Source organism: Amphiprion ocellaris, chromosome 21 (genome assembly GCF_022539595.1).
Source record: "Amphiprion ocellaris isolate individual 3 ecotype Okinawa chromosome 21, ASM2253959v1, whole genome shotgun sequence".
Taxonomy (NCBI): Eukaryota; Metazoa; Chordata; class Actinopteri; family Pomacentridae; genus Amphiprion; species Amphiprion ocellaris.
In genome coordinates this window covers 18,473,867-18,595,762 of record NC_072786.1, presented here as the reverse complement: position 1 = coordinate 18,595,762, position 121,896 = coordinate 18,473,867, and the positions used below count along the sequence as shown (strand labels likewise).

At 41.8% G+C, this 121,896-nt stretch overlaps 3 protein-coding genes and 2 pseudogenes across 8 annotated transcripts in view; 4 read left to right on the top strand and 1 right to left on the bottom strand.

The window, feature by feature from the left end:
• Positions 1–3,919: 3,919 nt before the first annotated feature.
• Positions 3,920–6,219, bottom strand: LOC111574803 (uncharacterized; annotated as a pseudogene).
• Positions 6,220–6,285: 66 nt separating this feature from the next.
• LOC129347934 (uncharacterized) lies at positions 6,286–8,217 on the top strand (annotated as a pseudogene).
• A 14,259-nt stretch (positions 8,218–22,476) lies between these two features.
• Positions 22,477–67,697, top strand: ipo8 (importin 8). Of its 2 annotated transcripts, none has more exons than XM_023286477.3 (25): positions 22,477–22,973; positions 24,316–24,397; positions 26,022–26,178; positions 26,319–26,477; positions 27,648–27,804; positions 28,416–28,505; positions 31,841–31,935; positions 32,032–32,116; positions 33,637–33,771; positions 36,845–36,944; positions 37,510–37,586; positions 38,976–39,092; positions 39,219–39,308; positions 42,408–42,573; positions 42,811–42,971; positions 43,414–43,539; positions 43,631–43,706; positions 54,691–54,816; positions 58,733–58,830; positions 58,963–59,058; positions 59,487–59,707; positions 60,874–61,079; positions 62,927–63,148; positions 64,383–64,512; positions 66,735–67,697. In XM_023286477.3, coding segments are annotated over exons 1-25 (3,057 nt in total). In that variant the 5' UTR covers positions 22,477–22,889; the 3' UTR covers positions 66,736–67,697. The 2 variants fall into 2 exon arrangements, with proteins under 2 accessions (XP_023142245.1, XP_023142246.1); XM_023286478.3 differs by having other exon boundaries at positions 22,478–22,973; positions 43,631–43,697.
• Positions 67,698–72,415: 4,718 nt separating this feature from the next.
• LOC118471353 (uncharacterized) lies at positions 72,416–79,081 on the top strand. Its single transcript, XM_035955544.2, has 2 exons — positions 72,416–78,231; positions 78,307–79,081. Exon 1 carries the CDS (start codon positions 76,537–76,539, stop codon positions 77,560–77,562), a length of 1,026 nt encoding a protein of 341 aa, XP_035811437.2. The 5' UTR covers positions 72,416–76,536; the 3' UTR covers positions 77,563–78,231; positions 78,307–79,081.
• A 24,784-nt stretch (positions 79,082–103,865) lies between these two features.
• Positions 103,866–121,896, top strand: part of tmtc1 (transmembrane O-mannosyltransferase targeting cadherins 1) — a 277,652-nt gene continuing 259,621 nt past the window's right edge. For 4 of the 5 annotated variants that reach the window (XM_055006524.1, XM_055006521.1, XM_055006522.1 and 1 more), the window contains exon 1: positions 103,866–104,266. In XM_055006524.1, the coding sequence (XP_054862499.1) occupies positions 103,971–104,266 (296 nt within the window). In that variant the 5' untranslated portion in view covers positions 103,866–103,970. The remainder of the gene's footprint in view (positions 104,267–121,896) is intronic. The other variant, XM_055006525.1, reaches the window with a different exon arrangement.

Genomic DNA, 121,896 nt, shown 5'->3' with positions numbered 1-121,896 from the left:
TGATGTTATTAGAATTCCTAAAGCATGACAACCCAGAGTTCAGACCAGGATGCAGAGTTGTAGTCTTCCACACCTCTCTGCAGTTTCCTCTCAGCTGTCACGCTCCAGTAATTCAGTTAGCTTTATTGAGACTGTGTCTGTCCCCCGACCACCAAAATTCAATAAATTATACAATTGAAATATAAACAAAAGCCATAGTAACCATAAAAATCTAATAAAAATTAATACCACTATTTCAACTGAGCGAAGAAACAGGACAATTAAATGTGGTCTGTTAAATATTAGATCTCTCTCGTCTAAATCTCTGTTGGTAAATGATTTGATAACTGATAACCAGATTGATTTGTTCTGTTTGACTGAAACCTGGTTGCAGCAGGAAGAATATGTTAGTCTAAATGAATCAACTCCTACTAGTCATACTAACTGTCATGTTCCTCGAATCACAGGCCGAGGAGGAGGAGTGGCGGCAATTTACCACTCTAGCTTAAAAATGAACCAGAGACCGAAACCTAATTACAGTTCATTTGAAAATCTCAGTCTCAGTCTCTCTCATCCAGATTTGAAAGCTCAGAAACCAGTTTTATTTGCTGTTGTATATCGTCCTCCTGCTCCTTACTCTGAGTTTTAATCTCAATTCTCAGACTTTTAATCTGATTTAGTGCTCAGCTCAGATAAAGTGATTATTGTGGGTGACTTTAACATTCATGTTGACGCGGACAGTGACAGCCCTACGACAGCTTTTAATTCAATATTAGACTCAATCGGGTTTTCTCAACATGTAAATAAACCAACTCATAGTTTTAATGACACCCTTGACCTCGTTCTGACTTAGACATGAAATCGAACAGTTAACAGTATTTCCCTGGAACCCTCTTCTTTCTGACCATTTTATGATAACATTTCAATTTATAACAATAGATTGTATAGGAGTTAAGAATAAATATCATTACAGTCGATGTCTGTCTGACAATTCGGTGACTAAATTTAAGGAAATGATACCCTCTCTATTTAGTTCAGCATCACTTACTGATAAAATGGAAGGGAAATATTATAATTTTACCCCCACAGAAGTGGATTATATTGTTAATAATGCTGCAGCCTCACTGCGTACAACACTTGATAGCGTTGCACCTGTAAAAAAGAAAGTTCTATCTCAGAGAGGACCTGCTCCTTGGTATAATTCCCAGCTGCAGACTTTAAAGCAGGCGTCCCGAAAGCTGGAAAGGAAGTGGTATTCCACTAATTTAGAGGAAGTTTATGTAGCTTGGAAAAATAGTCTAGTAATTTATTAAAAAAAAGCTCTTCGTAATGCCAGGACAACATATTATTCATCTTTAATAGAGGAAAACAAGAACAACCCCAGGTTTCGCTTCAGCACTGTAGCCAGGCTGACAAAGAGTCAGAGCTCTATTGAGCCTTGTATTCCTTTAGCTTTGAGCAGTAACGACTTCATGAGCTTCTTTACAAATAAAATTATTACGAATAGAGAAAAAATTAATCTGCCCTTCCTACAAATGTCACAGATGTATCATCGAGTACAGATGCTTTAGAATTGGCTGTAAGACCAGATGAATATTTTGCATTTTTCACTCCCATACATGTCTCTGAACTAATTTCAACAGTTTCTACATCCAAACCATCAACATGTCTTTTAGATCCTATCCCAGCTAGACTGTTCAAGGAGGCTTTGCCTTTAATTAATTCTTCAATGTTAGATCTGATTAATCTCTCTCTAGTAACAGGCTATGTACCACAGGCTTTTAAGGTTGCTGTAATCAAACCTTTACTTAAAAAGCCCACTCTAGATCCAGATGTTTTAGCCAACTATAGACCAATTTCCAACCTCCCATTTCTCTCTAAAATTCTGGAAAGAACAGTTGAAAATCAATTATGTGAACATTTACAAAGGAATAGCTTGTTTGAAGAGTTTCAGTCAGGCTTCAGAGTGCATCATAGCACAGAAACAGCTCTGGTGAAAGTTACTAATGACCTTCTCATAGTGTCAGATAATGGACTGGTCTCTATACTTATTTTGTTGGACCTTAGTGCGGCATTCGATACAATCGACCACAAACTTTTATTACAGCAACTAGAACATTGTATTGGCATTAAAGGGACAGCACTGGACTGGTTTAAATCCTACTTATCAGACAGGTTCCAGTTTGCGCATGTCAACAATGACTCTTCTGAGCATACTAGGGTTAATCATGGAGTTCCTCAGGGTTCTGTCTTAGGACCAATAGTGTTCACATTATACATGCTTCCCTTAGGCAATATTATTAGGAAGCACTGTATTAATTTCCATTGTTACACTGACGAAACTCAATTGTATTTATCTATGAAGCCAGATGAAACTAATCAGCTAGCCAGACTGCAAGATTGTCTTCAGGACATAAAGACTTGGATGACCTATAATTTCCTACTACTAAATTCAGACAAGACTGAAGTCATTGTATTTGGCGCCAAACATCTTAGAAAATTGCTTTCAAAGCATATAGTTACTCTGGATGCCATTACATTGGCCTCCAGTACTACTGTGAGGAACCTCAGCGTTATCTTTGACCAGGACATGTCCTTTAACTCACACATAAAACTAATCTGTAGGACTTCCTTTTTCCACCTGAGAAATATTGTGAAAATCAGGAACATCCTGTCTCAGAGTGATGCAGAAAAACTAGTCCATGCATTCGTTACTTCTAGGCTTGACTACTGTAATTCATTATTATCAAGTTGTCCCAAAAGCTCTCTCAGACATCTACAGTTGATCCAAAATGCTGCAGCCAGAGTACTGACGGGAGTTAGCAAGACAGATCATATTTCTCTTATATTGGTTTCTCTTCATTGGCTTTCTGTTAAATCTAGAATAGATTTCAAAATCCTTCTGACATATAAAACTCTTAACAACCAATCTCCATCATATCTTAAAGACCTGATAGTACCATATTATCCTAGCAGAACTCTTCACTCTCAGACTGCAGGCTTACTTGTTCCTAGAATCTCTAAAAGTAGAATGGGAGGCAGAGCCTTCAGTTATCAGGCACCTCTCCTGTGGAACCAGCTCCCAGTTTGGGTTCGGGAGGTGGACACCCTCTCTGTTTTTAAGACCAAGCTTAAAACCTTCCTTTTTGACAAAGCTTATGGTTAGGGCTGACTGGGGGACCCTGACGGGGTGAGCTGGTGTTTTCATTTGCACAACTGACTTCCCCTCTTGACATCCTTTAGTTTGCCCCTAGTTATGCTGCCATAGGCCTAGGCTGCTGGGGGACCTCTCTTGATGCACTGAGCCCTTCTCTAATTACCTATGTATTTACTATATATACCATTGTTGCATTACACTCACTCTGTTTCTTTCTGTGTCCTTTCTCCGAGTGTCCCTGGTCCCAGAGCTGGATGCTTCAGATGTGTGGTTGTTCTCCCACCTCCAGCTGCCCATTTCCACCGATCTACTCTGCATTGCCCTTACTATACTTGATTTGCTCATCTACATATTTTTGAATTTACCACCAGCTATATATGTCCGTGTAGTTTCTCATTCATCCAGGTCATGGTTATCCAAAGTTGTTTAAATCAATCCAACTGGACTTTAAGAAGGTTCCTTGAAGACGTTTCACCTCTCATCCAAGAGGCTTCTTCAGTTCTGGTGGTGGTTGATGTTGCCTCGGCTTATAACCCCTGTGAGGTGTGGTCAGTGTTATTCGCATTCCGACCACCATTGCCAAGGCCCACCTGGCTCCTCAACGATGGTCGTTGGGAGCCAGGGAGTGACACAAAGGGGGTCGTTGAAATGTGAGTTTCACCGAGCCCTCGTATGCTAATGGTGGTCGTTAGCATGAGCCACCTCACCTGAGTCATTCTGCCGAGTAGTTCTTTTGGGAAGTTTTGAAAGGACCTGATTGTAAAATGGCAAAAGTTGATGTCGCAGACCACCCCCCCCATTCAGAGATGGCTTCTCCACTTTGACATGGATGGCTTCTTTCATGCCTCTCTCAAACCATCTGTCCTCCCTGTCCAAAATCTGAACATTGGTGTCCTGAAATGAGTGTCCCTCTTCCTTGAGGTGAAGGAAGACCGCCGAATCCTGTCCTGAGGAACTGGCTCTTCTGTGTTGTGCCATACGCTTGTTAAGTGGCTGTTTGGTTTCCCCTGTGTAGAGATCTGAGCATTCCTCGCTGCATTTAACTGCATACACCAGGTTGCTCTTCTGACTGTGTGGTGTGGGGTCTTTTGGGTGGACCAGTCTTTGTCTGAGTGTGTTATTTGGCTTAAAAAAGACAGGGATCTGGTGTTTGTTGAAGATCCTCCTCAGTTTTTCAGACAGTTCAGACACATACGGAATCACTATGTTGTTTCGCCTGTTCTCCTTCTCTTCAGTTCTCACTGGGTTGTTCTCCTTTCTGGATCTTGTGTGAGCCCTCACAAAGGTCCAGTCAGGATATCCACAAGTTTTCAGTGCCCCTTTCAGGTGTTTGTGTTCTTTTTCCTGGCCTTGGGTACTGGTGGGTAACTTGTCGGCCCTGTGTTGCAGGGTCCTGATGACCCCTAGCTTGTGCTCCAGTGGGTGGTGAGAGTCAAAAAGCAGGTACTGGTCCATGTGTGTTGGTTTCCTGTATACCCCAACACTCAGACTTCTGTCCTCTTCTATGTGGACCTCACAACCCAAAAAGGGCAAACTGTTATCCTTTACATCCTCTCTGGTGAACTTGATGTTGCTGTCCACAGAGTTGATGTGTTCGGTGACAGTTTGCACCTCCTGGATTCTGATCTTGACCCATGTGTCGTCCACGTATCGGAACCAGTGGCTCGGTGTTGCTCCATTAAATGAGGTCAGGGCCCTGTGTTACACTTCTTCCATGTATAGATTGGCCACAATAGGAGATACTGGCGAGCCCATGGCACATCCATGTTTCTGCCTATAGAAACTCCCTCTGTACTGGAAATAGGTGGTGTTCAGGCAGAGGTCCAAAAGTTGGCAAATCTGGTCTGGGTTGAGGTTTGTTCTGTCACTGAGGGTGTTGTCTTGTAAAAGCCGCTGTCTCACTGTTTCCACCGCCTCCATTGTAGGAACACATGTGAATAGGGAGGTGACATCGTAGGATACCATGGTCTCATCCGTATCCAATCTCAGTCCTCTCACCTTTTCCACAAAGTCCAAGGAGTTCTGTACATGGTGGGGATTCTTCCTCACCAGCGGGGCCAAGATAGTGGCTACATGTTTGGCAATGTTGTAGGTAACAGAGTTAATGCTGCTAACGATAGGCCTGAGGGGGCCCCTTCTTTATGAATTTTGGGGAGGCCATACATGCATGGAATGGCATCCCCCGGGTACAGGCGATGGTACTGCAGGCGGTTTATTGTTTCCTCCTTCTGTAGCTTCTGTAGGCAATCCACAACCTTCTTTTTGTAGCTGCTGGTTGGGTCGCGCTTCAGGGTCTCATAAGTGCTGCTGTCACTAAGTAAAGACATTACCTTGGCATGGTAATCCGTTGTGTTCAGGATCACAGTGCATCTTCCTTTATCTGCTGGAAGAATGGTGATGTTCTGGTCCTTACTCAGTGCCGTCACTGCCTTCCTTTCTTGGATGAGAGGTTGGAAGGGGGGACCTTAGCTTCAGAAAGGGCTGCTGTTACCTTTAGCCTTAGTCCCTCTGCTTGTGTTGAGGATAGGTTGTTTCTCTTGATGGCTGACTCTGTGGCTGTAATGAGGTCCACCACCGGTAAGTGCTGTGGGGTGACGGCGAAGTTTAGTCCTTTGGCGAGGACATCCTTCTGTGGTTGGGTGAGTTCTCTGTCTGATAAGTTCCTCACCCATCTGTCTTGTGTGTTATCTGCAGTTGGACTCCCTGGTTTCTGTCTCCAGCTGAGTTCTTCTGCCCTTGTGTTTTTGTGTGCCCAAGATTGGAGGCTTAGAAACTTACGTCTTTGCCTTTCCTTGCTCTTAATATGTTGAGATAGTTGGGCTGTCTCAACAAACTTAGAGACGCCAATTCTGCCTCCGGTGATCTTGGAGGAAGTCTCTAAGTTTGTTGAGACAGCCCAACTATCTCAACATATTAACAGCAAGGAAAGGCAAAGACGTAAGTTTCTAAGCCTCCAATCTTGGGCACACAAAAACACAAGGGCAGAAGAAGGGAGCTCAACAAACTTAGAGACGCCAATTCTGCCTCCGGTGATCTTGGAGGAAGTCTCTAAGTTTGTTGAGACAGCCCAACTATCTCAACATATTAAGAGCAAGGAAAGGCAAAGATGTAAGTTTCTAAGCCTCCAATCTTGGGCACACAAAAACACAAGGGCAGAAGAAGGGAGTCCAACTGCAGATAACACACAAGACAGATGGGTGAGGAACTTATCAGACAGAGAACTCACCCAACCACAGAAGGATGTCCTCGCCAAAGGACTAAACTTCGCCGTCACCCCACAGCACTTACCGGTGGTGGACCTCATTACAGCCACAGAGTCAGCCATCAAGAAAAACAACCTATCCTCAACACAAGCAGAGGGGCTAAGGCTAAAGGTAACAGCAGCCCTTTCTGAAGCTAAGGTCCCCCCTTCCAACCTCTCATCCAAGAAAGGAAGGCAGTGACGGCACTGAGTAAGGACCAGAACATCACCATTCTTCCAGCAGATAAAGGAAGATGCACTGTGATCCTGAACACAACAGATTACCATGCCAAGGTAATGTCTTTACTTAGTGACAGCAGCACTTATGAGACCCTGAAGCGCGACCCAACCAGCAGCTACAAAAAGAAGGTTGTGGATTGCCTACAGAAGCTACAGAAGGAGGAAACAATAAACCGCCTGCAGTACCATTGCCTGTACCCGGGGGATGCCATTCCATGCATATATGGCCTCCCCAAAATTCATAAAGAAGGAGCCCCTCTCAGGCCTATCGTTAGCAGCATTAACTCTGTTACCTACAACATTGCCAAACATGTAGCCACTATCTTGGCCCCGCTGGTGGGGAAGAATCCCCACCATGTACAGAACTCCTTGGACTTTGTGGAAAAGGTGAGAGGACTGAGATTGGATACGGATGAGACTATGGTATCCTACGATGTCACCTCCCTATTCACGTGTTCCTACAATGGAGGCGGTGGAAACAGTGAGACAGCGGCTTTTACAAGACAACACCCTCAGTGACAGAACAAACCTCAACCCAGACCAGATTTGCCAACTTTTGGACCTCTGTCTGAACACCACCTATTTCCAGTACAGAGGGAGTTTCTATAGGCAGAAACATGGATGTGCCATGGGCTCGCCAGTATCTCCTATTGTGGCCAATCTGTACATGGAAGAAGTGTAACACAGGGCCCTGACCTCATTTAATGGAGCAACACCGAGCCACTGGTTCCGATACATGGACGACACATGGGTCAAGATCAGAATCCAGGAGGTGCAAACTGTCACCGAACACATCAACTCTGTGGACAGCAACATCAAGTTCACCAGAGAGGATGTAAAGGATAACAGTTTGCCCTTTTTGGGTTGTGAGGTCCACATAGAAGAGGACAGAAGTCTGAGTGTTGGGGTATACAGGAAACCAACACACATGGACCAGTACCTGCTTTTTGACTCTCACCACCCACTGGAGCACAAGCTAGGGGTCATCAGGACCCTGCAACACAGGGCCGACAAGTTACCCACCAGTACCCAAGGCCAGGAAAAAGAACACAAACACCTGAAAGGGGCACTGAAAACTTGTGGATATCCTGACTGGACCTTTGTGAAGGCTCACACAAGATCCAGAAAGGAGAACAACCCAGTGAGAACTGAAGAGAAGGAGAACAGGCGAAACAACATAGTGATTCCGTATGTGTCTGAACTGTCTGAAAAACTGAGGAGGATCTTCAACAAACACCAGATCCCTGTCTTTTTTAAGCCAAATAACACACTCAGACAAAGACTGGTCCACCCAAAAGACCCCACACCACACAGTCAGAAGAGCAACCTGGTGTATGCAGTTAAATGCAGCGAGGAATGCTCAGATCTCTACACAGGGGAAACCAAACAGCCACTTAACAAGCGTATGGCTCAACACAGAAGAGCCAGTTCCTCAGGACAGGATTCGGCAGTCTTCCTTCACCTCAAGGAAGAGGGACACTCATTTCAGGACACCAATGTTCAGATTTTGGACAGGGAGGACAGATGGTTTGAGAGAGGCATGAAAGAAGCCATCCATGTCAAAGTGGAGAAGCCATCTCTGAATGGGGGGGGTGGTCTGCGACATCATCTTTTGCCATTTTACAATCAGGTCCTTTCAAAACTCCCCAAAAGAACTACTCGGCAGAATGACTCAGGTGAGGTGGCTCATGCTAACGACCACCATTAGCATACGAGGGCTCGGTGAAACTCACATTTCAACGACCCCCTTTGTGTCACTCCCTGGCTCCCAACGACCATCGTTGAGGAGCCAGGTGGGCCTTGGCAATGGTCGTCGGAATGTGAATAACACTGACCACACCTCACAGGGGTTATAAGCCGAGGCAACATCAACCACCACCAGAACTGAAGAAGCCTCTTGGATGAGAGGTGAAACGTCTTCAAGGAACCTTCTTAAAGTCTAGTTGGATTGATTTAAACAACTTTGGAACACCAGCTACATATGTAGTATATTTAATGCCAGAGCTGTATACCATAGCAGTAAACTATAATTAGTTTCCATGTTAGTTGTACTTTGCATGTATCATCTGTCTTATCATGCATGTATTATACTGTGTGTTTTATGGTCCTTGTGTCCCCCCCCACCTCTCTATCTCTACCTCTACCCCTCTATCTCTACCCCTCTACCTCTTCCCCTCTACCTCTATCCCTCTATCTCTACCTCTCTACCTCTTCTGTCCCTCTCAACCCGCCCGGCCAGCAGGCAGATGGGTCCCCCCACATTAGAGCCGGGTTCTGCTCGAGGTTTTTTTCCCTGTCAAAAGGGTGTTTTCCTTGCCACTGTTGCCTTTTGGCTTGCTCTGGGGGTCAGGCATATGGGTTCTGTAAAGCGTCTCGAGACAATTTGACTGTAATTTGCGCTATATAAATAAAATTGAATTCAATTCAATTGCATTACACTCACTCTGTTTCTCCTTGTGTCCTTTCTCCGAGTGTCCCTGGTCCCAGAGCTGGATGCTTCAGATGTGTAGTTGTTCTCCCACCAACTGGCCTAATCGCCATCTGTGGGATGCTGCTGCTGACCTTCCTCCAGCCCACTGCTTCCAGCTGCCCATTTCCACCAGTCTACTCTGCATTGCCTTTACTATACTTGATTTGCTCAGCTACATATTTTTGAATTTACCACCAGCTATATATGTAGTATATTTAATGTCAGAGCCGTACACCATAGCAGTAAACTATAGTTTCCATGTCAGTTGTACTTTGCATGTATCATCTGTTTTATCATGCATGTATCATACTGTGTGTTTGATGGTCCTTGTCCCCCCCCTCCACCTCTCTACCTCTATCCCTCTACCTCCACCTCTAACCCTCTACCTGTAACCCTCTACCGCTATCCCTCTACCCCTCTACCTCTACCTCTCTACCTCGTCTGTCCTTCTCAACCCGCCCGGCCAGCAGGCAGATGGGTCCCCCCACATAAAGAGCCGGGTTCTGCTCGAGGTTTTTTTTCCCTGTTAAAAGGGTGTTTTCCTTGCCACTGTCGCCTTTTGGCTTGCTCTGGGGGTCAGGCATATGGGTTCTGTAAAGCGTCTTGAGACAATTTGACTGTAATTGGCGCTATATAAATAAAATTGAATTGAATTGAATTGAATTGAATTGAATTGAATTGAATTGAATTGAATTGAATTGAATTGAATTGAATTGAGTTGGAAGGGTTGTTATGCTCTGCCTTTCTGTTTACTACTGGATTCAGTTTGGGTGACCTACTTGGCCAGGTCATAGTTTTAAGTTTTGTGTTTTTTCCTCTTCAGAAACTCCTGTTTTTGTCAGTGTGATTTGGATCACATTAATGCTTCATGATTGCTTGTTTACTAAGCTTCTACAGAGTGGGAGTCATCTTGTCAGCCAGGATTTTAATATTTCCGCAGACACTGAGGATGCTATTTCTCAATGTCATCTCCCCAACACCTTTTTCACAGTTCTAATTAGTTTCATTCCAAATATATTGGACCCATTGGTCTCAACTTGCCAAAAGTGCGCTATTCATCAGGCTTTGTTTTATATTCTTTAGCAAAGTATCAATTTTCTAGTTTTGTACCGAACAAGCGAGGAGTTTTTTTCCCTTTCCCACCATCCAAACAGACTGATGTACACACTATCTGAACGGTCACAGAAACTCAGATTTCCATTTATAACCCTTGTTCCAAGACTGAAGCACTTGCCCTCTGTTTTAACGGCTTGATTGTACAGGTAGCACACTGTCACTCTTTTCAAAGTAATTTTTGGTTTCACATCTGTCTGAGTGAACAGCCTTCTAACGTCTAGCACAACCTGCACATGAGGCATTTAGGGAACGACAGTAAATCAGTTGTATTTTGATGTGCAGATGTTCAGCAAGTGAGGTGGTTTGCCTGTGCTCAGTTTTAAGGAGTGATAGCAGACAGCCTCAGGGGAATGACTGGTGACAATATAAATACATTTTCTCATTAAAATATTTTGTCTATAAATCACTGTCAATCCAAAACTTGTATGCAAATTAAGACAACTATTCATCAGCATGTCACACCCTCAACCTCAGCTGCCAAATAGGAGCAGATCTTTCTCCCTGGTGGCATGGAGTATGTAGACAGGTCATGTCAATCACAATCATTAGCAAGCAGGGGGAGTGTCTCTCAATCTACACCATTCATCCATAAAGACCAGACGTAGCCACTACACTTTGCTGGATCGTCAACAATCATCTTCGGACTCCCACCTGCTCGCCTTCCAGCTCAGCCTCCCCAGGAATCCCCGATTCACCGTCTGCCTCACCATACAACCACAGCACGCCATCGCTGCAGCTCCTGTCCGCTCCAGACTACTCTCCCTGCCTTCACGCCGCCGCTTCCGCCCTCCGTTTGCTCTTTCCCCGTCCACGAACAGCTAAGTTCCCTGCCTCTCATTGAGCTACTGCAGCGTAGATGTAGTTTGATGATTTTTTGCATTTTCAGCATTAAGCTTCTTGTAAATTATTATTGTAAATAAACACGTTAACCGCAAGCTCGTTCTGCTGCGTTTCCTTGCCTGCAATTGAGTCTCTGTAGCATCCCATAACGGTACGATCCAGCCAAAATGAACTCAGCAGGCAACGAGACCGGCGCCGGAGCTTCGGCGGCTGGAGAAACGTTCGAGCAAGCGTTTGCTAACCAAGGTGCGGTACTTACACAACATGAAGAGTTGTTACGTAGTTTAGTCGAGAGTAATCGTGTTGTATTGGATCAGGTTTCACAACTCACTAGCAATATTAACCAACTCACAGCCACTGGGACACAATTGCCCAGCGTGAGCTTTAACGCCGCTTCCGGTGCTAACGTGTCGGCTAATGCTAATGCTAATGCTAGTGCTAGTGCTAGTGCCGGTGTGGCCGCGTCATTACGTGAACCACCGGTTCCGGTTCCGGAACGCTACAGTGGGGATTTCAGGTCCTGTCAGGCTTTTCTTACCCAAGTCTCCCTTGTGTTTAGCCTTCAGCCTCATTCCTATTCCTCAGATCAGGCACGAATAGCATATCTAATTATTCTTTTGTCTGGCTCAGCAAGAGAGTGGGGAACAGCAGTGTGGGAGAGGCAGGACAATGTGTGTAACTCCTATGTGGCTTTCATCACAGAGATGAAGAGGCTCTTTGATCACCCTGTGCGAGGCAGAGGTGCCACTCACCGGCTGTTTTCCATCCAGCAAGGCTCCCGCAGTGTAGCAGAGTTTGCAGTAGAGTTCCAGACCTTGGCTACTGAGAGCGGCTGGAATGATGAGGCCCTCCAGGGTGCTTTTTACAGAGGCCTACAGGAGGGTCTAAAGGATGAGCTGGCAGTCCGTGAGGAGACTTCAAGTCTAAATCAGTTAATCAGTGTTGCCATAAGTTTGGATAACCGAATGAGGGAGCGAAGACGAGAGAGGGGCCTACGGTCCTATGCTGGACACCACAGGCCCATTGGACCTGCAAGGGAGTTTTCTGCCCCCACATCCAGGATGGAACCAGAGCCCATGCAGCTGGGATGGGCACAGCAGACCTACACCGGACCACCTAGGCCGGTTGCATCTATAAGGGAGAATCCTACCTCTACATCCAGTATGGAACCAGAGTCCATGCAGTTGGGACAGGCACATCTCACCCCGCAGGAGAAACAGCATCGCAGGGAGGCCAACCTGTGTCTCTACTGTGGAAAGCAGGGCCACTATATTGCCACATGCCCTCTTAGACCAGCAAAAGGCCTGGCTCACCTGGCACCGGGGAACTCCAGGTGAGCCGAACTTCAACCGCTTCCCCACATCATTTGCAGCTGGCGGTGACCCTCTGTTGGCAGTCCCAGACTCTGCCGCTGCAGGCCCTTATTGATTCCGGAGCAGAAGAGAGCTTTTTGGACAGTCAGATCGCCCAACAACTCAACATTCCCACTGAACCTTTGGACCAGCCCCTGGAGGCCCGGGCTTTGAATGGCCTACGTTTAGCCCAGGTTTTTCGCAGGACTGTGCCAATCTCCCTGATTACAGCTGGCAACCATCGGGAAGAGATCTCCTTCTGTTTGTTAGACCATTCCTGCCCTCCGCTGGTCCTTGGTCACCCCTGGTTACACAAACACAATCCCCAGATTGATTGGCAGACTGAACTAGTAATTTCTTGGAGCCCCTTGTGTTCCCAGAACTGCCTTCAATCCGCCCTGATGCCCGCCACCCCAGTCCCAACCACAGCTGCTAAGCCCATTTGCCTGGACGCAGTGCCTCTAGAATACCACGACCTAGCTCCAGTCTTCAGTAAAGAGTGGGCACTTTCTCTTCCTCCACACCGCCCCTATGACTGTGCCATTGAGCTTATTCCTGGGTCCACACTTCCAAACAGTCGACTATATAATCTCTCCAAGCCCGAATACCAAGCCATGGAAACGTACATCAGAGACTCGCTAGCCGCTGGTATTATCCGCCCCTCCTCATCCCCTGTTGGAGCTGGATTTTTCTTTGTAAATAAAAAAGATAAGATGCTGAGGCCCTGTATAGACTTCCGGGGTTTAAACGACATCACTGTCAAGAATACTTACCCGCTGCCTCTCATTAATTCTGCCTTCACACCACTGCATGGGGCCACAATTTTCACAAAGTTGGACTTGCGGAATGCATACCATCTCATTCGGATCCGTAAAGGAGATGAATGGAAGACTGCTTTTAATACACCACTAGGGCATTTTGAATACCGGGTCATGCCCTTTGGCCTTACGAATGCCCCCGCAGTTTTCCAGCACCTCATCAATGATGTCCTAAGAGACATGATTAACCGCTATGTATTTGTGTATTTGGATGGTATCCTAATCTATTCCAGAAACCCCACTGAGCATGTCCAGCATGTTTGCCAAGTCCTCGAATGCCTCCTTAGGAACCAGCTATATGTCAAGGCTGAGAAGTGTGAATTTCATACATCTACGACGATGTTTCTGGGGTATGTTATATCGCCTGGGGAGGTTAAGATGGACCCGGAGAAACTGAAGGCCGTGAGAGAGTGGCCGCGGCTGGAGGGAAGGAAGCAGCTTCAACGTTTTTTGGGGTTTTCTAACTTCTACCGCCGTTTCATCAGAGACTACAGCAAAGTGGCAGCCCCTCTTACCTCACTCACCTCCACCTCCAAACCCTATCTATGGACCCCAGAAGCGGAAGGAGCATTCCAGGACCTTAAACAGCGCTTTGTCTCAGCCCCCATCTTGATTCAGCCCGACCCTAACCTCCAGTTCATTGTAGAAGTAGATGCTTCTGACACAGGAGTGGGAGCAGTACTCTCCCTGCGCTCCCCATCAGACCAGAAGTTGCATCTGTGTGCCTTTTTCTCCCGTCGTCTGTCTCTGGCAGAACGCAACTACGACATTGGAAATCGTGAACTGCTGGTGGTAAAGATGGATCTAGAGGAATGGAGACACTGGTTGGAGGGTTCGAAACAACCATTTATCGTTTGGACCGACCACAAGAACTTAGAATATATCAGAACAGCTAAACGTCTAAATTCTCGACAGGCCCGGTGGACGTTATTCTTCAGCAGGTTCAACTTTGTCCTCACTTACCGTCCTGGGTCCCGAAATATCAAACCAGATGCTCTGTCCCGACAGTTCTCCATCTCTGAGGTCCCCAGTGATCCTGAGCCTATCCTTGCCAAGGATGTTGTGATCGCCACCCTCACTTGGGAGATTGAGGGGCAGGTTCGGAGAGCGCTGGAGAGACATTCAGATCCAGGTTCAGGCCCACCTGATCGCTTATTTGTACCTAACCCTGTCCGTTCTTCTGTCCTCCAGTGGACCCATACCTCCCGGGTCGCCCGCCATCCCGGAGTTAACCGAACTCTAGAGATCATCTGTGGGAGATTTTGGTGGCCATCCATGGAGGCTGATGCCAGGGAATTCGTGGCTGCATGTTCGGTATGTGCACGCAACAAGACATCTAACCAGCCTAGTGCTGACTTACTACAGCCCCTGCCCATCCCTAACCGCCCCTGGTCACATATAGCAGTAGATTTTGTAACTGGTCTTCCAGCCTCCCAGGGCCACACCACTATTCTCACAGTAGTAGACCGGTTTTCCAAGGCGGCCCACTTCATAGCCCTGCCTAAGCTACCTACGGCCAAAGAGACTGCTGAAGCCCTGGTTCAGCATGTGTTTCGGCTTCACGGGATTCCCTCTGACATTGTTTCGGACCGCGGCCCCCAGTTTACCTCTGAGGTATGGCGCACCTTTTTTACTGCCCGAGGAGCCACTGTTAGTTTAACTTCTGGTTTTCATCCGCAGTCCAATGGCCAGACTGAGAGAACCAACCAGTCCATGGAGACCTTTCTGCATTGTGTGGTGTCGGAGAACCCTGCTTCCTGGAGCAGCCGACTACCCTGGGTAGAGTACGCGCACAATTCTCTCTCTAATGCCTCTTCTGGTCTCTCCCCTTTCCAGTGTTCCTTGGGATACCAGCCTCCCTTATTCCCATCTCAGGAACGGGAGATAGCCATTCCCTCTGTTGAGGCCTTTATGAGGAGGTGTAAAGGGACCTGGAGGAGGGCATGGGCGGCGCTAGTTAGAGCCTCTCAGAGGATGGAGCAGCAGGCCAACCATCACCATAGGCCAGCCCCAGTGTATGCCCCAGGCCAGAGAGTTTGGCTCTGTGCTAAAGACCTGCCACTTAGAGTTGAGTCCAGGAAATTGGCTCCAAGGTTTGTGGGACCATTCACAGTGGAATGCATAATTAATCCCTGTGCTGTTCGGCTTAGGCTCCCAGCATCAATGAAGATCCATTCTACCTTCCATGTGTACCAGTTGAAGCCCGTCAAAGATAGTCCTCTGGCCCCCCCGGTCCGTCCCCCTCCACCACCCAGGATGGTGGACGATGCTCCTGCTTATACAGTCAGGCGACTGTTGGATGTCAGATGTAGGGGAAGAGGACTACAGTATTTGGTGGACTGGGAGGGTTATGGGCCCGAAGAACGCAGTTTGGTTCCCCGCCGACAGATCCTCGACCCTTCTCTTATTCGGGAGTTCCATAGACTGCATCCTGGACTTCCTGTGCATGCCCCAGGAGGGGCACGTAAGGGGAGGGGTACTGTCACACCCTCAACCTCAGCTGCCAAATAGGAGCAGATCTTTCTCCCTGGTGGCATGGAGTATGTGGACAGGTCATGTCAATCACAATCATTAGCAAGCAGGGGGAGTGTCTCTCAATCTACACCATTCATCCATAAAGACCAGACGTAGCCACTACACTTTGCTGGATTGTCAACAATCATCTTCGGACTCCCACCTGCTCGGCTTCCAGCTCAGCCTCCCCAGGAATCCCCGATTCACCGTCTGCCTCACCATACAACCACAGCACGCCATCGCTGCAGCTCCTGTCCGCTCCAGACTACTCTCCCTGCCTTCACGCCGCCGCTTCCGCCCTCCGTTTGCTCTTTCCCCGTCCACGAACAGCTAAGTTCCCTGCCTCTCGTTGAGCTACTGCAGCGTAGATGTAGTTTGATGATTTTTTGCATTTTCAGCATTAAGCTTCTTGTAAATTATTATTGTAAATAAACACGTTAACCGCAAGCTCGTTCTGCTGCGTTTCCTTGCCTGCAATTGAGTCTCTGTAGCATCCCGTAACGCAGCATTATGTATTACAGAGTATTCTGGCTAAAAACGGGATGGGGAAGTACAACCAAATCATGTTTTAATGTCTGTCTGTGTGTGTGTGTGTGTGTGTGTGTGTGTGTGTGTGTGTGTGTGTGTGTGAGGTCCCCATCGAGCAGGTTCCAGAAAATGGCAAAAATCTCGTCCCCACGAGGTATAAAAACACATATAGGTGTGTGTGTGTGTGTGCGCGCGTGTGTGTGTGTGTGTGTGTGTGTGTGTTCTGAAATGCGCTTTAAATTAGCCCTTTTGTCTTGATTTGCCTTTGACAGTTTAAAGGTACAGTAGTGTTTGCAGCTAATTGAACAATTCATTGTTTTATGGTTATTCTGGGTCAATATGATGCAAATATTTTCACTATATGTTGAATCACTTTCAAATATATTTATCTTGTGTTATTCTTCCATATAAGTATGACTATAGAAGCTTTAAAATAAGGTTTTATCAAATAATTCCAAAGGCCATACACAAGGGAGTCCCTACATTCTGTCTTGTAAAGGGACCTTGGTTGAAAGGAAAGACCAGGCTACTCTCTGCTACTACCTACAGTTTCCAAAGGAGATAAAACAACCCAGGTTGAGAGCAGTTTGTGGTTGACACACACGCCATAAAAAATAACAGTAATTCATGGGATCTTCAGTTCCTCAGATGCTGGGAGGGCATGAAGACTCTTGCAGCCTACAACAGAACTTTGGTATGCTTTACTTGTGGCTGGGATATTTTAGAGTTTGCATAAACAGCTGTAAAAAGTGAATAGACCTGGTGAACAGCCATGCAGCTGCTCAGTCTGAGTGGTTCACTTGGGAGCAGTGGGCGGGATGACTGGCTCCTGGTGAAAGTTGGCACTGTGAGCACATTCTCACTAGTTTGAAAAGCTGAGAGGATATCTACTTGTGGAAGGGCTTGAGGAATAGCAGAAGTAAATCTTATCCGCTTTTATTTTATACCTCCAAGTTTGTTACAACAACAAAACATAATTAAAGCTGCAAGCAGTGTTGAACGGGTCCTCGCACACCCACACACGTTGGGACATGGCACACTTCCAGGTGTGGCGTACGTTGAGGTGTTACACAAAAGTGAAGGTGTTGAGACATAGCTGATTAATTTCTAGGATTATATCACAAAAGTTTGTAGAAATGATAGGTGTAAAAGAATAGAACATTTGTCAGAGTTACAGTGTTCTTTATGAGGCAAAATGACACAGACAAGTCTCAGAAAAATCCTCAAGCTCAAATTGGCTATTAAAAGGAGAATATAATGCACTGAAGCCAGTGTAAAGAGACTGAAACATACTGGGAGCCAATATAACAAGACTACAACATACTGGGAGTCAGTTTAAATCAGCTGAAATATATTGCTAGCCAATAGAAAGAGAATAAAACATACCAGGAAGCAGTTTGTCAAGGTTGAAACACAGTGTGAGCCAGAACAGGCAGAAATAACTGGGAGCAAGTGTAAAGAGGATGAGAGAATAATGAGCATGAATGCGGGCAAATGGCAAACAATAGTACATCAATGTGTAAAACATGTATTTGTAACTCTCCAGCAGGTGGCGCTATGAGCATGAGTGGACATTGGCATATAGATGTGATCAGAGCAGGACTGTGATTAATCATGTAAAATTTGAGGCAGATTGCAGCATGTACTGGGGATTTACACACTTCTGCTTTAATGACGAAGCATCAAAGTTCAGTCGGCTGCCATGGCCACGCCCTTTGAGTTTTGTCTACATTTGTCACAAATTTTCAACATGAAGGCGTATTTTATATATTGTCCCAATTTCAGGTATTGGAGTTGCCGCCTGTGAGGAATTAGTTGCTGAAAATAGCCAAAAATCTGATATTTAATTCAAAATGGCGGACTTCCTGTTGGGTTTAGAGTATGGCTCCAAGAGACTTTTTTGTTTGCACTGACGTGCTACATATGCATACAAAATTTCATAGTAATTGGTCAAACTTGCTGTGGGGGCTATTTATTAAAATGCTGCAGGGGACGCTATGACATATGCTGTGAATGTATTGCCACATGGATGTGATCAGGGCAGGACTCTGATGAGACATGTAAAATTTGAAGCGGATTGGAGCATGCCTAGGTTAGTTACACAGCAGTTGATGTTTCATGGCGAAGGATCAAATTTCCATAAGCAACCATGGCCACACCCTTTGACTTTGGAAGAACCTTTTGATAACTTTTGATCATGATGTCGTGGTGTATATACTGGCCAAATTTGAGGTCTTTTGGAGTTCACTCCTAGGAGGAGTTCGTTCTCAAAAATAAAAAAAAAATTGCCAAAATTTGTCCAATTAATGGAAAATGGCGGACTTCCTGTTGGGGTTAGGGTATTGCTCCAGGAGGCTTTTTTGTGTGTCCTGATGTGCTCTATATGCCTCCCAAATTTTGTGGACGTAGGTGAAACATGCTGCAAGGGCTGTTTCTTCAAAATACTGCAGGGGGTGCTATAGTACATGCAGCACCGAGATGCATACAGTGTGCTTTCTTGGGTCGACAGTGATGTGTGTGTTAATTTTGGTGAGCTGTTGAGCATGACTAACCTGTCAAAAAGTGCTTTGTTTGTCATGACAACAATGCGTTGCCACAGCAACAGCATGGTATCAAATGTCAAAATCTTCATACTGTAGCGTTGTCAAGGGGTGAAGAGTGAGCTGACCAATTTCCAGAATGATCTGACAAAGTTTGGAGCAATGGTGTGTGCAAATGTAATGCCTAAACTTCTTGTTACCAATAGGTGGCACTATGACTGTTTCTAAATGTACGAGTGTGGATGTCTTCAGACTGGGCCTGGTGTCCAGCATGTGAAGTTTGGGGCAGATTGGATCAGGATTAGCTGAGATATAAACACTTCAGTTGTCATGACGAAACATCAAAATTCACCGCGCTGCCACAGACATGCCTTTTGATGACAAGTCACCATTTTCTCCAGGAATAATCATCAACGTCTTAAGGCTTATGTCACCACATTTGAGGTGAATATGAGCAACAGGCTAAGAATTGTACATCAAAGTGTAAAAAAATGACATTTCCTATTACCAGCAGGTGGCGCTATGATTGCGAATGTATTTCATCATATGGATGTGATCAGGTCAGGACTCTGATCATACATGTAAAGCTTCAGGCAAATTGGAGCGTTTTCAGGCCATTTACACAGCACCTGATGTTCCAGAGGCCGCCACGGCCACGGCCTTTGACTTCTGAGGAACATTTTGATAATTTTTGCTCACTAAGGCCTGCTGTATGTACTGGCTGAATTTGAAGTGAATTGGAGTTCCCCCCTAGGAGGAGTTCACTCTAGAAAAAAAATAAAAAATACCTAAAATCTGACAGTCAACACAAAATAGCACACTTCCTGTTGGGTTTGGAATATGGTTGTCACTGACTTTTTTGTTCAGCCTGACGTGCTGCATATGTGTACCAAATTTGGTAGTTGTAGGTGAAACATGCTGCCCATAGGAAACTGTAGGGGGTGCTATGGAGCCATTTTGCCACACACTTCCACAATTCCTATAAAACAGTGTTTCTCAAATAGTGGGGCCCGCACCCCTGGGGGGGTGCAGAGGCATGTCAGGGGGGGCGCAGGAGACTGGGAGGAAAAGGTCCTTCAACACGGAACTAATTAGCTGAACTATTGTTTTAATGTCGGCCTAGTTTTTCGCGGCGTACAACAATACTGAAATTGTGCTGACCCCATAGACTGTATATGCCATAGATATAAAAAAATATTAATAATAATGATCTTCTGTATATATCTATGGTATATGCACTGGCCGTTCAGACTCCGAAGTACAGACTCCTGAGAACGGGAGAATGCATCGTTAATGTGCAGTCGGAACACCAGCGTACTCGATCACGTCACGTACTCGGCTCATCTCCTCTGATTATTTTTACCAGCAATGTCAAACATAAGGCCTGTGGGCCAAAACCGGCCCACCAGACGGTCCATTTCGGCCCGCGGGACGACTTTACAAATGATAAAAATTACAACAACATTAACTGTAAATTGTAAATTTGTAAAATTGTAAATTTAAAATAATTTCTAGAACTTGACAAGTTGTTCTGATCATGAAGTAAAATACTAGATTGTTCAGTTCCAAATACCTGTGACTGAATGTTTTGTGTTTTTGTAGATAAACTGTTAGCTGGCAGTTACAATGCATGTGTAAATGGTGAACTGAGGCATAATAGGCTACTGTTGAAATTGAACTTGTTTTCCTTAAGAAATTTCAGGTTCATAATATTTTGTAAAAAGATAGTTCATTAAATGTGAACATTTTCAGAATATACTTTTTTTGAACTAAAACAAAGGGGAAAAATTGGAGTTGTGGTTATTTATAGGTTATTATGCTGTGATTTTACTGGTGGGGCCCACTGGAGATCAGATTGGGTTTATGTGGTCCCTGGACTAAAATGAGTTTGACACCCCTGATCTTTACTGTGAAAAACAACAAAATGGAATGAGATAAAATAACACAGCCCTGCATATTCATGTTTTCACAGTTTATATATATATATATATATATATATATATATATATATATATATATATATATATATATATATATATATATATATATATATATATATATATATATACAAAGTTATTGGGGGGGCATGGAAGTTTTTTGTCCTCCGAAGGGGGGCCGGACAAAAAAAATTTGAGAACCACTCCTATAAAATATCTAATTTTTTGCCACTTCTGGCATGTGTGTGTGCAAAATTTCATGCATTTTTGAGCATGTTTATGTCCTGAAAAAAGCCGTTCTTTTCGGATAAGAAGAAGCGTTGGATGGGTCCTCGCATCCTTGCTGGTCAGTGAATCCACGCATGTTCACCAGGTGGCGCTGCAACCGAGTGTATTTCGGCCTATGGATGTGATGAGGGCTGGACTCTGATCACACGTAAAATTTCAGGCGGACTGAAGCATGCACAGGCTAGTTATACACCACTTCCTATCTATCCACCAGGTGGCCCCATCACTGGGACTGTATATTGGTCTATGGAATTCATCAGGGTCGGACTCTGATCACACATGTAAAGTTTCAGGCACATTGGAGCATGTACAGGCAAGTTATAGAGCACTTCCTTCCATCCACCAGGTGGCGCTGTGACTGTGATTGTATATCAGCATATGGATGTGATCAGAGCAGGATCACATCCATATGATCTTACATGTAAAGTTTGAGGCAGGTTAGAGCATGTTCAGGGCAGTTACACAGCATTTCCTGGGTCATGGCGAATTGTCAAAATCCAGGGGCTGCCATTTCCATGCCCTCAGACTTTTGCAGAGCATTTTGATAACTTTTGATCATCCATGCCTGCTGTACATTCTGGCCAAATTTCAGCTCTGTCTCGGTGTTACCCTGTTTGAGTTTATAGCTTTTGAAACTGTCCAAAAATGACCCAAAATTGTTGAAAATATGACACATAATTCAAAATGGCCGACTTCCTGTTTGTTTTTGGGCATGGGTGTCAATTATATTTTTGTGCCTCTTGATGAGTTACATATGTGTATCAAATTTCATAACTCTAGGTGACACGTACTGGCTGTAGTAAATGTTTGAAATTTTTCAGGTGGTGCGATGGAGCCATTTTGAGACACACGTGCAGTTCATCTAAAATATTAAATTCTTCAGCAGTCCTGATGTGTGTGGCAATTTTGGCGAGCATTTGAGCGTTTCTAACCTTTAAAAAAGTACTTTGTTATTCACGGCAACTGAATTTTATGAAATGTCAAAATCTTCACATTGTGGCATTGTCAAGGTGTGAAGACTGAGCTGACCAATTTTCAGAATGATATGACAAAGTTTTGGGCAATGGTACGTGCAAATGTAATGACAATAACTTCTTATCGTCAATAGGTGGTGCTATGACTATTTCTAAATTTATGAATGTGGATGTGTTCAGACCCACACTTCGCACCATTCGGTGCTCGGACCCTAGTAATAATTCCTTGCATTCCAATAGGGTCTTCACACCGTTGGTGTTGGGACTCAAATAACAACAATAGGGTCTTCGCACCATTTGGTGCTCGGACCCTAAAAAACCCTAGCATTCCAATACGGTCTTTGTACAATTCGGTGCTCGGACCCTAATAAAAAACCCTAGCACTCCAATAGGGTCTTCGCACCATTCGGTGCTCGGACCCCAATAAAATGGATTCCGCCTTTGAAGCGTCTAACGACCAAAAACACAGCTCCAGCACACGGGGGCGGCAGCACATTTCTTGAAGTCACTGCGAGGACGACGAAGAAGAAGAGAACCGTAAACTGTGTGTTTACTTTGCTTTACGCCCACCGACGGCTGGTTGCCGGTAAAACGGGGAAGGGCCCCGTTCTCCGTCAAGTTGACAGAGTTTGACGGAAATAATAGCGGATGTCCCTTCAAATTAATTGTTTCGCCCCAGCTCACAGCACAGTTCTTTAGCGGTTTTCCTCTCTGAAGCCTCTTATTTTGAAAGTAATGGTCGGTAGCAGTCCCTGTAACTCCCGGAATTTTTTTCGTGCTCGGGCCACGGTGAAAGCAGAACCAGAACGTCGGCCCGAATTTGGGCCAGAAACGTTAGTTAACGCAGCGTGTATGTGAGAAGAAAACAGCGAAAGAACCCTGGAAATAAACACACATGGATCCCAACCGGATAATCCAGGCTCTGAAGGGGACCATCGACCCGAACCTGAGGATAGCAGCGGAGAATGAACTCAATCAGGTGGGAGAGCTAAAGTTCTTTTTTGTTTGTTTGTTTTCGTCAGAGAAGGCGCACCGTGGACCGTGTTGGTCCAGGAAAGCTGCCGGTGCTGGTGGAGCAGGGAAGGCCCTGTTGTGGTGACGGTGGCCAGGTGAATGTTTAGCCTGATTAGTGTAGTTTCTGTGAGGCCTGATCAGCAGTCTGCCCCCCATACTGACTGCAGCTCAGAACAATAGGAGACAGATCTGACATCTGCACCGGGGAGCCAAACTTTGTCCTGTCAACACTACAACACTCCACAAAGCTGTGCTCCTGCACTCTGCTGGGCTGCAGTGGGATTATGTAACCTAACAATCAGTATAGGCTAAATAAAGAACAATCATGGCGCTTAAAATCACTGATTTGTAGTACTGTAAATTAACTACTGCAGGTCGAGCCCTGATGCCCACAGAGGCCTCCACTAACTTCCCTGTGATCGATAATGAATCAAAAATGCACAGATTTTGTGATGTCCTTGTTCACGTCATTCAAATGCTCTATTGTGATTAATTGTGTTTTCTTTAAGTATGTAGATCAGTGGTGGAGCCACACAGTTTTATAGAGATAAGGAGAGTTACTCACACAGGAGTGACACAATATCACTTTGATTTTTCTTTTCAGCAAATCACTGCCAAATAGTGTTATAATAAGACTGCCATGTAGAAGTACATATAATATATAATTTTATGATTACAAACCTGCAAGAGTTGCACCGTTTCAATTGTTGATAATTGCCTGTACACATTTGACACTCAGGACACAGGTTCTGGAGCAGTCTTGCATTGTTTATACCACTTATCAGGGTTCCTCAAAGTTGGTTTCATCCCTACAGTCTCATATTTTAAAATCTGCATTATTTTTCCTGCCTGCTAACAGTAAGAGTAACACAGTGAAGCTTGTTGACTCCTGTTGAATAAGTGTCAATTTTTAGCAAAATCTTAAATGCACATATAAATATAACATTTTTTATATGGTCTGTTTTATACCAGTTGCCTGAATCTAGGCCTCAGCATCTCTCATGCAGAGTCCCTTATCACTTTTCATGTCTTTGAGGTTGTTATAGTTCTGTTTAGGACAGTTTTCTGTTGATAGTGTCACTTTGCCAGTCTATTCTGTAAAACATAATAGTCTGGCTGCATAACACTATCATTCTGTTACAGGGGAAAAAAGACTCTGGTTTGTATTTCTTTCATTTTCACTCAATCACTTTTTAAAAATTGAATGTTTAATATGGTGAAGCCACCAGAAACCTCCAGTTTCACTTTGTTTAAATGGTTGAATCTTAATCTGAACAAAATATTAAAACTTTCTCTCTGTGTTTTAGTCCTACAAGATCATCAACTTTGCTCCTACCCTGCTTCAGATCATCGTGTCAGAGCAGGTGGAATTTCCTGTTCGCCAGGCAGGTAAGATGATAACCAATTACAATCATTATGTTTTAAAATTGTTTACAACTTCCATCTCGATTTAGAAGTTCTAGGAATAATTCTGACCTCATTTTGGCTGAGGTCCATAGTGTAATTTTATTACAGGAACCTTTACAGAGAAATCTGTCATTGGTCCTGTATATGACAAAAGTTACCTGTAAACCTTAGTCATTTTGGAAGTTTTTCCAGAACTGAGACCTGTGGCCCAAGTTCAGCTAGGTGCAAAATTTGCTCAGTCTGATTGGGTTGAGAAGGGTCTTGTTTTACAACTGTAGGTCTGGGTCAGTCTGTCAGTGTGTCCAAAACCTGAGTGGATCTGAAGCGACCTGAGTGCTATCATCTCTGACCACATGATACAGTACCATCACTGTGTTTTGAGATATAATAGGACTCCTTAGTTAAGTTTTCTTTGAACCATATAAATGAATTATTTTTGGTTCAATTACTTGACTTTGACTTCACTTTATTTGGTTTGTTATGTTATACGACCTTAAATCTGGGATTGGCTGTATTTTTTTTTGGTATCACCGGTCAAATATTCCGTAATAACTTTTGAGTATGTTGTAATTGAAATTGTCTGACAGGAAGCTGGAGTGCTGCACCACCTCCTGACTCTGTTTATAAACTTTAGAAAACCTCAATAATGGTGGGAGACTTCAGCCAATCACAGGGCTTTTCACTTACACCAAGTAAAAGAGTATAAAGAGCTATAGAGTGAGCTTCAGGGGTAGGATGTGATGGCACAATGGATTGAAAAGAGGATGATTTTTCATAAGAATGGGACTTGAGCCCTGTGTGAAACCAACAGTGAATGCTGACTTTATTTTAGTCTGATGAAAGTGTATGCTTATCTTTTGAGAGATGCTTAGGACAGTTTACTTTCAAAATCAGTTATGTATGTTTTAATTTATTACATTTCAGAGACTGGAGAAGCTAATGCAGATACAAATTCAAAGCTAAAGTTTCAGTTTTTTCTTCTACTCACCTCAGCTTGTACATCTTTTCTTGTGGATTACTTACATCATAAGCTGCTGCTTCATTAGAGGTTGCATGTCATGTAATTCCAAATGAACAGTATATTAGTCCTGTCTCACTGACTTTCCTGCTCTGCCTGTGACTGCTAGAGCCAAGGTCATTAGTTTCTACTTAAAACTTAAAAACACCTCACAAATACATAGTTTCATATTTGAACAAGAAGGTCAGCAATTTCCTGAAACAGCTGGATGCAGTAGTTTTTAAAACCCTAACATTTTTCCAGCAGAAGGAAATGGGCATTTGTTGGGTAGTACTTTCAGTGACAGATTTAACCACATTTGGTCATGTAGTCACTTCCCAAAATACTGGGTAACAAAATGATGTATGTAGGAGTTGGTTCAAACTAAACTACATGAGTATGATGTATCAGGCTTCAATACACACAATTCATTTGTTAGTGGATATATTCAGTGTTGGTTTGGATCTGTGCATTAGATTTTTTGACAATAAAAAAATCTTGAATATCAGTAGACTGAACCTTTAAATCCATTCTCAGGTATATATAAATATGTGAATGTAGTGTATACTTATGTGATGTCTGTGTGTGTGCGTGTGTGTGTTTGTATAGCGGCTATCTACCTTAAGAACATGGTAAGTCAGTACTGGCAGGACAGAGAGCCGTCTGTGGGTGAAGTTGTCTTTCCCTTCAACATCCATGAAAATGACCGACAGCAGATCAGAGACCACATCGTGGAGGGAATCATCCGCTGTCCAGAGTCCATACGGTACACACACAATGGACTATGTTCTTCTGTTCTTTAAAGCTTAGATTTAAACTTACTTTCTTTAAAGCTTTTGAAGCTTTCCATTGGGTCCCTAAATGATGCAGTCACAGCAGCTTGCTTTTTTTTATTTCTGTCTCTAGTGCTCAGCTGACCATGTGTCTGCGAGCCATCATCAAGCATGACTTCCCTGGCCGCTGGACCGCCATAGTGGATAAGATTGGCATGTACCTGCAGTCTCAGAACAGTGGCAGCTGGTACGGCAGCCTGCTGGCTCTCTACCAGCTGGTCAAAACATACGAGTAAGTAGCCTCTTTATGTTTGTGTGTTCCACCTCACTGCTCTGAACATCCTCCTGGCGAGCTATACCTCATGTCAGGACTTCAGGTTGTATAGGAGCCACCGGCTGCAGATGCCGTCCAATAATCAGAAATCTGGTAATCAAAAGCCACACAAAATGTGGTCAAACTGGTAGAAAACTAATTTTCGGCCTTAGTCTTTGCAGGCAGATCACATTTACATAAACAGTTTTGTCTTCTGAAAGTGGCACAACAGATAAAGTCTGATAAACATACAGCTTTGTTGAAAGTCAGAATGTACATCGAAATCTGAGGTAATACCAACTAGTATTAAATCATGCAGTTGCATTTACATTGTTCTTATGCTGTATATGTATTGATTTTCATTTAAACTTGCTAAAAATATATACAGTAGTGAACAGGAGTTTACGTACACTTGTGAAGACCTTGTATATCACAGCAGTCTTTACAAGTGTATGTAAACTTTTATTTACAGCTGTATGTTAATAGTTCATTTGGTGTTTTCGTCTGGAAATCGTGCTGCTCAAAGTGCAACTCACACACTGTGCCACGTTAATTTGCACTGCATCACTTACAAATACAGCACACATCAAATAGACAATCGCATACAAGGCTCACTGCCCTACATAGGCACATTTATTTACTTGATGGTCTTTAAAGTATATTTATTTGATGGTCTTTAAAGTATATTTTGATGCCTTATTATGTTTTTGTACTTTGACTAAAGTAAAGATTTTAATGCAGTACTTGCTTGTGACGGTGTTGATAGACTGATATTGTTATTTTTACTTAAGTACAAAATTTGAGCACTTTGTCTGCCACTGTCAGAGGGTTGGAGTCAAGCAGGAAACTGCGGCTTTTGAAAATAACCAATCAAAGGAGCAGAGTTATCAGCCACTGTCCCACCTCCACAATCTCACAGTGCTCGCCATTGGTTGCCAATGCCGAGCACTGTTCTGTGAGCTTGTTTCACTTGCACATGCCTGGTCTTCATGTGCCTTTTGAGACTGATTGTTTGTAGACAGTGTTCTTTTCTTTGATGTTCTTTTTGCAGCTTTGTACCATCACATGATGCATCTTGGTGTGTGTGTGTGTGTGTGCGTGCGTGCGTGCGTGCGTGCGCGCGCGTGCATGAATGTGTGTGCACTTCAGGTACAGGAAGGCAGATGAGAGAGAGCCATTGCTGGCAGCCATGCAGATCTTCCTGCCCAGGATCCAGCAGCTCATCAGCCAGCTGCTGGTAGATGCTACTATCTTCTCTGTCCTCATCCAAAAGCAGATCCTCAAGATCTTCCACGCTCTTGTACAGGTGTGTATGTGGATGAACACATGTTAAAAGGCAGAAACAGTGACCACAACATTTAAAAAATGGAGCAGAACTGGAAGCCGATGTCTGTTGTGTTAGTCCCACTATAAACATTCAACTTGAAACTATGCCACATCATCTAGTTACTATATGTGGATTATATGTACAGTTGAGACTGTGAGTATTTTTCCTAAAAGACATTATTTGATTTTCGGGCTATGTGCTTCATCACCTTCAGTTGTGTTAATGTCTGTGGGTCCAAGTCTTCAAAAAATCACTGACTGCTAAAGATTTACCACAAAATACTAAATCTGTTAAAGGTAGAATTATCAATTCCAACCCACTTGCTTTTAGTCAAATTCAATCAATTAAACTAACAGTGTTGCCTTGCTGTGCGATAAAAATCCATTGCATAACTTGACATTTTCAGGATGTAGGTTGTTGCACGGAGGTTGTAGTTATTTCCGGCAGTGAATAGGATTTTGAAAACAGTAATGCATAGATGGTGTAAATGGGTGGGAAAGCTGTGTGGCATGTGCAACCATTGACAGGTTTCTACTTGTAATCTACATCCAGTGAGTCAGACTAGCATTAACCTCACTGTTGTCCTGCAGTACTCGCTGCCTCTCCAACTCATCAACAACACTGTGATGACTCAGTGGATGGAGATCCTGCGAGCCATAATGGACCGAGATGTTCCTGCTGTAAGACACATGGACACACACAGACACACACAGATGCGCGCGCACATACACACGTAAATGCACAATGCACAAATATTCTTTGCATTTACTGTAAGAGTCTTCCTAAGTTTTAGTGCAACAGCACAAAGATTAAAAGAAAGGATCATCAGTGAAATTGCAAAGAGATTACAAAGTAGACATTGCCTCAGCGTATTTTCCACTTGCTGAGTCTGGGTCATCACAATCAACTCTCTTGTTTTTGTCTGTGATTAGAGACAGTTTATACTCAGTTGATGCTAAATTTTTAGAAACTGCCTGTAGTGGAGACAGAGACTCAGTCATTGTAAGGGCAACACAGCATCATCAAAGTTTTCCTGACAGGAATTGACACTGTAGTGTTAGAGATTTTTCACAAGCTGTTCCAGTAAATGTTTTGTCATTTTTTTAATATGTTAGTAAGTGAAAGTGGGATGTTACAGAACAGCATTTTGTCTAGACTAAGTCTACAAACATAAACTATAAAGAATGACATACATTTTTTATGGTGAGCAGTGAGTAGATGTGGCCCAGAGCAGAGAACAGAAGTCTTTGATACTAACTTAAACTTTAGTGGAGTTCAGCCTTTGATAAGATTTCAACTGCAGAATATTGGGTGGTATTGTTATGTATGAAATGGCCTAAAATCCTGTCTCAGTTGGTATTAAAATACAACTGTCATTTAGGGCTGCAACTAACAATTATTTTAATAATCAATTAATCGGTCGATTATTATTTTTTTTCTCGATTAATTGATGAATCGGATAAAAAAAACAACACATTTTTAATTTCCACCGCTTTATTCAGAAAGAGAAGATTTGGACTGACAGAGCAAAAAAGATCATTGTAGTGAAATATTCGTCTTCAACCATCGACAGAGGCCTCATGTCAGTGACCATCATGTTGAGGATGCTCTCAGGACAGCTGCTTGCTGTGGTGGACATGATGTCTTTCTCATCATGAAGCCTGTCATTTTTTGCTGTTCATGAAATGAGAAAGATAGTATAGTTTGAGTATGTATTATAGCACAATTTACAACAACTCAGTAGTTATCTTGTTTTATTTGCAGTATTAGGTTAAGGCAAGTAAGTAGTCCAAAGAGCAAAACACAAAGCACGCACGCACGCACGCACGCACGCACACACACACACAGACACACGCACGCGATATTGCCAAAAGTATTCACTCACCTGCCTTGACTCGCATATGAACTTAAGTGACATCCCATTCCTAATCCATAGTGTTCAATATGACGTCGGTCCACCCTTTGCAGCTATAACAGCTTCAACTCTTCTGGGAAGGCTGACCACAAGTTTTAGGAGTGTGTTTATGAGAATTTTTGACCATTCTTCCAGAAGTGCATTTGTGAGGTCACACACTGATGTTGGACGAGAAGGCCTGGCTCTCAGTCTCCGCTCTAATTCATCCCAAAGGTGTTCTATCGGGTTGAGGTCAGGACTCTGTACAGGCCAGTCAAGTTCATCCACACCAGATTCTGTCATCCATGTCTTTATGGACCTTGCTTTGTGCACTGGTGCACAGTCATGTTGGAAGAGGAAGGGGCCAGCTCCAAACTGTTCCCACAAAGTTGGGAGCATGGAATTGTCCAAAATGTCTTGGTATACTGAAGCATTCAGAGTTCCTTCCACTGGAACTAAGGGGCCAAGCCCAGCTCCTGAAAAACAACCCCACACCATAATCCCCCCTCCACAAAACTTTACACTTGGCACAATGCAGCCTGACAAGTGTCATTCTCCTGGCAACTGCCAAACCCAGACTCGTCCATCAGATTGCCAGATAGAGAAGCGCGATTTGTCACTCCAGAGAACGCGTCTCCACTGCTCTAGAGTCCAGTGGCGGCGTGCTTTACACCACTGCATCCGACACTTTGCATTGCACTTGGTGATGTATGGCTGGGATGCAGCTGCTCGGCCATGGAAACCCATTCCATGAAGCTCTCTGCTGAAGCACTGTTCTTGAGCTAATCTGAAGGCCACATGAAGTTTGAAGGTCTGTAGCGATTGACTCTGCAGGAAGTTGGCGACCTCTTCGCACTATGCACCTCAGCATCCGCTGACCCCGCTCCGTCAGTTTACGTGGCCTACAACTTCGTGGCTGAGTTGCTGTCATTCCCACACACTTCCACTTTCTTATAATACAGCTGACAGTTGACTGTGGAATATTTAGGAGCGAGGAAATGTCACGACTGGATTTGTTGCACAGGTGGCATCCTATCACAGTTCCACGCTGGAATTCACTGAGCTCCTGAGAGCAACCCAGTCTTTCACAAATGTTTGTAAAAGCAGTCTGCATGCCTAGGTGCTTGATTTTATACACCTGTGGCCATGGAAGTGATTGGAACACCTGATTTTGATTATTTGGATGGGTGAGCGAATACTTTTGGCAATATAGTGTGTGTGTGTGTGTATGTGTATGTGTGTGTGTGTGTGTGTGTGTGTGTGTGTGTGTGTGTATATATATATATATATAAAAAATCATTGTGTACAAGTTACGTTTATTTATAAATCATATTCAAACCCTGCTTGAGCTGATTAAAGTGAAATAAAGTTTCACACACGCGCGCGCGCACCCTATCACTGTCATTAATCAGCTAACTAGCAAACGCTAGCATCAGGCGAGCTACCAGAGAGACTAACGTTATGTTTCCTCACTGTAAAATGGAACAAACGTAGGATATTGTAGTGACTCACCCTGCTGTTGAGCTCCATTCATCCTCATCGGCGACTCGTTTCAGGTGCTCTATCATCATCGTGGTGCTCCTGTGCCATCTCATATTACTTTTGCAAAGCTTGCATGTTATGCATGTTTTTGTTTTGTGAAGCGTGAAATGCTCCCACACTTTTGAGGACTTCGGTCAAACTGTTTTCTCCACGTCGGTCATGTTTCATTTGTTGAATTTACTTTTCTTTTGAAAATACCGCGTCTGCTCTGCATCCACCTCACTCTGGTCAACGCGCTCTGCAGGTGGAGTTTTTTTTTTTTTTTTTTTTTTTTAAACAAAATTTTATTTCAGTCAGCCAGCATTGACAAAGCTCTGCAGGTGGAGTAGACCATGGAGTAGACGGCTCCACGATATGGTGTGACGCATGAATCGCGTGACACAACGACTCCATAACGAAATTCGTTGCCGTTTTTAATAATAGATTTTTATCGATTTTATCGATTCGTTGTTGCAGCCCTACTGTCATTACTTGTCAGTTATTTATTCAATGAAGACAGTCTTTTCAGCAGACTCTGGAGGAAGTGTTCTTCTGTTCACAAACTCCTAGAACTGACTAGGAGTCGTCTGTGTTTGTTAGGAGACGTTGGAGGTTGATGAGGATGACCGTCCTGAGCTGGCGTGGTGGAAGTGTAAGAAGTGGGCGCTGCGCATCATCACCAGGATGTTTGAGCGGTGAGTCCACAGCTCCTCTCACATCAGCAGGAAACAGATTTACCATGAACAGACAGTCACTGTTAGCCCCTTTCATGCTTTTGATCTGAATCACAGGTATGGAAGCCCTGGCAATGTGACAAAAGAATACTATGAGTTTGCAGATTTCTTCCTGAAGACCTATGCAGTGGGCATACAGCAGGTAAGCATATGTAGTTGAGTCTGCTTACAAAGATGAAGTCAGCGGCAGTTAATAGACTCTTAATTACACTATAACCGGAAGTACTTGGAAGATGTTACAATTATGATCGCTCCTATAGCTCACCTAAATAAACCGATGTCTCTCTGCTGCCCACATTCCTCTCTCTATCTCTCACTGTCTGTCTAATACAGGAAAAAATGTCAAAGATTAATGTTTTTGAAAAGTTACAGAGGTGTTGGCCTGTTATTTGTGTAGGATCCAGTCTCTCAGTTACTGATCCAGCAGTGATATAGTACAAAAATGTTGGTCTCGCACACTGGCAGTCTTAGTGGGCTGTGTTACCTGTTTAATACTTCCATTGGGGTGCTTGTCCACTGCAGTCAATAATTGTTTTTTCCAAAAAAAAATTACTTGCATGTACTTTCTAAACTTACAAAGCTATTAGGACAAGACAAAAACAACCAAAAGGCAAAATGTGATCAACATTAATTCAGAACAAGGTCATACAATCCATAAAGTTCAAATCCCAGGAGTGGTGGAGTGTGTATGCAACTGTCCTTCAAACAGAACCTCTGTTGACGAAACCCTTCGTTATGTGCTCTATGTCTGTTAATGGCTTTCTATTTTCAGCAACACCTTCTTAAACATTTTCCGCTTGATTGACTCATCTTTAAACACTTTGAGCTTGATGTTTGATGCACCACTTTCTCAGCTAAATATCCCCATTTTTTGATCTCCTCTTGGAAAGACCACAGACCTTTATGTTCAATTGCGGTAACATGGCCTGCCAATGTGGCTCAGGGACCACCCAGTGTAAATTGTTTCTTTTAATTGAACCTATACCAGTATTGTATTATAGTGCCTGTTTTCAATTCAGTTCAAATCAATTTTAGTTATATAGTGTCAATAACAATTCAAATTTTCTCAAGACGCGTTACAGAACCCATATGCCTGAACCCCCAGAGGAAGTCCTAAGGCAACAGTGGCAAGAAAAACTCCCTTTTAACGGGAACAAACATTGAGCAGAACCCAACTCATATGGGGTGACCCATCTCCTGCTGGCCGGCGGGTTGAGAGGGACAGAAGAGGTAGAGGGGGTGAGGGAGGAGGGTGGGACAAGGAAACATATAACACGCATTGGGATAGTGCATGATAAAAGTAACAAATGATACAAAGTACAAGCCAACATTGAAACTGATTCATAAGTTTACTGTTATGGTGTAAGGCTCTGGCATTAAGCATACTACATATATAGCTGGCAGTAAGATAAAAACAGTGTATATATGAGCATATGAAGTATAGTAAGGGCAATGCAGAGTAGTTTGGCGGAAATGGTCAGCTGGAAGCAGTGGACTGGAGGAAAGACAGCAACAGCATCCCACAGTGGATGATTTTGTCACATGCTGCTGAGAATGGCTGAGCCAGAGGCTACTGACACCAGGTTTATTTTTCTTATCAGCTCAGGCTGTGACGATTTTGGTTTTTCTGTTGTTCCCTCTTCTGGTTTATTAACCATCCAGGTCCTGCTAAAGGTGGTGGGCCAGCACCGACAGAAGCAGTATGTTACTCCTCGCGTCCTGCAGCAGTGCCTCAACTACCTCAACCAGGGTCTGTCACACTCACTGACCTGGAAACAGATGAAACCACACATGCAGGTAATGTCGGCATGGAGGAATTATATTCTTGGTCAGACCTGGTGAGACTCAGACCCCTGTTCTCCTCTGACTTACACCAGGGTTATCAACATTAAAAAACTAAAGAACTTTTTGTGTTGTTCAATGAAAGTTATGCCATTGTAAATACAAAAGAGGCTTTTTCATCAAACACTCCCGATTTTTCCCCAGATTTCATCTCCAGTTTTTGATTTAACCCCTAAAAGCTCATCTCTCTTTATCAAAGTTACATATTTGGAAGTTACACTCTGTATCCAAGCATAAATTGAGGAACAACACCCACCACACGTGACAGAAACTAATACAACAGTGCACAAAACTAACTTCACAAAACTGGTGCCTCTAAACATACATACTGAACACACAGGTCACGAAGACTCTAAACTGAACAGCTTCATCACACAGTTGACAGACTGCTAACTGGAGCCACTGTCTCCACTGAGACATGGGGCTCCACACCAAATTAACAGCCGCCAGCAGAAGCTCAAAATGTCTGTAGTGCCCACCACAAGTATCTACAGACCAACGGACAACACAGGAATACAAACAATATATCACTCACACAGAGGCAGCAGGGCGACCTGGTCACAAATCCCAGCTGCCCCTACAGAGAGTTTTGGCTGTAGATATATAGTCATGTACAGTGATTGAGGGAAGAGGGGTCTTGGTGGTGGACCAATCCAAGGTGTGGAGGACCAGGTCTGGAGCTCCAGGTTAATCACTCCTCATGAGCGCCAGGTGGGAATCTGGAGCTCAGTCGTCAACCAGGTGTAATCAGTCCACGCCATCCAGACACAAAGGGTGTACAAAGGTCCTTTTCCCACACACATGGCCACCACAGGCCGTAACAATACATACTGAAGACATCAAAACTATGAATATATGGAATTATGTAGCAAACAAACAATTGTGAAATAACTCTGAAAGTGTTTTATATTTATATTCCTCAAAGTAGCCACCATTTGCTTTAATGACAGCTTTGCAAACCTTTGGCCTTCTCTCAAGTGAGGTTCCTGGGGTAGTCACCTGAAATGGTTTTCACTTCACAGGTGTTCCTTGTCAAGGTTAATTTATGGAATTTCTTGCCTTCTTAATGGGGTTGGGACCATCAGTTGTGTTGTGCAGAAGTCAGATTGGAACACAGTTGACAGCCCTATTTGACAACTGTTTGAATCCATATTATGGCAAGAACCAACCAGCTAAGTAAAAAGAAATGACAGTCCATCATTACTTTAACAACTGAAGGTCAGTCAGTCTGAAAAATTGCAAAAACTTTGAATGTATCCCCAAGTGCAGTCGCAAAAAACTCAAGTGCGACGACGAAGCTGGCTCACATGAGGACCGCCTCAGGAAAGGAAGACCAAGAGTCACTTCTGCTGCAGAAGATAAGTTCATCCGAGTAACTAGCCTCAGAAATCACAAGTTAACAGCAGCTCAGATTAGAGCCCAGATAAATGGCACACAAAGTTCTAGTAGCAGACACATCTCTACATGAACTGTTCAGGGGAGACCGCGCAAATCAGGCCTTTATGGTCAAATAGCTGCTAATAAACCACTACTAAGGAAAAGCAACAAGCAGAAGGGATTTGTTTGGGCCAAGAAACAAGGAATGGACATTAAACTAGTGGAAATGTGTGCTTTTGTCTGATGAGTCCAAATTTGAGATCTTTGGTTCCACCCACTGCGTCTTTGTGCGAAGCAGAAAGGTGAATGGAACAGATGGTCTCTGCATGCATGGTTCCCACTGTGGAACATGGAGGAGGAGATGTGATGGTGTGGGGGTGCTTTACTGGTGACACTGAGGATTTATTAAAAATTGAAGGCACACTGAACCAGCATGGCTACCACAGCATCCTGCAGCGACATGCTATCCTGTCTGATTTGTGTTTAGTTGGACCATCATTTATTTTTCAACAGGACAATGACCTCAAACACATTTCCAGGCTGTGTAAGGACTATTTGACCAAGGAGAGTGATGGAGTGCTGCATCAGATGACCTGGCCTCCACAGTCACCTGACCCAAACCCAACTGAGATGGTTTGGGATGAGGTGGACCACAGAGTGAAGGAAAATGGGCCAACAAGTGTTCAACAGTTCTGAGAAGTCCTTCAAGACTGTTAGAAAACCATTTCAGGTGACTACCTCGTGAAGCTTATTGGGAGAATGCCAAGAGTGTGCAAAGCAGTAATCAAAGCAAAGGGTGGCTATTTTGAACAATCTATACAACATGTTTTGACTTATTTCACACTCATTTACTGCATAATTCTATATGTGTTCATTCATAATTTTGGTGCCTTCTGTGAGAATCTGCAATGTAAACAGTCATGAAAATAAAGAAAAACTGGTAAATGAGAAGGTGTCCAAACTTTTGACTGGTAGTGTCACTCCACACTCGTGCTTCCTTTAGAACGTGCCGATCTATTATGGCCCCACTATCTTCACTCACCCATACTTTCTTGCTGCAGTGCAAGCACCCCTGCTCACCTACCACTGTGCTCAAACACTGTCAAACAGCTCTATGTTACACAATGTAAAACTGAAAGCAAACAATCTGTTTGTAGTTGCATGTTTTTAAAAATGGTACTTCTATTATAATGCTGTAGGAAATGCCTGTATACTTGACCAATCAGCAGCATTCCTGAACCTTTAGAAAGTACTACTACTAAAGCACAGATTTTTCAGTGGCTAAAATCTCACCAGAACTTCATTTTGACACTCACTTGTCACGTGTATACACTAAAAGGGTTCCTGTTCCCTAGCTCATTGACTCAAATGTATTCATCTGTATATGATTCAAACTCAAGTTAAAAATATTAACTGCTGAGTACAACTGCCATCTCATTAAATAACTGAAAGTAGATTAAAAGTTGGTGTTTTTTTTTGGAATCTGACAGATCAAATTGCTGATAGAATTTCTTCAGCCTTCACCAGACTTTTAAGATGGATTAAAATTTTGCTCCATCACCAGTGTTTCATTCCTCTCCTTTTAGCTGATTGTTGTTTTAAACCCCCCGCTTAATTCACATGAGCTAATGAGGACATTCATCTCTTGCAGACTATATGCCAGGAAGTCATCTTTCCTCTCATGTGCTACAAAGATGAGGATGAGAAGCTGTGGCAGGAGGACCCCTATGAGTACATTCGCATGAAGTTCAGTGAGTGCTCAAGCATCCTGCTGTTACAATGTATCAGACTATATATATATATATATATATATATGTGTGTGTGTATATATATATATATATATATATATATATATATATATATATATATATATATATATATATATAATGACTGCATTTTTTGTTGTTTTTATGGTTTTTAGTATTTATTCATTGTTCTTTTTAACTTGCGTATGAAAGTGTGTGGTGTTATGACTGTTAGGAAACTGCTGTGGCCCTGTAATTTCCTGCAAAAGTTTATTAAAGGATCGATCTGTCGATCTACCGACCATTCTGCGTACCTACTATAAAGCCTTACTGTTGACAGATAAGTCATGGCAGCTTTTGCATGGCTTTTGTATAGTGTGTAGGTCATTGTGCTGTAAGACAGCCATGCAAAAATTCAAGTACAGGAAAAGGCACAGAATTGAGAGGACCTTTTTCATTCAATGTATTGAGTGGTGGAGGAAAGTTGCGGTCCCCCAAGTTGTTGGATGTGTTGTTTGATCCCATTCTTTGTGTGTGTGTGTGTGTGTGTGTGTGTGCGTGTGCGTCACAGACCTCTATGATGACCATGCTCTCCCAGCCACTGCTGCCCAGAGCCTGCTGTGTAAAGCTGCCCGGAAGAGGAAGGAGGTGAGGAAGAGCATTTTAGCACAAGTCCACAGGAAATACAGGGCTTATACAGATGGCTGGCCTGATTCTTTACCCGAGTATGTCCCTTAATGATACTTCTGTCTTTCATCCAAGATTTGTCCTTTTAAACTTTATACCCTATTCTCCTTTTTACTACCATTATACACTTTATATCTTTTTAAAATGCTTTTTCCGCTAGATTTCATTTAAAGCTGCTATCATTCTTCATACTCACATTGGCTCAAATTACTGTGCAAGACGAATGGTGTCAGTTGTCATGATGAACAGAGAATTATTGTCAACTCTGCAGTTGTCCTTAGGTCTGTGGAGCTTTTTAACATATTTTAGATCATTGTTTTGATTTTCTGACCTGCAATCTACTCTATCAGCAAAAAAGAAAAGATCTGCTGAATCCGTTGTACAGGAGGCTTTAGAGACAAAACCAGAGCTTAAAGTCGTATGAACACCGACCGGGCTTACGTTTGTCAGGTGAACAAATATATGATGGCAAATGAAAAGAAATATTGCTCTTGGTCTTCTAGATGGTTAATACTAGAGTGTGGGGCTTCCAAACCCTGACAAATGTGCTCACACAATGCTGATTCAGCCTGTCAGTGCCTGATAAATCTTTCCAATAATAGTATACCAGAGTTTTAAATGTGGTTCTGTCAGAATCAGCAACAATAGATCTGCCAAAGCTGAAGGGAGAGGAACTATTGAGGAAAAGCCAAGGACACATCCAAAAAAAGTTTCTGATGCCCAAGATAAAAAAAAAAAAAAAAAATTTAAAAGTCAACAACAGCAAGGATGACAGTCTGAAAAAGAAAGCGATCAACAATGAGGCTTAAGCACTTGTTGACAGTGTTTGTGTAATTACTCTTACTGGCAGAAGGAGACAAAAGTTCAACTTGGCATGTTTTAATAGACAACTGCTTGCTAATACATAATGGCTTTATCATGTGGTTTATGAGGTTTGGACTTAAAGCTGACACAAGCTGTAGTGCTGTAGTGAACAAAACAAAAAGAAATATGCAAAACATGCACTCCCATAATACTATGCTATAACACCCTCTTTGCCTCCAATATTACATTTATGTAAAATACATGTTTTGTGTCTTGGTCTTAACTTGGAATTTACTTGCGTTTACAGCTTGGTTCAACCTGTGTTATGAGATGGTTTTATGTATTTGTTTTGTTTTCAGCGTGTTTTGCTGCTCCCGAATGGCAAAACATCGTCACCCAGCTTTAACCTCAGAATGTATTACTAATTATTTTATTTCCCTTATGATAGCATTCAGCCGTGTCTTTCAAATACAGCAGTAAAATAAGCTGTGATTTCTGCATTAACCTGTCCTACATAACCTGCAACCTGTGCTTTCTTCCTGGTAGGTTCTTCCTCAGATGATGGAGTTCTGCCACCAGATCTTGATGGACCCCTCTGCTGATCCCCGCAAGAAGGATGGAGCGCTGCACTGCATTGGAGCTCTGGCTGAGCTTTTACTTAAAGTAAACACAGACCTATCTCTGTGTGACATTTCATTTTGGAAAAGACTGGATGGTACTATTAAAGCAGTTTAATGTGTTTTAATTGACTTTGGGAATTGCTGTGTTTATGTCTGTTTCATCCTCCAGAAGCGGATGTACAGGGAGCAGATGGAGCTGATGCTGCAAAACTATGTCTTCCCTTTGCTTAACTCTCCCATGAGTTACTTGCGAGCCAGGGTGAGTGAACCCCCACACAGAGCTCATCTCTTTATTGTGTTAAGTTTTAGAGTACAGAGCAAAGTTTGGCACCTCTGGGCAGATCATATGTTTGGTTGGATTTTTGGAATGAAAAGTAGAAACCAGAAATCCATCAGCAAACAAATGATTATTTCTACAAATTTCAATGCACTGTTGCTTCTTATTTCATAAACTTAAGGAGAAAAAATGAGCAATTGGTAATTATGGCATGTACAAAACTTAAGACGCCCTTCAATGTCTTTATTTATGTGTGTAAGGCAAGTCAGAAATTGTCAAACATTGGTTCCAGAGCTGATATTTCTCTGACCTTTTATGACTCGTGGTAACACTTTCTAACTATAGCTTCTTTTAACAAAACTGAAGCTATCAGATGACTACAAAGCAGGGGAAGGCTATAAAAGGCTTGCAGCTTTTACTTTTCCAAATTTCATAGAATATAGTGATGAACAATGATAAAATATCTAAATCAAGACAATACATGGAATATAAAACTACATGTTTTGGGTAGAAAGGCTTGAGGAGCTGCTAAGCTGATACGTGGCTGATGCAGAAGCAGTCTAATGGAAGAAACACCTTAGTTACGACCTCATCCCTGAAAGGCAGTGTCTGAAGTCTGCAAAGCAGATTCTGGATAAGTTCAGCCTTCACTCTTTGGCTGCAGTCACCAGGAAGATGCGTCCTAAAAAATATCAGCAAATTCTGCATGCAAATGTCTTGCAGTCAGTCAAAACTGTAAAATGGAGAAGAGGCTGGTTTCTATAACAGGACAATGATCCAAAGCAGACCTCAAACTACCATGAGCTACTCTGAGAAACACAAGCTTGAACTGTTGGAGTAGTTCCCACTGACTCCTGACCTGAACATCTCAGAAAACGTGTGAAAAAGTTGGAAAGATCTTACCATCTTTCTGATTTGCTAGCTTTAATATCAGCCAATTGAAGGTTACTTATTGTAGTATGGGGCACCAAAGCTTTTCACATAAATTTGCTGTAACCTTCTGTTTTTTCTTCTTTTATACTCATTAGTTTCAGGTAGTGGTAAGTTAGAAACAATGTCAGGGGTCAACAGATCTGATACTGTACTGCACTGGTACTGATCCCTATTATTAGTAATCTAAAAGACAGATAACCGATATGTGGATACTTATGCAGTAAAAATTAAACTCGTAGTATATCCCAGAGAGAGCAGACAGTCTTTACTCTGGCAAATGCTTTAAACCTGGAGTGTGTATGAACATTCCAGAAACTTGCTAAATGTGATTCCTCTGCTGCTGCTGATGTGTAGGTCAGTGTAACAGTGCAGCGAACTGCAGTTATTTCCTCATACTGGAATCCTTTTGATACTGACTGCAGTTTCACTGCTGGCAGACACCCCGTGCTGTGAATTTCAATATTTTATTCACCTTATATTTCTGACCACCAAACCAGAATAGTCAGAGCTGAGTGCTGAATCGGAGAAGTCAGTGACTTCCAGCCATTTATGTTATAAAGTAGTTTAAGTGAAATTTAATCACCTAAAGCAGATGCATGTGTCCTTTTTCAATGGACCTGCTGACTTACAGAATAATAATAATAATAATAATAATAATAATAATAATAATAATAATAATAATAATAATAATAATAATAATAATAATAATAATAAATTTATTTATAAAACGCTTTCAGCCAAAGTGCTGTACATAGAGATAAAAACATCAGAAATCCACAAACATACTGAAACAATAAAAAGGACATCAGTAAAACAAACAATTTAAGACTCATATGTACCTGTATGAGTCAGTCTTTAAATGCACCCATCTACTGATGGTTGTCAAACTGATTAAACTTGCCTGTGTGTATTTCAAGGTGACTAGTTGGGATAAAGGGATAACAGGGAAAGAAAAAATAGCTACTACTGAAAATACTCCTGTTGATATAAAAACATTAGTTGTGGATGTGTTTGTCTCCTAACCTCCTCTTCCTTCATGTACCTAGATTAAAAATTGAAATAATGAGTTTATATTTTGTTTTATAAATTTTCAATCTTAGCTTCTTAAGCCCCACGTGACCCTCCAGAGAATAAAGCAGTGTATTGATAATGGGTGGATATTAGCATCTTATCAGACAGAAACGTGTTATAGTAACAGTAAAGATCCTGGCCCTTCACACCTTCCAGTGTGACTTTAGAACCACTTCTTAAAGACCAAAACTCTTAGACTTTAACAGACACTTCAAGCAGTTTATCTGCTTTCACTGCAGCTGCTTTAGCTCATACATGCCATGGGCAATAGTAAACGTTTTAAAACAGTTTCTTTTAGGCCTTTATGGCTTTTTCTTTTAACATTTTGTGAAGATAAACACAGGAAAAACAAGGAGATTGGGGGCATATGACAGGAACTGAACCGTCAGTGTTGCATTTATGTGTTATCTGCGGCTTCCAGTTTAAACAGCTTCAGTAAAATACCTTTTTCAAGTTACTTTTGTTTTTTGTTGGAGCTAATTTCACTTTATGAATTGTGCTGTAGAATGAAGATGTTTGATTATAAAAAGATATAAACCATAATGAGGTTTGACATAAAAGTAATGGACCATTAAATGGGAACATAAATATGTGTGCACTAAATATAACAAGGGAAAAAGTTGAGACAAAAAAGTCATGTCAAGCTATTAAACTAGTGCTGCCATCTGTTCAGCAGATGGCGCCACACTTAAGCTAAAGAAGTCTCATTATGCTTGTCACAAGGTCCTCACTTGTGTGTCTCATTAGTGCGCTTCTTACTGAACCCTGAACCTATGGTGTCAGCAATTTCAATACATGGAGCAGTTTGTATTATTTTTGACGCTAAAATGAATTATGATGTGCAACTGTTTTCATTTTCCTTTAACTCTTACATTGGCTCTCCTTCCTACAGTCCTGCTGGGTGGTCCATTTAGTCAAAGTGAGTCAGTGATTCAGTGTTGAGCACTGCAGATTCCTTAATCATCACAGACACTTGGTGGTGGCGTCACTGACAGGAGCAGAGGACAGTTGTGGTGGTGGTTTCAGAGGTGAAATATGGGACCGATGATGGTAACACTTGTGCTTCTCTCCTGTCAGTCATGCTGGGTGCTGCACTGCTTCAGCCCACTGCGTTTCCACGATGAGCTGGTGCTGAGGAACGCCGTGGAGTTGGTTAAACAGGATCTGATAGATGACAAAGAGATGCCTGTCAAGGTGGAGGCTGCCATCGCTCTTCAGACGCTGGTCAGCAACCAAGAACAAGGTCTGTGGAGGAACAATAATTTAATGTTACAGTGTTTTCAAGGCCAGACCCACAACAAATACTTAACCCAGACAGGGTTCATTCCAGTGGCCAGCCCGCAAATTGATCCAGCCCGCTTGTAAAAATTAGGAGTGAGCATCAATTTTCACTCAGAACTTCACATTTCTTTCTTTGTGAAGTGAGAACACATCACAGTCCTCACATCACATGCTGTGCTGTGTGTGTTTTTGTGTGTAGCTAAGCTGTACATCAGGCCGTACATTCGGCCAGTCATGCAGGAGCTGCTGCATGTGGTCAAAGAGACGGAAAATGATGATCTGACCAATGTTATTCAGAAGATGATCTGTGAGTACAACCAGGAGGTGGCCACCATCGCTGTAGACATGACGCAGAACCTGGTAAGAACACCACATATACTTTGCTTGCAATTTCATGGCAAGACTTTAAACAGTCATAATATGGCACTGTGGATCTTGCAGATGTTCTGTATATGCTTGTATGACTGAATCTTTGTATTTTTTTTAACCCCTAACTGCATACGATGTAAATGACTGTTGTCCTGATATGTGTGTAACCTCTGAGTTTGTGTATTCCTGTCTACTCATGGAGAGGACTTGGTTTAAGGTTGTGGTAAGGTTAGGTAAGGGTTGCTTTTGGGATAAGGATAGGTTAAGATGCGGTTAAGGTAAGGTTTAAGTAAAGTGTTACAGTAGTTGTAGAGCTGTTCAGTTTTTCTTCACAGGGGTTCACTTATGTTTAGGTTTAGCTTAGGGTTATGGAAGTGAATGTAAGTTACGATGATTTCTTTTGACGTGATGGAAACGCGTGTGTGTTTGACAGGCAGAGATCTTCACCAGGGTCCTTCAGAGTGAGGAGTATGAGGAGAATGAGGACAAGACTGTCATGGCTCTTGGCATCCTGAGCACCATCGACACCATCCTCACCGTTATGGAGGACCACAAGGAGGTGCCGCACACTCACACACTGAACTGATAGTAGTCTAGCTTGCCATTGCAATATTGAAATGTAGTAAAATGCTTTACTTCTTGTATTGCAGATCACTCAGCAGCTGGAGGGAATCTGTTTGCAGGTGATCGGCCTGGTCTTACAGAAGCCCATCATAGGTATGGCAGGTGTGTGTGCGCGAGCAGTCCAGTGTCTTTTTTCTTTTTTTCCTTAGTGTTATATAACACACTACTGTTCTTGCTGTTTAGACATTTTGCTGCTCTGACTTGAAGCTATCCCGGAGGTCACAGTTTGATTTGCTCCTTGACATATAGTTTATTTTTGCGCCTTTTCCTGTACAGAGCCTCTGTGCATTTGAGATCAAAGGTAGTTTCCTCTAGCTGATGTGATCCACAACAGCAGGGACACACAGCTGTAATTCTGGGATGTTACCTAAAGGTTCCTATAGGGACAATTTTAAAAATGGAGTTTTGCGGTTACTCTATGCTAGCATTATGACAAGAGCCATTATTATTATTATTATTTTTCTGAATTTTCCTTATCCATAGAATCGAAGCTCATGTTTTGGGCTTACAGTTTTGCAGCTGTCACTGATGGACTTTGGGGATGTTTTATCAGGCGGAAATTTAAAAAAAACAAAAAAAAAAACATTAGGCTTAAGGGGGTTTAACTACTTCAAAAAAATAGGCTTGCAAATGTTAGGATAGGAAATAAATGTAATGTTTGTTTCAGCTTGGTGATATGCACGGTAAGATTTTGTTAGAAATACTGAATGCATACGAAACTGATGATCAGTGCAAATATTCTTAATAGAAAAATTGTTATGATGAAAGTTACTGAAAAAAAACTGAGTGAAAAGGGAATCTGGATTGGAGTACAGTCTTTGATTTACAGAATTTAATCGTATAAATAACCAATGTGCAACACTATTCTTTTGAGTCACAAAGAAGAAAACGTTTTATAGTATTTTTGTTTTCTTGCTGCTGTCATTAGTTTTGATTGAGTTATTTAAAAATCTTTAATGAGCAGTACTTTATGTCTGTGATTTAAACATAGTAATCATTGCAAACCTCTCAAATATATCTTAAGAAATGATTTATAAGAAATGAACTGAGATAGACAGGCAGCACACAGCATTTCCTTTTGTTTGATCAGATTTTGAGGCAATTTTCTCATTTTATAGTTTTTTATGCACAGCTGTAGAGACTAAAGATTGAGTTGCTCTCACTTTTGCAGCTGGTAACTTACATAGAGTGTTTTCATTGCTTAAGGCACACATGGAATATATTTGAAGGAATTTCTCTCATCCAGATATTTTAACATGTATTTCCATGTCCAGAGACAACTAGTACTTCCTTTAGGTTTACTACGTTTATGTTATTTTTTGTTTTGATTTGGTGTTTTTCACATTTTGATGGAGTAAAACATATTCTTTCACTCTGTCACCCAAGTGTGTAAGTGACTGTGCTAATGAGTACCACACAGACTAATGTGAGAAAAGATAAAGTAAGCCTGTGTGTGTGTGTGCGCACGTGCGTGTGTGTGCCTGTGTGCGTGTCTATGTGTCTTACAGCAGGAACATCTCGGTGAATGCAATGTAGAATTATGTGATGTGTGTGTGTCTGCGTAAGTGTGTGTGTGTGTGGAATGGATTAACTGATTGGGAAGCTGTGTTCAGGCAGAGAGATAAAGCTGCAGGATCATAATGAACAAAATGAAAGAGCGAGGTCAAGTAAATTTTTCTCCAGGGAACTAAACAACGTGGACTTACTCGCACACAACACGACCACACCAAACACACACATAAAATCCGACACAGCTGTGCTCCTTATCTCACTCGTTGCATAAATCCCCAACAAAGAAGAGGAGGAGCTAAAATTTCCACAGTCACAGGTGACTGTCTTTTTCAGGGGTGTTAGAGCTTCTGTACAACTGTTACCAGTATGGATCTACTGTGGAGCTGTTGGTGTCTCCTGCACTGACACAGTGTAATCTGGAGACACGTGCCAATGACAGGCTACATTTTGCACCTTAAGATGGCAACAAACAACACTGTTGGAGTGTAACCTTGTACACTAAAGTATTATCATTCAGTACCATTTTGTGGTACTTTTATTTTTTGAAAGAAATTTAGAAAATCTGAGAACACTCTCACTTGCTCCAGTCCAGACAAGTTCATACAGCAACAAACCATCACAGTGAAGAGTGAGCTAAGCCAGAAGGCAAAGCCCTTGATTTGATTTACCATTCCAGTCTACAGTCTTTACCTATATTCATGAAAGATGATCAGTGAAAGAAAGAATGACATTGCGAATACAAGTTGCCAAATTGAGTTGCCTCCATAGGGATGGGCTTAGGAGCTCAGAGTAGAATCACTGCTCCTTCGCATTGAAAGTAACCAGCTTAGATGGTTCAAGTGAAGAGAGAGGCATGGACTATGTAAATCTGCGCATTCTGGAGGAGGTAACAGTGTATAGGGGCTTTTCAGTCAGCTTTTCAAGGCAGGTGACTGAAAAAGAACTTCAAAAAATAAAATTTTGGTATATGAACATGAGTTTTTTAGTGTTTAATTAGTGCTGGGGAAGAAAATGGTTTTCTTCTCAATTGCATTAAAAACTTAGGCATACAATGCCTATAAAAAAGTTATCACCATCCCTACCCCACCTTCCTGGGAGTTGTCCCCTTGTACTGCTTTAAAAATTAAATCATAGTCAATGTACACCTATCAGGCATAACATTATGACCACCTGCCTAATATTGTATTGGTCCCCTTTTTGCTGAAAATACAGCCGTGACCCATCGAGGCATGGACTCCACTAGACCCCTGAAGGTGTGCTGTGGTATCTGGCACCAAGATGTTAGCAGCAGGTCCTTAAGTCTTGGAAGTTGCGAGGTGGGGCCTCCATGGATCGGACTTGTTTCCAGCACATCCCACAGATGTGCCATTGGATTGAGATCTGGGGAATTTGGACGTCCAGTCAACATCTCAAACTCATTGCTGTGCTACTCAAACCATTCCTGAACCATTTTTGCTTTGTGGCACTGTGCATTATCCTGCTGAAAGAGGCCACAGCCATCAGGGAATACCATTTCCATGAAAGGATGTACATGGTCTGCAACAATGCTTAGGTAGGTGGTAAGCGTCAAAGTAACATCCACATGGATGGCAGGACCCGAGGTTTCCCATCAGAACATTACCCAAAGCATCACACTTCCTCTGCCAGCTTGCCTTCTTCCCATAGTGCATCCTAGTGCCATGTGTTCCCCAGGTAAGTGCACCCCCCACCATACACATGATGTAAAACAAAATGTGATTCAGGGGTCAGCATGGGCCCCCTGACTGGTCTGCAGCTATGCAGTCCCATACGCAGCAAACTATTGGATTGGACCATACGGGCCAGCCTTCGCTCCTCACGTGCATCATTGAGCCTTGGCCCTGTCTCTGGTTCACCACTGTTCCTTCCTTGGACCACTTTTGATAGATACTGACTACTGCAGACCAGGAACACCCAACAGGAGCTGCAGTTCTGGAGACGCTCTGACCCAGTCATTTAGCCGTCACTTGTCAAACTCACTCAAGTCCTTACGCTTGCCCATTTTTCCTGTTTGTAACACATCAACTTTGAGGGCATAATCTTCACTTGGTGTCTTAATATATCCAACCCAGTAACAGGTGCCATGATGAAGAGATAGTGTTATTCGCTTCACCTGGCAGTGGTCATAGATTTATGCCTGATCAATGGAATTCAACTTTTTTAATTTACAAAAAAAACTATTTAAGATCAAAGAGAAAATGGGTTTCTCTAAGCATTGTCAATTAATTAAATATATGAAACATGAAATTAGCAGCTGCATATGTGTTTACCCCCTTGAAGTCAGTCAGCCTTGCGTATCTGCAGTTCTACCCCATTCTTCTTTGCAAAACTGCTAAAGCTCTGTCAGGTTGCCCAGATATCCTGAGTGAACAACCTTTTTTAAGTCCAGTGACACAGGAACATTCATCTTGTTATCTTTAAATCATTTGTGTGTAGCTTTGGCTGTATGCTTCAGGTCTTTGATTTGCTTGAAAACAAATTTTCTCTAAAAGTGCAGTTCTTTTGCAGACTAAATCAGGCTGTCTTCCAGGATTTCCCTATACTTTGGTGCATTCATTTTATCTTAAACTTTACAAGCTTTCCAGGGCCTGCTGCCAAAAGCATCCCCAATTCATGATGTTGCCACCACCATACAGATGCTATCTTTGTGATGATGTGCAGTGTTTGATGTCTGCCAAACACAGTGTCTTGTCAGTTGGACAAAAAGCAAAATTTTGGTGCTGTCAGACTAAAAAACTAATCTCTAATCTAGATTTAATATGAGCTTTTTTCAACATAGTTTTTTCTTTGCCAGTCTCCCACAAACTTTGACTGGTGAACAACTCAGGCAACAGTTGTTGTGTACACAGTCTCTCCCATCTCAGCCACTGAAGTTCTAACTCCTTCATGGAGTTACAGGTATCTTGGTGCCCTACCTTACTAGTGTCTTTCTTGTGCAGTTACCTTTTTTTTTGCACTTGGAGTGTTCCTTTGTCTTCATGGTGGAATCATAGCCAGAAGTACTGATTCACCAATGACTGGACCTTCCAGATACAAATGTCTTTATACTGCAATCACTTGAGACACATTCACTGCACTTGTGATCTCTAACTAATTTTGTCTTCTAGCACCAATTGACTACACCTGTGTTGGATTAGGCAGCTCGCTTTCAAGGGGATGAATACTTATGCAATCACTTATTTCACATTTTATATTTTCGATGTTATTAAAATTACTGTTTAGAGAGCTGCTGTCACATTGATATGAATTAATTTTTTAAAAATATGTTTGTTTTTTTCAAAAAATAAACACAAACATAGCATGGAGAACAAAACAAAAACAGCTCAGGTATAACAAGACAATAACAGATTTTTCATCGCACAGGGGTTTACATAGGCAGGCTAGGCCAGTTTGGGAGATCCCAGTAATATGGGAGAAGACAGTGTGGGTCCAGTAGGGTTCCCAGACTTTATGAAAAGCGTCCACTGTTGGGTGCAGCAAACAGGTAATATATTCATTGGGGATACAGTCCATTATGAGATTGTGCCACAATTTCTTTGTTGGGGTGGCGTCCTTGTTCCAAAAGAGCAGAATGTTCTTCCTTGCAGCAAAGGTCAGTAATTTGAACAATGTTTTATGCTTGCTGTTAGAAATATGAACGTCAGGGAGACCGAGTATGAGGCACATAGGGTCAGCGGTATTGACTTACCAAAAATAATGGATAGTTCATTTATAATATCAAGCGCTGTAGTTTAGCACATGACCAGAAGCAGTGCACATAATCACCAGTCTCAGTGTTACATTTCCAACACAGTGGAGAGGAGTTAGCCCAGTTTGTTTTTGAGAACAGGTGTAATATGGACACGATGTACAATCCTAAACTGAATAGATTTGGCCTGTTACAAACAGATATATCCATAGCGTGTGCCCATAACTCCCGCCAGGCTGTGTCGTCTATAGAGATGCTCAGGTCTCTCTCCCAGGCTTCCTTGGTGGGCTGGGAGGTTGGAGGTAGATTGGAAATAAGGGCCTTGTAGAAAATAGTAATACGTTTCCTAGACATCTGAGAAGACAGGGCACTTTCCACAGACGAGGCTGCACTATTAATTGCCAGAGTTGTGTCTTTCACGACAAAATGTCTGATTTGTAGATACACTGTATTGCCAAAAGTATTCGCTCACCCATCCAAATAATCAGAATCAGGTGTTCCAATCACTTCCATGGCCACAGGTGTATAAAATCAAGCACCTAGGCATGCAGACTGCTTTTACAAACATTTGTGAAAGAATGGGTCACTCTCAGGAGCTCAGTGAATTCCAACGTGGAACTGTGATAGGATGCCACCTGTGCAGCAAATCCAGTCGTGACATTTCCTCGCTCCTAAATATTCCACAGTCAACTGTCGGCTGTATTATGAGAAAGTGGAAGTGTGTGGGAATGACAGCAACTCAGTAGGTAGGCCACGTAAACTGACGGAGCAGGGTCAGCGGATGCTGAGGTGCATAGTGCGAAGAGGTCACCAACTTTCTGCAGAGTCAATCGCTACAGACCTTCAAACTTCATGTGGCCTTCAGATTAGCTCAAGAACAGTGCTTCAGCAGAGAGCTTCATGGAATGGGTTTCCATGGCCGAGCAGCTGCATCCCAGCCATTACATCACCAAGTGCAATGCAAAGCGTCGGATGCAGTGGTGTAAAGCACGCCGCCACTGGACTCTAGAGCAGTGGAGACGCCTTCTCTGGAGTGACCAATTGCGCTTCTCCATCTGGCAATCTGATGGACAAGTCTGGGTTTGGCGGTTGCCAGGAGAACCATACTTGTCGGACTGCATTGTGCCAAGTGTAAAGTTTGGTGGAGGGGGGATTATGGTGTGGGGTTGTTTTTCAGGAGCTGGGCTTGGCCCCTTAGTTCCAGTGAAAGGAACTCTGAATGCTTCAGCATACCAAGACATTTTGGACAATTCCATGCTCCCAACTTTGTGGGAACAGTTTGGAGCTGGCCCCTTCCTCTTCCACATGACTGTGCACCAGTGCACAAAGCAAGGTCCATAAAGACATGGATGACAGAATCTGGTGTGGATGAACTTGACTGGCCTGCACAGAGTCCTGACCTCAACCCGATAGAACACCTTTGGGATGAATTAGAGCGGAGACTGAGAGCCAGGCCTTCTCGTCCAACATCAGTGTGTAACCTCACAAATGCGCTTCTGGAAGAATGGTTAAAAATTCCCATAAACACACTCCTAAACCATGTGGACAGCTTTCCCAGAAGAGTTGAAACTGTTATAGCTGCAAAGGGTGGACCGACGTCATATTGAACCCTATGGATTAGGAATGGGATGTCACTTACGTTCATATGTGAGTCAAGGCAGGTGAGTGAATACTTTTGGCAATATAGTGTATCTGAAGAACTCACTCTTATGTAGTCCATATCGCTGCTGTAACTGCTGAAAGGAGAGCAAAGTCCGGCCAGCAAACAAGTCTCCGCGTTTTGCTAGCCCACACGTATACCAAGTTCTGAATCCTTGGTCTAGGCAGCCTGGCAGGAAGTTCGGGCCACCCAAAATAGTAGCAAGAGGAGATGTTAGGTGGACACGACCCTCTATGATGTGAATGGATCTCCAAGCTTTAACTGTGCTTAAAGTGATGGGATTCATACAGGGCTTCATAATCACATCAGAATTATTAACAAATAATAGGTTAAACAGGGGACATTTGGACTGAGAGAATTCTACATCAAGCCAAATGGACGCTGGATCTTGTTTAAGCCAGTCAGCTATCACCCGTAGGTGAGCTACAAGCTGGTATAGTCTCACATTAGGAACATCTAACCCACCATCAGAACCAGCCATTTGAAGTTTTGTCATCTTGAGTCTGGGTTTCCTTTTGCTCCAGATAAAAGCACTTAACCAGCCTTCCAGCACCTTAATAATCCTGTTTGATAAAAGAATAGGGATCATTTGCAGTGGGTACAGCAATCTGGGTAGAATGCAGGGATGAGAATGACAAATGGAAACACCCCCCACCCCCCCGTTGCAATGCGCGTTGCCGAAAGATGTCGGCGGCGGGATGGCCATCACGGCGGGCGGCCATCACAAGCCTCGGCTCGCGACGCGTCGGCCGGCCGGCCGCTTGCCTACCCCCTTACAATTTTCTCAACGGATTTACATGATTCACAAAAACTATACTTTCGGTGGAAAAAAACTCGGAATTCCGCGGATCCGCGGAAAATTCTCATCCCTGAGAATGAGGAAGAGCAGCTCTGCCCAACCAGGAGAGGGGTAAGGGGGCCGAGCGATGCAAATCAGCCTTTATAATGTCTAAAATTGGAACAAAGTTACATTTATACATCTGCTAATATGTAGGTGTGATATACACTCCCAAGTAGGTGAAACCAGAGGGAGACCAGCGAAAAGGAAAGGGCTCTGCCATGATCGGGACTGTTGTTGTCACTCCCAGTGGCATAGAATCGGATTTTCCTAGGTGGATTTTGTGTCCTGAAAAGGCGCCAACCCTAACCATAACCCTTGAAATATGAAGTTTCTCTAACTCAGCTAATCTGGACTCAAGACGTTTACATTGCTCATTTTTCTGACACCTTTTGGATGTTGTAAATGAGATGATGAGGCCCTGAGAAAAGGCTTTGCATGTTTCCCAAGGGACAGAAGGATTGTCTGTAGATAGAGAATTTATAGAGTAAAAAAATCCTGAATTCAGAGGTAAAGTATGAAATGAATTTTCCATCTTTAAGAAGGGATGTTTGAAACCTCCAGCGCCCAGAGAAAACCCTGTCTTCAGAAAGAGAATAAACCAAATACAGAGGGGCATGGTCAGATAGAATGATATTGATATAGTACATGACTGAGCCAGGAACATTTTTGATGAGAGGATGAAGAAATAATCAATTCTTGTATAACTTTTGTGGGGGGCAGAAAAAAACGTAAATTCGAGATTAATGGGGTGGATTTCCCTCCAGACATCGGAATACCCAATATCACGGCATATAGAATTTAGCACTCTAGCTTGCCCAGAGGGGGGAGATGTACCTGGTGGGAGTTTATCCAGCAAAGAGTTAAAATGACAGTTAAAGTCTCCTCCCACAAAGCAATCATCAGATGACGGTTCACAAAAAGCAGCAAATGCCATAGTAAGAAAGTCAGGGGAGTAGCCAGGTGGGCAGTATAAATTCATTAATGTTATATTCTTTCCCAAAAGTACTCCTTTCACAATTAGACAGTGACCTTCATGGTCTTTAACACAGGTAAGGCATCTGAATGCAAGTTTTTTACAGACCAGAATAACCACACTTCTGCCAGAAGAAGAATAGGAAGCTGCAAAACCCTGTCCTACCCAGCCTCTCTGCAGCTTAGTGACTTCCTTGTCCTCCAGATGAAGCTCCTGTAGAAAAGCAATAGAGGCATCTTCCTTTTTAAGATATGACATTATCGTTAACCTCTTGGCTGGTTTTCGGAGGCCCCGAATGTTCCAGGAGCAGAGCTTAATGATATTTAGATTGCACATATAAACTGTTATTTATAATGAAGCGATGATCAGCCAAGGCCCCAGTCAAAGCCCCCCTCCCGCGTGATGAACAGGCCCACCAGTGTGCACCTTGAAAATTGCCTGTACACATCCTGAGCTTAACACGAAAAATAGAAAGAACAAACATACCGAATGCTAGTTTGTTCTCGGCCAGAGATGTCCACAATGTTCAAATGTTCAAACCAGCATCAGGAGAACTGAGCCAGACTTACCGGGTGGATAAGAGAGGAAAAGGGGAAAACTGTGTGTCGGGTAAAACATCCTGTGTGTAGACCGTGGTATGATATCATGCAGGCAGGGAGTCTATGTAATCTTGTACTTTCCCTGGGTTGACGAATCTCTTTCTGGAGTCTCCATGGGTTACCTGCAGAGTTGCGGGGAATAGCATGGCATAAGGTATCCCACGCTCTCGCAGCCGCTGTTTCACTGCATCATACAACTTGTGTCTCTTCATCGCCGCCGAGGAGAAATCACTGAAGAATGACAGCCTGGATCCGTTGTAAATCAAATCGCCGTCTTGACTGGCTCTGCGCACCGCTTCCATCACCCTCTGTTTGTCTCGGAATGCGTGGAACCGCAGTAGCAGCGATCTCGGGCGTTTGTTCGGTTCTGGTTTAGGTGCTTGAGGACGTGGGGCAGCCACGTCTCAAAGAAATGTGCTTGTTGCCCCTTCTCTGTGTCTTCTGTCAGGCCGACGACCCTAATATTTAGGCGTCTGTTGTAGTTCTCCACCATGTCCAAACTCTCTGTCAAAGCACTGACCTGCTTTTCCAGCTCATCAATCCGGGGCTTGTGTACGGTGGCGGTATTTTCGACAGCTAGCAGCCTAGCCTCTGCTTCATCGAGCCGGTTACTGGCAGACTGGAGCTTCGCAGCATGTTTGTTAATAGTCACTGCCAGAGGGCTAAATTTTTCATCAATCACTTTTATAATCTTAACCGTCATGAGACTGAGAGCCTTAGCAAGAGCTGGGTCCAATCCGTCGGAGATGTCATAATCGGCCTGGTCACCATCTTGAGAGCCTTCTTCTTGTCTTTGCTCGCTCGAGTTCTTCCCCTATTATCGAAGGACTGCAGCCAAAAGCGTTCTAAGGACATAACCTGCGACGCTCAAAACAAAAATATTTCCCATGTATGGTTGAAAACAGGATAAATGAGTTTATACAGCCAAGTGGCGCGGAGCTCAGACCAAAACGCTGTGATCACCTCGCCGCCATCAGGTGACCCCCTGAATTAATTTTTTTTTTTTTTAATGAATTGTTGCCAAAAAGCTAAAATATGTTGACAATATATTGACAATGACTCAATGCACTAAAGCACTAAGAGGTGAAAACTTCAAAGGAGGGTAAACACTTTATATCCACACCGTAGGCCACAATGTAATGGTGGCTGGTTTTTTAACTGTGCTCCTGGATTTAGGCATTGAAGACTGTGTTCAGTCCGACATAAACTATCATTCATTGTAAGATGTAAGAAACAAACCAATATGTTCCAATGGAATGTTAATAATGCTGATACTGACCTTGTCGAGATGTTTGGGTAGTAGCCAAATCTAAATTAAAGCGCTTTTTTTTTTTTTTAAACTCACTGTCCTTCCAAAAGTCAGTGATTCTTCTTTTATCCAGTCACATAAGACTGCAAACTGGATTTTGTACACCATAGGAATCCCTGGTACATAATGTTACCCTATTTATTCATTTATGATTGCAGGTAATATTCTCATGAGTGCCACATTTTTTTGTTTGTGGTTTTTCCTTTTGTTACAGAGAACCAGTTTCACTAAATCCACAGTACCTCACAGCTTCCATTTAGTGTTAAGAAGAGATGTGTAGTTAGGTTTCTTTAAACATAGAAGAATGACCCCAATCTGGTCTGCACAGTGAGCATCATAGATTTTACCCTGCATGAGTCTCAGATGTACAGTCAGCCATTGGAGTTTTCAACTCTCTCCTTCCTTTCTTTGCTTTAGTTCCTTCTCACTGCAAATTAGGTTTTACAGAATGTGTTGTAAATGTGAGTCTTTTTCTGTCCATTGCAGAGTTCTACGAGGAAATCCTGTCACTGGCATTTGGCCTCACCTGTCAGACAATATCTCCCCAGATGTGGCAGCTGCTTGGCATTCTTTATGAGGTCTTCCAGCACGACTGCTTTGACTACTTCACAGGTATGTAAAACACCAATTTATGATGCCAACAGCACAGAATCTGATAAGACGTCATAAATTGCCTCCTGTGGCCAGGTACTTGTTGTTCTGGTTTGCACATTGCATAATTAATGTCACAGAACCAGCAAGTATTTGATTTGTAGTTTGGAAATGACACTCTGAGGTAGTTTGGGTGCAAATTTAACACAAATGGCTGGGTTGAGTCCATGGAGGACAAATAAAATGTCCAGCTTTCTTGGAATTTTCTCCGCTGATCTTGCTTGGCTTGTATCGCTCTCTCTTTTTTTTTCTTTCTTTTTTTACTGACCTCTTGCAGTCTCTGGTCTGGTTTCCCAGTGGTTGCAGCTCTGGCCCCTCATATTCCTCACTTACTTGAATGGCTCCCTGTTTGCAACTTGGAAATGTGCCCATCTATACTGTCTGTGCACTACATGTTAGAAAGCTGAAACCCTACATACTTTAAACTAAATTTGTTAGGACACTTTTATTAATTCACTTGCAGTTAGTAAAAAAATAGTAGAAGTTTACATGCTGTTTAAAGTGTTTTAGGGATTGTGTTTATTTTCTGCATTATACAAATTACATGATAATGCAGAAAACACAATAATTGATACAGTATTCAGATTAAAGCAGCTTTAAGGAAAGCTCAATTGAAGAAACTCCATTAGAAGTTACAATTCATAATGTAGTAATAAACACGTTACAGATCGTTAGAATACACAAACTACGGGTTCCAGTACCTTGGTAGGCATCACAAAACCCACATATGCTAGCTCTACTACTGTTTGGAGTCGGGTAAGAGAAACATACAGTTTATCAATGAAGAAGCTGTCAACCTGGAATTCTCTGCAAATCTGCACCTGGGGGCAACAGGGCTACACCTGGACCTAAGGACGTTCTTAGTCTGACCAGATTTTTACGCTTCCAATATCTAGGCTTACATTTTTTTTCCCTCAGACTCTGTGAAATTTTTAAATCAAAAATCACGGCTGATGCTAAAAACCTAGACAACACAGCTTGCAACACTAAAGACAATGACGTCTGACTGCCTTATACATTTACTGACAACAAGGGGACTTTCAGCAGCTGTATTCTCTCCAAAATCATTACCATTTATATTGCTGTATACTGAAGGTTTCAAAGAAACATCTTTCTTTGTCTTGCTCTGGAGATCTTTTCTCTTTTTCTTTACAGTGTTTTCTGTACAATGCTGGTTAGCAACAGCCATACTTACGTGGGTATTCACATGAAAATGCATCATTAACACTGAACCTAGTTAAGGCTAGACTTAAGTTTGATTAAGTGCAACCAACATAACGTACAGACTTAATAAAGGCCAGTAGGTGTGACCAGCTCTTGATGGTAGAGGTATACAGACCTGATCAAAATCTTAAGACCAGTTGAAAAATAGCTAGAATTTACCTTTTGCACATTTGGATCTTAATGAGGTTTTAAGTCGAGCTACAATATGCAAAAGCAAGAAGGGGGAGTGAGACAAAAAGCACTTTGAAAAAGTAATTTATTGAAAACAACAAGTAAACTGAAATAGGCTGTTTATCAGCTGATCAAAAGTTTAAGACCATCGCTCAAAAAATTACAAAAAACTCTCCAAACCAGAACAAAAAATTTTCTCAGTAGGACTCAGTAATGAGTAGCTCCACCGTTCTTGTTAATAATAACAATAATAATGATAATAATAATAATAATAATAATAATAATAATAATAATAATACCTTTAATTTATAATGCACTTTACATATAAAATCTCAAAGTGCTACAATACATTTAAAAGAAACATTTTAGAAACAGTAGTAATATGTTAGAGCTTAAATAAGAATGTCTTTAGCCCTTTCTTAAATGACTCCAGGGACTGTGGGGCCCTCAGGGGTGGTGGTAATGCGTTCCACAGTTCAGGAGCAGCTGTCTGGAACGCTCTGTCGCCCATTGTCCTCAGGTTGGATCTTGGAGTGCACAGAAGGTTGGTATTAGTGGATCGAAGTTTTCTGGAGATCTGTTAATCACTTCAAAAATTCGTTTGGGCTTGCTTGATGCGAGTGTTTCCAGGAGGCTGGTGGGAACATTGCTCCAAGTGGTGAAGATGGCTTCACAAAGGGCATCAACTGTCTGGAACTGATGGCCATTTTTATAAACTTCCCTTGCCATCCATCCCCAAATGTTGTCTATGGGATTTAAATCAGGGAAACATGCGGGATGGTCCAAAAGAGTGGTTATTGTCCCTGAAGAAGTCTTTCGTCAAGCGAGCATTGTGAACTGCAGCGTTGTCCTGTTGAAAAACCCAGCTGTTACCACACAGACGAGGGTCCTCAGTCATGAGGGATGCCTGCTGCAACATCTGCACGTAACCAGCTGCCGTTTGACGACCTGCACCACCTGAAGCTCCAGTGTTCCACTGAATGAAAAAGCACCCAGATCATGATGGACCCCCCTCCACTGTGCCGGGTAGAAAACATCTCAGGTGGGATCTCCTTGTCATGCCAGTAACGTTGGAAGCCATCTGGACCGTCAAGGTTACATTTTTTCTCATCAGAGAATAAAACTTTTTTCCACCTTTCAAAGTCCCATGTTTGATGGTCCCTGGCAAAGTCCAAACGGGCAGTTTTGTGGCGTTGTAGGAGACGAGGTCTTTGAATTCGTTTTTTGTTTTTGAAACCCTTTTCCCGCAGATGCCGTCTGATGGTTATTGCGCTACAGTCGGCACCAGTAAGGGCCTTAATCTGGGTCGAGAACCGCCCTGTGTCTTGATGGACAGCCAATCGGATCCTCCGGCTCAGCGCAGGTGTAATTTTTTTGGGTCTACCACTTGACTTTTTTGTTCCATAATGCTCAGGATCTTTCAAAAAATTTAGAATGACTGTCTTACTGCGTCCAACCTCAGCAGCAATGGCACGCTGCGAGAGGCCTTGCTTATGCAGCTCGACGATCCGACCACATTCAAGAAGAGAAAGCTTCTTAGCTTTAGCCATCAGGAGGCCATGACCGTGTGAATGCCTGACAGAAGATGAGAATTTTGAGCAGATTTGGGCTTTTATAGCCTGTGGTCTTAAACTTTTGATCAGCTGATAAACAGCCTATTTCAGTTTACTTGTTGTTTTCAATAAATTACTTTTTCAAAGTGCTTTTTGTCTCACTCCCCCTTCTTGCTTTTGCATATTGTGGCTCTACTTAAAACATTAAGATCCAAATGTGCAAAAGGTAAATTCTAGCTATTTTTCAACTGGTCTTAAGATTTTGATCAGGTCTGTATATTCCAGTCAGGTTGGTTAGATTAGGTAACCTTGGGATGCAGAGATCATTAGAGACTGTATATAAAGAAGGATGAAAGATAACTTCCTTCCACTGAACAAGAATGAGGCCAAAATATTGTGGCAGTTGGTGCTGCAAGACCGCGAAGTAGTGACCAAGAGGCAGAGACATGGTATCAAGGTCCCGTCTCCCACCTTGACTAATGTGAGCTCACACCTTTTGAACTTCACAGAGTCCAGCTGTTGCAGTCTGTACCGTCTTGGGCTGACATTGACACTTGCTGTATAATTTTCTAATCTAGTCATCTAGCTATAAATCATCTACTTTTTAGCTATTGATTGGTTGTGGTCTCAGCTTGATATTAAGGGCCAGGCAGCAGGTGGGACCTCAATACCACACCTGTAACTGTGATCAGTAGTGCCTAGACTCTGGCTGCAAATGACATCCCCAACATGAAATGGCCACTTCTGAAACATTTTGGCTTCTCTTCTGGGGAGCCGTCATGTCATCCTGAATTTAAAAGGGTTGTTTGATGAGTGTATCCCATAATGACAATTCTTCTAACCAAAAAACTAAATCATAACATTGGAATGACCTTGACAATAATGTATTTTGTTGCTGAAGCTGATGACCAATTGTGTTTATGTTATAGATATGATGCCTCTTCTGCACAACTATGTTACCGTGGATACAGACATGCTTCTGTCCAACCCAAAGCACTTAGAGGTCATCTACAGCATGTGTAAAAAGGTCAGGCTTTAAACATATTCTCCTGCTGCTCACAGTTCAGACATGTCTGAGCAAAAATCCTGTTTTCCCAGTGTTACTGCTGCTGCTGCATCATGACTGCTAAATGACTTTGTGACTTTTCCCCTGCTGTAGGTGCTGACCATAGATGCAGGTGAGGATGCAGAGTGTCATGCTGCCAAACTGTTGGAGGTCATCATCCTTCAGTGCAGAGGCAGAGGCATCGACCAGGTCAGAAGCAACTTCATAGAGTACAGACTCCTCAGTTGTGTTAATCGGAGGTGAATTCACAGGAGAGAAATGCTTTTGTGATTTTCTGTCATTCCTGGCCTGCTACCACTTTACAAATCTATCTAAAGGACCACCAAAGTTCGAAAACTTGAGCTGAATGTATGGAATTTAAAAATCAAAGCAAATATGCTATTTCATGTTTCAGACAGACACTCAACTGAGCAGCTGCAAATTGGGCCAGAACTGTAAATAAATCAAAGATATGTCTGTAGCAAACTGACTTAAGTTGTAGATCTGGAAATGCCTGATTTTAAACTGGGAATTCTTTAAGGCTGGTAAATAATAAAAGCAGTTATTGTTAACACTGTTAACAAATTCAGTGTCAGATTTTAGCCACAGCCTGATTTTGTGCTCTGTCTCACCTGCAGTGCATCCCTCTGTTTGTGGAGGCTGTGCTCGAGCGTTTGATGAGGGGGGTGAAGTCCAGTGAGCTCAGGACCATGTGTTTGCAGGTGGCCATCGCTGCTTTGTATTATAACCCAGCCCTGCTCATCCACACTATGGACAACATGCACTTTCCACATAACCCACAGCCCATCACCGCCCACTTCATCAACCAGTGGATGAACGACACTGAGTTCTTCCTGGGGTGAGGAGGGCCTCTGTTGCCTTTAACTAATTCAACTTCTGGATTAAAGAAGGTCACAAATTTCTCTCAGATAAGTGTAAATGTTTATACGGAAATGTCGATTGCAGTTTTTTTTCATCTTGATGATGACCAGATGAATGACCAGTATGACTGACATGAAGATATGCACAAAAGAATTAGTATTTAGTGCAGAATAAGCATTTAAAGGCATCTTTCCACTGCAGGAACTCAGAGCAGGTGCAAGGCCATACTAACATTTACAGAAAGGGCCCCTTAATCTGTCCTTTCAACATTGTCTATCTATCGCAGTGTAGTATCAGAGTTTCGACTACAACATCAACTTTGAGTGCACGAAAACAGCAACAAATAGTAGTTACTGGACCTAACTCTGGTTAGGAGGGAGCACGTAGGACATAGAACAAAGAATGTTTCTGTATGGTGAATTTATCTTATTGATAGTGATGTTAGAAAGGAGAAGACTGCAACTCGACAAGGACATTATTATCCTCTCCAACCAGTTAGCATTTGTATTCTCGAAGTTCAGACAATCGGTGTCAAAATCTGCACACCAGTGTTTTGAGGCTGATCAGAAGTACCTACCCTGGAAGAAGCACTTTTTTCGTTCAAAAACAGCCCCGATATTCAGGGATCATTCCTGCAGTCAGAACATATGCAAAGTTTCGAGCTGCCCTAAAATGGCTTAGAAATTCCAACAGTGGAAAATAGCCTAAAGATTTCCATAGTAGAGAACTTGCATGAGCTTACATGTGTCTGTAGTTATCAAAACTTCCATGTTGGCTTTATTCTCAGTCTCAAAGGCTGCCACTTGAGCCAGGGCAGCTGTTTCACCCTGCTACAAATCTTAATGCTTCGCTATTGTTGCAACATCCTGACTCCAGTCCTGTATTAAAACAGACACAAAAGATTGATATCTGTCCTTTCATGTCACTCTCAGAAAAGGAAAAGGTTTCCCTTCTTTATTTAAGAATATTTATTAGCAGTGTTCAGCCTTCACAAGATTGGTGCCTTCATAGCCTCTTTTAAACCTGAACCTCTTATTGTTAATCGCGTTGGTTTTGTATTTGAATTAACACCCTGTCAGTGTTTTGTGGATTCCTCTTATTCTCACCCTCTGTTTTCCTTCCTCTCCCTGATCCACTCTCCAGACTCCATGACCGTAAGATGTGTATCATCGGCTTGAGTGTGCTTATAGAGCTGCCTAGCCGGCCGGCAGTGCTAGAGGGAGTTGCTGCCCAGATCATCCCCTCCATCCTGCTCCTTTTTCTAGGCCTCAAACACCTCTATGCCTCCCGCCTAATCAACAAACCAGACCTACTGGCTCGTGCAGGGGCTCAGGACGAAGACCAAAATGGTGAGAAAAGATCAAGAATGAGAAGGACAATTTGAAGAAATTGGGAGGACAAGGTGGTTGACAGAATTTGGCAAACTAAAGCAGAATGAATGCAGAAAGAAAACAGTAAGGCTTAGTGACAATAATGAAACAAGATTCTTTTTTGTCAGCATTAGATCTTCCACTACTTGAATCTTGATTCAGTGCTGAGCTCAAATTAGCTGCACCATATTTATTTTCTCACCCCCACTGGCTAGACTTTGCTTCAGTCAAGCATAAAGGAATTAGATCCCTAAACCTTGTCTAGTGCTTGTGGGGCAGACTGATAAATTAACTTAGTGTTACGGTAGCGACTAAGGATTTCTCCTGCGGCGTAGTGTTTAAAATGCATTGATTTCACCTCATTAAATGCTTTAGAATAGTGCAACATTAATTGAAAAGCTTACATTTTCTTCTAGTGAAAAGTGGAATCTGCTCTGGTTTGCAATATGCTTTCAATAGTGAAGAAAGAGTGTATAGAAGGACAGTGGTATGTAGCTAATATCAAGTAGTTAAACAACTTTTTCTACCCTCATACAGCTATTGTCATTGTTAAGTATTTGTTTTGGCTCTAAGTTCACGTTGGGATCACTAATAAACAGAGCTTATGGATATGGATAGCTTTGGATGGCTTTTTGAAATCATATGTCACAGGCTATTTTCTTGTAACAAAATCATAAGCTCATAAGCTCTAAAAAAGAATTGATGAAACATGATCTCTCTCCTTACTCCTTACTCCATATATAGCGTATTCAACAAAAATGAGCTCACGCACAACTGTCAGATGATTCACTGTTAATGTTTTTTCCAAATGATCAGGCATTTCAAACAGATCAGTCATCAATAATTCCATAAGCAACCACAGTGGGGAAACGGCAGGAGAAAGCAAAGGTATAAATAAAATTGGAAAATTTAAAAGCAGGTGATTATCACCATGCCAGAGCAGGTCAGTTTGAAACAACTGAAAAATTATTATGATTACAACTTATTTGTATGCCTGGTAGGAAGAGCAGCTCCAGATTGGTACTATTCTGACTAGACACTCACACCAAGCTTCCACGTATTCTACTCAGAAACCTGTCTGCAGGAAAACATACCAAATAGATTTAAACTGACCTTAAAGTTTTTAGCTTGACTACACTGTGCTATTAGGTTGGCTACCTGTCTTGCAAAGCTGCTTGTGTGATAGTAGCTAGCTCCCCATACTTCCGGTATGTTCACATTAGAAAATTTTTTAAAAAAAGAGTCTTTGCTGTATTTTCTGTGTAGGTCAGTTGACCACTCTGAAACTCATCCTGCCACCTTAGCTTTTCATGCTACTGTTGCCAGCAGTAGACTGCTACATTTCAGAGACTTAAACAGTGTTTTTTATAACAAATTTAACAGCTGCATCTCCACTGGAATATTTTGTCAAGAAAATAAGCTATCTTTGCATTCTTATCTTGATTTTAGACAAATTTGTTATTGTACCAGTCTGGAAATACAGAAACACATAGAGGCTAGTTATTTTTTTTCATCCATCTTTCAGTTCAAGCAGTGGATAACAATGATTGGCTGTGCCCACAAATTTTAATGTAGCATATGTCAAAGCTCAATACATTTGTCAGTACTATCCCATTCTGCGTGCCTTGAACATCCATTGTAACACAGATATTGACAAAGCTGTGTTTTTTAAGATTTTTCCACCAATTGCTTAAAATAGCTGGTGGAAAAATCTTATAATATAAATCCACATTCCACCTGATTCTTGAAATCACTTATATTTAGTTAGAGAACTGGCGTTATGAAGACTTCGATCGTCATGGCTGCATGCTTTTATATCTTGGCAGAGGAGATTCCCAGCGATGAAGACGAGGTGAACGAGAACCGAAATGCCATGCAGCAGCAGTCAAGCAGGCCAGCAGGCCAGGGAGGTGAAGATGATGATGAAGATGAAGATGACTACTGGGATGAAGACGGCTTCGAGGGAACGCCCCTGGAGGAGTACAGTACACCTCTGGACTATGACAATGGAGAGGATGAGTATCAGTTCTTCACCTCCGCTCTGCTCAGTAAGTCATCATTCAAATGTCAAATATTTGTATGTGTAAATGGATGAACAAGCAACATTCTAAAGCCTGATTACCACAAACCTAAAAACATTCTACATAGGTGCAGATTTCAACATTTTCCAGGAGACTGATCATTTGCTTTCCAATTTGAAAATTTGTCTTTTAACACTACTTGTTCATTTATAGAAACAGGGTGGAGGCAGCTGTGAGGACTGTATTAGATTTATCCTCAGTCATAACTTATCTTGCTACTAGTTCCGTGTATTTTGACTCCAGTCCTATTTAAAGCATTTTGAAGTGCTATGCTGTTATTATGCTCTGGCTTTGCTTTTAACGTGATCTGATACATGAGCCTCAGGTACATCGTCTTTTGAAGAGCTGTTGTGATTAAGCCTCTCCGATATATAAAAAAATGCTGCTCTACACTAAACCTGTAATCTGCAGACTTCGTCATAATGTTACAATGAGAGCAAGCAAATATAAAAGTCAGCATCAATTTGTGGCTTTCCCCAGGATTTAAATCTCACTTTCCCCAGTGAAGATCCATTGGCTAACCCATTGTGCCACCATCTGCTGTTTCCACCATAGACTTAGTTTCTATGTATACTATTTCATGTAATTAGCAAAAAACGTGATTGGCTAAAATCTTCACAGCCTAGGTTTTCTAAAGTCTAAAACTGGAACTAAGAGGAGGTGCAAAAGATCAATACAACATTTTTTTGCCCAAAGATACCAGACAACTGCCCACCCCAAGTTTTATAGACAAATAGTTTGGGGAATATCAGACAGCTGATTGCTTAGTGAATAATCTGACAGGATGTGATATAGTCCCAGCATTCCAGCAGAATTTATAAATTTATAAACAGGACTGAACATTTTTGTAAAAATGTATTTATTTCTAAAGATCATCTGTTTGCAGCTCATTTGTCAGTTGACAGGTTTTGTTATGTTGTCAAAAATATTGATTTTTAACTTATACGAAAAAATTATTGTGACTTCAGTCCCCAAACCATTCGTGTTAGGGAGAACATCCAAGTGTGATTAGCAGAATTTCCTTTGAACAGATGTCCTGCTCTCCATCTGTAAACATGGGATAAAAACTATCAAAAATGGGGTTGTTGATTATCAAAATTGTTACTCCATTATTAACCAGCTAATATTAGCACTACGTTAGCTGTATGAAAATTCCATTTGTCTTTCCTGCGCCTTTTGAGAAATTGTATATGTGTGTTAGGGGTCCAGAATACTGATGCAGTGTGGTACCAGTGTTTGACAGCTCCACTAAGTGACGACCAGAAGAAACAGCTCCAGGAGATCTACAGCATCTCACAGCAGAGGAGGAGCACCGCTGACAAGGGCCAGTGGTGAGAGGAGCCAAGGAGTTAGCTGGGAGCAAAAAGAGAGGGAGAGATGAAGAGACACAGACAGGGGAAGAAATGTTCTCGATAGATTCAGTTCAAGATGGCTCTTAATTGGAACATTGGCCTGAAGGACTGTTCTGTCACACTTTTCATAGTTTAAAGTGATGATTTCCAACTTTCCGGCACACTGTCCTATAACACTTGTGCATGCACATCGCAGTAGATCTGTTCTCAATAGTCACATCGCAGGGAGTTTGATGTGAAGTAAGACAAAGTCAGTCAAGATTTCATTCATATAATGCTTGCTAATTAATACAAAATACTAAGATTTAAGTAAGAGTTAAATTATTTTTTCTACTTTCTGTCCAGGACACAGAGTTTGGTGACATTTAACTCCCACATGTGCACAGAAAACTGAGCAAGAAACAGGAGAGAAATGCTAAAAAGGAAGATTTGGCTGCACAAGTTGTAGGGTGGCATAGTAATTGGAATATTACTCAAAATCACAAGTTTGGCTTATCACAACTACATGAACATGATCATCAGTGACTTTTGTGCATTGCTCTTAGAAAATTCCACACAGAAAATAGCCAATGTCGATAAAAACACTTGGTTTCAATTTGGGTTAAGTTGACATGAGAAAACTTTATTTCACTCAAATAATTTTTGGTTACATACCTGTTTAAGTTGCTGTGTTGCAGTAACTGATGGAATTAGCAAATATTTCATTTATATTTTGCTTCAGTGAGATGCTTTGAAATCAAGTGAAGAGGAACCTTACTGTAAAATTATTTGATGCAGGTTTGTGCATTAGTAGGAAAGTAGCAAAACATGGACCTGAAAGCAGTGCTTTTTATTTAAATCCATCCATCCATCCATTATCTATACACCGCTTAATCCTCACTAGGGTCGCGGGGGGGGGCTGGAGCCTATCCCAGCTGACTCGGGCGAAGGCAGGGGACACCCTAGACAGGTCGCCAGTCTGTCGCAGGGCTACATACAAAGACAAACAAGCACTCTCACATTCACACCTACGGGCAATTTAGAATAATCAATTAACCTCAGCATATTTTTGGACTGTGGGAGGAAGCCGGAGTACCCGGAGAAAACCCACGCATGCACAGGGAGAACATGCAAACTCCATGCAGAAAGATCCCGGGAAAGCTGGGACACGAACCAGGGATCTTCTCGCTGCAAGGCGAAAGTGCTAACCACTACACCACTGTGCAGCCCTTTTTATTTAAATGTGAAAGTAAAATAAAAATGTCTTGTCTAAAATAAATGAATAATTGTGTTAAGAGGGACAATCGCGATCTCAGTATTGATTGGAATAATAATGATTATATTTTGGTCATAATTGTGCAGCACTAGTCAGCTGTATGGAAACATTGCAGCTACAAAGAATGACGTTGACCAAAAACAGTTTCTCTCTCTGCAGTGTCTTGCCAGACGAGGTAACAAGCCTGAGGAGTTTGGCCATTTCAATTAGTACCACAAAACTCTGTATGTTGAGTGCAAAGCCACACCTGAATGTCATACAAAAACTCTTTTAGATGCCTTTTCCAGTAACATACCATATTTAGAGGGGCTGCACAGTGGCGTAGTGGTTAGCACTTTCGCCTTGCAGCGAGAAGGTCCCTGGTTCGCGTCCCGGCTTTCCCGGGATCTTTCTGCATGGAGTTTGCATGTTCTCCCTGTGCATGCGTGGGTTTTCTCCGGGTACTCCGGCTTCCTCCCATAGTCCAAAAATATGCTGAGGTTAATTGATTACTCTAAATTGCCCGTAGGTGTGAATGTGAGAGTGATTGTTTGTCTTTGTATGTGGCCCTGCGACAGACTGGCGACCTGTCTAGGGTGTCCCCTGCCTTCGCCCGAGTCAGCTGGGATAGGCTCCAGCCCCCCCGCGACCCTAGTGAGGATTAAGCGGTGTATAGATAATGGATGGATGGATGGATACCATATTTAGAGTCAAAAAAAGTATTCACAGTAAAAAGTTATTTTTCAGCTTCTTTAAAATTGCTGCCCAACAAAATCATCCCAAATATCCTACAACGATTAATTCTTAGTAATACCTCAGTAAGATCTTTTGTATCTTTCAATCTACAGGCCTTTGTGCCAGTTGGGCTTTAATAGCAGGCATCCAGCAACAGAAAATCCAGAGAAGCCTTATACTGTATTTACTTTATGGTTCAGTCTTGACTTTGACTCTGTTGTTGTGGTTTCAGAGCACTGAAGACACAGGCAGACTGCAGAAGCAGAGGAGGGAGTCAAAGAAGAGAGATGCTGGTCTGACCTGACCTGAAGTGGATTTTAGTCCAATTTAAGCAACCTCAGTCCAGATCAGACCACATCAGGCTTATCGGATCTTGCCAAAACCAGGTCCCAGGGTACCATCGGAATTGGATGGAGTAGCAGGGGCTGAGTTGGAAAGACGGCAGTTGGGGGACCTGGTGCACTGAATAGGGCCCCTACTGGAATATTCCTCTCACCAGGACAGGACCACTGGCCTGTGTGTGTGTGTGTGTGTGTGTGTGTGTGTGTGTGTGTGTGTGTGTGTGTGTGTGTGTGTGTGTGTGTGTGTGTGTGTGTGTGTGTGTGTGTGTGTGTGTGTGTGTGTGTGTGTGTGTGTGTGTGTGTGTGTGTAGGTGTGTAGGTGTGTAGGTGTGTGTGTAGGTGTAGGTGTGTGTGTAGGTGTAGGTGTGTGTGCATGCATCTGTGTGTGTGCGTACTCCAAACAAGGTATGCATCATACATTATAAATGTTCTTGACCAGCAAAATTCGTTAATATTTTTGTACAGTGCAGTCCTTTGGTCTAAGCAACTATGTTTGTGTGCGTGTGTGCGAAACTGTAAAACATAAAAACACATCGCAGTGTGTGTTTGTACGTACTGTAAGCACTTATCTTCGTCTCTTTATAGCTGAACACTTTCTATCATCTCATGAAGCGAGGGCCTAAGCTGAGCAAGAAGAGCCCCATTTTTGTCAGGGTGCCTTGTATACAGACTGTAGATGGACAAGAAGGTCAGAGGTCAAAACCCTCTGTAATGTCATATGTATGAAATGTAAAATAGGAGAAGGTCTTCGAGAGAAGCAGTTTGGTTATTTTTGTTGTTTTTGTCTGTTGGTTTTGTTTTTGTAACATTTTTCAGAACTAATTTAAAAGAATCATAAAAGTTCATGTAACATTTTTCTGAGTTGTTTTTCCATCTTTAATAGTTCTTACCTCAACAAAATGTGTTGTTTTAACTGTGTTAATGCTAATAGGCATTAGGCAGTCCAACATGTGCCTGTTGAAAAAATATATGTTAAATTGTCAGCTTACTATGGCTGCATTGAAGATGGGCAAAAAATATTTTTGAAAGGATAATACCATCATTCATTGCCTCAAAGGTGGGAAAAGCATAGTACACTATTTTTTAAGAACAGAGTAACCCTAACCTAATTTCTGTCTCTCAGGAAAACCAAGGCAAATGTTTACTGTATTCATTTCTGCCACAAGCCTAACAGGAAGCAATGGCTGCCTTGATGGTACAGTAAAAATGTCATTGTTTCTTACAAAGAAATATAAATCAATGACTGCCTTGAAGATGGGAGAAAGTATACTACCTTTATATCTGCCACAGGTTAAAGTAAACCAATAGCTGTCTTAAGGGAACAGAAATTATGTATCATACCTTTATTTTTTTTCTAGAAAAAAACAGTGGAAGCCTCGAAGACTGAAAGAAGTAAATTACTGTTTTTCACAAAGTATTACTGCCTTAATTTCTGTCAAACTGAACCCAATGTCTGCTAGGTGTATTCCTTAGGAATCATTTTGTTGAATGAATACAAAGTTTTCAATTCAAAATGCCACTGAGTCTCAAACCTGAATGTTAAAGGAAAAGTCTTTCTCAGGGAATATAGGAGTGTGCACAATTGTACTAAATCACACTCACACACAGTCTCTAGGTCTGTACACACACCCTTCTTCAACCTTGCTGGTACCTGAGTTGAAGTGGTTGCTTGTGTTCATCAGTGATCCAGCTACAGGACCATCTAACTGATCCTTTCAAGAGCCTGTCCTTAAAACCTTTAAAAATATGTTTTCAGGTTTTCTTGGCCCAATCTTGATGCTTCAGCTGTGTCTCTGAGCACTTGACACATTGTATTTCTGAAAACGCCAGGTATGTCATAGCTCTGGAATATGGTGGCAGTGAAAGACAAGGTGCTCCAGGTCTTTTTTTTTTCTCAAGTCTTTTGCAGTTAATTTGCACCTTTTTTTTCCATGCGTTTTTTTCTGACAGTGTCGGCTATTGGCAACAAAAAAGTTTGCTTGTCCAGCGGTTATGCCTTATTGCTTTGACTATTTCAAGAGCGTTGCATCCACTGCTGACATGTTGACACTGCTGATGTGGGCTTATGACGTGAATGTAACTGCTAAATAGCCTACTCTAAATGTTTTACAAATACCACCCTGTCCAAGAATAGTTAAGTGCTGTCCCACAGTCTGGTCCATTCTGTTAGGTCCCCAGTGAGGAAAAGCCACAATAGGAATCCACGTTTGTCTTTGCTGTACAACCCTTTCTTATTACTCCGCCAAGGAATGGCGGAGTTATGTGACGATCGGTGTACATTTGTCTGTAAATCTGTCTGGCTGTCTGTGTGAAACATTACTCAAAAATGGACTAAAGGATTTGGATGAAATTTTCAGGGAAGGTCAGAAATATGATGCGGCTTATAGTCTGGATCCACAAATTTGCTAAGGATTTCCCATTGGGAGATATAGCTGCCGGCACGGCATCAATGTAACCATGACTTGAGCACTGTGTCAGTTACCTGCTGACAATCACATGATTGCGATCCTACTACAAAATGCCTGTGATTTATCAGTTGTATACCATACAAGGAACAAATGATTAAATTGTGGGGTGTTTCTGAGGCCCATCAATTCCTGCCGCCCACTACATATTTAGGTCAGGCAACAAAGCAACCCCCAGCCAGACAATGGTGAAGCTCCTGATGTTTCACAAAGCCTTTATTTACATTCAGCCGTCAGCCTTACTTTGAACACAATTTCACCTTTCTGTCCTTCACTCTTTTCTTCACCGTAAGAGCTTGTAAGTTTATACACATCCTTTGCTAGACAGCAACCGTTTTCTTTCATCTTCACGTGAATTTTCGGACTTTTCGGCAGCGTCTTCATCATATCAAGAAACTGCTTCTTAGATAAACACTTCCTGTGCCGCTGGAATGGTGACAAAATAAAAGCCCGTGCCATTGAAAATACGCCTTCAAAATAAAAGCAAGGAGGGAATGGTTATTGTAACACTAGCAAAACAAAGGCTTGCCAAAAGTGATGAACTGATCAACAGACCTTTATAAGAGTAATTACATGCATTTCAATATCCATACATAACATGCACATGCATAACACACGCCTGTTTTCAGCGCAAGGTCATTTTTGATTACAGATTCCATCCGTCAAAAATGGTATGTCAACTGAGCAGCCTTGGTGGAGTACTGCGCTCTCCGAGTGCTTTTTTTAGTTCAGACTGTAATCTTTCCACAGAACAATGAGTTTGTTTTTTCATACGGCGCCTGAGAAACTTTACTTTCAGTCTCCTGATTGTGAACACAGCCTTCTCGAGCCTCCTTGTGAGTTGGTATTCCCTGGTGTAAGTGCATGTACAGGACAACAAAGAGCAGCGAAGCACAGAGCAGCTGTCCCTTGTCTCCTTTTTTATGATGTCGCTGTTTTTGAACAATGACGCCCCAAACTCCTCCCTTTTCCACAGCACATGCTCAGTAGATGTTTGGGCTGTAGAGCGCTGAGATTAAGTCTGTAATGTTTTAGTTTGGAACTTTTGGAGGGATCTTGTCCTTTTCATTGGTCATGTAGCACAGCAGGAAATTCACACTGCAGTAGTGGAATCCTTCTCTCCCTTATTAGTTTTCTGCCTCCCCATGTTTCTCCCCCTCTGAGCTTTGTAGTCATTTGTCCGGCATGTGAATGACCCCCACTAGTGGAAAATGTTTTTTGCCTGACATATCTAGGCCAATTGAGGATGCTGTTGACTAACAAGAATCCCCACACTGGGAGAACACATCTGGAAGAAGAAATAAGCTGCCCATTGATCACACATGAGAATTGGGTTCTTTGTACTGATGTTTACTTCAAAACACCGTAGAATTGCATTACAGAAATAATATTAACACACAAAACACTAATTCTCACATTATTGCATCTTTCATAAAATACATGGCTCTAATATTGTCAAGAAAAGAAATATAAACTAACCACTTCGCCTACTTGCAACCAATGGGAGGGGTTGGCTTGAATGACTGCTTCTCTTGAAAACCTCTTACACCTTCAAAATACAATGAGCCACTTTTAATTGACAGTAATACCCGATTCCATATTTAATGTAAATAACAAAACAATACTGACCACCTTGTCCACAGGAGCAACAGGGAGGGAAGGGTAGCTTATGCTCTTCCTGAAGACGCTTCAAGTTTCTTGTATACAGCTCTCTTCGCAATACTTTGCTTCTGACAGGAAAACTACTGCCCACATGTCAATCATCCAACAGAGAAAAGTAGAAAACAATAAGACAGGGAGATCGACCGAGAGAATAATCAGAGAGCCCCCAAGTGGTCAAAAGTTACAATTGCACTTAATACCTCATGGTTTTGACTGTGCCTTTTGTGAGGTTTATGGATGCAAAGTAAACATTTTAATTGTACTTTTAAATCATGTAAACTTATTGACTCTAGTACAACTCTTTTCATGCAAAAAATAAAAGTGAATACAAAAATTATAGAAACTTAGTGACTGCATTTAAAAGAAATGTAGTGGGTATTATCAAGAGCAGAGTTGCAGAGGGAAAAGTAGATGTCAGTGAAAACTTGTCACATCCCACAAGCACTGGAAGGATTAATTGATTTGCTGTCCAAATCAACTGGTTTGTTGCACAATTGTTGTTAATTACTGGTAGTGAAATATGGAAGGAGAGCTCTTTCAAAGGTTGTGTTTTTGTAGACACCCTCATTTGGTGCCTGTGTGGTTTAAAAGTTGCGTGACAAACTGCTGGAAAATATAAACAATGTCACGAGCAAGACTAACGAATATGTGGATACGATCTACGTAAGTTCCGGGGTCATAATGTGTAAATGTATGACATCAGTGAATTGATGTCACGTTGTGAATTGAATCAAAGGTAAATATGTAAGTCTTCATGAATACATAGCAGTAGGTTGTACCAAAACAGTGGACTAATGATGGTGTGTCACCTGGGATGTACAAAGAGATGGCAAGTAAGAAATGGTCTGTGGGTTTGTTAAGCACAACATCCTAGGTTGTGCACAACTCTAGGAATACTAGACTGGTGTTTGCAAACTACAAACCAGTCTTGCAAGGTGAAAACTAAAGTGACTTGAGAAAGGTCCTAGATTCCTACTGTTAGCAAGTTGCCCAGAACATACACTAGTTGGTGCATATTATGACTGAAGTTTCAGTGGCAAAAGCTTGCCATTGGACAGATTAAAAAAAAATATATATATATAGATAGATAGATAGATAGATAGAGATATACACCAATGAAATGAATGAACCAATGAAAATTGAACTGTGGCTCAACAGAATTATTTTAAAAAATAAACTCATGAAACAGGCCTGGACAAAAATGATGGTACCCTTAATATTTTGTTGAACAACCTTTTGAGGCAATCACCGCAATCAAGCGATTTGGCCCACTCCTCATGAGCAGACTGCTCCAGTTCTCTCTCTCTCTCTCTCTCTCTCTCTCTCTCTCTCTCTCTCTCTCTCTCTCTCTCTCTCTCTCTCTCTCTCTCTCTCTCTCTCTCTCTCTCTCTATATATATATATATATATATATATATATATATATATATATATATAAAAAAAACATTAAATGGAAAGGTGTGTCCAAACCTTTGACTGGTAGTGTAGTTAGTTTTTCTGGAACATGTTGCTGCTTAGGAAAGCTCCCTCAGTGCTGTTCTTTAATGGAAGGACGCTGCATCTTCAGTCTACACATTGTGAACACAGTCCCTTTCTCATGAAATCACTTATCTGGCCTCTTTTCCTTGGCAGTTGATATTCCCTGTGTGTTCTATGGTAGGGCTACTTCTTCTCACCCCTGTGTGAGTGTATGTCCAGGACAACAATAAGTGGCCAAGCACAGACAAGCTTTTCTATTGTGGTGAGATGTTGGTTGTCAGTGACAGGTTTCTTTACTGCTGTTTGTATTTATTCTCACTCTCTGGCTCTTTGGTCATTTTGCAATTTCACTCTGCAGGAGTCCGTCTTTCTCTCTCCATCTCTGTCTACTACTCTGTGAGCTTTGTAATTGTTTGCACTGCATGCGAATGACACTCGCTGGTAGAAAATATTTTTTTGGCTGACATATCTAGGCCAATTGAGGATGCTGCCACAGCAGTAACAAGCATTCCCAGGCCAGAACACAACTGGGGGAAGAAATGCAATGAATGTTAATCAAAGAGAGAGTTGCAGAACGGAAAGTTGATGTTATGATCCCTGCTCCTGCCCCTGTTTTCTCCACACCTTGTCCCTATCTTCCTCCTCCTTCCTGTGTCTGGCATTTCTCTCCCTCTTCTCTCTCTCTTGGCTCTCCCTCCTGTCTCTCTCTCTCTCACTCACCCTCTTGCTCTCCCTGTCTGTCCTGCACTGTTGATTGCTGTAATGAAAGGCAGCTGCGGCAATCAGTTCACCCAGTTCACCTGTTCGTAATCACACCTCACTCAATCACTCACCCTGCCAGACCATAGCCTGCAATAGCTACTCATGGATTTAGCACTCTCCTGGTAATCCTAATCTGTTTCCAGTCTTCTGTTCCCGGTCTTCTGTTTTCAGTTTTGTTCACCAAGTCGTTCTTGCCTGCCTTATCTGCTGCCAGACCTGCTCCAACTTTACTCACCTGGGCTCTGGGCTTCCCCCTTTTTGTTTTCAGTTCCATATTCTTGTGAGTACCCTGTTTGGTAGTTTTGTTAATTCTGTTTCAGTTTTGTAAGTTTCTACTTTTTAGTTAGCTGTGAATTTTTGTAGCATTTGGTTTAGTGTCCTCCTTAATCCAGTTTCCCTTCTTGTATTGTCCCAGCTCTGGTTTTGTTTAATAAACCCCCTTTTCAAAATATTACTTGTCAGCCCATTATCTGTGCCTGCGCCTGGGTTCACCCCACAAACAATGTAAGGACTGGAATGACTTATGGCCACAGTTGGTGTCTTGGCACAAGGGTTGGATGATATGCGGCATCATAAAAAGTTTATCCTTGGATCAGAATCTTGCTTATTTAGCTGTGACAGAGGAAGATGAATAAAGCAAGAGGGCCTTGTGGGGGGTGAGGTTGCCACTATATCTACTATGAGGTATACTTTAAAAAAACAAGAAATGCACAGTAATTCAACTTGCTATGAAACTGCTTTTTTTTTTTTTGGATAATATGTGGTAGAAGAATTCAGGAAAAGGTGTTTCTGTGGGTTCCCCATCAAATTGAACAAGAGTGGCTTCATGTTACTGACATGTTAATGACAAGTGTAGGAGCTAGAAAGTGTTAGACTTGGAGCCTTTATATGCGGTTGACTAAAGCTCTATATTTACCACACCACTTCCTGGATGCAGTTAATGAATCAACCAGGAATCAACCCCAGGTCAGCTGCTAGGAAAAGGAATAGTGGTCAAATTTAAGTCAATCACAGATTTTGCTCCTCATTGCCACACTGTCTGAATGTCTTGATTGCACCTTGTATTCATAAGGGCTTTCAGTTTTCAGCAGAAGACATTAAACACGTAAAGCTCAGATTTCTGTGGATTTGACCACTAGCGTAATGCAATCAGTTCAACTTTAGGTTACACCATTTCACTACTGCAGCATATACTTAGCAAAATACATCACATTTTCCACAAATAGAAATTTTGAAACTTTTTCCAGTTTCCTTACCTACATATTATGACCAATGTCTTCATCAAAGGAAGTGTAGTGCTTTAATGTGAGAATATATCACAGGTGTCACATGCTGTTTTTTGCAGTTTACTTAAATGTGAGTCCACCACATTCTACCACTGCACAATAGTGTCCTCACCTGTGGCTGTACCGTGTGGTACGCCAGCTGCACTGCATCTGAAACTGCAGCGGGTATCAAGATGGCTTGGTGGATCATTGGCTCTCCACTTCCATGCCTAGAGGAAATCTATTTCAGCCATCTCTTCTGATGGGCCACAAAGATCCAGAATGACACAACCTTCCCTCTGGCAGACTTAGTCATGAGAGCCCACACCAACAGACTGAGATACACCTTCTTCCCCATGGCTGTGGAGAGACTGCTGCAAGAACCTCTGATAGACACATAACGTGTGTATGTGTCTTTCTTATCATTCAGAGCTCATACGGACAAACAGCTACCAACACTCTGACCTCCTGTTATATTCACATGAAGACATTTAAGATTTAGACAGAAATGTTGACAAAAACAAGAGGGGGAAAAAAAGATGTAAAAAATAATTTGACAACTTTATATTTTTGTAACATTTCTACTTTCTACCTCACTATGAGAATCTGAATGCTGCAAATTTTTCCATTGTTCAGTGAGCTGCTAACTTTGACTATTGGACATCTAACAGTGATCAGATGGTATACTCTGGATTTACTGGAGCCAATAACATGTAAGTCCTGAAATGTTATTGCCTGCTCTGCACTATATAAAGGATACAGTGCTACTGTTGTGTCTGCAACAGGCTCCAATAAATTAACATGTATTACATGCAGTCAGTGTAATGTAAATAAGGTTCTACTTGGATGATAGTAATTTCTGCAGTTTTATTTAGTTTTTTAGTTTTACTTTGTGATGGTTGCATTTATTATTTCAATATACTGTCATCCGTGTGATCGCATGTTAAGTGTCTTTGATCGCCTGGCCCCCTGTACTGGATCCCAGCAAAACTCGTCAAATGCAGGTGTCCATGTGCTCTTCATAGCGCACTGCCACTCTAATCACCCTTTTCCCCCCTCAAGAGTGATTGTCAGCACACAACCAGGGCACACTGGTGTCAATCACTGCTGTGTAACTCGGCATGGGGTTCAGTGTCAATGATCTAGCTTTACTAACACTGCAGTATTAGACTAGTTTGTAGTAGTATATGCATAGTTTAGTGTCCCAAATGCTTTCTAACAGCCCCATATCATGTAGCTACTAAACTGTAGTTTTTTAGTTATTAGATACTAGTTAGAGAGTCACACCTGAATTGACAGGATGTGCCAGTGCGGGAGAGCCGAGCCAAGGGTAAGGGGGCTATGCATGTCTCACCAAATGTTCGTGTACTTACCCGGATGGTGTACAGATCACACGGGACTTAAATGGCACTGGATGAATGATCGGGCTAGGTGTAGGGCAACCGAACCTAGTTGAATCCCATACAGTAATATGTGCACAATTTGATTAGGGGGGTAAAAGGATAGCCCCTCGGCCTTAATCAAGAGACATCATGGCAGAAGCGAATGTGATATCTGCCAATCGGAAAACAAATTGGAGCTTGTGTTGCCTTTGCCAGAAGGACAAAAGAGGTGAGGGCCTGACATCCACTCCGAGTCATCATGCCCCAGAACATGATGGATACAAAATGCTGGCAAGGAACATTCCCATGTTCAGTGAAATCAATGACATGCCATTGAGAATAGATCCAGCGAGGCTGGATGAAGGTGATGGCATAGAAGCCACACTCAGGAAAAATATGGCAAAATACCATCTGAGCTGTCGCTTGTTGTTCAACAACATTAAATTGCAATGGGCACAAAAGCGCCATTCCAGTAGTCAAACCAGTGAAACTGAGACTGGAGCTTGTTAGTCAAAACTGCGGCGAAAAAGTCATGACAGTCAGACATGCATTTTCTGTGAAAAAGTGGCACCTGCATCAGACCTCAGAGAGGCCAGTACAACAGGCCTAGACAAGAGGCTGCGCGACATTGCAGAGATGCTTGGTGATGGTAAGCTTCTTGCAAGATTGACTGGTGGTGATGTCATTTCAGGAAGATGTAGGCAAAGCGCTTGCTCAATCCACAGATCTTTCAGATGCACTTATCATTGCTAAAGCAGCAAAGATCCTCAGAAGATGTATACTTGACCACAAGTGTAGATTTGAAGGTACATTTGCTGAGGGTTGTGTGCAAAATGCTATACCTCCCCTTCTGCTTCAATTTGTGGGGATGGTTGAGCATGGTGCTGACATAAAATCACAGCTGAGATTCGGGGCATCAAAGTCAGACCAGGCAATTGCTCAACTCATGCAATTCAACTGCTACTCCCGCTACAAGGAAGGAGCAGCAACTCACAGGCATTCCAAAGACAGAGAGACCCCATTTCCCGTGTACATGGGGCTCTCTGTTTATGCCAAAACCAGAAAGAGGAATCTGGTTGAGATGTTCGATCGTGGTCTCAGTATCTCTTATGACAGAGTGCTGGAGATCTCTGCTCAACTTGGAGATGCAACAGTCAGCAAGTATGTTGAGGAGGGTGTGGTCTGTCCTCCAGTGCTGCGGAAAGGGTTGTTCACTACTGCAGTGATGGATAACATTGATCACAATCCCTCTGCAACAACTGCAACTACCTCCTTTCATGGCACAAGTATCTCTCTGTTCCAACATCCCACAAAGGATAATAGTGGACAGGAACGAGGGCAACTCAGGTTTGGGCCTGAGAAAGTGAAGTCAGTACCTGAACTTCCTGATACATTCACAAATATCTCTCCAGCTTCCTTCTGGACAACAAATCCTGTTCCACCAGGTACTGCAATGCCAAAACCACCCACAGATATTCTGGGGCCACAACTGGCACTAGAGTACCAGTGGCTGGACAAGGTCTTAGTGACACAAGAAGTTGATGATGCATTGAACCTAACATGGTCAGCACATCATGCTTCAATGAAGAGAAGCCCTGAATTTGAAGTTACCATTACTTCTTTGCTTCCTCTCCTGCCGGATCCAGCTCATTCAGTTGCTACAGTCAAACATGTAATGAACAACTTAGAGGTCTTCTTTGTTTAAATTTTGAATGACATGGTAGATTGTGGGAAACAGTTCATGATCACAATCCCATGATTTAAAGTTCATTTAAATGGAAAAAGCATGTTTATTTCAACAGATATATGGTCTCGGTGTGAGATTGCCAGATACTGATGGCGGCCATCTTGAAAAAAGGTCACCATCTTGAATTTTCACGTGGCCAGGACCCTAATCTGAAAGAGTATATCCAGGAGGGTATCTGTGCAAAATTTCATGCTTGTGTCACCACTTGAAGGATTTTTTTAGTTATCTGCTCCACTATCATGGCCTATTTAACCTGAAGCTCTATGGGCAATATTTAACAAGCCTCCAGTGTTCAGGATAGCGGGAGGTGTCATCATAAGTGCTGATCAACCACCCAGCTGTAATAAGGAAATGCAATACCACACTGTAAGCTTGTTCACTTCTTGAAAGTGTTACATGCATTGTGGTTAACACACACAAAACTGTCAGGACTGCGTCTGCAGGCTCTGGCTAGGCCCCTCCCTCCTCCTTTGTTTTCTTTTTAGGTATTCTGAGTGCTGTGCAGCAGTGGCAGGTGAAGGCGATCTCTTCATCACCAGCTGTGCCAGGGCCTATCAGTCACTCACCTCTCCTCCTTTATATTGGGACTCCAGTCAGCAATACGACGCCGGATCGGGAATGCATACAGTCAGTCTGCAGTCAATTCACTCTAGCCACTTCTAGTTTTCGAGCCTTTGGTAACTCTGTCTTTTTCCTCTACAGTCCGGACCCCCGTCTGCTTCCGTGAATAACCTAACAAGATCGCCGAATTCTGACAGTTCCCTGGATTCCCTCCGCCATCCGTTCCGCTCTAGCGAGCAGTAGTTGCTCTAGCTATAATTCTTCTGAGTCTTCCTAGCGAGCAGTAGTTGCTCTAGCTATAGTTCTTCTGAGTCTTTCTAGCGAGCAGTAGTTGCTCTAGCTATAGTTCTTCTGAGTCTTCCTAGCGAGCAGTAGTTGCTCTAGCTATAGTTCTTCTGAGTCTTTCTAGCGAGCAGTAGTTGCTCTAGCTATAGTTCTTCTGAGTCTTTCTAGTGAGCAGTAGTTGCTCTTCCACTACAGTTCTGCTGAGTTTTTAGTGAATAGTTGTAGCTCCTTAGCCTTGGCTCTCTTGAGTTCTCTAGTGAGCATTAGTTGCTCTTGTAGCAGTTTTTTGAGTGTTTCTAGGGAGCGTAGTCGCTCTTTTGTTACAGTTCTTCTGGGTCTTTCTAGTAAGTAATAGTTGTACGTTGCATTTGTTTCAGCTCCAGGCTTGTGTAGCCAAACTATAGCCTGTGGAATTAGTTGCTTTTCAGGAGCTAGGCTTCCCTGCCCAGGTTGTGCCTGCTGTGGGTTAGTCACTGGTGTTTAGTTGCTGTACTTGTTCTGCCTATTATTAGAGGAGTTCTAGCTCTTAGTGATTTTGCTTTCTACATCTGTCTTCCCTTAGGTTCTCGTTAATTGGAAAACATATTTCCTGTATCTTCAGTTTTTGTAAAATAAATCATTGTTTCCCATCTGTCTGCCTCCCTCTCTGTTCCTGCACCTGAGCTCTGAAGGAAAAAACTTAACACAAAACATATTTTACATGACTGACAAGGATCAGCTGTGGCTAGATAAAATAGAGAGAGACAATGTATTAAATTATCACAATAAACATGACGGACAACAACAGAGAAAATGCAATAACAGACTCCATCTGAAGGAAGAGCCCAGCTTTATACAGAGCTGATGACGGATCAGGCACAGCTGCGTTCTCTCTGCAGCCGTGTCTAATCGGCCGGGAGGAACCATGACAGTTTAATAATTGAAAGTAAATGAAAAATGTGATTTATAAGAAAATCCTGATATCCAGCAGGTCTTCGAAGCAGCAATGGTTGTCTGCACAGGTGTATGAGGTATTCAAGTACTGTAATAAAACAGTCACCCATTTAGGCACACAATCAATGTACAGTTGTCAAAAGTTTACGTACACTTTTAAAGAACAATGTCATAGCTCTCTTGAGTTTCCAGTTACTTCTACAACTCTGATTTTTCTCTGATAGTGATTGGAACAGATACTTCTTTGTCACAAAAAACATTCATGAAGTTTGGTTCTTTTATGACTTTATTATGGATTAACAGAAAAAGTGACCAAATCTGCTGGGTCAAAAATATACATACAGCAACAAGAATCAGCAATTTTGGTGACTTAGAAAGTTGTGTCAATGAAATGAGCTTCATAGCATGGCCTCTTAACTTCTTGAGTGATTATGAGTGACTACAGCTGGTGACTTCTCTGAGGCCATTTAAATAGGGCTCACTGGATACAAATGCTACAATGGGAAAGTCAAAGGAGCTCAGCACGGATCTGAAAAAGCAAATCATTTACTTGAACAAGTCAGGAAAGTCACTTGGAGCCATTTCAAAGCAGCTGCAGGTCTCAAGAGCAACAGTGCAAACAATTGTAAGTATAAAATGCATGGCACTGTTTTGTCACTGGCATGATCAGGAAGAAAATGCAAGCTATCACCTGCTGCTGAGAGAAAATTGGTCAGGAGGGTGAAGAGTCAACCGAGAACCACCAAAAAGCAGATCTGCCAAGAATTGGATGCTGCTGGAATACAGGTGTCAGTGTCCACAGTCAAGTGTGTTTTGCATCGCCATGGACTGAGAGGCTGCCATGCAAGAAGGAAGCCCTTGCTCCAAAAGCGACACCTTAAGGCTCGACTGAAGTTTGCTGCTGATCACATGGACAAAGATAAGACTTTCTGGAGGAAAGTTCTGTGGTCAGACGAAACAAAAATCGAGCTGTTTGGCCACAATGCCCAGCAATATGTTTGGAGGAGAAAAGGTGAGGCCTTTAACCCCAACAACACCATGCCTACTGTCAAGCACAGTGGTGTAGTATTATGCTGTGGGGCTGTTTTGCTGCCAATGGAACTGGTGCTTTACAGAGAGTAAATGGGTAAAATGAAGAAGGAGGATTACCTTTAAATTCTTCAAGATAACCTAAAATTATCAGCCCGAAGGTTGGGTCTTGGGCGCAGTTGGGTGTTCCAACAGGACAATGACCCCAACCACACATCAAAAGTGGTAATGGAATGGCTAAATCAGGCTAGAATTAAAGTTTTAGAATGGCCTTCCCAAAGTCCTGACTTAAACCCCATTGGGAACATGTGGACAATGCTGAAGAAACAAGTCCATGTCAGAAAGCCAACAAATTTAACTGAACTGCACCAATTCTGTCAAGAGGAGTGGTCAAAGATTCAACCAGAAGCTTGTGGATGACTACCAAAAGCGCCTAATTGAAGTGAAAATGGCCAAGGGACACGTAACCAAATATTAGCATTTCTGTGTGTATATTTTGACCCAGCAGATTTGGTCACTTTTTCTGTTAACCCATAATAAAGTCATAAAAGAACCAAACTTCATGAATGTTTTTTGTGATAAAGAAGTATCTGTTCCAATCACTCTATCAGAGAAAAATCAGAGTTGTAGAAATAACTGGAAACTCAAGAGAGCCATGACATTATGTTCTTTACAAGCGTATGTAAAATTTTGACCGCAACTGTACCAATACAGATGAAATGCATTTACAGCTATGCTACACAGGTAAAACAGAAGCTGTTTTGCTGCATGTGTAAAAATGGACAGATGAAAATTGGAATTAATCTGCGCGGTCACATAAATCAAAAACAATGGATGGTTTTTACAGTTATTTTTAAAGGGATTTTTGGTTGTTTATTCAACATAGACATCCAAAATAATCATGTTACCAGAGAGTTCAAGACACTGAAAATACAGTACACAAAAGAAGCGAGTCCATCCTTGTGCAATATCCATTAAACGTCAAATGATTCAAAATGTTATCCCCCAAATGGAACTGTATTGCTTTTTAAACAGTACGGTATTTGCTCTTATGTCAAACTGAAACTTAACAGTATAGATTTACTATATTAAAGCATATGAGTTCTACATTTTTTTCTGATGATAGTGTCACCAGAGTTGTACAAGTTTCTGGAAAGATGTTCTTCCATGTACCACTGACTATTTTTTCAGATTTTTTTTGCTGGAGGATAGTGTTGCCCGAACTTCATCTATAAAAAACTCTGACTTTGTTCCACTGGATTCAAGTACATCACTTGCCAGGTTGTAGTTTTCACTTTTTTTTCTTCTTCTGAAACTTGTGTGATTTGGCCTGTGTGCTTTGGATGGTTATCATGATGGAATATTCCATTTCTGCCAAACTTCTGCAGACTGGCCGTCATCTTATCAGCAAGTATTTTAGTATATCTACAGACAATCATGGTGCCATCTATTAATGACTGTTAATCACTCCATATCATCACACTCCCATCTCCACACTTGATAGTCTGAACAATGCACTCACTGTGGTTGCCTGACCAATTTCATGCCAAACACGCTAGACCCCATTTGAACTAAATGAATGTATCTTGATTTTATCTGACCATAGAATGTGCCCCCAGTATATTCATCAGGGTTCTAATCATGTTTTTTAGGAAAGTTTCATCTTGCAGTTTTGTGGTGAACAGCAAGATTATTCTCCTGGACCTAGATCAAAGAGGTTGATATTATGCAATGTCCTTCTCACTGTCTGAACTGTCACAGAAACTCAGATTTCCACTGATAACATCTGTGCCAAGTATGTACTATTACAAATCCTTCCCAATAAACACTATTTGAAATATACTATTCTGAATAGCAATTTATTAGTGTTAAATGTGAGATTTTTGCGGACACATTTTCAGAATTTTCAGCGTATTTAATGCACACATTTAAATGCACATAAAAACTGAAATTCACAAATCCACGTCTTGTGGAGAAAGTGTGGTTTACACAGCAGGTAGTCATAAACTTTGGAGGAACACACTTGATTAAGGAAAAACTGATTCATTGAACTGATTCTACATGAATTTGTTGAAAGTACTGACTATGATGCCACTTCAGTGATTCCAAATATTAAGCAGCATATTTCATCACTGATGGGATTCTTTAAAAAGTGCTTCCCTGAAAACAGTTCCCAGTATGACTGGGTGAGAGATCCTTTCAATGCACCAGCTCCCACTGGTTACAGCTCTGCAGAGGAGGACCAGTTCATTGATATGACATCTGACTCCACATTGAGACTGAGGTTCACACCTCAGACAGTGTAAGTGAATACTGGCTGAGTGTAGAGAGGCAGTATCCACTCTTAGGGCAGAGGGCTATGGGCATTCTTCTTCCCTTTGCAACATCTTATCTTTGTGAGACTGGCTTCTATGCTGTTGCTGCACTGAAGACCAAGTACAGGTCCCACCTAAACATTGAGCAGTAGCTGAGAGTTGCAGTATCATGCTTCAAACCCTGCTTCAAAAAGCTGTGCACTGCAAAATGTGCTCATTGTAGCCATTAATCCTGACTTCCTCATTTTGATTAAAAAAAAAAAAAAAAAACAGCACAATTTATTTTATTCATTTTTGTTTTGTAGGTTAATTCAAAATGTGTTATTCTTCTAAGGGGGGCAGGAGTGCCACAATAAAATATAAATCTGCTAAAAAAAAAAAAAAAAAAAAGGAAATAAATGTTTAAGTATAGAGAGGAATAAATTAAAGAATAAATAACTAAATCTGTTAACAAATAAGTAAATAAATATGTAAATGTAAAGAGGAATAAATAAAAGAATAAACAAACAAATAAATATGGAAATATAAAGGCAAATTTTGTCTTTACTTTTCCCTTTATTTTTTCCTTTTGTTTTTCCATTTTTCCACTACCCACCCTGGACAGAAAGCCCCGCCCAAAGCCATTTGATTGACAGCTCAGTCCATCAAGTAAAAGCAAAGTCTTTTGCCTTTGCTTTTACTTGATGGCAATGACAAACAGAAAGAGCAATGACAAAAGGAAAAAGCCATGACAAAATGGAAAAACAAAATAAAAAACAAAGAGAAAAAGACAAAGACAAAATTTACCTTTATATTTCCATACTGATTTATTTATTTATTCTTTTATTTATTCCTCTTCATATTGACATATTTATTTCCTCATTTGTTAACAGATTTATTTATTCTTTTATGTATTCTTCTCTATATTTACACATTTATTTCCTGATTTTTAAAGCTGATTTAATTATTTATTTCTCTTTATATTTACACATTCATTTCCCCTTTTTTAAACAGATTTATATTTTATTGTAGCACTCCTGTGACTCCATAGCAGAGAGCTTCTGGAGTTTGAAATTGTTTTGTAATATTATCATACCTTACACTACTTAAATACTGTGTTTCTGGTCAACAGTGTAAACAAGACATTTGTAAACTGTCTTTGTCAGAACAAGCAGTTTAAATGTATGCATGTTCTTCTTGTTTCTGGCAGTGTTTAGCTATACCAGCAAACAGCACTTGGTACCTTGAAAGCACAAACCCCTTCGCAGCAAAGGCAGGAACTAGCTCTGGTGGGATGCTCGTATTTCACCTGAAAGAGATAAAGATTGAGAGAGAGAGCAAATGTTTCATTTTCCTCCCTACCTGGGTCTCCGGTGACTCATACTGACAGTCAAATAGTTGATGTGGTGATTACAGAAGCAGCGAGCACGGAGCACAGGCTCGGGGGGCTACCTGGCTACAAGTGTTTTCCTTTGCCAGCTGAAAGTAGACGCAAGGCCAGACAACCCTGGGAGGAGGCAATGGCAGACAGCAGCAGAGCATGTTGTGAACCTGATGAGGATGCTGATGAGGTGGAGTCCAGATGGAGGGAGTGTGAGGAGATGAAAGGAAGGGAGAAGAGTGTTGAAGGTTGCTGTTCCGCACTTTCATCTCAGGCTCTGTCCCTTTTGTCTCTCTTGCTCTTTCATCTCTATGTTTAGTCTGACTTTCCCTGGAGACAAGGCCGTCCTCTGGTTTCTTTTTGTCTTCTTGTACATGTCACCCAGTTTTAAATCAAATTTGACAAACTATTCATGGTTTGAAAGTGCAAGACCTCATGGTAGTGCAGATAACTGCAAATTTCAGGAGAATCGTTCCTTTCCTTAAACAAGCACCAAATTTGGCACACATACTCCTTGGGGATTGCTCTTTTGATAAAACCCATTAGCCACCTACAAATTCAAGATGGCTGCCATTTTTCAAGATGCCCGCCACTGAATATACAGATATATTGCTTTTTGCAATAAAATGCAGAGACTTCTCCTATTTGAATGATCTTGGTGTCAAATCATGCATTCTTGACTATGTAGAATCCAAATTTGGAACCATGTACCTACTGACTGGCTTCCTGGTACCATAATGTCAGTCCCAGAATCCTAATATTCTGTTAAATTAAAGGTTCATGTTCATGTCTGACTCGGCTAAAATGCATGGTAGTGTATATCATAGTGTTAGAGGTTTAGTATGTGTAGCATCTTCCTGTACAAGGTTTCCAAACTGGACATGACATGATGTGGTGGTAGATGCTGAGAGATTTGCAGTGGAAGGTGTAGAGTAGTAGCTCAACAGAGTCGATGTTGACGAACAACTGGGGCACACTGGTGGTACCACTGCTGTGAAACTCAGCATAGGGTTCAGTATCAGCAGGACAGTAGCTGGAAAGGAGCTCTTGTGGAAGCAGGGATAGCATCTCCTGGGACAGCAGATTCATTTCTGACAGTTTTGAGTATCACTAGGACACAGCAGATACACCAGATAACAGCATGCAGTCTGTACAAGCTCCGCAAGGCAGCCCACATGGACTACTTGAAAGAGACAGATGAACAACCCAAAGAGGGCCTAGCTTCAAGGCTTGGTGTGAGCATCGCAAACTGCAAAGTCCCCAGTTTCATTTCTGGTATATGCTGCTGTAATGGAACTGGTAATCCTCTTGTTGATCAGATCATTCAGGGAAGCCAACTTCTTCCTGTACTATCAGTCACTGGCTGAGACACCATACTTCTTTGCCAACAACAGTGTAAACTGTGCATGGTGGCTTCCGATCCACTACAGACATGTTGACCTTTTTTTGTCATTTAAGTTTTTATTAACTTTTCTTTTTTAGTGAACAAAAACAAGAGCAAAAACATGTACAAATAATAATAATGTGGAAAAAAAACAAAACAAAAAACCAACCCAATAACAGAATGTGGCACAATCAAGATATTGTAATGAGTCTTGTTTTCTAATAAATGACATAAAATACATCCATGTTTTGTTGGTTTTATCCTGGACATTATGAACTTCAGAAATGAATGTCTTGTAAGCAGTGGTCTCAGTCATCAATTTCACCCATTCCTCAATTTTGGGTCAGTGAGGGCTCTTCCAAATCCTAACCCTAATCCTAACCCTAACCCTGGCAGCCACCACCAATGCAGCGACCACCAAGCCGGACATTTCTTTCATACACTCGGGGGGCATGAGAGATGTGTCTCTCAGCAAGCACAACTGAGGCACAATTGGAATAGACAAGCCTGTCCATTTTTCCAAGTTTTTGATAGCTTCAGTTCAAAATGGGAAAACTAAAGGACATTCCCAGGAACAATGGAGATACGTACCCGTGTCTGTTCCACATTTCCAGCAAGTATCAGTTTGTAACAAGCCCATTTTAAACAACCTTGAAGGTGTAAAATAATATCTATGTACAGTTCTCTAGTTGTCCATCCTATTTCTGAGATAATATTCTTCCAAGCCTCTTCATTAATCTCAGATTTTAGATCCCTTTGCCATCTCAATCTTAGACCATCACATACAAATACAGTACCTTGATAAGACAAAAGTTTCTTGTAAAACACTGATGCTGACTGATGACTTGGTGTATCCATCCAGTCCTGCAATGTATTATCCCTCTGTATCTGATTTAGACTAAAAACTGAACCCACACTACTCCTAATATGTAAATATTTCCAGAAATCCCCTTTGTTAGTCAAGTTGAACATTTCTTTTCACATACTGAATGTCATAAAGTTACCATCTCGATATAAATTTTCTATTTTTTGCACCCCTTGTTCAATCCACTTCCGTCACAAAAAAGAAGATTTTCCAATGCGCACTAATGGATTATTCCACACAGAAGAATAAATCTGTTTATAGGGAGAAATTCCCAATCTCTAATGAGCTTGTGCCCATGCCCACTGTGAATGTTGTAAGATTGGGGTCTGTTGTAATGAATTTGTAGAATTTTGTGAGAGCAGCTGGATAATATTAAACGGAGCTGCTATTTTCCTTTCAATCTTAATCCACCCAACATCTGCGGCTTCATCTTTCCAATATCTAGATAATTTGTTTATTTCAAATGCAAGATTATATAATTCCAGGTCTGGAAGAGCAAGACCTCCATAATCCCTCAAAGCTGTGAGTTTTCTTAGTCCAATTCTTGCTTTCTTGCCGTCCCAAAGAAATTCTTTGATTAGCCCATTATATTGTTTCAGAAATGTGTTGTCTATTATTATTGGAATCATCATTGATATATAATTAAACTGTGGAGCAACAAGCATTTTAATAGTGTTAATTTTCCCCATAGAGTAAGATTCAATAATTTCCACTTATCCAAATTTGTTTTCAATTTCTGTAGTAATGGCTGTATATTTATTGAGATTATGTTAGTCAACTCCGAGCATAACCTGATTCCTAAATATTTCATTCCATTAGGAGCCCACCGAAACTGGAATGAAGAAAGAAGAGATTGTAAACATCCCTTTGATACTGGCATAACTTCTGACTTTTGCCAGTTTATTTTGTATCCTGATAATTCTGAAAAATTATCAATAATAGATAGAATCTTCGGAACTGAAGAGGAAGGATCTCTAAGAAGAACCAAAATATCATCAGCATACAAAAACATCTTGTTCTCTACAGGACCATGTATAACTCCCCCAATACCCCTATTTGTTATAATTGCAGCTGCTAAAGGCTCTAGGAATAGAATGAACAATAGGGGGCTCAGAGGATCCCCCTGTTTTGTGCCACGCTTCAAACTAAAAAATGGTGAGACCAGTCCATTTGTTAAAACTGCTGCTCTGGGATCAGAGTAGATAACACTCACCCATTTAATTAGACCTTCACCAATTCCAAATGCTTTAAGAGTGTATTGGAGGAAACTCCATTCTACCCTATCAAAGGCCTTATGGGCATCTAATGATAAAGCAGCAAATGGCGCACTATTATTTTTGTTCTGCCACATGAGGTGCAGAAGCCTTCTTACATAATCGGATGGTGTTCTTTCCTTCACAAAGCCTACTTGGTCAGAGTGAATCAAACCTGGTAATATTTTTTCCATTCTGAGGGCAAGAACTTCAGTCAGTATTTTACAGTCAACGTTTATCAAACTCACTGGCCTGAAACCCCCTGGATTAGTGGAATCTTTGTCCTTTTCGTAGATAAGAGAAATAAGAGCCTCATTGAAAGTTGCTGGCATCTTTCATAATGAAAAAGATTCTTGATAAACTTCAGTTAAAACAGGAGCCAATTTATCCTTTATTTTTTTTATAATATTCTGACGGGAATCCATCCAATCCAGGTGACTTTCCTACTTTGATTAGGGATATGGCCTTTTTCACCTCTTCCACTGATATGGGACTATCTAAACCCTTCTGTTGGTCTGCTGTCAATTTCGGCAAGTTAAATTTTGAAAAGAATTCATCGCACTTTTGTCTGTCATGTACTACTTCTGACTCATAAAGTTTCTTATAAAATGTTAAGAAGATTTTATTTATATCCCCAGTGCTAGTTTTCAGTACACCTGTCTCATCTTTAATGGCAGGTATAGTATAGCAAGCCTCTTTTTTTTTTAAGCTGCCTGGCTAAAAGTTTCCCTGCTTTTTCTCCACTCTCATAGAAATTGCTATTTAGTCTAAATAGGGCATATTCAACTTTTTATTGTATATTTCATTCATCTGTAGCTTTTGATCACAAATTTGCTTCAATATTGTATCTGTGTAATGTGTTGATAACTTCCTCTCCAGTTCTTTAAGCTCAGTCTCCAAAGTTATAATCGTTTTTGATTGTTCTCTCTTTTGCTTGCTAGTATATGCAATAATTTTACCCCTCATAAAGGCCTTTGATGCCTCCCAAACTGTACTAGTCTTTTCTGTTGAGCCTATATTAAGTTCAAAGAAACTATCAAGCTCATCTTCCAATAAATTAAGAAAGTCAAGGTTTTGTAATAAAGACACATTTAGTCTCCATCTGCTCTTTCTTACTACTTCCGGTTCCCGAATCATACCCAGGTGCACTGTAGCATGATCTGTCAACGCTATTGGTCCTATGGTACAATCTGAAGTATTTTCAACCAAATTGTTACTAATTAAAAAAATTCTAGAGTGTGATTTGTGTTTATGTGAATAAAATGCATACTCCCTTTATTTTGGATTAACTACTCTCCCCACTCTCCCAACCATTTGATAGCCATTCTGTCTTTTGGTTTATTTGTGGAGAAAGTGGTCTTATCTAATGCAACGTCTAACACTTGATTAAAGTCTCCCGCAATTATTGATATGTTTCCAACTATTTTATTTATTTTGAAGAAAAAATTAGCATCCTCTATATTGGGGGCATATATATTGCAGAGATTAATATTAATCCCATTGATTTTTGCTTCTAAACATATCATTCTACCTTCGGAATCTTTTTGTTCTTTTACAATTACAAAATTTAATTTTTTTATGTGCCAAAATAGCCACCCCATGCTTTTTACTTGTATATGAACTGTGAAAAACCTGCCCCACCCAATCTCTCCTTAATTTTAGTACCTCTGAATCCAATAGATGGGTCTCTTGTATGAATGCCAATTGAGTCTGTTGTGATTTCAGATGTTAAACCTTTCTTCAGCTTTACAGGATTTTGAAGTCCATTCACATTCCAGGATGTTATTCTTAAACAATTAGCCATCATAAAATATACATATTGTAATAGACCTTACTGCCAATGAAAACTCCAACTTAAAAATAAGATGTGCCATTATGTTTTCAAAGAACACAAACAAAAACGATGCAAACCTATTTTTAAGAACAAACAACTGAAATAATTCAATAAACATGAATGTTCCTAATCCCATAGCAACCCCTCTCTGTTTAGAGAGAACCCTCCCATAAACACGGCCCATGTGACACACAAGACGCTATGACTATCAAATATTAGTAGTTTGTTACCGAGAAGCCGAATTTAGATAGTGAATTGAGGTAAAATCGAGGGCTCCGATCGAGGACTCTCTAGTAAGCGTCCATCTTCCTCCGTGTCAAAGGTCACCTCTCAGAGACATGGTGACCCTTGAACAGAAGCATTCTTAGCTGGCTCAAGCAGGATTTTGTGGACTGGTGCCTGCTGAACTGCCTCCAGATCAACGTGGTGAAAACCAAGGAAGTGGTGGGGGATTTTAGCAGGAGCAAACACACTTCTCCTTCACCATTGAACAGCTAGGGAACAGACAATGAGATTGTGGACTCCTACTGGTACCTGGGTGTTCACTTAAACAATAAACTGGACTGGACTGCTAACACCAACACACTCTTCAAGAAAGGTTGGAGCAGAATCCACCTGCTCAGGAAATTGAAGTCCTTTGGGGTGCAGGGAGCACTTCAGAGAACCTTTTATGATTCTGTGGTCGCATCAGCCATCCTGTATATGGAGTGGTCTGCTGGAGTAGCAGCGTCACGGCTGCAGACAGGAAGAGACTAAACAAACTGGTAAAGAAAGCCAGGTCTGTCCTGAGCTGCCTCCTTGATCCTGTGGAGGTGGTGGGAGACAGGAGGATGATGACAAAGCTGTTGTCCATCATGGAGGACCGCTCCCACCCCCTGCAGGAAACAGTAACATCACTGGGAGATCCTTCAGTGACAGATTGCTTGACCCACGGTGTCTAAAGGAGAGATACTGCAGGTCCTTCCTTCGTGCTGCAGTCAGACTGTACAATCAAGCCTGCTCCCAGTAGTTCAGTTCACCCACTAACTAACTGCAGTAAATGTAAAATAAGGACAATTTCAAAGAATTTTTAAAATTATTTATTTATTTATTATTTTTTAATTCATATTTCTTCTATGAGGAGAAAGTACTTATTTATATCTGTGCACTGTGTACATTGTGTGCTGCTCGTTTTCTTTTTACTGTTTCTGCTGCTGTAACACCGAAAATGTCCCCGCTGTGGGGTCAATAAAGGTTCTATCTATCTATCTATCTATCTATCTATCTATCTATCTATCTATCTATCTATCTATCTATCTATCTATCTATCTATCTATCTATCTATCTATCTATCTATCTATCTATCTATCTATCTATCTATCTATCCATCGACGTAACTGAAGACCCATCAGCACTGAGAAGATGGATGATAGCTGCACCTGAAGTCAGCCACTTGGTTGCACAGTATGAGGCAGCATGTGGGACCAAAGAGGGTACTGAACACACCAGCCACTATGAGGAGACAGGACGAGCACAAAAAGTGGTCCTTGAGAAATTAGAAAAGCTATCAGAAGCCATGAAAGATATGGGCAATACTTGCCAGGAGGAAAGTCAGGACCTGCTTTCACTTGATGCAAAGGATATTGCTCACACACTGCCGCCAAGCTGACTGGCACATACCTTGAGAAAGGTAAGGTCTGTTTCCAGGAGTTTATGAAGGGACTGGAAGGGGAAGAAGAATCCACCATCTATGAACCAGTCAAGAAGAACAGGGTTGACTTTTTCCAACAGGTACCAGCTTCTGTTGACTCTTCAAAGCAAAAAGTGCTGATAGAAGACTGTCAACTGTTCTCCAAACTGTTCATATTGTGCCAGAACAGAGAGCGTGACTTGAAGGAGTTCCTCCGTCATGACAACCAGTCACATCCTGCTGCCCTCAGTGATGGTGGAAAGCTCCACACCTGTCAGACATCCCATCAGCCATTCTTGAGAGCCAAGTTACAACCCCTGAAGCAGAGCCAGATGTTGACACCATCATCACTGATGGTGCGGCATTGGTGAACACTCTTCCCCAACGGAGTTCAAAGCAATATAATATACTGTTAATAAACTGTTCATGAAGATTACAGTACAAACAGTAAAATAACTATAATTTAAAATACCAAAATACTGACAGTAATATACTGTAAGCATAAACTCTAAACAGCATAATACTGTAATATTTTTTACAGTAATAAACTGTTGTAGAATACAGTAGGTTTACTGTAGAATGACAGTGCTCTGCTGGCAATTTTTGCTGCCAGCTCTTTACTGTAAATTTACAGGGAAATTTCTTAGAGTGTAGGACCTATGTAGTGAGGACCCAATGCGAGGTCCAGCTTATAGACCTCAGACTTCTCTGCGTGCCTGGTCCTACCCAATCCTGTCACAGGTTGCCTGGTTACAGATGCTGCTGCAGCCGCACGTTTAAAAATGTCTTCACCCGAAACTCCACCACATCTAAAGAAGCAAAAACATTTGCAAATGTACAGACATGAGTGGGAAGACTCAAACCCCTGGCAATGTGTACAAGGCAAACTGTGTTTTCTGTTGCTCATGGACTGGCTGAAGTAATGCAGCATCAGGGGACCAACATGTAAGAAACATGAGAATAGAGAGGACCCAACCAGCAGTGTCACAGTTTTTCATACCCCAATCTTTTCCTGAAGTCGATATGGTAAGGGATATCAGTATATGGGTGTTAATTTACCAGAGGATGCTTATAATCATGTTGATCTAGCCGTAGACTCTACAGTGTTTTAGTGACTCAATAAATGCCTACATTATTTATTATTTTTTATTGCTTTTATAGTTTTTAATAAACATATTTACTAGCCTATATAATCAATAAATGATGCCTATCTAAAGAAAAACTCAGGAGTCTGATTTGTTAACAGTACTAAATAAATAAATCAATAAATACATGCATGCATGCACACATAAATAAGTCAATACATTAATTGCATTAAAATTTACATTTAGATGAAAAAAAATTAGAGAATTTCTTTGTACAGTATTCTGCATTCAGTTGTTTATGTTTTTGCAGAACACAGTATTGCACACCTGTTGGTCATTTTATTAGCATGGTTTCACTTTTTAAAATGATGCCACTTCTTTTCAGACAGAACCTGTGATCATAATACAATACAAAATTCTTAGTTTCGTGTTAATAAAGCACTTAAAGCTATAAGTATGGCTAAGTGCTTTTTTCAAAAGTAAATATACCACTCCTTGGGTGGTAGTGGCCCCGAGTTTAGTAAAGTTGGAAAGATATCCACAGATTTGGACTTCTGGCATCAATAACTCATTAGATATACATTGTCAAAACATAAACAATGCTTCTTTCCCAACGTTGTAAGGTAGACAATGTGTTACAAGCACAGTTTTATCAAAGGTAGCTGTCTTTCAAGCTGCAGAAATAAAGATAGCATAAAAAATTATAGTGGGAATGAGTTATTTTACTGTTACCACTCAAAGTATCATTTAGGACATCATAAAGGTAAAAAAAAAATTAGGCGGCATTCTGTTGTGAGGGGGGTGTGCATGGTAAGCCATCTGGGCTCCCGGACTACAAAAGATCTGAGCTGTTCAGTCCTTTCAATCTATAACCTGTCAGGGGTCTAAACCTGTTGTTAAAGAGGACCCAACAGGACAGACAATTCCCTGGACTCATGAAGTGTCAAACTGGCATGAACACAGGTTTATTTTCTGTAGTCTGCTCACAATGAAAATCATTAATCCAAGTCAGCCTTGCTTGTGTCTCTTCATGATGCTCATGATCATGTTCGTTAATAGAAAACAAATCACGATTCAAGACCTTTATTTATCACAAACACAATTATACATAGTATAATGCGCAATGAAACAAAAGAGAGAGAGAGAGAGAGATGTGCAAAATAAATAAATCAAAGTGAAATAATCATTGACCTTTCACTGAAAAGATAGCCCTGTTAGGCGAGTGTGATACTTCCCATGTCTGCAAGAGTCACCATGGCATACATTTTGTCATCTCCCCAAGAAACCACGTGGACCCCTCACCTGCAAACACCAGCATGTAGCTGAAATTTTTGTCCATGCCACGAAGGTTCAAGCTACAAATATGTATGCATAGAATAGCACAGAACGTTCTGCTCAGAATGGAGTAACGAGCTGTGGTTTAAAGACTGCAAGGGTATAACCAGAGGATGAGTCTCAGGTACGTAGCAGGGTAGTGGGTTGCCACACTCAGACAGGGAGAAAGAGAGGCACAGCCACTGGAGGGTTGGAAAGAGTATAGACCCAACTTTATGTTAAAAAGCTAACTTGATGCAAACTAAACACAGTTGTCTTTAATGGTCAAGATACTTACAATGCAGAAGAAGTCCAGGTAATTAAGAACTGTGTGAACATGCACCATAAAATGTCGCACAGCCCGATCCCTCCTTTCATCTTTTAGCTTGCTGTGAGAGAGAAGGTCAGTTTGTGTCAGCAGGAGCAGCTGCTGCAGAATGCTGGAATCCTTGGAGTCAGATGAGCTCCGTTACAGAGCAAGAGGCTGAGTGTTCGGTGACCAGCTGGCCACCAACAGGAATTGCAATAAGCTGGTCAGGCCACGAGGGGACACACCAGATGTTCAGCATGTTGTTGACTGACTCTCACCCTCAGGGTCTTTCTCTCTCACACTCATTTCCTGGGTCTTGACATTGAAAATATCCCCATTCCTGACAGACAAATGTGATGCAAGTCAAGGGCAGAGATACTTGTCTCCAAACACTAACACATATAGAGTGAGTCAATTCTGAGTTTAGCTCCACATTTAGGTATGACGCATCTGTAATCAGTTGAACCGGAACAAGCAGGTGGGAGCGGTTCAATCATCTCCTCCCTTGGATATATAAGCAGACCTCACTCACTACTTGATGCCGGACCGTGCCCAAGCAAACAGATTGAATCTTCATTCAGTTTAGCTCTCTGTGGTTTTTGTAACTTTGTTAATTCTTGCTCTGTGCTCACGTCCAGTCTGGACTCCTGACTACTTGTGCCATCCCCTGGAATCACCAACCTTAAGTCTCTGTCGTCCATTGTCCTCTCCTGGCAACCTGGACCCCCACCTCTGTCTCCGGACCATTCACTCCACACCTGGTTCTGGCCACCACATGCTTCTTCATGCTGTCCCGTCTCCGCCACGGCAAATGCCACACCACTGTCTACCTTTGCCACCAGCCTAGGACTCTTGACTCCAACCCCCCCCCCCCCCCCCCCCAACACACACACACACACACACACACACACACACACACACACACACACACACACACACACACACACACACACACACACACACACACACACACATACACACACACACACTCAGTTTGCCTCACAGCTAAGTTCCTAACTCCTGAGCCAGACTGGTAGTTTCTAGTATTTCTTGAAAGCTATTAAGAAATTAAGTATTTCTTAATAGCGTAGTTTGTATAATTCAAGGATTAATATAGTTTTGCTCTGCTTAGTGTAATTCAAAGGTTGGTATAGTTTGCACTGCTTAGTGTAAACTTAGTTCATTTTTCCCTGGTAATATATTCAAGTTGTTATTTCAGTGTGTAGTATTTAGCTTTCCTGCCTGAGTTTTACCCTGTCGGTCAGTCGTTCTGTTTCTGTTTCCAGTCTAGTGTAGTTTCTCTGTTAGGTTTTTCCCTTCAGAGCTCAGGTGCAGGAACAGAGAGGGAGGCAGACAGATGGGAAACAATGATTTATTTTACAAAAACTGAAGATACAGGAAATATGTTTTCCAATTAACGAGAACCTAAGGGAAGACAGATGTAGAAAGCAAAATCACTAAGAGCTAGAACTCCTCTAATAATAGGCAGAACAAGTACAGCAACTAAACACAAAATACCAGTGACTAACCCACAGCAGGCACAACCTGGGCAGGGAAGCCTAGCTCCTGAAAAGCAACTAATTCCACAGGCTATAGTTTGGCTACACAAGCCTGGAGCTGAAACAAATGCAACGTACAACTATTACTTACTAGAAAGACCCAGAAGAACTGTAACAAAAGAGCGACTACGCTCCCTAGAAACACTCAAAAAACTGCTACAAGAGCAACTAATGCTCACTAGAGAACTCAAGAGAGCCAAGGCTAAGGAGCTACAACTATTCACTAAAAACTCAGCAGAACTGTAGTGGAAGAGCAACTACTGCTCACTAGAAAGACTCAGAAGAACTATAGCTAGAGCAACTACTGCTCACTAGAAAGACTCAGAAGAACTATAGCTACAGCAACTACTGCTCGCTAGGAAGACTCAGAAGAACTATAGCTAGAGCAACTACTGCTCGCTAGAAAGACTCAGAAGAACTATAGCTAGAGCAACTACTGCTCGCTAGGAAGACTCAGAAGAACTACAGCTAGAGCAACTACTGCTCGCTAGAAACACGCAGAAAAATCAAGCTAAGGAGCAACAACTGCTCACTACAAAAAACACTCAGAGGAACTGTGGCAAAAGAGCAACTACTGCTCACTAATAACTCTGATAACAGAGTCGTAGCTTTGTAGTTCTGTATTGTTATCATCAAATGTGGCGTAAATGAAAACCTTTACATTTTGATGCCGGACCGTGAACAAGCAAACAGTCTGAATCTTCATTCAGTTTAGCTCTCTGTGTGTCTTGTGTTGTTTCTCATACCCTGCACCTGAGCCTCTCCCTCTGTTTCAGCTCGAAATTTGATGAAAGCTATTTGTGATCATTTGTACAGCCCCGTACATTATAGCAGTTGACTCCAAATTGGCATCAAAAGTTCTTCTGCTGTTACCAGGAGGTATATAGGAGGATTTTAATTCTTTTTTTTCCCAAAACATTTTTATTTATATAGTGCCAGGTACAATTCAAATTGTCTCAAGATGCTTTACAGAACCTATATGCCTGAATCTCCAGAGCAAGCCCTAAGGTGACAGTGGCAAGAAAAACTCCCTTTCAACGGCAAGAAACCTTGAACAGAATCCAACTCATATAGGGGGGGACCCATCTGCCGCTGGCTGGCTGGGTTGAAAGGGACAGAAGAGGTAGCGGGGTGTGGAGGACGGGAATGGAGAGGGATGGGAGAAGAGGGGGTGGGGGACAAGGAAACATATAACACATTGGGATGCCTGCATGATAAGAGTAACATAGATGATACAAGCCAAAATACAAGCCAACACTGAAACTGATTCATAAATTTACTGTTATGGTGAAAGGCTCTGGCATTAAATATACTACATGTATACCTGGTAGTACGATGCAAACGGTGTATAGATCCGGGATGTCCAAACTTCTTTCAAAGAGTTTGAATCATTAAAATCAAATACAAATTGGCTGTTTGATGGAAATTTCATTGCAAATGACACATTTTTCATTTTGTACATGTACAAAATGAAATGTTTCCATAAACTTTACAGGAGGTATCAGAGAGTACAGTGGACAGATCATAAATGCAGTTTTTTAAATGTAAGGCAAATCTAAACAGGTCGTACCAAAACCACTCTGTTTTTAATATCCAAAAGCCAAATAAAATGAAATGAGCTGAACTGAGGAAAAAAAATCAGGATTCAGGTTCAGACTCATTTTTAACATTAAATGTTACTAGTATTTACTGTTGCCTAAGACATATCAACAGGAACAAAACACCAACATTCAACTTATAATGAAGTGCAAATTCCACGTGTTCAGGTATATTTATAACTGGTTTTGACCAACACAAAACAAATTAAACTGCAATTTTACAATATATTCTTCTCAGATTACCAAAACAAATAATGTTCTTGCATTAATGTTTTGTCAGTGAAAAGATATAATTCAGTCACGAGAACAGGGAGTGCAGAAAGGTGCAGAATTACATCATCAGCATAGAGAAAAGGAGCAAAAGAAGAACAGAGGAACAACTTTACATCATCCCCACACACAGTAAACATATGGCAGCCCCATACAACACCATCCAGACTACTAAGCTCTGAAGTGGCACATAAACACAATCAAAATAAAGAGTGAGATGGAGGGCTTTACTCAGCTGGGATAGGAGAGGAGAGATTTAGAACCAAATCACTGCTTCAATGTGAATGGTGATACTGAGCTCTGGAATGCATCACATGGGCACGGTCTGGTTCAAAGGCTGTGGTTTTGATGCGCAAAATGTCATGCAAGTGAGAGTCAGTTAGTCTTGTCCTAACGTGGTTCTTACTAAAGTTCATTGTAGCATTCACTCTGGAATAGTGATGAACAGACACCTGCCCGTCACAATCAGTCACAATCAGTTGCAGTCAGTCACTTCCATATTATTGGACCTTCTCACAGTCACTCTCAACACCTCAGCCAATCACCTCTCACACCTGGAATCCACCCCTGTTCCTTTGTTTGAAGCCCATCAGCTTCATTCAGTCACAGTCACTGAACAGCAGGATCACCCCATAGCACTCATCTCTGGAAACCATTCACTTTTTACAAGCCTGGAAACCTGGAAATCACAGCATCAAAGAGGACGTGAGTTCAAACTCCTGTTAAGCATGTTGGAAGTTGGTTATTATGCCATGGCTCATTATAATACTCATGCTAATGCTAACAGGCCTGCAACTGCCTTTGGATTTCTGGATGCCACCCACCTGAACCCACATTGTGCTGAACATTGAATATTGGTGAGCAACTAATATGACGAATGACTGATGATGATGATAATGATAATTATTAAGCCTGTCTGCTGAACAGGTTAGGCTTGAACTGATGGCGAGCTACCCTGGACCAAACTGGACAACCGTCTGACATGTTTCACCCCTTCACCCACCCCACTCATTGGCAGGTCTAAAGCCCCACAGCTTCATCCCTTCCAGAATGGTGTGGTAGGACTTTGTTGGATTTGTTGGACTTTGTTGGACTTTGTTGGAACTGTTTATTGAATCAGCTTATCGTTCACTTCAACCAGGAATTGTCAGTGGACTATTGATAATTGAACTAAGCACATAGTCACTTTATATTGTTGAAAGTGAAGCTGCTTATTCTTAATTGGATTAATTGAAGGACAGGTGAAGGTTGATTTTTTTTTTTTTTTTTTTTGATTTTCTGATTCTGATTTTCTGTTATTGTTTTGAGTTTTGTATCATTATTTTGATCATTGTTTTTGCCTTGATATATTCAAGTATTTTCTGTTGATTATTTTTAATACATTACCAGTAAACAAATTTTTGTGTTTGTCTTCATTAATTTTCACACAGCTCCCAGAGCCGAACCTTATCACAGCCTAGCCCATAGCCCAACTAATGGTAGTCTATTTCCATTTGCAAGTGCTACATCATCACAGAGAATGTTTTCTTGCAGATATGTTGAGCCAGATAAGCTCAGCATTTTCTTCGCAAATGTTCGAATACCTTTTAACCTGTCTTTTTCAAATTGATGGTAAAAGTTGACAAGCGAGAGCTGTTGGTGACGACTGCGTAACTCGCTGTCACACTGCAGCTTAATAAGCTCCAGCTGCAGGTGATCCAGAGCATCATCGGGGTCAGTGGAGAATGGAGAGCAGAAAAGCCTGATCCCCTTTTCAATACCTGCAAAAACTTGAAAGCGCAGTTGAAACTCCCCAGTCAGAGATGCGATGTCTGCTGCATACCTCCTTGTTTGCACACTGATACTGTCCTGAGGAAAACTGTTCATTATTTCCTGCAGCGCTGAAAAATGTGTGGTATTAGGCTGTGTTTATGACAAGCGCCTTTGGAAAAGCTGCATCTTTGTTTCAAATACTTTGATGTGTGAATACAGCTGGTTCACTGCTGCATCTTGCCCCTGAAGACTTGTGTTCAATACATTCTGATGCTTTGTTATATCAACTAAAAATTCCAAATACGATCAGATAGTTCTGACATCAGTTGTCCCATATCTGCCAAAAATTGTCCGATTTCCCTCCTGAGACAGAAGAAACGCAGCAGCCCAACTGAGCCACCTTATATCAGTGTGACATAAAACATCACTATACTCAGCCTGGATGTCCAGTAGAAACTGTTTAAACTGGCGGTGGGACAGGGCTTTCAAGAGAATAAAATTAATAGTCTTTATCACCGGCTTCATGACATGGTCATATTTGAAATGTTTAGCACAGAGAACTTGTTGATGAATGATACAATGAAGCTTAATGGCTTTGCCTCCTCCTTCGCTCACCTTGTTGCAGATTAGGGTTGACAGTCCATGTCATTCGCCAGCCATGGCAGGTGCAGTGCAGAATGGGTCATGCTGCACACCTTGTGGTGAAACCTAAAATATTTTTTTTACGTGTGTATTTACACCCTGGTCACAAATGTTGGTGGGCCACAAGTGATGCATTTTATGACGGAGGCCGTGTGCCATATGAAATTCGACAGTGGGCCGGATTTGGCCCCTGGGCCAGACTTTGGACATGCCTGTAGATGAACATATACCATGCAGGGCCATTGCCTTGCAGAGTAGATTGGTGGAAATGGGCAGCTGGAACCAGTGGGCTGGATTAAAGACAGCAACAGCATTTCCGCAGTGGACATGATGGAGACTAAGCCAGTTAGTGGGACAGCAACCACAGATCAGAAGCATCCAGCTCTGGGACCAAGGACATAGGGGGAAAAGGAGTGAATGCAATAATAGTGTTTACATATATATATATATATATATATATATATATATATATATATATATAGAGAGAGAGAGAGAGAGAGAGAGAGAGAGAGAGATTTGTTGAGCTGCCTTTAGGTGCCGTCTGGGAATTTTCAGCCTTTCAGGAGTGCTCCGGTGACTTGCGTTCTAATGGTCAGCTTTATCCAGTCTTTCCATCTGAAAGCCTTAAGCCTGATCTTAAAAATAGAGAGTATGTCCGCTTTCCGAACCCAGACTGGGAGCCTATTATGTTTAAATATACGAAGCTTAATTCTTTAATTATGCAGTGGTCAGTTAGAAATAATCAGCTGCATTTATCGGTAAAATAAATACATTACGTACATTTAACAGTTTTCTATTAGCATTCCTGTGTTATATCATTTTCAGTAGCAGTTTTTTTACACTCATAAATTTTTCTATTCCTCATTGTTGTCCATTAAGACAGCCTGTTGACTGAAGCAGCTGAACAGAATCAGTTCATTTTAGGTGAAAAACGAGTCAAACAATGCATTAAACAAACTTTTTTGTTTGGACGAGTTTGAAACAAAGTCTGATTTCACAGAGAAAGTTGATAAATGCTTTTGTGATATCTGTTGTCTCTGACTGAGGTTTTAGTTTCTGTTGAGTGGACTTACACAAGATAGCCTATGTTAAACTGGCTTCGTAGTTCAGCCCTTTGATCTACTAAACAAAGACCATAAACACTAGAAAAGCTAAATTAGAAGTGTCCCGTCAAATTTAAAATTCGCTTTTAATATACTGATTAAAGGTCAGGGTTCGTACGGGCCCGGACTCGGACCATGGCCCGCCAGTTAATGACCTGGGCATTAGAGGTACAAGGCTCCAAATGTACTCCTAATGGCTGACGTAAAGCAAAATCAGGAGAGCAACATGTAAGAAACATGAGAACAGAGACCCAACCAGCAGTGTCACAATTTTTCATCCCCCAATTGTCTCCTGAAGTCGATATGGTAAAGGACATCATGATGAGATCAGCTAGATTTCCTACAGTATATGGTTGTGAATTTACCAGAGGATGCTTATAATCACGCTGATGTGGCCACAGACTCTACAATATTTTAGTGACTCAATAAATGCCTAAGTTATTTATTATTTTTAATGCTTTTAAGTTTTTAAGAGACATTTATTAAATAGCCTATATGTAATCAATAAATGGACTTTGCCTATCTAAAGAAAAACTCACTCAGAACTCTAGGTTAACAGTAGTAAATAAATAAATCAATAAATACATGCATACACACATAAATAAGTTAATACATTAATTGTATTAAGATAAGATTTAGAAAAAAATTATTTCTAAAGAATTTCTTTGTACAGTATTCTGCACTCAAGTGCTTTCCTCAAAATACAATATACCAATCCTTGGATAGCAGTGGTCCTGAGGAGCCATGGTGGGTGTCCTTTATTGTCATTTCTGAAAGGTGGCAGCCCTACATTTTGCAAATGTGAGATACATGCTCTCCATGCAGTTTTAGCATTTAATACAACATGCTGTCACCGAAAAGCACAAAAAAACCTCTGCACCTTTGTCGTCCATGAGGCTTACGGACATTGGTTCTACCACTACAAAACAAAATGAGACAAGACAAACAAATGAGCTAAAGATCGCCACTTACACAGCCTGTCTCACACATCCATCTGTGCTGTGGATCATCTTGGCGAATTGATTGGATCTACCTCAACTGACAAAAGAGTCATGATACACTGGACCAAATGTCTTTTATGTTTATCAGAGCTTTAGAATCTAAATTTCTTTTCATGAGAGTTTAAAAATTTAAGTTATTCAGTGGTTAGATTGACTATTTACTGTCAATTTACTGCATACAAAAACAAATGTATATATTTATACTGTTATCAAGAGGCGTCCCATTTACAGGATGTGGCAGTTCAGCTGTTGGGCTTGTTTTGGGCTTGTTTCCATGGAGCTGGTCGCTTGTTTCTATCGCGAGATCTGGCAGCACTGATGTTAACTCTGCTTTCTGCCTCAGGGCACTTAGGTCATCATCACAGTTACTCCTCTAAGTCTCCACTCAAGTCTCAAAATCAAAGACAGGGCATTGTTGGTTATTACACCTGGTTCCTGGAAGTCTTCCATTTCATATTAAACCCTGTCCCATTATTGACTATTCGAAACCACAACGAAACCCTAATCTTTTCTCTCTTTTGTAGCTGTGCCCGAATCTGCTGTAGTCATGTCTGTATATTTACTGACCTACTGTTTTGTATTGATCAGTTGCCCGATTCCACTCAGCTCATGCTTGACCTTAGCTATCTTGTTCATATATTATTTGAGATAGTTAGGTTAATTATATTGTAGGATCACAGGTGTAATATCTAATTCATTCTGGTAAATTTACATATTAAGTAATACTGTAGGGTCTTAACCTTAATGTTTAAACTTGTTAGATGAATCTCTAACATTAAGCACTTTGGCTCAAACGCTGTAGTTTTAAATGTGCTGTGTAAATAAGGTGACTTGATTTGACACATAGTTCTGTATACATTCATTACTGAGGGAGGAAAAGGGAAGAGATGCACTTTTAGGAATCTGTAAGTATCATCACACTGATTAATATGAAACCTGGCCTGCAGTGGAGCCAGAGACTAAATATTTGTCATTTTAAACGGAATAGTTTACATTCAAACTTGACCTTGCTCGCCACGTTTCTGCACCTCTTGTGCAGGATTATGTACTTTATTGTGTCCTCTGTCACCGAGCTCCTGCAGCTGTCGGTCTGTCCGTCCGTCCGTCCGTCGGCCCCGTTGGTTTCTGAGGGACTCGGTGTGCGCGGAAAACCTCCAGCGGTGCCTTTACAGTCTTGCCCTCGTATAGTTTCCGCCGGGTGCATCGAATCTGCTGCTGCTGATGTTCCAAAGCAGAGGCAGCATCCTTCTGCGCATGCGTCTGCAGGCGGGTCTCAGTGCTGATGTCGCATTCAGATACTCCACATAAACTCGTATATCCTAAACTCAGAGTTTAACCGTGACTTTCATCCAATATTAAAGCATAATAATAATAATAATAATAATAATAATAATAATAATAATAATAATAATAATAATAATTCTTATCATTTAGACTCTTTCAAACTTCAGTTTTATTTGGAACACTAAGATGCGTGTAATAATCTGATTAGCCACAGAATCATAGTGTATATACAGCATAGTTTGTGCAGTTTTATTAGGTTATTCTTAGTGTCTCCACATAGATAGCATTACTGAGGATCCACAAGCATATCTTTTATATTACTGAGGGTGGTCTTATCTTAATAAAAAGTAACGCTGATGCTGTTTTGCATATAGTTTTTTAATGTTGATAAATGAACACAGGGACCCATCCAAAGTGTGCTTGAGCTAATGTAACCTAAATACAAGTTAAAAAAAATCATACTAGCTTTTGCTAGAATGACAAACAACAAACAAAAAAAGAAACTTGGCATCTTCCAAGGAAAATCATTAAACTATGCAATTCAAAGCTAAAGATTTAAATGGCTATTGAATCGAGACTGGTGTATTTTTCAAGGTCAAGAATGAACGGACAGGTACGTTACGTTTAAGAATAATCTGTTAAATAATCAACTGAATTTTAAATAAAGAAACAGCATAGTTAAAATATTATTTGAAAGGTATTGTTATCATTACCCATAATTCAATAACACTATCAGATGGAAACACTGGATATAGCCGACCATTAGAACGCAAGTCGCCAGTGCACTCTTGAAAGACCGAAAATTCCCCGACGTCACCTGAAAGCAGCACAACGCATCCACACCGTCCCCACTGCCCACGGCACACACTGCCGCTACCTGCCAGGCAGAATGGACGTCTACTTCGGTGCTCCCAGCCTCATCCTCAGCCCCACGGAGCCGCGTGAGAAGCCAGGCCCGACATGACAGCGCCGGGAGGGGAGATAAAAGCCCGCCAGCAGCCGCGGGTGACTGTCCGGCTGGAGGCTGTGTGGGCTGCGGGTCGCTACGCCGTGCTGGTCGCCCTGTGCGTCCTGTGCTACAGCAACTCTCTCCGCGGGGAGTTGGTGCACGACGACGTGTGGGCGATCATCAACAACCCGGACGTCCGACCGGGCTCCAGCCTCGGAAACATCTTCAGCAACGACTTCTGGGGGAAGAGGATGGCGGACAACACGAGCCACAAGTCCTACAGACCGCTCTGCATCCTCACCTTCAAGTAAGTTCTCCCAACTCCGCTTTGAGCGCCTCATCTGGAGCTCCGAACCGAACCCCGGGTTGTTGTTCTAGTAGCGACCCGGAGGAGAACCAGGAGAACTCAGGCAGAACCAGGCGGAGAGGCTGACGTCATGCAGCTGTCTGCTCATGGAGAATAGCCTCCTGCTCAACTTCACAGCAGCAACCGAGCAGGACGCAGGAGCCGTCGCCGTTGTAAAGTCCATGTAGAGCTCAGACTTCCGTTAGAGGCTGACAGATGAGCGCCTACACGGAGTCAGAGCAGCCCGTCCCAGCACATCCAACCCTCATGCCCGCACCACGGCTTTAGATGAGAATTCACTTGGAAGGTTTAAAATAGTTCAGATGAAACCGAGCCAAAAACACGTTCACACATAGACAAAATAACCTGTAGAGCAGCTTTTTATAAAACACTTAAGTATGTGGTTGGATGTGTGTAGAGAGGGCGAGGATGTGCGGGAGAAATGGAGAAGTTGTGGAGGCAGCTGCGGGTCTCCGGAGGGGCTGGTCCCGCTGCGCTGCTCAGTTTAGCGCTGGAAGGATCCTGTCGGGGGGAACCGGGCGAGCATCCAGAACAGGGTGGGAATGTTTTATAAGTGATTCTGTGCTGCAGTGTTCGCGTCAGGAGAAGAATTCAGCCCACACAGTGTTCTCGAAACGAGGGAAAATGTCCAAACTGAGGTTTGTTCAAAAGATGGATTGTGCAAGCCAGGAAAACAATTACAAGGAGAGTCTGCTCCTGCGAGATTCGCTCTTTTTTGTTAAAAGTAATATCGTAATGTAATCGAGCATGCACTTTTAAAGTGTAATGCCTGATGTAAAAGTCTCAGGTAGACAAGTGGGCCCTTTGTGTTTTTAGGAAACTTGAAAATTCAGCCATTCTCCTAATATGCTTCGTGGTAGAAAAGTGTTTATCAGTCGATTATGGTTTTTTTTTTTGTATTCCATCACAATATTTCATGGGTGTAAAACAGTTTAGTTCCACTTTGGTGAAGAACATCAGGGAATTAATTGTTTTGCACAGTCTTCAGCAGTATTTTTTGTTGGTAAATGAGAGACATTACATTGGGACATGTCTGCATCTTCAAACCATAAACAAGGAAGTGAATTCGGTGACGTATGTGCATTACGTTTGTGCTGGGGACTGCAGTGATTGGTGGAACTCACGGGAGGCTGGCCAAAATTGTGGAAAAGTTGCAGTGATTGGACAAAATTGCAAGGACGTGAAGAATTCACGGAGATTGGTTGAATTCGCGCCATCGCAACATCGCGAATTCCTGGAGGGACTGTTTAATGTTAAGAAAATCATAAAAAAACAAAAACATTTACACATATAAATACATAAAAGTAGGGATAAAGGAAAGATCTCACCTTCATAAAAGTTCTGAGTCTGGTCTGGACCAGTACCACACACCTGCCTCATGTGCACCCTGTTGTCAGTTTTATCAGTGCTTAAAGCAGGCAGTCAGGAGTGTGCTGTTTAGAAGGAGGTGGTGGGAGACAGAGGGTTGTGAGTGTTTTTAAACTTTGAAGCTCATCTCGCAAAGGCAGCTACTGATGCTGGCTGTCTCCACCAGGGGAGGTCTGTGGGCGTACAGCGTTGAGGAGAGGTCCAGGCAGCTGCTGGTGAACATGTCTTGGGAGACTTGCATGGAAGTCATGGGGAAAGCAATGTACGACAATGGATCTCCATTATCAAGGGATATGATAGACTGTTTATGAGGGAAGGGCACAGTGGCTTAGTGGTTAGCACTTCCGCCTTGCAGCTAGAAGATCTCCAGTTCATGTCCTGGCCTGGGCCTGGGATCTTTACGCATGGAGTTTACATGTTCTGCCTATGCATGCGTGGTTTTTCGCCAGGTCCTCCAGCTTCCTCCCACAGTCCAAAACATGCTGAGGTTAATTGATGATTTTGTCTGTACGTTTGATTGTTTGTCTCTATATGTATCCCTGTGATAGACTGTTGACCTGTCCAGGGTGTCCCCTGCCTTCACCCCAAGTCAGCTGGGATAGACTCCAGCCCCCCATGACCCTAATGAGGATTAAACATGTAAAGATAATGGATGGATGGATGTTTATGAGTCAGGGAGGGAGCACACTTGAGTTCACGCAACTGAACTTTGCATTTTGGTCATATGCTTTTGTGGCAGTTTGCATTTAATGCATTGAAGTCAAACTATCAAACATTCTATCAAACAGTTTTCTTATTTCTAATGATTAAGTGTTATCGATTATTGTAATATTGCCCACACCCATGTCAATAATATGACCTAGTTTCAGCTTGTGTAAATGTGCCATTAACATGCCTTATGTGACCCTTTTCAAGGTTTTTTGGTCACACACTTGTCTGAGCTGCTGTGCTGCAGTAACTGAATGGAGATCAGAGACTTCTCTGACCACAGAAACATTGATAGCTGTTCCTCTCGATAAGCAGATATCAGGCAAGTGAGACGTTTTGGGTACAATTGAATCTATATACACTGCCTGGCCAAAAAAAAAAAAAAAAAGTTGCCACCTGGATAGGGGCTGCACAGTGGTGTAGTGGTTAGCACTTTCACCTTGCAGCGAGAAGATCCCTGGTTCACGTCCCGGCTTTCCCGGGATCTTTCTGCATGGAGTTTGCATGTTCTCCCTGTGCATGCGTGGGTTTTCTCCGGGTACTCCGGCTTCCTCCCACAGTCCAAAAATATGCTGAGGTTAATTGATCATTCTAAATTGCCCGTAGGTGTGAATGTGAGAGTGATTGTTTGTCTCTGTATGTGGCCCTGCGACAGACTGGCGACCTGTCTAGGGTGTCCCCTGCCTTTGCCCGAGTCAGCTGGGATAGGCTCCAGCCCCCCCCCCCCCGCGACCCTAATGAGGATTAAGCGGTGTATAGATAATGAATGGATGGATGGATGCCACCTGGATTTAACTAAGCAAGTAGGTAAGAGCCTTCCATTGGATAATTACTGCAGTGATGAATATGTTTCAGCTGGCAACAACTTCTTTAACCTTAGCTGATGCAGTGAGGAGCTTCTCATTTCTTAAACGACCATGTCAGAAGACATATCCTGTGGTCATGGAAAGGATGTTAATCTGTCTCAGAAGGGTGAAATTATTGGCCTGCATCAAGCAAAGAAAACAACTAAGGAGATTTCTGAAACTGCTAAAATCAGGTTAAGAATAATCCAACACATTGATAAAACCTGGAAGGATAGTGATGAACCATCATCTTTGAAGAGGAAATGTAGTCGGTCATGTGGTCTGATGAGTCCAGATTTACCCTGTTCCAAAGTGATGGGCGCATTAGGGTAAGAAAAGAGGTGTAAAGTGATGCACTCATCATTGACTAGTGCCTATAAGCCTATGGGGGTTAGGGTTATGATCTTTGGTTGGTCAGGTTCAGCTATGTTCCCAAAGAATGAAGTCAGCTGACTGCCTGTATGTACTGAATGATCAGGTCTTTCCATCAATGGATTTTTTCTTCCCTGATGGCATAGGCATATTCTGAGATGACAATGTCAGGATTCATACAATACAATACAATAACAATTAATCCCGAAGGAAAATTCAATTGTCTGGGGTCTCGTCTGTTTACAATTAAATAATCTAATTGCTGATGGTAAGAAAGATTTTCTGCATCTTTCTGTCCTGCAGGGATAGGAGCCGTCCACCACCGATGTTTCGTTGTTCATAGAAGCAGATATGAAGTGGATGATCCATGTTTGTCAGAATGGCCTCCATCTTTCTAAGTGCCTGTCTCTCCACCTCATCCTCCAATGAGTTCAATCTGATTCGAACCACAGAGCCAGCTTTTTTAATCAGTCTGTTCAGACGCCTTGCATCTTTAGTTTTTATACTGCCTCCCCAGCAGACTGCAGCATAAAACAGAACACTTGCTACCACAGACTGATAAAACATCTGCAGCATCTTACTGCAGATGTCTAATGATCGAAGTCTTCTGAGGCAAAAAAGTCAGCTCTGGCCCTTTTTGTAGATGAAGTCTACGTTTTTAGACCAGTCCAACTTATTATCAAGGTGGACACCTAAATATTTATACGATGTCACCCCTTGCTGTCCACGCCACAAGTGTTCACTGGCTGAAAAGGGGGTTTGGATCTGCGGAAATCTATGATCATTTCCTTTGTCTCTGAGGCGTTTAGTAGCAGGCAGTTTTTGTGACTCCAGTCACTGAAGGCACTTATCAGATCCCCGTATTCGGCTTCATGTCCATTTCTGATACATGCCACGATAGCAGTGTCATCAGAGTATTTCTGAATGTGGCAGGACTCAGTGCTGTATTTGAAGTCTGATGTATACAGTGTGAACAGGAATGGAGCCAGGACTGTTCCTTGTGGAGCCCCAGTACTGCTCATTAATGTACCAGAAACACAGTTCCCCAGCCTGACAAACTGTGGCCTTCCTGTCAGGTAATCTATGATCCAAGAAACACAGGAAGGATCCACTCCCATCTCTGTAAGCTTGTCTTTAAGTATGGTGGGTTGGATGGAGTTGAATGCATTTGAAAAATCAAAGAACATGATTCTCACATAAACTCCAGGTTCCTCCAGATGAGACAGGGCACGGTGAAGCATCAAGAGGATGGCATCATCATCCAATGTGTTCTTTGTTCTTTGCAAACTGCAGGGAATCGAGTTTGTTTCATGGTGCTCACATTGTGAATGAGTGGTTCAGGGAGCATGGGACATCATTTTCACACATGGATTGACCTCCACAGAGTCCAGACCTCAGCCCCACTGAGAATCTTTGGGATGTGCTGGAGAAGACTTTGCGCAGCAGTCCGATGCTCCCATCATCAATATAAAATGTTGGTGAAAAATTAATGTATCCTTGGACAGAAATAAATGCTGTGACATTAAAGAAATTTATCAAAACGATGTCACAGTGAATAAGGGGCCATACTCAAAGCTAAAGGCAGTCCAACAAACTTTAAAATCACCTTTATCACTTTGCAATGTTTGTTTCTTTTCAAATAGTCATGTGGTATAGTGCAATACATATTGCAGAAAACCAAATATCACAATGCCAGTTTTTTCCTATATAGTGCAACCCTACTAAAGGTAGACTGAGTAAGGGACACATGTATGTCAGATAGCCAGAAACCTGACAAAGTAATTCTAATGATGATCTGCCAGTTGGGTAACACTGTGTCATTGCTGACACATTAACAACAGTAAAAAATAGTGTTGCATCCAGCCCTCTATACTTTGTTTTTCGTATGGCTCAAAGAAACAAGCTATATTGTGTTTGTTAGTGAGCTTTAGAGGTGTTGCTTGTACACAGAGAAGTGCTTTTGAATGGTTTTGTCTTCATGTATGTGCTGTGCGCTTAAACAGTGATGGAACTGTTTCCCTTATCAAAGAAGAGTAGTCAGTGACACTTAGCTGAGCTGAATGAAATGATTCCCATTACCCAAATGCATCATGATTTCTATCTCTACTGATATTAAGAAAACTACATCTATTTGGTTTTGGAAACAGTTTTCCAGGCGACAGGAATAGTAAAGCCAGATGTTGTGTGCTATGGAATGTGACTGGCCATTGTGGTGACAGATGGTATGTGCCATCAGGCAAAGCTCTGTCCACACACTGTGCACTTATAAGTAAAAGTGAGAGTCCTTTAGTGTGAGTGTATGCCTTGGCGTATGTGTTGTCAGGAAGCAGGATGGTTTCATTGTTTGACGACACACAGTCTAATTATCCAACAGCGTTCTAACTTCTCAAGCAGCTGCTTGCTAGTCCTCCTTCTGGTAATACAGTTGTTGAAGAAGATATTGCTGGCTTATTGCTTCTCCTGAGAGCAGACAGTGTAGCTTATGGCTTTCTAGAAGCATCTGCTCTCAGAAGCACACAAACTGCACTTAATGATGAGCGTGTGCTGGAGATAGCAGAGCCACAATAACGGTCAGAGACAGTGGAGGGAAAGGCAATCACTCAGAAGTGGCAGGTGTTCCCTTATTGCTCACATGGGGAGGATGTTCAATGCTGTAGTTGCAGCTTCTCAGCCTGTTGACTGTCAGTTTCTTCATATTGCCTTCATTAGCTTGTCGTGAAGGATGTTGGTTCAGGCCCTCTAGACATTCCTAGATGGACAATAAATGTGTGGATCGACTGTTTTCTTTCACTGAGAACTTTAGCCTTTAACCTCAGTCTGTTGTGTACATGTGGAAAAGGTGTAGACAGAATTTAGAAAACATATTGCTGCACTGTCTTGATTTTTTCAGCCTTCATAAATGTGTTCATTGGGATTTAAAACTAATTTCTATAAAACATACTGGCTGAATTTTGTATTAAAAAAAGCCAATTTGGCATTTCAAAATAGCAAAAAACTAACCTTTACTTGTCATACTTGAAACATATCAAATTCTATTGAAGTTAGAAGCCTCAAAACTTTGTGTAATGTTGACCATTGACTGTCATTTTGGTAGGGTATATGGATACATCCATATGTTTACTGTTGCACAACTAAAATTACAACATTGTGAGTTCAGTATTTACCATCAGTTGTGAAGTACAATATTTCCAGCCTGTTTTTGTTTTTTATTTTGATTATTATAGCTTACAGCTAATGAAAATCAGAAATCTGTGTCTTAAAATATTGAAAATTTATTTTTTCGAGTTTGAGTAAAGTGCTCTTCAAACACTATAAATACTGTGTATCTGTGTATCCGAATATTTATTTTGAGATCCGAATATTTGGACCCAGTGTATTATGACCTCTTTGCCAGTCGAGGTAGATCCAATTAATTTGCCAAGATGATCCATAGCACTGATGGATATGTGAGTCAGGCTGTGTAAGTGGCGATCTTTAGCTCATTTGTTTGTCTTGTCTCATTTTGTTTTGTAGTGGTGGAACCAATGCCCGTAAGCCTTGTGGACGAGAAAGGTGCAGAGATTTTTTTTGTGCTTTTCCATGCCAGCATGTTGTATTAAGTACTTAAACTGCATGGTGAGCCTGTATCTCACATTTGCAAAATCTAGGATTTCCACCTTTCAGAAATGACAATAAAGGACGCCCACCACGGCTCCTCAGGGCCACTACCACCCAAGGATTGGTATATTGTATTTTGTAAAAAACATTTCAATGCAGAATACTGTACAAATAATTTCTCTACATTTTTTTTCTAAATATAAATTTTATCTTAACACAATTAATGTATTAACCTATTTATTTGTGCATGCATGTATTTATTTAGTACTTTTAACATAGAGTTCTGAGTGAGTTTTTCTTTAGATAGGCAAAGGCCATTTATTGATTACATATAGGCTGTTTAATGTCTGTTAAAAATTTAAAATCATCAAAAAAATAATAAACAACTTAGGCATTTATTGAGTCACTAAAATACTGTAGAGACTATGGCCACATCAGCATGATTATAAGCATCCTCTGGTAAATTCACAACCATATACTGTAGGAAATCTAGCTGATCACATCCTGATGTCCCTTAACATATCGACTTCAGGAGATGTTTGGGGGATGAAAAACTGTGACACTTCTGGTTGAGTCCTCTCTATTCTCATGTTCCTTACATGTTTGTCTCCTGATTTTGCTTTACGTCAGCAAACACAGTTTACCTTGTACCCATTGCCACTAACGCTGTCAAGACAGGGGTTCGAGTCTTCCCACTTACGTCTGTACATTTCCAAACGTTTGTGCTTCTTTGGACATGCTGTAGACATTTTTAACCGTGCGGGTGCAGCAGCGTCTGTAACCAGTCAACACGTGACAGGACCGGACAGGCGGGCACACTGAGACGCAGAAGTCTGAGGTCTGTGCGCTGTACCTCGCGTCGGGTCCTCACTACAAACATTCTCATGCGTTGCTGTGCAGCTTGAGTGTGGGTGGGGGCGGTAACCAAGAAATAGGGGAATGGACGGGTCCTGGAAAAGGACAGACTTATGTATTTCGCTTTATTGAGGAGAACTGGGAGAGAATCAGGAGGGGTTCATACAGGCAGCAAAGCAAGCCCAAATACGTGACTACACTTTAGAAGACAAGCCCAAAAACCCGCAACCGGCGATTGATGAGATTTGCAAGCGACTTTACAGAAAAACAAGCCCAAAGTCGCCTATAATAAGCAGACTTGGCAACACTGATGGTAAATATCCTAATAACTTGTGATACTGGATTTCTGATTTTCATGAGCTACTGGTCATAATCATCAAAGGTAGAACAAGAAAAGGCTTGAAATATTTCACTTTGTGTAGTGAGTCTGGAATATATCAAATGTCCAATTTCATAACTGATGGAAAATCTTTATCACAATGTTCAGATTTTTTGATATGCACTAATACACTTGCAGGAACTTTCTGGGACCCCAATTCCACCTTTATTGTTGTGTTTTATCTAATTTCAAGGGCCAGTGATAAAAAATTTGGCCTCTGTTGGAGCCATTCAATCATTTGGATCTGCTGTAAACAGTTTTGTGTGTGGAAATTACATTTCTGGAGATAATGAATTTTCCATAATTGGTATTAACAGATGGAAAACTAGTTCTCATCCAAATGAAATAAAAGCTATTGATAATTAGATGCAGACAGTTGGCTGTGTTCATGTGGGATATATTTTATCTGTCCATTTGGGAGATTTAATTAGTCCTTATTTAGTCTGAATATGCTGCTTCCTGTGAAGTCATGAGGAGGGGATGGTGTAGTACAGGAGTGGACTTGTGCTGTGGAGACATGCTACATACACAGCTGATAGTAAACGTTATTTTCTTTATTTTCAGAAACACATATGAAAATATTTTTTCCACGGCTTCCTAAATTTGGCATTTTAATAATTACATCATAATAATAATGATATTTGAGACTAATAAATACATTTAGTGATCTGGAAATTTGACGGTATAAGCAGGATTGAGGTCACTTGGACTGCATGTAGGATGCTCAGTGTCAGAAGCTCCCCTTCATGCACCTTTTTCATTCACTAATGTTGCAAGTTACTGTTGAAAACTGCAGCATGCTATTAAATGAAAAATGGGTCAGGCTTTGTTTTGGTAGATGTGTCCAACATATAGACTCTGATTTAATTTATGTTCTTCATTTAAGCCTGGGAGCTGTGCAGCTGTGTTTAGACGTTGGGCTTTGAAGGGTACGTTTTTGCACTGTGACAAATGGAAGTTGGAGCTCATCAAATTTTCATTAATGTCTTATTGTGTAAAATTTAATTTACAGTAAAAGTAATTTGTGCTTGCTATGTGTGTTCTTCAAATTCCTAATGTAGTCTGATTCTATGCTGAACACAAGTGTTAGTGGTTGAAAAACTATTCTGTTAGTCTATGGAAAATCTCCACTGTGTTTCATTAATTTTAACAAATAGTTGTTTATTGATTAACACATGGCCAATCTTTGTTGAAGGAAATGGTTTAGAATGTTCATCTTTTTTTAAGTACCTTCATTACTTCCATGACGGGGCACCACAGACACGGTTTCAGTTGTGGACTTGTGTTGATAAGCAGGTCAGCTGCAAAAACAGTGCTCCAGTTTTTACTTGTTCCTGTCATGAACCAACATATCTTTATCTCATTGCTTTCCTTCTGCAACCTCCCTTCACTTTCCCATTAGAGCTGCAATGATTAGTTGTCAACCATTACTTTAATCAACTACTTTAATACATTTGTGCGATTTAAAAAAAAATTAAATAATTAAAATTCTTTGACTGCCGTTATGAATCCACATGAGGCTCAAGTGAAGGGTAAGAGAAAACAAACAAGTGAAAGGCAAAATACAACTATTTATTGTGCAACGGGAGTAGTACAGAACACGGACTACAACAGGAAGTGATGCAAAGGTCACAAACAGAATAACTGGCAGAATCTATCCATTTTCTTCTGCCTATCTGGGGCCAGACCACAGAGGCAGCAGGTGAAGCAGACCATTCCGTGTGTGTGTGCGTGCACGTGTCCAGCAGTGCTTTCAAGCTCTTCTTGGGAGACTCCCGAGACGTTCCCAGGCCAGATGAGATACATAATCCCTCCAGTGAGTTTCAGGTCTACCCCAGGGTCTCCTCCCAGGTGGAGATGTTCAGAAAACCTCCAAAGAAAGTCTCCGTGGAGGCATCAGAATTAGATGTCCAAACCACCGCAACTGGCTCCTTTCGACGTGAAAATGGCAAAATGTACTCAGAATACTAGAGCCCTCTAGAGAGCTGGCAGAATATCCACAACCAAGGTAATACAAAATACAAGAATTTAACTAACCCACAATAGGGAAGACCTAGACTCCTGCCTAGGTCTTCCCTAATGTGGGTTAATTCAATTCTAACAAGGACTGAACAACTAATCGGCTAGATGTTACAAAAACAGGATACACTACAAGGTCTGACTCAGAGATTAAACAGGGAAGATCGAAAGCATAGAGGGGGGTATGAGAGGCTGTGGCAGGGGGATTGGTGGTGTTTGGCTTGTGGCTTGACGGGTGCAGATGTTGGCCCAATCAGCGTGGTGGAGAATTCTGGCGAACGAGGGAGGGGGTTGCAGATGGATCTAGGACTCAGACGTACATTCAGACAGTGGAGGCTTGGGGCAGAGGAATCCGCATGTGGGCACAAGAGAGCAGGAATCCAGACTGAAAGGGAAGGCAAATGGAGTTAAACGGCGAGACAAAGGAGCTAGACTGAACAGAGACTCTGAATTGACTATGACTGTTCAACAGTCCAGCATTGAGTGGTGTGCAGAGTCTGTCTTTATGGGAGCAGAGGTAATTGGCTTGATAACTCCCACCTGCTTGCATGCCAACTCCTGCTGATTGGATTGGCAGCACCTGCCCACCAGCACCACACGCAGACACGCCCACCTGAGGAGAGAGAGGAAGAGAGGGTGAAGGAAGAAACCTGCCACTACCTAGAGCCAGAGGTGGAGGGCGCAACATCTGCAGCAACACTAATATTTTCTTGTTTCTTTCGTCCTTATTGATGGTCAACTGAATATCTTTGGGTTGTGGGTTTCACAATTTTCTGACATTTTATAGAACAAACAAGGAATTAGTCAAGAAAATAATCTGCAGATTAATTAATGCTGAAAATGATTGTTAGCTGCAGCCAGACTTACAGTTTAAAAACCTCTGCATTAGATGACCATAAAACACAAAGAGTACCAAGAGAACACCAACAGTATTCATGCTGCGGCGTAATGAGTTGATGTGCCAGTCAGAGGCTACAGATTGTTGATTTGGAACTCTTTCAAGTTAGCAGGCTGATAAAATTTCAAACACTGATTCCTTTTGTTTTCTTTCACACCCTTGACAGTTCTGACTGATTTGTACTCATGCACGAAACCTGTCGTGAGCTTTTAAAAAAATCACTTGAGGAAAGGCTTCACATGCATGCACAGTAACAGATGGGTGCGCTCCTCCACCAACTCCTGTGTCCTGAGGCTCGCTTTTATGTGTCTGCCTGCTTTGCACCCCCCACACATGAGCACACATGTGATGAACCTAAAGGGAATGTTCAATCAATCCAGCATAGTCGTCCCTACACCGGTGAACACTCTTGGGCTTTTCGGATGCAATCAAGGTGAAAGACACACACAAAAAGAGTAAACGTACACACAGAATGCAGCCTCAAGGCTCTTATTATAGCTGAGGCCTGATGTGAACCACGAGCTGAGCAGTGATTGCGGTGAGAAAACAAGGAAGAGAGAAAGAAAGAAATGGGCACAGAGAGCGATAGCAAGAGGCCATGTGATCAAAATAGAAACACGACAAGATGACACAAGACAGGAAGAAGTGACGGATGCTCTTCTGGTAAATGAGGAGAGGAAGAGGATGCGAAGGAGACAGGCACAGCAGATAATAGAAAGAGACAAGAGCCCAAGATGAAGAGTGAAAAATAAGAAATGACAAAGATGGAGGGAAAGAAAGTGGCGCATGATGCTGCTATAGTCTGAGAAAGCTGAGTCAGATGGTGTGAGAGCGTCATTTCCCAAATGTTGTTTATCTGTTTAATAAAAAAAGAAAGTTATTACTTGAAATTCATGATTCAGTCATGGATATGCTGTCATTTTTGCCAGCCAGGACATGCAATTGTCTTTTTTTCCTTATTGTGGAGAGGCCTTTTCTTTATCCTACATTCACATCTTATCTAAAACATTTTCATCCTTCTTGCCCGCAGTTTTTTATTCAGCCCATTTTACATTGCAGGGATTTGGTAAGGTAAATTACCAGAGCTGTTAACTGCTGATGCAATGTTCTTTGGGATAATTAACAACCTATTTTTAGCGTTCTCTCAACCTTCCTTTGGGTCATGACCCAGTCCCTGAGGCACAGGCAAATATATCAGAGTAAAGGACAGAAGTCATCATGCCTCTGCTGCTGCTGCATGATCACTAACTGGCCTCTCTAGACAGAGAGTTTAATTATCACTCCCTCACCTCGCTGGCTGGCAGTCACAGAGGACACTGCATCTGTCTCTCTGGATGTGATCATACCAGCCCGTGCGTGCTCAGCTTTAAAATGCTCCCATCAGATGATTTTACCTTTGTTCTGCTAGTGGTAGGGCCCAGGAATACAAATTTGAATATACTCTTTTTTAACTGATTATCGGCAGCATTACCAATCAGTAATCAAAAATCTAAATAAAGTAGAGAACGATTTTGTCATATGCTGATGAAGCTACTTTACACCACGGACACCTATCAACCATATACTGATGTGGTTGAAATAGTCATTTAGTATTAACAACATCACTCTTGTAGAATGTAATTTGGGCTAATTGTGAGAGCTCTGCCCAGAAACCATTAAATGCTACAGAAGTCTTTGTCATGGTGGAACAGACAATTTTTGCTGAGATAGACAGCTTAGGGCTGTGAATGAGAAAATTCATGCTTACATGTTTAGGTCATCAATGTAAACCTGCTTGACACTGACAAAAGTTAAAACTAATTGAGGAAGGTATAACTAAGAAGGCTATATGCTCTGACAAGTGTGGATATTTTTTTTAATTTCATCAAAAGATAAAAATGTCACCATCAATTAACTGTCATATTACCAGAGCTTAATGCAAACAAAGAACCTTGTTCTTCATGTGTTCTTCTCAGTTTAAAATCATCTCTGTACAATTTTTGAAAAATGAGCACAGATGCAGCAGTGTGTCTGCTAGCAAGACAAGGATCTCTAAATGTCAGAGACAGTGTTGATAGACAATCAGATCTGCTAACTTGCACCATCAGCCCGGCTGTCTTATTGTAAACACGAGGTGGGGACCTACCAGCCTGATGATCTGGATGATGATAGCCTTAAGTCTTAAATAGAACATCTTAGTTTTCAGTTCTAATTGCCTAATTTGAGACAACACGTTTGGCTCAGGGTTCTTTTTCATGAAATCTACGGAAAAGCACAGTCAGTGCTCAGTGTTTTATTGCCCTATATTGAGCTAGTCTCCTTTGGGCTGCACGGTGATGGCCAAAATGATAATCACAGTCAAATGACAGTCATAGTTATTTATCATAATTATTCATTGATTTTCTGGACAAAATATTTTCATTGCTTTCACATTTGAATAAACAGAACAATGGTTTTACCTTACTGTGGTACCACATTCCTGCTGATGTGACTCAAAATATGACTTGAAAATGGTCTTTCTCCATCTGAATTTTAGGAAAATAATAAGTAATTACTACTTGCCCAACACTGGTGAACACAGATGCAGCAGTGACTCTGCTAGCAAGACAAAGATTTCTAAATGACAGAGGGAGTGTTGACAAGCAGACAGATCTGCAGGACATAGTACTGTAGTGCAGCAACTCAAGACAGGTGTGTGGTCAGAAATGACTTCTAAAGAGTGACATAAGATGCTCTCTTGTCAGATTTACCCAAGATGAAACCAGGTGATTTTAACTACATGGTCATTTGTCAAAGCTAATGATGTGTCGGGGTCACGTGATGGCGGCGAAGTGGTAGCAGCGCTTTGACGGCGGCTCTGGGCCACTTGGCTACATTTGTTTTATTATCTTGACAATCCACTTACTTATTTTTTGATTTTTTTTGCGGACATTGCGGGCTATGTCCCTAGAAACATTTTGGCCACAATCTTTTGACAATATGGGAAAACCCAAGACTCGGAGAGATAAAGATGGTGCATCACCGCAGGACAATGATTTACATCAAGATGGCGAGGGACCTGCTAGCTCCGAGGCTGACCAAGTCATTGTTGACCTCGATCCTGCCATGGCCAAGGCGTTTGAGGTTATGACTGCAAGTATAACCAAAGTTATTGACGATAAGCTTAGCCCATTTTCTGAGGCTGTCCGCCTGCACACCGAAGATACTAAGGCCGTAAATACACGGCTTGATGTAGCGGAGGCTAGGATACTAGCATCTGAAGACTCTGTGTTAGCTTATGAAGCCAGGATCGGACAATTGGAGAAGATGGTCACGCTATTGTCTGAAAAGGCGGACATGGCTGAGAACTACAGCAGACGTCTAAATATCCTACGAGTCAGCCGGTTTGTTGAGTCATGGTTGCCTCAGTTCCTCAAGATGGACGCAGACGCCAGGCGCATTCGGCTGGAGAGGGCCCGTCGAGCACTTGGGCCGGGGCCGTCGAGTGGTGGCAGACCCCGGCCGCTGTTGTTACGTTTTCATGCTTTTCAAGATAAACAACGAGTGATGGAGGCAGCACGCCGGGCCAGCCAAGGTGGGGCTGTTGTTTTCAATGGCTCCTGACTCTTCTTCTATAATGACTTCTCCGCGGCTGTCGTGAAGAAGCGCAAGGCGTTTGATGCGGTCAAACGTAAGCTACGGGATCAAGGAATATCTTACGGTATGTTCTATCCGGCCACTCTACAAGTTTCTCATAATGGTGCTAAGAAGAGATACACCTCTCCGGAAGAGGTTGATGCTTTTTTAAGCTCTCTCAATGACTGATTAAAGTGCTCATGTATACCCTATGTTGTACCCTCGCGTCTAGAGAGTTAAATTGGGATTGTCAATATTTTCTGTTTAGTTCATGTTTATGCCAAGTGCCCTAAGCATTAGTTTGTTGCTTGCATATCTATGCTCTGTTGGAGAATAGCCGATTATGAGACTGTTGTCCCTTTTATTTTAGGGAAAGACCCTATTATTTTGTTATTGCTTATTTTTTCTGTAATTGTTCTGTTTTTTATCTGTTCTTCATCTTTTAAGTTTGCTCAGACATGGGACATTTTTTATTTTTATTTAGTTATCTTTTTCACATTTTGTCAGCATTTATATTCTTACTTTATACTGTGTTATGATACATTCTAATGTAAATTTAAAATTTTGTTCCTGGAATGTGAGAGGCTTGCAAAAATCCACAAAAAGAGCAGCGGTGTATTCTTTGTTAAAGAGAGACGAGATTTCCTTTGCATTCCTTCAAGAAACTCACCTTGAAAACAAGGATTTTAGTAAATTATATAGGGGCTGGGTCGGTCAGATTTTTGCTACTTCTTACTCTTCTCATGCCCGAGGGGTTGCAATCTTACTTAACAAAAAAACTCCGTTCACAGCTACAGACTGTGTCAAAGATTCATCTGGGCGTTTTGTTAGGGTCTCAGGGATACTTTATGGTCAAACTATTTCACTTTTAAATTTATACTGTCCTCCTGGCTACTCACCTGACTTTCTTTCAAAAGTTTTCTCAGAATTTGCAAATACGGCCTCTGATCACTCATTTGTTGCAGGTGATTTTAATTGTACTCTCAACCCCTCTATGGACAAACTCCCTGTACATAATTTGTCAGTGTCTAAACAGGCCAAGATGCTCATATCTGTATGTCAAGACATAAATTATTCTGATGTATGGCGATGTCTACACCCTTCAAACTTGGAGTTTACTTTCTTCTCTTCTCCCCATAAAAGCTATTCTAGGCTTGATTACTTTTTCATACCTTCTTCGAATATATCCCATGTTACTTCATGTTCTATTGGCAATATTATTCTTTCTGACCATGCTCCTATATATATGGTTTATAACTTTAGACATAGTGGTGCCCTATCTAAATTTTGGAGACTGTCCCCCTTTCTTCTCAAAGATGACCGTTTTATTTCTTATATGACCTCTGAACTGAAGATCTTCTTTAGTATTAATTCGGTGTCTGTAGAAAATCCTTGTATTCTCTGGGAAACCTGTAAGGCCTATTGTAGGGGATTGATTATCTCTTATGTGGCATCCAGGAGGCGTCAAAGGATGGAACATGTGGAACATCTACAGTGTGCTTTAGTTGAAATGGAGAGAAAATATTCTTCTACTCCCGATCCTGAACTACTTAAGGAGATCTCTGCTACCAGAGTAGCTTTGAATACTCTGCAAATTCAGAAAGCAGAATATTCACTAAAGTTTGCTAGGCAGAAGTTATACGAATCTGGAGATAAACCGGGTAAATATCTTGCAAATCTTGTCAAAAAACGGTCAGCCGCTCAGACCATAGTTTCTGTGGTAGGCCCGAATGGTTGGAGATATTTAGACACAAAATCTATCAATGCAGAATTTGCAACTTTTTATTCAAACTTATACAAGTCAGAACAACCACATAATGCTTTAGATCTCATGCACTGTTTTTCTTTCTGATATCACTCTTCCACAGATCACTGAAGCTCAGAGACAATGTCTTAATGCCCCAATTACCAGAGAAGAGGCTTTCTTAGCATTGAAATCTATGCCGTCAGGAAAAGCCCCGGGGCCAGACGGTTTTGGGTATGAATTTTATAAGGTGTTTGGTGATACCATCATAGACCCCATGTTAGCCATGTTAAATCATTCATTTTCTACCAGTATCCTTCCTCCCTCCTTGAGAGAGGCTAATATTTCACTTATTCTCAAGAAAGGAAAAGACCCTGAAAATTGTGCTTCCTATAGGCCTATTGCTTTGCTCAATTCAGATCAAAAATTACTTTCAAAAATTCTGGCTTTGCAGTTAGAAAAAGTGCCACCGGATATTATTCGTAACGATCAGACTGGTTTTATCAAGGGTCGGCACTCCAGCAACAATATGAGACGACTGCTTAATATTATTCAGTTACTCCACGACTCCAAGGACCCTGCCTTGGTGATTTCTCTTGATGCTGAAAAAGCATTTGATCGCGTGGAGTGGCCGTATTTATTTTATGTTCTGGGTAATTTGGCTGTGGGGACACCTTCCTTAGGTGGATTCATATTTTGTATAATTCTCCTACTGCGTCTGTCATAACTAATGGGCTCAGATCCAGTAGCTTCCCTCTTTTCCGAGGTAATAGACAGGGAGATCCTTTGAGTCCTCTGCTCTTTAATGTTGCCATTGAGCCATTAGCTCAAGAGATTAGGCAGAACAAAGTCATATCTGGCATCTTAGTAAATGAGAGAGAACACAAAATCTCCCTTTATGCGGATGATGTGCTGATTTTCCTGTCTCATCCTCAGTGATCTATTTTGGCCCTAATAAACACCATTGCATTATTTAGTGAATTTTCCGGCTATAGGATTAATTTCTCTAAATCAGAAGCCATGCCACTTCTTGGGTCCTTGGTGTCTGTACCTGAGCTGTCTATACCCTTTCCTTTTTGCTGGTCTCCTTCTAGATTTGTCTATCTGGGTATTTCGGTAACACCCTCATTTGAGTTGTTGTATAAAGCTAACTATCCGCCTCTCCTGGGTGCCATAAAAGCAGATTTAGAC

What these genes read in the sequence shown, in the direction of transcription:
- ipo8 (XM_023286477.3), top strand. Translation starts at nt 22,890, where the DNA reads ATGGATCCCAACCGGATAATCCAGGCTCTGAAGGGGACCATCGACCCG. An exon ending in TCTTCCACGCTCTTGTACAG is followed by an intron (nt 27,805 to 28,415) that starts GTGTGTATGTGG and finishes GTTGTCCTGCAG; the next exon opens with TACTCGCTGCCTCTCCAACT. An exon ending in CTGCCCGGAAGAGGAAGGAG is followed by an intron (nt 37,587 to 38,975) that starts GTGAGGAAGAGC and finishes TCTTCCTGGTAG; the next exon opens with GTTCTTCCTCAGATGATGGA.
- LOC118471353 (XM_035955544.2), top strand. Translation starts at nt 76,537, where the DNA reads ATGTCATTTCAGGAAGATGTAGGCAAAGCGCTTGCTCAATCCACAGAT.